The sequence below is a fragment of the Coptis chinensis genome, chromosome 9, assembly GCF_015680905.1.
Source record: "Coptis chinensis isolate HL-2020 chromosome 9, ASM1568090v1, whole genome shotgun sequence".
Taxonomy (NCBI): Eukaryota; Viridiplantae; Streptophyta; class Magnoliopsida; order Ranunculales; family Ranunculaceae; genus Coptis; species Coptis chinensis.
The window spans coordinates 27669283-27813461 of NC_141464.1; the positions used below are offsets into that span (position 1 = coordinate 27669283).

Here is a 144179-nt window from a genome sequence, read left to right on the forward strand (position 1 = left end):
GAACATAAATGGAAATAGAAACAGACATGGTGGAGTCCACGGACACCTCTGATCCTTGGAATACGGCTAATGGCTGGCAAGTGTTTACAGATGGATCATCGACTGACACGGGAAACGGAATTGGAGTAGTACTAGTGACGCCAGAGAATACAAGAATCGAGATGTCTATGAAACTAGGATTCAATGCATCGAATAATGAAACGGAATATGAGGCAGTTCTGGCAGGATTAGAATTAGCAAAAAAGGCAGGAGTAGCGGACTTGACCATTTATACGGACTTTAATTTAGTAGTGTGTCAGTTCAATGGGGGATTCGCAGCTAGATGTCCCCGGATGGTCAAATATCTCCAAGAACTACATGAGTCTGCGGCGAAGTTTAACTCTATCAAGTTTGTGCATTTGAATAGAGGGGATAATAGGCATGCAGACGCACTGGCATATGTGGCAGCAATGTTGGTAGGATCAGAAGGGAGAGTTATAGAAGTACAATACAGGCAGAATCCACGAACATGGAAAGAATCGCATCCAATAATGCAGGCGGAAACAATAGTTAAGGATTGGACAACTGAAATGAAAGAGTACCTTCAAGGGAAAGAGATATGTGATCCTAAGGAAAGAAGGCGATTAGAGCAGACAGCTCGAAGATACACCATGCTAGATGAGGACTTGTACAAGAAGAATTCAGCAGGACCACTACTCCGCTGTCTAAACCCGAGGCAAGCCAATGAAGTGTTAGCAGAAATGCACGAAGGGGAATGCGGAAGTCATCCAGCGGGGAGGACTACAGCACACCGGCTCATAAACCAAGGATACTTCTGGCCACACATGAAAAGAGAGGCAACATCCTACGCGCAAAAATGCAGCAAATGCCAAAGACATGCTAGGCTGATTTTCGCTCCGGCTGAACCCCTGCACAACATCTTCAGCCCATGGCCCTTTGCAATGTGGGGGATGGACATTGTTGGAACAATGCCATTAGCACCAGGGAAGCGACGATTCATGTTAGTCGTGACTGATTACTTCACAAAATGGGTAGAAGCAGTAGCCCTCCAACAGATAAAGGAAGTCCAGGTAATAAAGTTCATATGGGAAAACATAATTTGCAGGTTTGGCTTACCATACAAAATTATTGCGGACAATGGGCCACAGTTTCGTGGTTCAAAGGTCAAGGCATTCTTGCAATCATATGGGGTCAAGCAAGGATTCTCCACACCAGACAACCCAGAAGGTAATTGGCAAGCGGAAACGTCTAACAAATGTATTATGGATAGCCTGAAGCGCAAATTGGAAGACAAAAAGGGGAAATGGGCAGATGAGCTGAGCAGTGTACTTGGCTTACAGAACAACTCCGCGGAGTTCAATAGAGGAATCCCCTTTTGCATTATCATATGGAATGGAAGCAGTGATACCGCCCGAGATGGTGGCTACGACTACTAAGTCTAAAGCAGTAGAATCTGGCCTCAATGAAAAGATAATCAGTGCAGACTTAGTATTAGCCGAAGAAGTAAGAGCCGATGCGTGAATGAAATTGATAAATTATCACAGGAGGATTCAGGCCAGGTACAACAAAGGTACAAAAGAGAGAGCCTTCAAGGTAGGAGACATGGTGTTAAGAAGGGTCAAGATGGGTTCTGCGGAGCCTAACGAAGGAAAACTAGGGGCGAACTGGGAAGGACCGTATCATGTCATCGGCGTAGGGCCAAATGGGACTTATAAGCTCAAAAGAAACAATGGAGAAGAGATAGACAAATTGTGGAACATAAGGATGTTGAAAAAAATTTATATGTAATGGATGGTAGTAACTCCTCTTTAAAAGAAGTCTGTGACCTGGACATGTACATATTATCAAGATACATCGATATATAGGATGTTCAATGATGATTATCGGAAAAGTGATATGGTGTATAGGAAAAATGGTATTATTTTGATTATGTTTTATAAGGGGCGAATAATAGTCGTCCATGGACTTGGTATGGTACGCCAGTCCGAATCAAAGTTGGGGGGCAGATATTAGTTGTCCCCGGATTAGGCATGGTACGCCAATCCGAATCAAAACCTGGGGGCAGATATTAGTTGTCCCCGGATTAGGCATGGTACACCAATCCGAATCAAAACTGGGGGCAGATATTAGTTGTCCCTGGATTAGGCATGGTACGCCAATCCGAATCAAAACTGGGGGCAGATATTAGTTGTCCCCGGATTAGGCATGGTAAGCCAATCCGAATCAAAACTGGGGGCAGATATTAGTTGTCCTCGGACTAGGCATGGTGTGCCGGTCCAAATCAAAACGGAAGGCTAGACATAGTACGCCAATTCATGCAAAATAAACTGAGGAAATATCGCGCTAGACAGGACTCGTAACTTAGAAACACAACCAGGGGGAAACAGGTATATAGCTTGATAGCATTGTATTGGACAAAAGATATGAATAAATGAAGTTATATGAAAATAGTACGCTGCCATTTTGTATCATAGAATTGCCGCGGTACTAGGGGGCAAAGGTGGGTTGTAATATCAATACCATCCACGCGTTACTAGGGAATATCCCTGGATGGTATGATTCAAAGGTGGATTGTAATATCAATACCATCCACCGCGGTACTAGAGAATATCCCCGGATGGTATGATTCAAAGGTGGATTGTAATATCAATACCATCCACCGCGGTACTAGAGAATACCCCGGATGGTGTATCACAAAATGTGCAAAGTATTTTGGTATCTATTGACTCTTTAGATGTTTGGTTGTGTGTTGGTTTTTTCGGTGTGTTTGCAGAAATGAGCATCAGATCCCTTGCCTCACAAATACAACAGTAGGTTAAGAATGACTTACAAGGATTTGGTTGAGTCATCTATGGTAACAAGGTTGGGAGGGTTTCATCTGATAGTAGGATGATTTCATGGCTTTGCCCGATGTTCAACACAAACATGAAGCAAGTAAAATCAAATAGATCTTTGATTTTGGGCATAAATTTTCCAATACTTTACACATTATACTTTTAACCTTTATACCACCAAAAATGGGTGCCAGCATATGGTCGAGAATATTTCTCTGCAGGTGTGACAACTCTTGAAAGAAGTGAAGGTGGAATTATGATAGCTGAACTCTTGGAAAAGTTATTATACAGCCAAGTTAGCAATGATGTTGAATACAACGTTAGGGCGACATCAGTTAGTTTACATAATTTTTTGACACTGATATAAAAGTAGAAGGAATCCTTGTTTCGGTTGAACTAGTTGATTGAAAATTTCCGTAGTTCTTCCCATGAACAACATAATTGTTTTTACTACTTTTGGCTTGTAATGCGGTTGTATTCACTGACATAACACAACCATATGCACTAAAGTTGAACAATATTACTGTTAAGATATGGGTCCAGTGGCAGACTTGTCACGGTTCTCCATTATCATAGTTATCATAGGTTCGCTAAAGACTCAAGATAAAACCGATAGTGCCTGGGATACCAGGAAATCCACTAGGGCCGATGTGCGGAACAAACAAAAATAAACAACAATTCTTAAACCAATATCGTCTACAGCCCCGGGAGGTGGTGAAATTACCACAACTAGAGTATCGTCTACAGCCCCGGGAGGTGATTCTTCCTCAATAGTTTTTTCGGTAACGTTAAGGGAATCCACAGCAACTTCCTCTTGGGTTTCAACCATAGGAGAGTCCGGCTCAGCTAAAGGGGTAAATGGCTGATCTTCGGGGACAATGTGGCGAACAATTGACAAGGAAGTTTCTCCAATAGTAACTTCAGGAGTGGATGAGGTTCTGCCCACACGAGCCACCTTTCGGCCTTTCATCTGCTCCACATATTCCAGGGCTTCAAGCTGATACTGAGTTTGAAGTTTGGAAATTTCGCCGATAAAGTAGTTGTGGAGTTCCTTTTCTTTCTCAGCCACTCATTTCTTCAAGTCCGCGGCTTGGGATTTTCCCAGAGCGTCGAGATTGGACTTTAAAGTATCGATCTCAGCATGGGCATCTTTGAGTTGCCCACACACATCATCATATTTGGACCGTAGACCTGGTCGGTTCGCGGATCCCTGGAGTTCCACCACCATCTTTTCATTTTCGCTTAAAGCTTCGTTGAGCTCCCAAAATATGCGCAAAACATCTAGAGTCATCTGCAAGGAAAAGGCAATAAGAGTTACTCCGGAATGTTTTAATTTGAATGAGGTAAAGTGATTGTCACCAAGCATGCTACAACAGGGAAAGAACGTGTTTCGATGGTGTCATGATACAAGCGAGTCCTAATAAAGACGCAGGTAGTTTACCTAATAAAGAACAAAATATAAGATAAGGGAAAGAGTGTACCCGTTCTAGGCTTTGACAAACGGAAGAGCGGTGTGAAGGTAAAGTATCTTCTCGAGAGTAGTCAAGATCCAAGGGAAGGTGAGCACCTTGGAACATGGAAAGAGCCACAAAAGAGTTTCGTAGCGCCGAATCCGTAGAGGTCAGTGGGCGTCCCCTCAGCGTCACAGAAAAGGGGGGTCGAGAGACATTCTCAGCTCTCACCTTCGCTTTCCCACGTTCATCAGTAGATGCTTTAGGAAGGGCAGTGGAAACAGTGGAACTGGGGGCATGGGGGTCTGCGGACCTACGTTTCTTTTGGGGGCCATTTGAGACACAGGGATCAGGCGCATCATCATCAGAGAAATCACGATCGGGAAACAATTTTGGAGCTGGGGGAAACTTCATTGGAAAGCTGGAGGATCCTTCCCTGTCACTTATTGAAGGAAAGTTGGTGGTTAGAGAGCTGTTGCGAGTAGGAACAGAAGAGTGCGATTGGGAGGAACGAGACGGTTTAACTTTCAAACGGGAAATTGGAGGACCTATTTTCTTTCGGGCCTTCTTTACGGAAATCTTGGAAGACTTTGGGGGGAACGGGGTTCGATATAGGGGATGGATGTGATCGTTTATGTTGTAAAAAGAGGGGTGGGACAGTACAGGATAAATGGTATCGGAATCCAAACCAAGAACATGATATTGATCTTTCCCCAGATCGCGGATGCTTTGCAAGAGTGGAGAAACGGCCCTAGGGTGAGTCTTCGAGTCGGTGAACTAATCTAAACCTGAAAAGGAGTAAGCATTAGATAACAAATGGAAGTGAAAGCAGATAGTAGAGTTTGCATCAAGTTGACGATAATTAGTGAGAATACAATCAGTAGTAACACTTCAATTTAGGATTCATAGGTTTATTTTTATGCCCCACATCAAGTCCAAGATCAATCCAACCTAAAAAATATAAGTATGGTTCTCCCAACTATTAATTTCCTACACTATGGGGGCATATGTGTGAGCAATGTCTACTTGCAGGCCCAAGTCCCCCCGTGTACTTATAGTTTAAATCCAAGTCCTCATTGCAAGAGATCAATTATCTATCACAAGTCAGGGAAGAAAAAGTAAAAGGGACAAACAAAATAAAATAGCAAAGTGAAAAGATGGTCTTAAGTCTAAATACACTAAAGAACACCCACTGTAGAGAAATATATATATGGTCTTGCAATAGGTCATTGAATTTCAGTTCAAAAACATCAAATCCTCGGCTCTCTGATCAAAGCTTCTTTAGAAGAAAGGGAACATACATATGGGTGTTGTAGGGACTTTGGAATATCTTTCTAGTTCGCTAAGCAATAACCATGAAAAGAGCAAGAAAAATAAACTATTGCAAACTGGGGAACTTATGGTCAGTATGGACTGTGATGGGTGTGAGCTTAAAGTTAAGAAAACCCTCTCTTCACTGAAAGGTATCTCTACTACTTAACCCCTTAAAATGTATTTGGTACTCAAGAGCACCCAGTGTGGAAAGCATAGCAATCTCCAGACACGGTAGATACCTATTGTGAAGACACGGTAGATACACTCAAGAAACATGTGTAGTATTTCTTGTGGAGAAGTCTTTACTACCCCTAGTTATGAAGGTTGGCTTTAAGAGGTAAGACTGATGAGGCATCTACTGAAAATCCTAGACATGCAGGAGATGGACATATACTGAAGTTTTCATACCCTAAACATCATTGTTGAATTCTGGGCTTCTCTATTGAGGGTTGTCTTACTTAAACAACTAAGATTCAAGGAGGCATACCAATAATGTAGAATAAAATCTCTGTAAACTAAGGCTTCCAACTGGATCGAGGATACGCGGAATGCTCAAGAAAATTGTGATGAGGGCATTGTGAATGTGTAAAATAGAGGATGGTTAATTAAGTAAAATATTTTATTTGGTATTGGATGTTTCAATGCAGCAAATATAGATAAATAACACCTAGTAGTACAAAGTGGATTGGGACATGCACTAGTGCACCACACATTGTATATATAAAACAGCGCATATGATACATAATATGGTTGTACTCAAAACAACAAACCATATGACAGTGGGTATAGGTTAGAATATAATAGGTAGATTGAACAAATAGTATACTAACACAGGCTATTGTATACGAAACTGACACGTAAGGACTCGGAAGCACAGGGACCGTGAATAGGACATATACTCACCATCAAAGCAGAATTTAGGATATCGCAGCGGCTCAATGGGATGAGATTCGGCATACTCCCAATTCCCAGTCAAGTAAACAGGAAAGAATTCCCAATCTTTGTCTGAATGAGGGAGATTCAATACAAAGGGTCTTGCCATTACGAGTACAAAAGTAGTGGTAACCAACCCCCTAGCCTTGGTAGTCCGTTTAAGGTAGAAGTTGGTGGAAAGATCATGAACGTTAATTTGGTCGCGATGTGTGCTGTTATAGTAATTGGATGCATACAAGACCCTCCAGAAGTTTCTAGTTGTTTGACACGGAGCTATATGGTAATAATTAAAAACTTCACGATCCAAGTTGGTGAGCGGACCTCGAAGACCAGCCGCAATTTGGTCGACAGATGCTACCAGTGCACCCTCTTTGGGTTCAGCCAAATGGGGAAAGAGACCTAAATCGGGAACTAGCTCAACCCCAACATCAGTTGGGATGCCATATGCAAGTCTAACGGCCTCAAGGTCGGGAAGCCGAGAGAGGGCAGCCAAGTTTAGAGCGGTGGCAGCGCGGTCTTCAGAGGATTGGTCAGAAGCAGTGGAGGTTATCTCCATAGAAGTTTTAGAAGACATTGGGGCAGAGAGTAAGAAAATTATGGAGATAGAGAGGAGCAAGTGGCACACCGGAACTTGCGGAGTGCTGGAGACAAAGTGGAGAGATAGTCTAAAATAAAATGAGTAACTAAAGAAAGCAAAAGGAATTGATAAAAGAAAAGAGTAAAGAGAAGAGAAAGTAAAACTCACCTGGAAATGGATCAGAACTGGAATGAGGAGGGGGAAGACATCCTTTGGGAAAGAGTGGAAGAAAATTAAGGGAATGAAGAGAAGAGACAGGGATAGAGAGAGGAAAGTTTAAAAGGGAAATTTGACCAAAGAAAGAAGAGGGTTCGAAACCCTAGAGGGACAAGGGTTTAACCAACGGAAACAAAGACATAATACGTGTCAGGCATTAGCTCGGGTATCTATGGGAGGGTACTTGAGGGTCAAAATATTCGGAAGTTTTCTTTTGGATGTTGTTGATTTCAAATTAAACAGTGGTAAAATAGGTGAATCTATACGCCAAAATGACATAATTTTTATACACTAGTAGCAGTACTACTAGACTGGTGCGCACACTATCACCCCAACACTAGTCTTATACTGCTCCATTGGCTATACCGCGCTGAATACTCTGCATTTCCAATAACTACGGGGGAGTCGTCCATAATTCCATTGACGGCTGATTCCGCTATGGTGCAAGGGCTTACCTAAAAAGATATCAGGGGTACTGTATGTAGGAATTAAAGTCCACTAATTTTCGTTGAAATACTTCGTCATTGCTTTGCTATGTGGTTTTCTTAGAAAGGATGATCATTTAGCAATTCTTCTAGAAAACATAAATGATAAGCTGATCATGTCCTCTAAACAAAAATCATAAAGTCGATCGAGAGGAATAAAATCAAGCGTAGATTCCTCTGCACCACATCTATTCTTCAGGAGGGCCGGGTTCTTGGCATGCTGACTATAAGTCCACGGCCCCAAGAGGGGGCAACTGTTACGGTCTAGTTTGAACCCAATAGGCTTCATAGGTCCGGAGAACCTGATGGGCTTTGTAGGTCCGGAGGAATGAATGGGCTATTAAGATGAAGTCCAAAAAGGAGGAGTACGCAAAAAACCATAGAGCGGAGGATATTGAGTAATTGGCTAGGCGGTGGATCTGTATGTGCCACGGAGTAGAGGACACGTGGGAGTAGGAGAAGGGATGGATGAAAGCAAGATCAAGGGTTAAACGTAGAGTGTGGAGGACCGAGTATAAGAAAGAAGGAAAAACCTAATAGAGAGGAGGAGAAAACGAGGTTTAGAAATTAGGTCATAACAGAGTGTGCTTATTATTACTTTCAGTATTCCAGATGTAGCATAAAATTGGAAACTATAAAAGATATTCAGTAACCATGCCAAATTGGTCGTCAGTCAAAATGGCAAGATACATTGCAATTTGGACTGATCGGCATAAATTGTGGTCTAAACTAGCTAACGATATCCCAGCAATCAAAAACTGAGAAAAAATATATAAAAAAAGGAGGTTTTGGTCTACTATGAGAACTACTATTGTCATTAAGATATGTAAAGTGGGGACTGAAACTATTTTTCTTAAAAGACAAATATGGATCTTGCTTTTAAGTGGCAAAATTTTTTGTTTACACTTATTTGTTTTGTTGAGGCGAAGTGGTCTTCCTCTGTAGTCTAAACTTCTATAAGATGACTATGTTTCCGGCGTATGTGTCATGCTAAGTATCAATAATGACCCTATATCTTGAACAATCTGGTTTTGTAACTTGCTAATCTAAATTAAGAATAGCAGAAAATATCATACAAAATCATGCAGCTTTACACCATGTTAAGATAATTTCTAAATTTTATAATACCTACTCCTTCTGTAGCTCAACAAATTTGCAGGTACGACTACCAATTAATCCAGTTATAGCCTTGGCCCAAGTGAAGGACTGCATGGCCCGCCATTGTTGGCATAGTTTGCCAGAAACACTGATGTGTAGAACTGCAATGCCATGTAACTTCTGATGTTGTAGAACAAGTGAACGACACTGAATTTATGTTAAAAAAGAAATACATTAAACGATTTAGTATATGCTCTTCATTTCAAAACCAAAGTACTCCCGTCATGCCCCTGAGATCTAGAACCAAAGGCAAAAGACAAATCTGCTATAACGAAAAGCACAATACAAATCTGCTACTATGTGATGGTTCAAATTAATCATCTCCTTGCTCGTCCACATTATTAACAATTTCTTCAGTGACGTTTAAGACTTCTTCAACTTCAATTTCTCTGGCCTCATACTGCTCTTTCTCATCGTTTGCTTCCCCGTTCTGCAACATCTACCTAGCCAATTCCTCTTCCTCATGCAAATGCTTCCATTTCTTGACCCATCCTTCCCATTCCTCCTGCAACTTCTTACATTTCTCACGAACCGTTTCACAAAATCTTCATCCTCGTTCTTATACTTCTTACTATACCTCTTGAGATTCTTTGCAATCTCTTCCTCCTCTGCAGTCAAGTAGGAAGGTGGCCTTGGACGCCACAAAAACTGTTATCATCAACAAGAAACCACGTCATTATTAGACCCCATAAAAGCAAGAAAAGGCAAATGTAGACTTGTCCATCTTCCTAATATACGCGAACAGACTCAACTTCATAACGATGAATGTGAAATCAAAGTGTACCTTAAAACTAAGTCATATTAGTTCATCGTGCTTACGGAAGGTGCCAATATATATGTGGAAGCAATCATCAATTTTGCAGAAGCCAGCGTCCTGATTCATCGATTGGAAACTATTTCAATCCGATTCATTTGCAAATTCATACAAAAAACACATTTGTAAGGGAGTAATATTCTCATTGAGGAATATTAAGCACGCGTTAAGCATAAGCAGAGATCGTAGCGAACTCATATCATCGACCTCCAAGATCGATTCATCAGCAACTCGCTTCATGTAGGTGGTACACTTCAGCTCGCACCAGAAGACATCGAGTCGGATGGACGACCTCAAGCAGAACGCTTCGAGTGATGACAACATCCCTTATCCAAAGGCAATCATCACCGTAGCCATACCTGTACTTCCTATCACCGTGATATATGAACTACTGCACCCACTCCCAATCATCACACAATTCCTACCAAAACCAACCTAACACTCATACTCAATCTCCACCCTACATATGTACATGTCAGTACACGTGTCTTGGAGATCTAGACCTTCCAATGCCTATAAATACCACCTATATGAACTACGTGAGACTTGATTCTTCTCTGCCCCCAGAATCAAGAGAAGATACGTAGGCAGTTCGCCCAACACTGAACTCGGTCTAAACCATTTCCCAAATCCAATTCCATTCTCTTTCCTCCCCTGTATGTAAAGGAAACCAAAACGCTCCTTTACATTGGCGTCGTCTGTGCTCTCGATTACTTGAGAAACTACTTTCACACAAATCAAAAACCAAAAACCAAAAACCTCAAGCCCACGAAGCATGGCAAGCCTCGAAGCTCAAGTTCAAAGCCTCGCAAACCAGCTAGGTTTAACGAATGAGAGCATTTCCTTGCTCAGGCAGGAAAATGCTGCTCTACGTGCACAAGTAGACACATAACAACAACTAGCTGGGAACGTCGCTGAGAATGACATCAACGAAGTTAATCAACAGATTAACGAACTGTCGCAAATGATCGACCAGAGTGCAGGAAGAAAAGACGCAACCCAGATCATTTAGAAAATGCTCAAGACGTACTGTGCATCCCCGTTCACTATTGAGGTACTCAGTAAACCCTCTCCTCAAGATTTCATTCAACCTCGTTTTCCAATGTATGATGGTAGCACGAAGGCCTGAAGCACCAAGGCCTACCAGAAGAAGAAGAGGTCGCAACAATATCTGACGACCACCCAGCTTCTAAAAAGCGACCCCGACAGCAAGAACGGAAGTCGGGAATCAGAATGAACAATGACCGTGAGTTCGCTGTTCTCACACGATCTCCCAGTTACATACTGGAGAAGATCAAGAAAGCTACCTATTTCCGACCTACTGTACGACAACCAGAAGATCGATCTGGCAGGCCTTATTATGCCTTTCACCGAGCCAAATGTCACGAGACCGATGCGTGCTGGGGGCTAAAGCATTACCTTCAGGACCTCATCGAAGCAAGACATATCATGCAGTACACCAACATTGCTGATGGCGATCTGTGCTATAAGCTCATGGCTCGCAGAGTGCACAGTCGATCTCCACCTCGCCATGAACGTCACAATGTCCAAGCTCGCTCCCGTAGCAGGGGACGACCAAGAGATCGCTCCCGCCATGAGCGTCATCAGCATTCGTCAGACCGAGACAATGACAGAACCATTCATATGATAACGTTTCCAGACGATTCAATAACATCGTCCAAAGAGAAAAGACGGCTTGTTGGCGCCCTTCAAGAAGTTTACCATTTTTCTTCCCAGGCTGTACCTGCCCCACATAGTTCCGGTCGCAGTTCAGGTGATATCACTTTTACGGAGGCCAACCTCAACAAGGTTTGCCTCCCACACAATGACGCACTTGTAGTCCACGTCAAAATCAGCGACTGGACATTCAAGCGTGTCTTGATAGATCCCGGTAGTTCATGTGACATTCTGTTCTACCGTACTATTCAAGAGATGAATTTTCCCAAGTCGGTCTTCATAGACCCCATCGCTCCTCTCTACGGGTTCAACGACTTCAGAGCCGACCCAATCGGTGACATCATACTCCCAGTTTCAGTGGGATCTAGAGAGGACAAAGTTAGTTTCAATATACGCTTCAGCGTTCTAGACATCAAGTCGTCTTACAATGCTATTCTAGGATGGCGTTGGATTCATCAAATGCAAGTTATACCATCAACGTTGCATCAAGTTCTCCGCTTCCCAGGCCCAAGGGGCATGATGGAGCTTCGAAGCAATCAGCTCGAGGCTTATCATTGTAATCAAATCCTTTCAGCAAACAAGACTGCCGACCTACCTACCCACACAAGGAACGAGCCCACCAGCTACAGAATGACCGAAGACTTGGTCGCTGAAGTCAGAGCCAAAGCACCAACGCAAAACGCTGGGGGCTCCAGTAAGAAGGTCTATTCGTCTGTTCAAACCCCAGAAGTCACTCAAGCCGTTGTTGCTCCACTAGTCAAAACCCCAGAAATTAATCCCGTAGTTGTTGCTCCACCAGCCATAACCCCAGAAGTCACTCCGTCATTTGTTGCTCCGCTCATCAAAACTCCAGAGGTCGCACCATCATGGGTCACACAACCAAAACTAATTCCAGAGATCACTCCAGCCCCTGTTGTCATGACCACAGAGGCCACATCAGCCCCTGTTGTCGTCGCCACAGAGGTCACTCCAGCTCCTACTGCCAATCCCACTCTCCCTCAGGTCGACAAAGCATCTCCAGAGATCAGTCCACTTGAGGATGCATCACCGTCAAAGGCAGCATCTCAACCTGTAGACAGAGAGCGAGTGAACCTAGGGACAGAAGATGACCTTAAGTTTGTATACGTAGGGGCTAACTTAGACCCTACACTCAAGGCTCAACTTGTAAACTTTTTAGCAATGAATAAAGATGCTTTCGCTTGGTTGTACATCAATATATCGGGTATAGATCCTAATGTTGCATGTCATAGACTAAATTTAAATCCTAATGCTAGCTCAGTTCGTCAACGACCTATAAGGTTATCTCTGAGGTTTCAAAAAGCAATCAATGATGAGGTTGACAAACTCAAGCAAGTCGGTTTCATCAGGAAAGTCGATTATCCAGACTAGATCACTAACATAGTAGCCGTTCCAAAAAAGAATGGCACAGTTCGTCTTTGCGTTGACTTCATGATAAACATAAAAAGATAGTCTTACTCACAAATAAAGCTATGAAACTCTAAACGCAAGTAAAACTATAAACTGAACTGTTACTTATCAAAGATATTTGTTTTCTACTCTCGAATCTATTAACGTAGAGTTGGAATAGAAGATTCGTTCCACTCCTAGTCTTTTAGCATTCAAGTTTTATACAATTGTCGAGTCTATCCAAAGTCTAATGAGAGTAATGGTGGAATTTATACTACGATGTGAATTCAAATAATAAGCTACGAATAATGAAATGACAAATTGGTAAGAGTTGAATCTAGATAAAGAATTAGGGGAATTTGATTCCACCTTGAATCCAACTTAATAAACTAGCGTAGAATTATTGTAAACCAATTCTTACGTTCTCACGGTAAGAATTGGTCGTTCTAATCCCTAATTATATATGACATTTCTACCAATTCATAACTAGTATGTGAGGTCGTCCACCCATTCTCATGGCGAATCAACGACCTTCTAGAGTGGAATAGATTCTTACAACGATTCTATATTACATAATCAAGTTTTCATCAAGGCTTCATCAAACCCCTCTAATGGAGGTTTAGCCTTGATTCATCAAACTATCATTTCCCATTAAATTAAAACTAGACATAATATAAAGATTTGAACTTTACTAATTTTGATTAAACGATATTTCAAATCTAATTAATAACTAAGAATTAAATAACAACAAAAATTGAAATTAGATCTACAAATTTAAATGACAAAATCGAAATGAACAAGAATAAACTATTTTATTTATCTAATCAATGAAGAACAATGATTCAAAGAATTAATCTAAAACAAGGAATGAAACTAATTAATTTAACTACTTGAATTCAAAAACTATATCTACAAGCTATTTTTAATGGCTACTTTCTATTCTAAGCTATTTAACTATATCTTTCTTAAGAGCTAAGTCTTGTTTTATGTAAGGGAGGAGACCAGATCCACAATTTCGTGCATGGGCTGAGGTCTCATGTTTTGGGCCGGAAAATTGAGCCCAAAGCCCAATTTCTTCAGTCTATAGAGCAGACTTTTCGTCCACTTCTAGAGCTGGCTTTGACTTCAGCAGACTTTTCGTCCACTTCTGCTCCTTTGATTGGGTCAAGACTTGGACCATTGGAAAGCTCTTTCCAATACGGCCGTTTTTACATAAGGTAGGCCCAAATCCGAGGCTTGAGTCCAATTATATGGTCTTGAAGTTTCACTGACTTGTGCAATTTACGCCGCGTGTTGACTTTTCAGCTTTGGCCAAGGGATTCATAAAGGCTTTGTCTCCTTGAATCTTGGCCTTTATCACAGAACTTCTTAGCAACCAACCCTTTGCTCCTTTATATCGCCAAAGTGGCACATTTCTGCATATAATTGAGTTCCATGCCTGAAATACATAAAAACACGTAATTAGTATTAACTATTATTTATTACTCGTATAATTGGTCTAAAAGTAGTATTATTAAGGGGTTAAAACTATAGTTTTGGGATCTTATCACTTCACCAATGTTAACCAAGAAACACCTAAAGATAGCTTCCCTTTGCCTAGAATTGACCGACTTGTGGACCAGACCTGTGACCATAAGTTTCTGTCCTTTATGGATGCATACAGTGGATATAATCAAATCCCACTCACTGAAGAAGACCAGGAGAAAACATCATTCATCACTGAACGAGGAATTTACTACTACAACATCCTCCTGTTCGGCCTCAAGAACGCTAGAGCGACTTATCAACGGCTGGTCACTGACATGTTCCAGGACATGTTAGGGGATACCATGGAAGTCTATATCGACGACATGGTCGTCAAAAGCAAGAAAGCAGGTGACCACCTCACTCACCTTGAGCAAGCGTTCTCCAGGTTACGCCGAACTCGAATGAAGCTGAATATGGAAAAGTGCCTTTTTGGAGCGTTCTCCGGGAAGTTCCTAGGGTACCAAGTATCACAACGTGGGATCGAGGCTAACCCAGACCAAATCCGAGCATTCTTGGACATGCCCGACCCTCAAACAAAGAAGCAAATACAAAAGCTATCAGGAATGGTGGCACCAGCACTAAACCAATTTATATCCAGGGCGTCAGACAAATGTCGATCGTTCGTGCAACTTCTTAAAAAGGGTGAGCAGTTCTCGTGGAATGATCAGTGCCACCAAGCGTTCTCCACCCTTAAAGAGTACTTGACTGCACCTCCCGTCCTGGCAAAACCAACAGATGGTGAAAAGCAATATCAGACTTTGCCATCAGCTCGGTTCTCTTTAAAGAGGAAAACAACTCAGAGAAGCAGATCTATTTTACAAGTAAGACGCTCACGCCAGCTGAAAAGAATTACTCTTACATTGAAAGAGCAGTACTAGCATTGTTATATTTTATACGAAAGTTTAGACCTTACTTTCAAGCACATCCAATCAAAGTACTCACCGACCACTCGTTGAAGAAAATCCTTCACAAGGAGAACAAGACAACTCGCATGGCAGTATGGGCCGAAAAGCTGGGGGAGCACCACATCGAGTTCATCCCATGTACCTCACAAAAAGGACAAGTCGTTGCAAATTTCCTAGCGATTGGGAATCAGAAATAGTTACTCCATCCACAAGGAAGAATGACAAGACCGTCTGGTCTCTCTTTGTAGATGGATCTAGCAATCCTGGATGAAGTGGAATCGGAGTTGTCCTAGTATCCCCAGATGGAACAGTGATGGAGAAATCATTACGAATCGACTTCGCGACCTCCAACAACGAAACAGAGTACGAGGCGTTAATCATGGGGCTCCGCATGGCACTACAACTCGGTGTACAAGAACTCCAAGTCTTTAGTGACTCGCAACTGGTCGTTCGCCATGTTGCTAAAGAGTACACTACCCACAAAGGTAACCTTTCTAAGTACCTTCAAGTTGTTTATCAGTTACTTCCGACTTTCAAGAAAGCCACCATACATCACTTTTTGTGTGACGAGAACCATCACGCAGATAGTTTAGCTTACTTGGCTACTCAAACACGGAGCTGTGCCCCTCGAAAATTACTCATTGAGGTAGTTGACCGACCTGCTTACCAAGTGGAACACGTCTTAGAAATCAGCGACCTATGCCTACTCTCTGAAGTTCAGATGAGTCAAATATGGATGCAGCCCATCATAGAGTACATCCAACACGGCACGCTCTCAGAAGAGCGTACCAAAGCCAGAAAAATCCCATATTAGGCGGGCCGTTATTGCTTGGTCAATAACAAGTTGTTTAGAAAATCCGCTGGTGGCCCTCACTTGAGGTGCATAAGCCCAGAACAAGGTCAATTGATTTTTGCTGAGATTCATGAGGGAAAATGTGGAAACCATTCAGGAGGTCGCTCTTTGGCTCACAAAGCAAACTCCCAGGGATACTTTTGGCCTCGAATGCAGATCAACGCCAAAACATATGTATTCAAGTGCGTCAAATGTCAGACCTTTGGCCACAACATCATACAACCAGCTCGTGAATTGATTAACATCGCGAGCCCTTGGCCATTTCATATGTGGGGCATGGACATCATGGGACCATTCATTCCACAAAAGAGTACCGGTTTTCGCTTCGTCTTAGTCGCAACTGATTACTTCACTAAGTGGATCGAGGCAATTCCTTTAGCTCATGTCAAGGAATCACATGTCAGAAACTTCATCTGGACTCATATCATTACCAAATTCAGCTTGCCACACACGTTGGTGATGGACAATGGTTCCCAATTCAAGGGAAAAACAGTCAAAGAGTTTCTGGCCAAGTGGAAGATCGTTCATACATTCTCCACTCCTCAGTACGCCCAAAGTAATGGACAAGCAGAGGCCAGCAACAAAGCAATCTTAGAAAATCTGAAGAAAAAGATTGAAAAGAACAAAAGCCAATGGCCAAATCAATTAGAAAACATATTGTGGGCTCATCGCACCACAGCTCACTCTAGCACTGGTGAATCACCATTCTCTTTATACTATGGCACAGAAGCCGTTATCCCCACCGAGCTGACAGTCACTACGACTCGATCAGAACTCATCGAGTCTGGACACAATGACTCCATCCTAGCATGAGAGGTCGATTTACTAGAAAAACGGTGCAACCTAGCCGCCATTAGAGTGGCATCTTATCAACAAACACTGAAGAAGTCCTACAACAAGCGAATACATCCTCGATCTTTTCAGCCGGGCAATCTAGTTCTGAAAAAGACTCAAGATGATTCCAAGCTAGTGCCAACATGGGAAATACCATACAAAGTGGAATGAGTTGTAGGTAATAGAACGTATTGGATCAAAACCCAAGAGGGAAAATCATTGCCACGACCATGGAACACGTATTTGTTAAAGAAGTTTTATCAATAAAAATACATTCTTGTATTTTCCATGTTTTCATTTACTGTAAGTTCAAGTTAGTTTACTTATGTGTTGCAATCTACTCTACCTAATCTCGTCGATAAAGTACCAAACTTGCAAAGAGAGCACCACCAGTATACTGCTATACACGCACTTCCAACGCTCTCTTGAGCTAACAGGCTCCAGAGCCTCTCCAATTCTCACTAGTTGATGACCTATACTTCTAGGATCAACTCAGTGAGAACGCTCTCAGTGAGCAGTATGCTTTCATAAGCTAACACGCTCTCTTGAGCTAACAGGCTCCAGAGCCTCTCCAATTTTCACTAGTTGAGGACCTATACTTCTAAGATCAACTTAGTGAGAACGCTCTCAGTGCAGTACGCTTTCATAAGCTAACACGCTCTCCGTGAGCTAACAGGCTCCAGAGCCTCTCCAATTCTCACTAGTTGAGGACTTATACTTCTAAGATCAACTCAGTGAGAACGCTCTCAGTGAGTAGTACGCTTTCATGAGCTAACACGCTCTCCATGAGCAGCACGCTCTTTTGAGCTAACAGGCTCCAGAGCCTCTCCAATTCTCACTAGTTGAGGACCTATACTTCTAGGATCAACTCCGTGAGAACGCTCTCTGTGAGCGATACGCTTTCATAAGCTAACCCATTCTCCACGAGTAGCACGCTCTCCTGAGCTTACAAGCTCCTAAGCCTCTCCAATTCTTATTACGCTTACACACACACTACGTTCTACGCGAGCCTCTTGCTCCCTTGAGATCATAGGCTTTATAGCCTCTCAAATTCTCCTCAGTTGAATACCTTTAACTGTAGAATCACCTCAATGAGAATGCTCTCAGCGAGCCTTACGCCATAGTAAGCTAGCACATTCACCTAAACTATCAGGGTTCACAGCCTATACGGTTCTTATGCGTGGGCAACTTACATATAAAAACTGTAGCTACAAGCAATCGAAAATCAAGCAAAAACATGCATTCCATACACATTCATCAATGGAACTGCCCGGCCAACACCAGGAAACCAGTTCACGAATCTACCGATCTGCTGGGTCTACCCAGGAAATTCAGATCGGTATTCGTACAAGTTAGCAAAGTATTGAACTGCCACTTTCGTGGAAACCAGTTCACTGTGTCGCGGTACCAAAATGGCGAACTGATCAGGCAAGCCTGAGAACTCAGCTCTATTGTTTAACTCTCATACAGAGAGGAGAACAGACAAAATACTCACAAACTTTCAACATTTCCAAAGACAAGTCCAGAAATCACCATCAAGGAGCAGCAACAACATGTTTATCTTTCGGGGCAACACTGGTCGAGGGAGTGTGCCTTGTAACTCTCAGCACCACGCGCATACCCGTACCTTGATCCCCACCATCACACCCCTTTTTCAACTGGAAATACTTCTCATCCAGTTCGGCATATTGGGTACAGGCCACGTAAATGACGATTTTGATTTGTCGCGAACCCCCGACATTGCTTAACATACTCGTAACCCGGCCCGGCTTCCCTGCCGGATCTTTCATTGCGTTCACCAACACAGAATTCTCATCAACAGCATCCTGGTACCTTTTGGTCATTACTTCCAGTTTCTTCTTGTCAACACCCCATGCAGCTCGCATTATTCCCAACTCGCCTTGAGCGTTGACATCAGTGCCAGAACGTTGCACAGCGTTCTTCAGTCTATCGTAACCCGCAAGAAACTGCAAGTACAATACCAAAATTAGAGTCGCCCAGGAAACAAAAAGAAAAACATAACAGATGAAAACCTTACCAAACAAGTAGCCATGTCCATGGTCCCCAACAGCGTCTCCATATCTTCGTCTTCAACCTCAGCCTTATCACCATCCAACACGATCCCTTTCAGAAGACTGGTCACTATGGGTGCTGAGTGGAAGCTGCAGTCAGAGCGTTTCACCGCACAATTCTTCCTCGTCTTCCCCACATAGAAGAATTCGCTCCCCACATCCCCGAGACGATGGGGTGAACTCTCACTAGCGACGTGGTGGCGTTGACCCTGATCGCTATGCTCCTCAGCAGCCAGATCGGCCTCATCCATTTGCCGAGGAGACCTGAATACAATGCCACCAGTCAAGCGACCTGAACTCCTGGGTCGCTTATTGCCCTTAGCTTCTGAAGCAACAACTTTTCTCTTGCCACGGTCACCATGCTGATGAGGGTGGAACTCCATTTCTTCCATTATAAGGGGGGAGGTTTCCCTCAAGCTCCCTTCACCCTTAGTATATTTTCGGCACCTGGCCATAATGAAGCCTACAAACGAAACCAACATCAAACAAGTTAGCACCTAACACACAGGTTTTTCTATTCAAGAGAATTAACCAAATGCAAAAGCAAACATACCTGAGTGAGCAGCAGAGAAAATGGCGCCCAGAAGTCAGGAGAAGAGTGGATGCAGTAAGAAGAAGAGCAAATGCCTTTGGTCTTCTAGGAACAGTTCTACTTATGCTCAAATAACGTATCTTCCCTAGGCACGCCATAATTACATCGAGACGCCAAACGGCAAGCCACCTGGCAGCCATCATTACATATTTCCAGTCGTTCATATTCTTACACGTGTCACGTCGTGCATAAATACTTCCGCTCTCCACAATGAAGAGCACGCCATACATCCTACTATTTACGCAGGTCGTACACTAATTCTCCACAATGACGAGTCATTAACGCTCGTCAAGCGCGACCTACAACGTTAAGGACAAATAAAGGATAGGGTGCTCAATCAAGACCACAAGTTACTTAGCCAAACTCATTCTTATAAGGACTCGCCTACGCAACCAAACAGATATAGCAATATCGCGACTCATACATTCAACCATGCAAGAAGTACACAAAATGGAGAAGCAAACAACAAACATCGCATATAAGCAAAAAGATGAACTGGTTGGGCAAACCCAGACCACAGTTCGCATCTTAAGCTGAGCTACTGAGTCTACTCAGGAAATCCAGCTCGGCTAACCACCATTCATCATCACATTGGCACCCCAGACCAATATGGGGTACCAGGTTGTTCAGTATGTCAACAAACAGAAACAAGAAAAGGGAACTGCCCAGGTTACCCAGGGAAACCAGCTCTATTGTATCATAGCTTACAAACATCAAAATCAACAAATACTTTAGCAACTCGCCAGCCCCAGGTAGGACAGCCAAATTTGCAGCCGCCAGCGAGTCCTCAACTTCGGCATCCCTCCCCTCAATCGCAACTGACACACCATCCACATCTAAATTCACAAACACATATGATATAATAGCTTCAGTTCGAGGTTCAGCAACCTCTTGTGCAACGACCGCAGGAGTAAGAGCATCACTTGCATCTTCCTGTACATGTACCACCACGGAGGTACGGAGAGCCCGCATTCATGCTCCTCTTTCAAAGCCTTATAATCGGCTTCCAGTTCAACGAAGTCGGCATCTAGAATGTCATAAGCTTTAGTAGCGTCCTGAGCAACTCCCTTGCAGTGTAGGGCGAAGTCATTCAGCCTACCAATTTCTACAGTAGCAGCGTTAACGTTCTCTTCACCGACATGTAGTTTTAGTTTCGGTTCTTACGCTTTACTCTCCCCGGAAACGCCAACTTAAGATCCTGGTATTCCTTCTTCACCACTTCAAGTTCACTGCGATCTATGCCATCTGGCGTCCGAACCCCTTCATTTCGTCTTTCGGCTTCACTTCTGACCTCTCTATCGATTCATTGGTGGGCAATCTCTTTTTTTCCCAAATCCACTCACAAGCTGCAATCACACACATAAAATAGCAATTAGTTCACAGCATCGATGGACGTACGAACAAATTAAATCTAGATAGTTTCACTTACCAGACATTGCGCTATCTCCATTCACTTCAGGTTATCAGCTAGCCCCTTGGCATCCAGCTCCTTACAGTTACCATCCAAAGCTATATGTTCAAGCAAGCATGCCGATACCTTACTCGACTTAAAGCTGACATCAGTTCGCTTCACAGTCCGCTGCACCCCCTGGTCATCCAAGTACACTAGTTGCGACTCCAAGTCCTCAGTAGTTATAGGAGACTTCCCACTAACCTTACTTGGACCCTTCGCCTTTGCCAGTGGGGTAGGCTCTCGAAGCACAGGAGACGAACTTTGTCTAGCCCCAAAAGTTGCCAAATCCATAATTGGTTCCGGCCTTAACCAAGTACTGCGAGTACCTTTACCACGAACTCCACCATCACCAGACCCGCCCCCCGTATTGGAACTCTCCCCCAGTACATGCTTCGCAGCTTTGGCCGCCCTGGAAACGTCCTGCCCAGGTGTGTCCGCTGTCCTCTTCAGCAAATAGCTCCGTGCACGAGGGTTGAAGACCACCCTCTCAATTCCACCGATGCGTCAATCGACCCCCGCCCGGTCGCCCGACCCGACCGCTGACCCGAGGCACCCGGCACCTCCTCGGGAGGGTCGTCTAGAACCACCACGACCTCGGTTCCTATCTTCCCTGGTTACCAGATCGCTTGTTCTTTTCTCCATCACTCCTTCACTAGCTTGAACCCGAGCTCTTTTCTTCTGAACTATTCTTTTCTCCTTGATTGATGGACCTCCTCTTTCTACAAAGAAATGAGCTACTGCAAGCAGTTTCGCTTGCTTCTGGGCTCGAGTCAACTGCGCAAACCTCTCTATCTCCTGCAGATTAGTTTGTGTCTTTGTAGCGAAATCTGCAAGCAGAACAAAAACAGAGGTCAGTTAACACAACAATAGTTCACCCATTAAAACGATATGAACAAGACATTTCCACCCACCAGAGATATTGCAAATCCTAGTTTGCAACCTACATCCGCTAGCACAGTAGTTGCCAACTAGCAACAACGACCTCTTTTTCCAAGCCTCGTTGTTTACACCGTCCATCACACTAGAACCTTTCGCCATAGTTTGCAAGCTAAAGTTGAAGTTACGAGATTGCTTTACAATGAAGTGCTCAATAATGTCAACCCCTATGTGGTATTCACCACTTGCATTCAGTAGATCGAACACATTGAACAGCCGCCAAGTGTTACCAACAAACTGACAAGGGGATTTCCAACAATGAGCTAAAAAATCACAAACCCGGCCGAGCGGTATTTGCATATCGCTCTCGGTGACCCTCCTGAGATGATTACCCCATCGTTCGGCGGGTTGTATTCCTCACTCCGCACATTTTCACTCGGCCCCGGTTCGTATATCTCCAGGTCGGGTATATTTATCCAATAAAGGCGCCCTCGGTTCGGGGGCGCGACTCACCGCAAAGGCGATCCGCGACCTGGCGGCAACCCAGTTGAGGACGACCCTTCATCATGACCTGACGTGCTAGCCACAGCACCCACAAAACCAGATCGTACACTACCTTAATCTTCCCTAACCCCAACCTCACCACACTCAGAACGACTTTCAAGACTCATCGACTCTTCATTATCCTCTTCATATTCACCGTAACTTAAAGAAACTTCCTGAACCTCTTCCGACCGCGTATCGTCAGAGTCAGACATTTTTGTGTTTTCTTCTTATCAAATACCCAAACCTAAGTAATCAAACCTGACACCGACCTACTTATTAGACACACAACACTTTCACAAGCAGAAAGAAAACCGACAATGGAAAATCAGCGGTAGAAAAAGCACTCACCTGAGAAACCCTAGCTTGCGGTTTTGCTGAAGAAGAAAACAGAAAATAGCTTTTCAGCTATCCCGAATTTGATTTTTGTACAACCGCCCGTTCAGTTCCCAAGGAGTTATGATTACAACCTACGCCCTAGCCCGCACACGTGTCTCAAGGACCTGTCTTTTCAAAATTTTGGAAAATGCGGAAACACATTTCCTCAACAACTGCTATGATTTTTTCACGTGCTAACCACGTGCTAACTTTCACCTCACATCAAGTCGTCACACAATACGAATCGACCTCCACAGTACGATATTCAGTTCCGTTCACACCAGCCACTCTTCCACTCATGCTCAATACGTACTACCGTTTTCTCTCAGCAGATTGCTTCAATGTACAACACAATCTACTGAGAGGGGGCTGTGTAAGGGAGTAATATTCTCATTGAGGAATATTAAGCACGCGTTAAGCATAAGCAGAGATCGTAGAGAACTCATATCATCGACCTCCAAGATCGATTCGTCAGCAACTCGCTTCATGTAGGTGGTACACTGCAGCTCGCACCAGAATACATCGAGTCGGATGGACGACCTCAAGCAGAATGCTTCGAGTGATGACAACATCCCTTATCCAAAGACAATCATCACCGTAGCCATATCTGTACTTCCAATCACCGTGATATATAAACTACTGCACCCACTCCCAATCATCACACAATTCCTACCAAAACCAACCTAACAATCATACTCAATCTCCACCCTACATATGTACATGTCAGTACACGTGTCTCGGAGATCTAGACATTCCAATGCCTATAAATACCACTTATATGAACTACGTGAGACCTGATTCTTCTCTCCCCCAGAATTAAGAGAAAATACGTAGATAGTTCGCCCAACACTGAACTCGGTCTAAACCTTTTCCCAAATCCAATTCCATTCTCCTTCCTCCCCTGTATGTAAAGGAAACCAAAACGCTCCTTTACAACATTCTCTAACTAAGCGGATCCATTTTGTTTTTCTTCTTTTTTGTTTTCTTTTGTCATTTTTCTTTTTTGTATATGAAATACATGATCACACTGATATGTTTTGAGGTCAACAAAAGGACTGCATTTGGAGGGAGTTGTTGGATGAGAGAGAGCTGACGTTGGCAGCTTAAGTCCAACTCATCCAAACACCACTTTGCCACTTGGGAAACTAAAATTGATTTACCTTAATAGAAATAAACATGGCCCACATCATTTTTCTGTTAACACAATCCAAACACCAAACGGAAATGGCTGCGACTTGCATGTTCAGGGTTTAAAAACGCTTAAAAAAAGGTTTAAGGGGGCAAGTGAGAAAAATGGTCAAGTTCAAGGGTCAAAAATGTTGTTAATCCACTAGTGCAGGATCTATTCTATTCATTTCACACTAATGTGAATGTAAAAGAAAAATACAGAAGAGAAGATTTGGGGTTAACGCCAATGTTTACGGTCAAATAGGAGAGATCATTACTTCCTTTGAATTGGGAACACTGCAACACTTTGTCTTGTGGGAAGCTTAGAATTTAGAAGCTCAGAAGCTCAATGAGGATGTCTAGCGATAACCTTCATATTTGAACATCTTCTTCAAACCGGGTAATTCGGAAAACCAGGAATACCTGGGAAACCAGATAAACCAGGAAAAGCGGGAAAAGCGGGAACTGTCCCCAGTACTATGCATCTTCTTTGACATCTTTTTCAACTGAATCCACCTGTTCAGCAACGATCAGTTTGGCCTTCAGAAGATAATTTTCTCTCTTGAGCTGTATGAAAACAACATCAGATCAAAACAAAGTCAGGACATAAGAAATAAGCCTGAATCACGTAATCTGGAAACCACCAGAGTTTGAAGAATTCTTTACCTTCTTGTTAATGCCTTTTTGTTCGTCCTCTGCTTGGTACAACGAGGTAAATGCTCGAGTAATAGCATCTGCATGCGCTGTCTCTAAGTCTTCAATTGAACTAGGATCAACGAATATTCCCTCCAGTATGAATAAATAACTCCTCCAGAAGCTTCACTTGTTCATCCTCCATCGTTTCTCGCAACTACCATAGCCAATTCACACGGATATAAGATATGGCTCTTCACAATAACTGAAGTAATCTGATCTAAATTGAACTAATAAGAACCTTGTTCAGAATTCTGTTGCATCTTTCGTCCTTAGGTGCAGAGGGAACCGGTTGCTTCTTGAGTTCTTGTCGACTCCGTCTTCAATACAATTCACTCGTGCTGAAGTCTTTATATGCTTTGCTCTGCCCAAAAGGACCAGATCAGATACTCTAGTCATAGATAAGGAAATATAAGAGCTTGAAGACACAATTTAGCATGCCTTGCACCAAAGCGAAGAGTAGATAGGGTCTCCAAGGCATTTGAAGTGCTAGGCGAGCAACAACAGAGCACTGCAGTACGAGAGTTGCCGCTCTGTAAGAAAACAAAGTGGACCTTCAATACAAGGAGGCAAAGTTCAAGAGAATAAAGCAGGGGAAAGGACTGGTCATGACTTACAAGAGCATCTTGTAGAATTCGAGTAAGCTTCGAATCACGGAACGGGAGATGGTTTGTTTTCACTGTAGATCCACTGGTCAGAGCATTGATTACATTTCCAAGCGCTGAAAGGGATTTGTTGATGGTCTTTGCTTCTTCAAGAACTTTCCCTTCAGCTCTAGTTTTCTCTGCTTTCTCACACCCGGCCAAGTCCACTAGAATCAGTTTTCCAGTTTTTATTCTGTCCAAGGTCTCCAAGAATTATAAAATGAGTCATAGTTATAGCCATTTCTGTACATTCAATGTACTCTACGGATAGAGGAATACATAGAGTTGAACATAGTAAAATAAGAAATTGAAAGATTTCGTTGAAATTGTTCGTTTGGAAATTTCCCGAAAAGCTAATCATTGGTTCTTCTCTCCATCGGAACAATAGGGTTGCCATGCTCATTATTAAACTTGTTGAAGAGATGAAATATAACCAAGGTATATCTTTTTGATCAGAGGTTGAATCGATCATCAGAAGAAGAAATAGGCCAAAAATTAGGATACACTCAGACCACTAGCAAATAAAACATTAGGTATTATAGTGCAGAACAAAAAATATCACCTGTCCTGTCTCAAATCTTGTCGAACCACCGAAAAGATGTAAGAACAATGACTTCGGCTGCTGGCCAGGTTAATTTCTGTATGGGTTAAAGTATGATGGCATGCTTGTAGGCTTACACAAGAACTACTTATAAAGTCGTGATGTATAAATAAATCTGCTTGAAAGAAGTAGACCAAGCAATTGATTTATTAAAGAAGGATACGAGTTTCTCCAACTGCTCTATTTGAAATTCTGTCCTGCGCTTTCAAGGTCTTGAATATTCAGTAAGCTGTTTATATTTCTTAAAACTGACATTCCATATAAGAGCAGTTTACTTACAGATAGATGTCTTAAGGCTTCAGCAGGATCTGAGATAGAAACCTGACAAAAGAATGAAGAGAGAGAGACATAAGCAATTATCATGAACGAAACATTACACAACCACCACCTGAGATAATAGGTTTAAATCCTAAATATAGCTTATCTATCTCCAACTTCTTGTATGCGGAAAAAAATGACTTTCAAGTCATTTACTTATCTACTTGTCCTCCAGGGAAAATCATGAAAATTCAAATCTAGAACTAATAAATATAGTACCGATTATTGTGCTGGTCAGATTGCTCTCCTGTATTCTTTGAGATTAATAGAATAGAAGACATCTATAAGACTAATTTTGGTACATGACTACATTATGACCTCATATTTAGGACAGAACTACATGGAGATTCCTACAGATGCTATTCCTCAACACAAGTGAGAACCGAGAAAATCGATATATATAACTATATAAGTACACAAGAATACTCACTTCAGTTGCTCCAGATAAAAATATTCCTTGACCTTTACTCTCCTTAATTTGCAAGTTGTCTTTTGATAAATCAAAGAGGTCTCTGAGAAAGAAAAAATAAAGAATACCTCCCTGATAAGTTAAATGTTCCACTAGAGAGGAAAGTTGGGATATCTTAAAAAGGTGAAAACCATCTGGCTCCATTGATTGGTTTGCTTGATATGTGAACCTTCTCGAAACAAATCATATACTCATATCTTCCTTTCTCCATATAGATCTCCACCTAGATGAGCCACACATTGGTTTGCTAATAAGGGGACGGACAGATGAATAACACAAAAGTTTCGATTTAGATAGTAATGTTAATAGTTCAGTACCATTGACAACTTGATAGAGTACTTGATCATTTCATCTGCAGATTCAATACTACGGAAAATACCGTCTACAACTCGTGGCAGGAGCCCTTTATTTGGTCCATGACAATCCCAAATACTGGGCCCCTGATGTAGAAAACAGTGCTAGCTATCAGACTAATATGACACAACCACCTCTCTGAAAGGTTCAAGTAAGTTATTTGATTTAATCACTTCATCTCCATGCTATATGTCTTCCCAGCACCTGTCTGCTTCTCATGCATAATTCAATAACAAAGTCATTAGAAACCACTTTAGTTTCATATTCATACTTGAAACTGATGCAAACATGACCTTTTCTACTTCACTAACAGAACAAGCTTGAAAAATAGTAATAACAACACAAAAAAATCTGTTTCCACATCGCACTGCCCTGCACTTCCTACAGAATCTGAATTGAACTTCTTTGAGGTTGTACGGAACTGTAGAGAAAATTTCTGTTTTTCTCGATCGAGGCCCGGCGCTTCAGTGAAGAAGCGACCCGCGCTCATGACTCCAGTGTTTTTAGCGACCAGCGCTCAAAAAGCGACCAGCTTTCGAGTAGAAGCGGCGCCAGCCTTCGGGAGCTTTTCTCCGTGGGCCCATTCTGAAGAATGAAATTTGGTTTTGGTATAAAAACAAAATCGATCTTTTGGAAAACCTAACTTTTCCAAAATCAAAAAAAGAAGTGATTACAAGAGAACAATTCTTTGTGAGTTGAGTGTTCATTCTTTGTGAGTGAATTGAGAGAGACTTGTGTCGCGGTTCTCGGGACATCTAGTAAAGCTTGGAACTTCGGTGTGGGCGTAGGCAAATTGCCCGAACCACGATATATCTCGTCTTGTGGTTTGTTCTTTTTACATTGATTGTTTTATTTCATATGCTTGTTATTTGATATTGAGAAGTGTTGGGATATTGCTTGGAGGGTGTTGAAGTCTTGTCTATTGAGAAAGATCAATCTTTGTGTAGGATTGATCCGTTTGGTGGGTAACGTTGTTTCGCAGATTAATTATTCACAACAATTGGTATCGAGGCGTAAGTATCGACCTAGGATTTTGAGTTTAGTACTAAAAATTTGTGTAGACAAGGTGTTCGATTAAATTCGAGGTGAAACCGTTTCTTTTGGGTTATCAGTGTGTAACTTGAAAGATGGCTCCCAAGATGTCAAACGCAAGTTTGAAGTAGAAGTTTAATGGGAAGAATAACTTTGAGATTTGGCAAGTCCAAGTAAAAGGACATCCTCATCCAACAAAGGTTTGCCTGAGGCTTTGAAGGGATTAAATCTAAAGGCGGAAGTATGAGTAATGATGATTGGGAAGAGTTCGATCTTGAGCTTGTTCATCAATCCGGTTATGTCTTGCTAATGAGGTCATGTATAGTGTGATGGGGAAAATACATTGCCGGTATTTGGCTCAAACTAGAGTCTATGTATATGACCAAGAGCATAGCCGAACAAGATGTACCTTAAGAAAGCGTCTTTATCGGTACATGATGGTCGATGGTTCAACGATGCAAGAGCACGTTAGTGAGTTCCGTCGGCGTCTAGCGGATTATTTGAATGTTGGTATGAAGATGGATGATGAGGATCAGCGGCATGTTTAATATTCTCCTTGCCGAAAGCTATGAGCATCTAATGACTACATTCATGAGCGAGAGAAGTCGTCGATCTTGACGAAGTTTAGAGTGCACTTCTTTCTTATGAGTTGATGAAGAAGACACGTGTAGAGAATAGCATTGATGCAAGTCGGGGGCTAGTGGCAAGAGGAAATTAAATCCGAACGTAATTATTCAAGTAATGATAATTCTAGGTCCAAGTCAAAGAAGCCTTTAAAACATGTACAGTGCTACAATTGCAATGAAAAAGGACATTACGCAAGTAATTGTCCTCACCCGAAGAAAGAGAACAAGAGAGATGGTCAGAAGAAAGGTAAGGCAAAATTTGAGGCAAATTATGCTTGAGCTGAAGAGGATGAGTTCGATCTACGTGTGTCCACACAAGACTATATGACCAGAGAGGTGGATTCTTGATTCGGATGTTCCTATCATATGTGCCCGAATAGAAAGTGGTTTACTTCTTATGAGAGCATTGATGGTGGTTCTGTTTTAATGGGTAATGGCGTTGCTTGTAAGGCGGTAGGAATTGGAACTATAATGGGTCAAGATGTATGATGGTGTAGTGAGGACTCTAACCGATGTGAGACATGTTCCCGAAAGCTAAAGAAAAGTCTTATTTCTCTTGGTACCTTGGATTCCAAAGGCCACAAGTTTGTGGGCGAAGGTGGAGTCCTAAATATTGTTAATGGCTCTTTAGTTGTTATGAAGGGTAAAAATATGGAACTTTGTATACTCTCGATTGGTAGTACCGGTGATAGGCGATGTAGCGGTGGGTGCATGTAGTAATGATTCCGAAAGTGCACTAAGATGTGGCATATCGTTTAGGGCATATGAAAGTGAAAAGCGGTTTGTCCGAGTTGGGCAAAGCGAGGTTCTTGAAGAACTTGAAGAAGCCAAGTATGGGGTTACGCGGAGCATTGCGTCTATGGAAGAAGTCAGAGTCAAGTTCAAGTCAAGCAAGCACACGACAACATGCATCCTTGATTATGTGCATACGGATGTTTGGGGACCCTCCGTGGTGGCTTCCAAGGGAGGTAACCGCTATTATGTCTCATTCATTGATGATCATACTCGCTATGTGTGGGTGTATATGATGAAATCGAAAAGATGAAGTGTTTGAGACATTTAAGAAGTGGAAGGCAAGGGTTGAGAATCGCATGAGATAGGAAGGTAAAGACATTACGGTCCGACAATGGTGCGAGTATACCTATGGACCTTTCCAAGAGTAAATCGTGGCGCAATGAGGGAATTGCCGAATTAATCGGACGATCGGGGCACGCCACGCCAGAATGGAATGGCGAGAGGATGAATAGAACTTTGCTTGAAAGAGCAAGATGTTTATTGTCTAATGCGATCCCAGGCAAAGAGTATTAGGCGGAATCACGATTGTCCATGGCGTGTTACCCGTCTAATAGGTCACGATTACCGGCTATAGATTGCGGGACACCTTATGAGGTGTGGTCAGTAACCGGTGATTATAGTATCTTGCGAGTGTTTGGATCGATGACTTACTACCATGTGAGGGACGACAAGCTAGATCACAGAGCTAAGAAGGCCATATTCTTAGTTTCGCGAAATGGGGTAAAGGGATACGATTGTGGTGTCTAGAAGCCCACAAGTTCCCGGGTCACAGAGATGTTACTTTTGATGAGACTTCCGTGTTATCTTCGATAGCGGAAATAGGTAGTCCGCGAGAATGGCGAAGTCATAGAAGTTCAAGCTAATGAGCTTGAGTTGTCGATCTGCAGCCGGATTTGGTTAGATCATGATGAGGTACCGAATCATGGAACCTACACAAACAACAGGGAAGAAGAGCAAGAGCATCCGCGAACTTGTGGTGGTGACCACAGGCCACGAGACAAGTTAAAGAAGTGCACAAGTATATGGACGGCGAAGCCGGTGAAACACTATGGTCGGTGGATTTAGTGGCATATGACCGAATATCGAAGATGATGAGCGGATAGCTTCAAGGAAGGCTGTTAGAGATGCTCATTACGAGAGATTGGTTAGTAGCTATGCAAGCAGAGATGGAATCTCTTGATAAAAATCACACATGGGACCTAGTTTTATTGCGAAAGCGGCAAAAGGACTATCGGCGATAAATGGGAGTTCGAAGAAAGAGGTCCTTCCCGAGTCCGACAAAGATCGGGTACAAGGCAAAAGTGGTAAAAAGGGTTTTTCACGGAAGGAAGGAGTTGACTACAATGAGGTATTTTCCCGGTGGTCAAACATACATCCATTCGTGTGTTATTAAGTTTAGTTGCTCACTTATTTGGGAGTTAGAGCAACTTGATGTGGAAAACCGCTTTCTTGCATGGGGACTTGGAAGAAGAGATCTATATGAGACAACCGAAGGGTTTGTCGTTCTTCGAAAGAAGATTATGTATGCAAATTGAATCGGTCAATCGCATGCGGGTTAAAGCAATCGCCCGCAATGCAATGGTGGCTTTGACACATTCATGATGCAACATGAGTACACCCGAAGTAAGTATGATTGCTGCGTCTACTTTAGAAGGCTTCGTGGTAATGACTTCATCTATCTCCTGCTTTATGTAGATGACATGCTTATTGCTTCCAAAAGCATGGTGGAGATAGACAAGTTGAAATCTCAACTTAGCTCTGAGTTTGAGATGAAAGACTTAGGTGGAGCCAAGAAGATACTGGGCATGGAGATTGACAGAGATAGGAAGAAGTGACGGATAGTTGTATCTCAGAAGAAATACATTCAGAAAGTAATTTCTCGATTTGGTATGGAGAATGCAAAGTCGGTTTCTACACCTTTAGCTGGGCATTTCAGGTTTTCAGCTAAGTTCTCTCCTAGTTCGGTGGAGGAACAAAAGCATATGGCAAATGTTCCTTATGCAAGTGCCGTGGGGCGGTTTGATGTATGCTATGGTGTGCGCCGCCCGGACATTTACGCAGTGCGTTAGTGTTGTCGGTAGGTATATGGCAAATCACGGGAAGCAAAGATTGGGGAGGCCGTGAAATGGGTACTAAGGTACTTGAAGCGGTACCTTGGATGTGGGATTAGTTTATGGTGGAGGAACTTGTTATGTCGGTGGGTTTGTGGATTCCGATTATGCGGGTGATCTAGATAGGCGACGATCGACTCATCGGTTATGTGTTTACGATGCATGGTGCACGGTTAGTTGGAGGTCTATGCTTCTACAGCTTCACCGCTTCTATCTACTACCGAGGCAGAGTATATGGCAGTGGCAGAGGCAGTGAAAGAGGCATTATGGCTTCGAGGTCTTCTAGATGATTTGGGTATTGAGCAGAACAGTGTTGCTTTGTATTGTGATAGTCAGAGTGCTATTCATTTGGCGAAGAACCAAGTTCATCATGGTCGGACCAAGCATATTGATGTCCGTTATCACTTTATACGGGATGTCGTTGAGGATGGTGATGTAGCACTTGAGAAAGTAGACACCCATGACAATCCTGGCGATATCTTGTGAAAGTTGTCACCGGAGTTAAGTTCCAACCTTTGTTTGGACTTGCTCCAAATCCTACATGTTTGAAAGAGCCCTATGTGGGCATAGCTTCTTGGGCCGATTGATTCGCGAAGTCTTCCTTTTGGGAGGTGTTCCTCTTGGATGTGATCTTTTGGATGTGTTCGGCTTGGTTTTATGTGTTAAAACCTCACCGAGGTGGAGAATGTAGAAAATTTTCTGTTTTTTCGATCGGAAGGCAGCTTCGCCAGAAAGCGCGACCAGCTCATGACTCGAGTGTTTTAAGCGACCAGCGCTTCAAAGCGACGACCAGGCCAGAGTAGAAGCGCCGCCTTTTTCTCCGTGGGCTTATTCTGATAAGAATGAGAAATTTGGTTTTTGGTATAAAACAAAATCGATCTTTTGGAAAACCTAACTTTTCCAAAACCAAGAAAGAGAGTGATTACAAGAGAACAATTCTTTGTGAGTTGAGTGTTCATTCTTTGTGAGTGAATTGAGAGAGACTTGTAATCGTTACTCGGGACATCTAGTAAAGCTTGGAACTCGCAGTGTGGACGTAGGCAAATTGCCGAACCACGATATATCTCGTCTTGTGGTTTGTTCTTCTTTTACATTGATTGTTTTATTTCATATGCTTGTTATTTGATATTGAGAAGTGTTGGGATATTGCTTGGAGGGTGTTGAAGTCTTGTCTATTGAGAAAGATCAATCTTTGTGTAGGATTGATCCGTTTGGTGTGGGTAACGTTGTTTCCGCAGTTAATTATTCACAACAGGAACAGAATTCTAAATGAGAAATTTTGGGTGGATTTATAACTTGGCATGTACAAGGCATCTAGGATTAGTCCTGTTTCTGTATGGAGGCCTGTATAATTAAAAGCAGTTCAAAATCCTGCCTGAAGTCTATCATATGTTTCAACTCTATGCAGTTAACAAAAGCATAGGCACTAGCTAGGCGGTTCAGCTGAGAGCCTAGGCGACAATAGACACTCAAAATGCTTGAGTCTATGTGTTTAATCTTTAAGCCATACATTCATGAGAACAATTATCCAATCGATCTATGTTCTATTCTCATGTAACATTTCCTTCCCCATAGAAGTAACATCCTAATTATTCAAGCTCTTAACCCTATAACTATGATGACATGTATAAAACCAATAAGACAAAAATAGCTTGATGTAAAAGATACAGGCATGCCATACCTATAACTATTTTCTCTTTCAACTCTTAGTTATTCACGTTGAATAGATATCAAAGACCATTAATACTGAGTAGTGGAAAATGCTCCCAGTGACCCACGTCAGCCTCTTTTTTTCTCTGAGACTGACACATGATTTTTCATAAAAAAAGGAATTCTACGCTCTTTTTTGCCGATTTCAATTGTTCGTAACCCAAAATAGATAAAAACCTCTTTCTATATTCTTTTTTCAATTCTACAAAATACTCCCAACTCTCTAAAAAAAAATTCATCTCTTCAAACCCTCTCTCTTATTCTTCTCTTCTTCCAATAGATGGACAATATAGTTAAGGTACTTATTTATCCCTCTCTCCCTCTCCACATCACAATTTTTATTCCCATCCCAAAATTAGTAAAAGGATTTTTTTTTTAAATGATAAAGAAGGGAGCTTTATCTGGATTGGGCATTTTAAATGATATCATATATACTTTGATCATGCGTAGGAGGAGCACTGTATTACCTCCATGCTAGAGGGACTTGAGACAACATGATGGGGTTGTGGACTGCGGCTTCTTCTATCGTCTTATACTCCTGTTTTCAAATGTGGCTGGTGTGGGGCCATTACAAATCAAAACCTTGGAAAAGATGGAAGAGAGAGCTTCAGATGGAGACGTTGGAGAGACCAGTCTTTTGTATCCATACTTCTTTTGTTCATGATGTTTGTGATATGTATGCAACTACAATTTGTTCCTTATTGTTACAAATTTTTTGAGTAATTTCAGTTTCATGCTTTATAACTAAAAATTCTGTCCAACTTGACATAGTAGTGAAAATGACACCCCAAAGGGAAGGGAGATATATCGTATAATTTCATGACACAACTTTTATCAGAGCTTACAAGTAACTCCGTGTAATTGATCAAGAGGATAACTTCTGCACGATATGCATGTATAGGATAACATATAAGGTAGGGGAGTGGTGTAAGAGCCAATGATGATACCCGTTTGACTTGAGCTAACTTAGCTTAGCTGGTAAAATTTGTGCGAGTTATTACCAGACTTGAGCTCAAACCAGCCAGCACGGTGACAGCGTTGTACCTAGATTGCAATCATAATATAAAATAACATATAGATTGCAATTTGGTTCTAATTAGTTTTTAATGTTTCTCTTCTTACTTGACATTGAGGTATTTGGCATTGTATTGATTTATTTTTCCTCCTTAAATTAAATCACAAGTGGTGGGGTGTGGGCAGCTTACCCAGTTGTTTTTTCAGTCAGTTCTTTTCGGGGCGTCCTCCACACCTTTTTGACTATTAGCTCAATCTTCCTTGCCGAGTTAGGAACTGCATTCCCAATGGCTTTATCCAGGTCCTATAAAAGCATTCAAATTCGTAAGTATATATTCAACGCAAGAAGAGGAGAAACTCAATAACCTTTCATGTAAACCCTATTCCTATTCCTATTAATGTCTTTTTACTTGAGGAGTATTACCATCTTCCACGCTTATCTGACCCTTTGAAGAATTGTGAAAGGGAGATTCTGAAGGCCTTGACTTCTCTGCTGGAGATGGTACCGGTGAGCGAGAATCTGCCCTTGCCGATATGTGTTGAAGACATCGTACGACTTAAAACACGGACTTAGGTAGACTTCGATAGGCTGTTAAGCCAAGATGATGGGGGTGGCAATGGGTGGAGAAGGGAAAAAGCAAAGACGTCAAGTAAGTAACAACATCATTATCAACTATTTAAGCTATATATCGAAGATCTACTTTCATGACTATAATATCAACTTTCTACAAGAGATTAAAATCTGACATATGCCCATACCTTGAGTTGGCTCAACTTTCCGTTTTTTGAATGGAGGATCTCTCTTTGGTTTATGGGTTGTCCTTCCTGAATTTATTAGCAAAACATATCAATGTTGTTGATCAGGGTAAAATTAAATAAAAGAGGGTGTTAATGAGGCTGGGAGTGGGAATCACAAGATACACCAGAATCTTTAAGATACCGCACATGAGTAGCTCAGTAACTACTCCTCTTTCAGGGGGGGTTCTGTACTGCAAGCCTCAACTTTGATCAACTCTATAAATTTTGTGGACGACTTTTTAAGCAAAGTACTGATTTTATTGTATTTTGATTTCTGGCATGGTTATTAAAGGTATTGTGGTTAAAACTGCATAGAGAGAGGTGAAGAAGTCTGACACAATCTAAAACGTGAGAACTGAATTTTCAAAACTGGAAGGTATATCTATGGTAAATCTGAAGAGTCTGTCTTTTGCGGGAGATTGGCTTTAGAATGAGCAAAAGGTTGTTGATTATGACATAAAGAATGGCTCAATCATCAGTGTCTTTCTGGATTCAAGATTCCGAACAAAAATACATGTAAAGATGTTGCAGACTGGGAAACCAATAACACTTGATGTGGATATGAGGGACACAATCCTTACTATCAAGCGCAGGATACAGAACAAGGAGGGTATCTCTGTTGGCCAACAAGAGCTTTTCTAATTAGGAGAAGAACTAGATGATGGTCGAACGATTGCAAGTTATAACATTGAGGGAGGGTCAACAATTTATGCAGTCTTACGTTTGGGAGATACAATGCTAATATCGGTTACTACTGAAAAAAATAGAACTTTTAGTCTTAAAGTGAAAAGATGGCTTATGGTTCTGAATGTCAAGTTCCTGATTTAAAGCATGGTGGGGATCCCAATTGGCAAACAGAAACTCTGGCTTGACAAGGTGGAGTTGGAGAATGATATGACTTTAGCGGACTTACATTTTGAAGGACGGACATTGAATTTGAGGAGGACAAAGATGCAAATATTCATTAGGGTGCCTTCAGGTAAATTGATTAATTGCAGAGTGGATGGATCTTATACCGTTCAAAATGTGCAAGAAATGATTGAAGAGCAGGAGGGAATACATATAAGGTCGCAAAGGCTCATCTACGGTGCGATGCAGCTTGAGCCTTCGCGCAGTTTTGACGACTACAATATTAAGGAAGACGCCACAATTCATTTGGTTCTTCGTCTATGTGGGTGTTAGATAAAGATAATTGTTAATCTTCTGGTTGGATTAGTTGATTAGATAGAAGGTATTGTACGTTTTAGCATATTGTTCTTATTTCTTAGAAGCTTTTTAGAATTTTATTTCTATGCAATTTAAAAGTTGGGTGCTGCTTTTGGGGTTTTAATTGTGTGTTTTTTTATAGTTAAACTTTGGTATTTGGACTCAAGTTTTAGTAGATTGTTTAATTTCTTTGACACTCATAGGCCACATTATTAGCATGGCTTTCAAAAAGTAAAAAAAATTACATAATAAGCAATTAGTGTTGTAATATATTATGAGGCTTCAAATGGGGTATATAACGGTGCATTTAGATTGATTGTTTTATTCCGTTTTTTTATAATGGATCGCTACCAAGTGCGACTCTTCTCAACCATGCCTAAATCCTTAGAAAGAGAGCTGGAAACAACTATGGCAGTCGTGTAGCTGGAACCACGATGAGATATACTCAGCTGATGGTTAGTTTAATTGGATTGAGGGAGTATTGAACATTGCTGATAATCAGGTTCTTTGTAATTATAAATTAGAGCGCCATCTACTGGATGTTCCTAATTAGTATTCCCATTACCATATGATTCTCCAGTCTCATAAGGTATGAACATATTGATGTAAGAATGACATTTTTATCCTTTAAGTGAAACTGATTTATTAGCATCTTAAAAGGATAGACTACAACTCCCTATATCAATAGTACAAGGTATTGCCTGAGATCATAAAATATGATAGCTATAAATATATCCGTGGAGAGATTTATCTATATTGATAATATATATTGATAGTCTTGATGAAGATAAATGGAGAATTTGTGTGAATTTGAGGAATTACATTTTTTTTGAATTTTTTTTTTGAATTGTGGATTGGTAGAACAAAAGAGACATAATTCTATGTTACTGTACGGTGATATATATAAGATGAAGCTTATATATAGAAAATGACATATTGAAAAGAGTCCTAGCGCACTTCAGTAGACAATGTCATCTTCCTACCAAGTGGCTAAATGCCTAATAGATGATTTGGAGTGGTCAATGACCAAAATTATGATGCCCATTTTTTTAAAATAATTTCAGGATATAAAGGGGTTCAAGGTTCCTCCTTAGATTGCGCTTTTCATCTCATTTAGAAATGTATGGAACCCTGTCCAACATTATTTAATTTTCTATTTTCAAGTGAATTTGAAGTAAAATTTTCAGACGACTTCTCATTTCCAAGGCAAATATAGCTATTGTAACATAAATTGATGTTTCAGGTCATGTGGATGGCACCCCGACTAAGTTTGAACTTGGATATTTTCATGTCAGGCAGGATTCAAGGTTCCTCCTTAGATTGTGTTTTTCATTTCATTTAGTGATGTATGCAACTCCTATTCGACAAAATGTAATCTTCTATTTCCAAATGAATTTCCATGAAAATTTTCGAGCAGCTTATAATTTCTGGAAAATACAACTATTCCAACAGTATGATTATTGTTTTATGTCACGTGGACGTGCCACCTGTTTAATTTGAACTTAGCCTTACCCACTCTTTCAATGCCTATTCGATCAGTGTCATTCGATCTTCAACCTTACCACCCACCAAATAAAGTTCTTCCCCATGGTAAGTTATTCCTCAAGGTAGGATAATCACTTTGCTTCAGAGATATATTATTATACGTTTTTACAACTCTAAGATCTGTGCTTTAAAGATAATCACTTTGTTGGGTGGTTATATAACGTTTTCCAAGTATATCAGAATTGTTAAAGATTTGTTGCCCAAGGTTTACGTCTCTGTCATGACTCACGAGGTCAATTTCCAATTAGTAGAGCTCCTGTTATTTGGTTTAATTTGTTCTTATTATGGAATCAAATTCCTAGGTTTTCTTCATCTATTCAATTCCCTATAAAGTATATGTCAAAATGTGGCCCTTATCTTCTTCATTTCATTGTGTTATTTAGGACAATAATACTTCAAACAAAATTAGAAAAACATAAACCCATCAAACAAAGTATATATATATATATATATATATATATATATATATATATATATATATATATATATATATATATATATATATATATATATATTTATAAGCAAATGAATCATTAGCTATCAATATACATATATTGTTCATTCAAGTGGATTTTAGGTTTTTGAGTCATTAGCTATCTATGTAGCAAGTCCGGCCATAGGCCGGGCCAAATGGCTAGTTGGATTGATTGATCGGTTGATTGATTGTAGGATGAGGTGATAATATAATTCGCTTATAACCATAGTACAAACTGCCGCAAAATATCGCAATTTATCATGATTTATGCTAGTTTTTGGAGCAACTGATATGGGGACCTCATCTTATCACAAACATTTCGTAATATATCACGATACTTACGTAAATTTATCGTAAAGCCGGAAGAAATGAGTATTTATCAGTCATTTTTAACCATATACACAACATTTTCTCTGGTTACCCTATCTACTTATATTTCATTTTTCAATTGCTCCAAACCCAAAAGTGAGGGATCAAAATAGATGAATATAGAATCAAACTAGTGATGGGAGAGATGTGAGGGTTGGTGACTTGGTGATAATTGTAGAGGTACATTTTAGTCATGATCTTACAATCTCAGAGAATAGGGTTTGTATAAGATGTTTGACTGAACTCAGGTCGGTGTTCTAAGCTGCCTACGTATTCAGTTCTCTGATGAACTGAAATCAAGTCAAACGTAGTTCATCTTGAGTGATTGAGTTGGAGATGGAGAGAATGTGAGCCTCTCTTGAGAATGGAGAAGACGCCTCCTTTTATAGGTGTAGATCCCTCTTTTGTGCTGTCTTGATGATTGTTTTTACTCCTTCCATTACAAAGTAATAATCTATCATTAATGATGTTGTTGACGAGCTTGCAGCGGTTACATTTTCTAGGTCGTTTGGACGACCAGACTTAGGTCGTATGCACGACCACCTTGTAGTCTAGACACGTGGTCTGCCACAAGTGGTTGAGAGTGGAGGGTAATGACATAGCCCCCTTTCTTTATATATCTATTTGTAAAATAGTGGTGTAAAGAAAGATAATAAAGGAGACCATGTGTCTTACTTGGTTGAAAATGGAGATTGTTGCGAATTGAATTTTTAGTGTTTGTAGGCTGGATGTCGTTTGTTGCTTAGGGCTTTGTTGGGAGTTGATGTGGTAGGTCCTACGTCGTAGTGCGCAGATCGTAGCTCGTAGTGTGTAGATCATAGTTCGTAGATTGGATTTGACTGATAATTAGCATTTGAGTGGTAATTACAGTTGAATCAAGCTTAACCCTATCAGAGGCCTTAAGTTGATTTGCGGTCCTTTTGGGGATACCATAGATTGGATTTGACTGATAATTAGCCTTTGAGTGGTAATTACAATTGAATCAAGTTTAACCCTGGCGTTGGTGTTAAGTTGATTTGTACGCCTTTTGGGGGTATTTCTGTTGATAGTTAGCCTTTTGGGGGCGTCATTATGGTTGATAGGTAGCCTTTTGGGGACGTCACTATGGTTGATTCCCATTGAGCGTCCTTGATTGCAATCTAACATCGTAGTGCATGGTTCGAACTTGATCCTTAGCAGGGCGTCAAGCTGATTGATTGATAGCTAGCCTTTTGGGGGTGCTATTATTGTCGTAGATGCCATTTGAGTTAGCTGATTAGTAAGCCTTTTGGGGGCGTTACTATGATCGTAGATGCCAATTTGGTTGGCTGATAGTAAGTCTTTTGGAGGCATTACCATGATTGATAGTTAGCCTTGAGCTGGCGTGCTTGTAGCTAGCCCCCAGTTCGTAGTAGAAGCAGCCTTTTATGGGTGTTAATATTGTTTAGCCCCAATGTTGGAGCTTGGTTGACATGTTTAGATGGCAATACCTTGTCCCAGTTCGGAAATGGCTATGGCTAGCCCCCAGCTTGATTGGCTTGCAATAAACTGCAAGGGAGTGAGCCTTCATTTTGCAATTCGAGTGACTCACTGGTTTGTAGTATATACAAACTGTCGAGGAGGGAACTGCGTGCTTTGAATTGTTATATCTGATTCGAAAACACTTGGATTCTTCTCGGTTTGGAATTGTTGATTCCTTGATTCGACAAAGTATTGCTTCCCTTTGATTTGTTTCAATTGATGATGGATATGCTGGCAACTTTTTATGTGTGGTATAACTCCATGACGAGTGAGCTTTTTAAGATTGATTGACATCATCGACGCGAGCTTTGCAGTGTGGTCAGTCTAGAATATTGATGTTCGTTCAAGCTCCAGTGAACTGATGACAACCTGTGTAAAAGTTGAACTGACAGTGATTGTGTTTGAGTTGAACTGATAGTTGGAATATTGGTTGCTTCTTCCAAGTTGTAGACCGGCTTTGACTTGACTTGAGGATGACTTGATCTGAGGACGACCTGACCTAAGGAAGACCTGACCTGAGGACGACCTGATCAGAGGATGACCTAATTTGAGGATGACCTAACTTGAGGACGACCTGACTTGAGGACGACCTGAGCTGAGGATGAGCTGACTTGAGGACGACCTGAGCTGAGGATGAGTTGATCTGAGGATGAGCTGACTTGAGGATGACCTAAGCTGAGGATGAGCTGACTTGAGGATGAGCTAATTTGAGGATGAGCTGACTTGAGGATGACCTACCTTGAGGATGACCTGATCTGATCTTTAGCTAAGTGGAGTAAGTTTGGATGTGTTTTGGTATTTTGGCCATAACTTTGGCTACAGTTGTCAGAATCACACGTGTGAGCCTAATTCGGAAAGATCTCGGCGGCGCGCACGCTGTCACCACCTAGTTTTGCTTCATGGTGGCCATTTTCGAGGTCAAAATCCTCTATTTTCCCCCTCCAAATTCACCTTTTTCTGTTTTTATCTTACCTGAGCTGATGATGCGCTGATCTGATAGACGACCTGGAAGAGGACGACTTGGAGGAGGACGACCTGGAGGAGGACGACCTGAGCTGAGGATGACCTGATTTGATGATGCGCTGATATGATGGATGACTTGGTTGAGGACGACCTGGTGGAGGACGACCTGGCTGAGGATGACATGACTGATGACAACCTGGCTAATGGAAGACTGATGGATGACCTGGCAGAGGTCTTTGCATGAGATCTAGTTGAGGTTTTGATATAGCTCTGTGATGAGTTATGCTGCTGTGCGCTTATCCTCATTGATATTAGCATGCTCTGAATTTTTTGTTTGAGATTGGTTGAACCAACACCTTAATTGACCTGGTAAGGAACGACCTATAAGTTGGATTCCTGGATCTGTATTGTCACTGATTCGCCATAAAGAAACGTGTGACATGGTGGTAGTTGCAGCCCTCGGGTTGGTACTGGATAGACTGCAAGTGGTTTGTAAATATGAAGTATATCTTGCAACATAGAAGTGTCCACAGATTATCCGAATTGATCTAAAGATTAAAAATTAGTATAAATGAAGGATAGTTGAATATAGACTTATCTCTTAGAACGCTAACTTTTCGTTTGCTGCAATTAATAGTTGAATGGAAGAATGCTGACTGTTCTTCCATGGTGGTTTTACCAAGTTTCGTAGGCTTGAGAAAATGGTGTGAATGCTTTTTCTCAAGAAAACGAACCGGCAGACGGTGCCAATGTAGAGGTATATTTTAGTCATGACCTTACAATCTCGGAGAATAGGGTTTGTATAAGATGTTTGACTGAACTCAGGTCGGTGTTCTGAGCTGTCTACGTATCTAGTTCTCTGATGAACTGGAATCAAGTTAGACGTAGTTCATCTTGAGTGATTAAGTTGGAGATGGAGAGAATGTGAGCCTCTCTTGAGAATGGAGAAGATGCCTCCTTTTATAGGCGTATATCCCCCTTTTGTGCTGTCTTGATGATTGCTTTTACTCCTTCCATTACGAAGTAATGATCTGTCATTAATGATGTTGTTGACTAGCTTGCAGCGGTTATGTTTATACTGCACCCCCCTATAAAATGAGTTAATGGCTAATAATTTGTGGATATGATATACTAATCATAGATATCATCTACACAAAAATTCATCTTATTTGGAAATCTCTAACCTAGTTAAAAATCATTGTCAACTTTGAATTTTTTGAACGGTTCAAATTATTCGATTTTGCAATCATCTTTTGACATAATATATATATATATATATATACAGTCATTATCTTAAAACTGAATTAGTTCTTCCTTTAGTTCAGGTCTTCAACGATTCAAGTTGTATAGATTAGCAAGCAGCAGGAAGGTTAAGTTTCAATGGTTCAAATGCACCAAGGACTACATCTGACCCATTGTAAGAGCAAGTGATAAACTAGGTATATAACCTTTACAAAAGAAAATTACCAAATAACAAAAGCAACGCGAAGAACTTATCTGCACTACTACAGAAAAGTGCATAGATAGCATAGGAAAAACGTATGAATTTTACTTTATAGCATTTACAAAACGCTATCTATGACCATGCTATGCTTTTTAAGATAGCGTTGGTGTCCAAAGCGCTATCAAATTAATAGGGTTTTTTATAGCGTTTGTTAAGAATGCAATAGATTCCATAGCGTTTCTACCTCAAAACGATAGCATTTCTTTCATGCTATTAAACTTCTATAATATTTGGAAAATGCTATTGTTTTTGTTAATATAAAATCAGAAAATTTAAATGCATATTAAAATTATTAAATTAGTGAATGAAAAAGGAATTGGATCCAGATGGATTCAAACCATCAACCTCTCAATTATTTGAGCGCTCTTCCATTTTGAGCTTATGGATCCATTGTATTTCAACCTCCTAATTTTCCATTTTAAGATCGAAACACTGTGTTTCTATGATTTATTCCCAATATAGACAAATTTAACACATAATGTTAAAGCATTTGAGCTTGAACCAAGAAAAATGAAAAAAAAAAACAAGATAATTCAAATGTATTACTAACAACAGACTCATACCCCATTTTGAGCTCTTTCTTATCCATACGACTGGCTGCAAGTACATACAACTATGGTCAGCACCTTAAAGAAAAATTATACACCTAAACCAGTGGCTAATGTGGAATATAAGGAGAAAAGAAATTTACCAGAACTTTTCTTCTGTTGTTCTTTCTTCTTTTAATAGTTGTTCATACTTATATTTGCTACAAGTATTGGGAAAACTAGCATCAATACCTAACAGAGATTCAGAATACAAGGTCCATAAACAAACAGAACATTGAGTTCTTCTTAATTTATCTCCAAAGAATATGCTTGCCCTGTAGCTGCAGCAAGTTGCATAAATGCTGGTGTATATTCTATATGTTACTTTTGTTGTTTCCAAAACACCTCGTTAGAATAGTAAATCATGAATGTTCCCCCCTCTTAACAATAATAGTAAGTTATAAGATGATCCTCCCCTTAAAAGAATAAATCATTAATGCTCCTCATAGTAAATATCCATCTACTGAATTTCCAAATCATCAACTACTAGCAACCTAAGAACCTCATCGTAAGAAAACAGTGATTTTCGTAAGTATCCATTTTAATTAGGAAAAATGACATTTTCTTTAAGAAAAGAGTACACTTATTTAATAAAAAACGCAAATGAAGGAACATATGCAGCAGTCATGATTCTCTTAAGAAGATGACTTATGCAAGGTTACATGCTTATCTCTATTCTCTACTTCAAATACTAAACTACTTCAGATCACAGACTCTCGAGGCCCTAATTGATGGATTATATATGGAAGTGATTAAAGAGGAAGATGAGCTTATTTACCCTTAACACAAATTCAAAAGCATATCTTGTTCAGGAAAGACATATACATACGCCCTGACACACGCATGCTCATATTTTCTATTTCTTTCATTAAGTGGAGATCACACCATCAACAGATAAAAGTATAAAATAAATCATACTTGTAATCCATTATCTTGGCAACTGGAGGATCAACATCTGGAGATACTATCAAGGCCCAAAATATCGATATCGATCAATATATCGGTGTACCCAAAAACCGATATATATCGGATATATCGGATATATCCATTATTTTGGTGACTATTCCAAACTATTTAAAATATCGGATATATCAGACATATAATATCGGAAATATATCATAAATATATTGGAAATATCGGATTTATATTAAAAAATAGTAAAAAAGTCAACCGATATATATCATAAATATCGGATATATCGATTATATCGGCGATATAAAGTTTTATATCGGAAATTCCGATATATATCGGAAAAAAAAGGATTCTATATTCGGTGGATATATGTCAGAAATATCGATGTCGGTGTACCAATATACCGATATATATCGGCGATATATCGGATATATCGGCGATATTTTGGTCCATGGATAATATCACCTAGAAAATAACACATGGTAAGAAATAGCTAAATGCACGCCTTAAAGAATGATATTACAGAGAGAATCGAAGATTTGAACAGTTTGAAGATAGAATACGTACTAGATCAAGTTCCGCTTCTTCTGCCATTCGAATGGCTTCACCTTTTGAGACCACCCCAACCTAATAATAAAAAAACCAACATTTATGGCCTAAAAGAAAAGAAAACATAAGAAGGAAAGAGGAAACTAACCATATTTTGCTATGCATCAATAAGCCTCACGGAAGCTGACCTATTTTGAGTCAACACAAGAAGAAAGACTTAGAATTGCAAATAGACTTAATGAAAGTAGAAACACTGAGGCGTACCTGATAGTGGAAACATCGACAGCCTCAGCGGCCTCATTCTTTCCCCATTTCAGCTCCCCTTTAACACTTGCCTGGCAAGAGAAGGGAAAAGGACAAAATAAAAAAAAATATAATAATTGAAGGTTGTGTTCAACTATTCCCGTAGATTTGTACTCATTTTTCTTATTAAGTCCCTCCATAATTTGAGGATAGTTTTAAGATGCTACGTGGAGGAGGGGACTGTAAAGGCAGACCACAAAGCATAACAAAAGATGTGTCTCGTACGTACGAATGACTGAAATCAGTAAGCCTGAAAGTTTTTATACGTACACCTAATCATTATGTGCTTAGTTTGGGCATAAGTGAACTATGTTCCTCAGAATAAACTGACAACTTGTTTTTTACACTTGTAATCGTGCTCTCAAGAAGCACAATAAACCTCAAGTGTGTTAGAATTAAGTAGTTCATACTATTGATTAAATGGCTTGCCACATTCCCAAACACCTAAAACTATCTATTATCAAATAAAGTATACCATTGCAGACACTTCCATGAACTTATACAAGATGCTTAGTGGCAGATACTTGCAAAGGTGGAAAAACAAACAAGTTGTTCATATACCCTTATCTTTGGAGGCTCAAGCGGAGGCTCGTTTAGTTATATTTTCTCATATGGATCTCGTCTCCAGCTATTGGAGATCCCATTTCCGTACCAACTCAAGATGTGCTTATGGGATTCTATGTATTAACAGTCGGTAATCGTCGAGGTATTTTTGCAAATAGGTATAAATGTATAATCCATGGAATCACAAAAAATATCAAAATGAAAAAAAAAATTGACGATAATAAGGCTTAAATCATAAACTGGGCAGTATCAATAATTCACATCACTGAGCATCAAATGACAAAACTAATGCATGAACCTCAGTACAAAGCAACCTATGAATAACTAAACTAAAATCAACTATATGTTAATTAAATGCTCAAAAATTAACCAAATATATAAATTAGGAGCTACCCATTTCATAAAACAATGCTAAACTCAAAACATAAAATAATTTACCCAACCTATAGAGAAAAGAGAGAGCCCCAAGCTAACACAAGACTCTGCACTCACTACTTCAGCTCCCCTTTTCTTCTACAACAAAACTAGCAACTAAAAATAAGGGCAGCAAAACAATGTAAGCTTTGGGATTGATTCATGAATGTTTGGACAAGAATAATGAATGGAGTGGATAGGTGACACTAACGTGCGTACTGCCCAACCTTCACTAAGGATTGGTTAGATGTTAGTTGAAGCAGTTTTTTGTAGGTCTTGAGAGAGATGAATACCGTAGAAATTCTAATAAGTATAAGTAGACTAAGGACTAAAATTATAGAAATTCTAACACACTCAGCCAAACAGTGTACAAACACTACCGCACCACATTGTGAGATCCTAACCTTTTCTACTTAATTATTGAGATTATCCTAAGTCTTCAAAAATGCACATTCTCTGTAATGAATGGTACTTTCTTATAAGTAGAGTTAAACTATTAATCACATTAGACTTCATTTCTTATTGTCACCCATAAGTTGTCCGTGTACAACGAAAGCAGTCACAACTGAGCCATTACCGCACACTACATGAGTTACGTTCTAACTTATAAAGCACTCAATGTCTAAATTACTAGAAGATCTCGCTCAAACAACAAACTCTCATTCATTTAACCGACACAATACATTATGAACAATATTCATACAATAAACAACATATCAAATAAGCTCAGAACCCAATCAACAAATACAAGTTCAAAAATCACAAGTAAATTTGTGATTCGAAGAGAAAAATCAATATATTTGATTCGAAATAACAACAATCCATTTGGAAAATAGATGGACAAATTTCAATGAAAATGAAAACATGTATATTGAATTGAACCTGTAAAATCAATTGAATCCTGAAGCTTGACTGATGAATCGAACCTGTAAATTGATAGAAGAGTAATCAAAAGTAATAATCTACAAAGAAAACTGAAAAAATCATAATTAAAGCTTTTGGAGTCTAACCTTAGAGATTGTAGAGCTCACTACTTCTAGCAAACGAAAAGAGAACGTCGGATTTGAAGAAACTAAAGGGAATATATTGATACCTGACCATAGATTGTGATTTGATTAGAATAGATCAGACCTTCAATCGCACAAACACAATCAATAAAACTATCTTTTTTGTTGTTGATATAAAAACCCATAAAAGGAAGAAAATCGAGACAAAGGGGTTACTTGAATAATTTCTGGAAAAACTGTCTAGGGTATTCTTGATTGCTCATGAGTAATTACTTCCCACACTCTAAACCAAGTACCTTGACACCATAGGGCATACATTTAGCATAATATTTAGGGACAACTCACACTAACAAAGACATACCTTATTTAAGGTTAGAAGCAGTCAGAGACCTTACCACTAAGGACTGGATTCAAAATTGGTACCAACCAGGCTACCACTAGATAACTAGCCAGCAGATTCAAAACTTATGCAGATTTCTTTCACTAACAATGACAATATATTTGAAGCCAAGAAAGCAATGATAGCTAATAAATAGATTACCAAAAAAAAGCTTATACTCAAGTAGCTAATTAAAACCAACAATGCATATAAGAAAGAGGTAACGTTTATGACACATTATACAAGGTAATGGTGTTACGAAGTATTATTTTTCCACAGGAGCTTATGTGCACATCATAGAAACACAAGTAACATTGAGTCTCCCACACACAAATATCATTCTTTTCTATAACAACCCCCCCACCCCCAAAAGTCATGAAACACACAAGGTTACCCTAACTTACTGCCGAGACGTTTAAGTCCTTGGGATAAATTTTTTAATAACACCAGTAAATCAACACAACAAAACCAACAAGAAGAAAGTTTGTAACACTTTAAACCTAGATCTAAAACACTAAATAATTGCAAACCTAACGAAAACAAAACATTGTAAAGGGAATACATACAGTAGAATCCGGGAAAACTATTCGCCATGAATTTTATTTTACGAAAAGGGGTAAAAGTTACCTGTTAAATTATTGACTGAGTGAGAGAGAGACGTGAATAAATCTCCAAAATGCTTCATTGATTTAGAAACAACCAATTTTTTTCTCCTTGTAGAATTTCCTTTTATGGTGGGAAAAATATTATTATTATCGCATATCACTAGGCAACGACTCAAACATATCAATCAACTTTCCCTTTTGTTATCGCATATTAGTAAATACCACATTTTCGAAAATTGCATTCATTCTTAATTTCACCCCTGTTTACTCTTACTACTCAACCAGGTCAACGTCATTGTCTCTTCTACAATGAGTTACTGTATAAATTAAACTTGACCTGACTGTGTTTGTAAGCTAAAGCTACCAAAGCACCAAGCCCTAATTCTATGTTCAACATTTCAACTATTATATATATAGCAATGATAAACAATACATACCGCTCCGATATGATGCTTAGCTGGAGATGAGCCACCAGTTTCCTCAAGCCCAAGCCAAGCTATCGGATCAATCAATCTCCAAATACCTGAAAACCAATAAATCCTAAAACTCAGACATTTCGATATCAATGAAATTTGTGTGAGAGAGAGGACCTCGAAATGGGGCGAAGCAAGCCAAAAGATTCATGAACCCAAAGCTGAGGATCTTCTGAAACTGAGAGAAGAAACAAAATTGATACCAAACATATCAAAAATTCCACTTTGGCAAATAAAAAATTCGTTTTTTACTTAAAAGGATCAAACTTTTTTTGTTTTCGTTAATGTAAAGATCAAACTCTCACCTTTAAAGAGATTGAAGAAAGAGAGAGTAAAGCTAATTAATTCGCGGTAGCAGATCGAAAACGACCTTGGCGGCTAGGTCTACAAAGCTCCTTCTTTGTTTCTGTTTCTACGAGAGATTTACTTTATTTCTTTTTTGAGTTATTATTATATATACCTGTTTGGTTGTGTCATACGTGTTCCAACTTAACGTCTCGGTCTTCCCACGTGTAAAAAAATGATTGCGTTTGTAGGATTTATCGATAGAGCCACAAAAGAAATGCAATTTGAGCTGGGAACCATTCCAATAAAAATGATAGCCAAACACTTACAAATGCGATCTTATTTTTTTTTATAGCGCTTTTTTACATAAGCTATTAAACAAAAGTTATCTATGTGACTTTTTCTAGTAGCGCTGATGATAGGAATTCAGCACGTAGTTTCGTGTCAGTACTTTTCCGTGTTGCTAAGTACCGAGTAATATGATTTGGAGAGTGTAACTGTAGGAATATTGAATACCAGGTTGGCTCTATATTGGAATGCTCAACTGTTATGATCTTTGATTTAATTGATTAGAACATTTACTTTTATTTCTTTTCATCGTTTCATTTATTGCTGGTGTTTGTTTGGACATCTTGGACATACGTCTTCTAGGTCCCTTGACTATAGGTCCTTAGTGTGGAGGAGAGTAGGTCGCCTGAGTACAAGTCGTTGGTGTGTAGGTTGCATAAGCGTGTTAGGGGAGATTTGTGGATGATGACACATGTTGTTTGGGATTGGTAATTGGTGTTATCTCCTTACAATTATGAAATCAATATTATCAAGCAATTTAAATTTGTATTAGAATTTCATTTCATTACTAATATGGCCTATCGATAGTATGGATATTGGAATCAATGATTCGAATATGTCCTAAAATCAGTCGCATAGTAACAAAATAACATTGTAGTTGGGGTACACTTACGCCCCTCGCGGGCAATGCCGGACTTGACCTTGCTTTGAAATGAACAGTCGGCTCAAGCGTTTAACCTCTTGAAGAGTTGTTATACAGCTACGTTTTAGTTTTACTTAAAGAAAAAGTAAAGGACATTTATTAGCTAACTGTGTCGTGCTTTAAACACTAAACATATCATTCCTTTTCTGTTGCTAAAATATGGTGATGTCTGAGTTTATTTGGCTAATCATTGTGACAAATTTTGAGAGTTTTGGTACTAATGTGGTTCCCTATATAAGGTTATATACCACTTGTTGACCAAGAAAATGTGTGTCATTCTACAGGCCTTCTAAAAGAAAGAGAGTTACTCGAGTAGAGCTAACAGGAGAATTAGACGCAAAGAAAAGTTGAAGACAAAAACAAAAGCAAAGAAGATAGAAAAACTATCTAAAGAGATCGACAGGTATACCATTGTTCAAATCTCGAAAGGTAACACTTTGTTTGAAAATTGTACTTATGTTTCTCTTGATGTTATTCTTATAGCTTACCAGATATATTAGAAGAAATAGCCAAGGATGACGAGGAGAAGCAAAAAAGACATGTCAGGCATGCTATAACTAAGCAAGAAAGGCTTAAATCTGGTCAACCTCGCTTGGGGAGACAAAAGTAATTACCGTTTAACTTTTCTAAATTCCCCATATTTTGGTTGTTTTCTTTTTTTTTGCTTGTGTTGACTGTACATAGTTTATCTATGTGAATATCTAGATGAGAAGAACTATTGGGATATGGAGAGGAAAAGCCATTTTCAAGTCTTACAAAAAATGTTCAATTAATCATTCAACTCTTGCATGTTTGTGTTATTTGCCGTGCTGATAACTGTTCTTAGTTGCCATTTTTTTTTTTTGGACTTATGGAGCCAATACAATGGAAATAATAATAGGGCCCTAGAGCACAGATGATAAGAATAAAATGAATAGTTTTACCTACGAATAAGATTACAATGAAACTCAAACGCAAGTAAAACTAAAACTATTTTCTTGTCTAGCTTTTGTTTATCAAAGATTTCTACTCTCGATTCTATCGCAATAGAGTTGGAGTAAAAGATTCGCTCCACTCCTAGTTCTTTAGAATTCGCGTTTTCTACGATTATCGTCGGTCTATCCAAAGTTAATGAGAGTTTTACGAATTTATACTACGTTGCAAATTATACTAACAGGATATGAATTTATACGACTACGGAATACTAAATTGATACTAAATAAAGAATTAGGGGGGATTGATTTCACCTTAACTAGACTTAATTAACTAGCGAAGATTCGTCGTAATCCGAATTGCAATGCTTTCGCATAGCAATTGGTTCTTCCTAATCCCTAGTTGTTCATGGTAATATCTACCAACTAACATCTAGCATGTTAAACAATCAAATCCATTCTCATGGTGAACTAATTGTTTCTAGAATGGAATTGAAATTACGACTATTCTACGCTAATCGAAATCAAGTTTTCATCAAGGATTCTTCAACCCTCTCTAATGGAGGTTTAGCCTAGAGTCATTAAACTATCATTTCCAATTGAATTTATACAAGACATCATATAAAGATTATAACTTTGCTTATTTCAACTCGAATGGATGTCTAAAATTGCTAGATTTAATTGAAACTAACAATGATAAATATTAAATCTATGAATTGAAACTACAATGATGTAATGGAAATAAAACTAGATTATCAAGAACTAAATTACTTTATTAATCTAATGAATAAATAACAATGATTCAATAACTGAATTTAAAAACAAGATAACAAAAACTAATTAATTAATGTAAAAACTAGATCTAAAACTATTATCTAATGGCTACTTTCTACCCTAGCTAATTCCTGCTTAAGAGCTCAGTCTTGTGTCTTGAAATGGAGGAGACCAGATCCACATTTTCATGCATGGGCTGAGGAGCCATGTTTTGGGCTAGAAAATTGAGCCCAAAACCCAATATTTTAAGTCCATAGATGCATTATCAACTGGATTTTGCTTCAATAGACTTTTTGTCTACTTCTGCTCCTTTGATTGTATCAAGGTCTAGACAATTGGAAATCTTTTTCCGATCCGGTCGTTTTGACATAAGGTAGGCCCAATTCCGAGGTCTGAGTCCAAAGATACGATCTTCGGAAGTTCTGCTGACTTTGTGCGATGTTTCTGCCCGCGTTGACTTTGACTTTTCAGCTTTGACCGGGCTTTAAAAAGGCTTTTTCTCCTTGAATCTTGGCCTTTAATCACAAAACTTCTTAGCAACCGACCCTTGCTCCTTTATCTCACCAAAGTGACACATTTCTGCACATAATTGACTCCAATGCCTGAAATACATAAAAGAACGTAATCAGCATTAACTCTTATTTATTACTCGCATAATTGGTCTAAAAGTATTATTGTTAAGGGGTTAAAACTACAGTTTTGGGCTCTTATCAAACCACCCCCAAACAGCATTTTGCTTGTCCTCAAGCAAATATGAGAAATTAGAATAAGTGACCAAAAATGGAGTTCTAACTACTCGCCGAGTGCGATTGCATTGACCATATGCAACAAGGCATTAAACCACTAGGAATTCCCTAGTGGACGATTTATAGCCTCGTGAGAGTTTTCTAGTGAAGGTACTCATAAACTTCATCTATACTACAACGACTAAGAAATAAAACTATTATTTCCTTATTTATACCTCAACTATCTATACATCTCACTAGCAATGAATACAGAATAATCAAGTCGAAACCTAAGCTAATATATGCATAATAATCAATCATCTACGAATAAGCATATATACAATGAGTATTACTATGAAATGCACTAGCAGGTCCATTTCTGAAAACTCAGAATAACGTCCTTAAGTAGGTCCTCACATAAATGTCAAGACAAAAACCACTCTGATTTTTCTGCTTAAGTTTCGCTACTCCAGTGTGTAGTGGGCACACTTTACCTTACAATCTCAATGATACACAAGGAAGTCGGAGTTGATCAAACACATCTGCCACTAACTATCACACTAACCTATTCCTAATTGAGCTAGAGGTCTTTATTAGGTGTTGCGGGGATTAGGAGATGGTTTAAGAAGGAAGGAAATGGATATTCAAGAAGGACAAGTCTGAGATAATAGAGTCTTCATGTTATGTAACTAGAGAAAACCTTGTTCTTTACTTTTGCTTCTACACTTTGTTTCCATCCTTAGCCATATTTTTTTCTTTTTTTATTTGGCTTTTGACTCCTTTGATTCTATTTTTAGAGTTCTAACTCTTTATTTTTCTTTTATTTATTTATTTGGATGGAAACTTTCTTTTCTTATCTGAAGCGACTAACAAATTCTTGATTTCAAAAGTCTTTCTCTTTTCTATTCTTCATCTATATTCTCAGACTTATTTAAAGAATGGGTAGGCTGATTTTTATTTTTATTTTGTTTTGTAACAAGTTAAAGGATTTGCGGTTTATGGAAGGCTAAAGAAAGGCTCAGAGGGGAGACTAGCGGAAAATAATTTCATAGGTTTGAATTTTTGGCTATATCGATCCAAAGAGGGCCTAAATTCTCGCTTAGGATATGGTATAGTAATCAAGCAAGTGGACGTGTGATTTCTCTATCTGGATTTTACTTCTCCCTTGTGTCATTTCTCAAATGTTTCACTCATATAAGGCTTTAGGCTATATTCTCACAGGATTTGTAGAATAAGTACTCTAGCCTAGATTTCAGAAACTTACTGCCAACAATCATAAATACCCATGTAATATATTTATAGTTAGATGCAAGGATTATTACCTACATATTAACCTAAGTTTCTAAAAACTATTCTAATGCAAAAGCTATGTAAGACTTCTAGATTATTGAGAGCATAGAGAAAGAAAACAATACAAATATTCCTAAGTGTATAACATAAACTTTTTATTTATATTTAAAAAAATTTTGATTTTTTTTTCACTAGAAAACAAGTGCATATTATACATATCTATATCCTAACAGATGCCTTAATTACACATGTTTATATGCCCCCCAAACAAGAATCATGCTTTGTCCTCAATGTATTTAAATAAAAAGGGTAGAGAAATACCATGAAAACGCGTAAATTTTTGGAACATCTGCAAAACAAGGTTAAAACATACTAATATAGAAAAAGAAAAACAGACGCAACTCTATATGAGTTCCACCCGTTATGGGGTTAACAAAAATCAAATTGCTTAGGACATAAGTAGACACTAACTGAAACTAAAAACTTACTTTAACTCTCGTTTAAGCATCATCCTCATCCTCTTCAGTAAATAAATTAGGTTCCTTCACGTCCTGCCATGCCATGATAACTTGCCAAGCCCGTCGCCGTGTGTCATCAACTTGTGCTAACCTGTCGAGTGTTACTATGTCTGATGGGGCGTAAGGGGCAAACCAAATGAGGCTGCACCTGCCATCCCGGCCAAGTTATAACTCGTAATGAACGAACCACCCAATTGGTGGGTCTCATGACTTCAACTCTTTTCCAATCTATGAACTGGGTGCAGAATACAGGTAAACAAGCACGCATGATGCTGCAAACCAAAACAGGCATAAAAAGATACTTATGCCTCATACTATGGGCTCTCTTAAGACTAGATACTAATACTCGGGGAATGTCATAGCGGCGACGTCCCTCAACTAAAGCAAGGAAAACTTCACCAGCGGTACTATTTGCAGAAGTAAACTGCCACTCCCCTAAAATATTCATCATAACGAATAACATGATGGTGCCTACATTCAGGGATAGGCTACCAAGGGCTATGTTATAACGCCCTTGGTCCATTATACGAAACACCCCTCCCCCATAATACTCATGGAAATATGTATAGTCATAGAGGTAAGCATTATCGGTCATATATCCCCATGTGTGCATAGGGTCAGGCAAGGGCAATCCCGAAACTAACGCTAACAAATACTTATTGAATTCTAGTGGCGTGTCATCAACCACGACGGAGAATTCTTGTTCTCCATCCTGGTTACAATAGAACCTAGCATTACTGTGAAAATAAGTAGATGCCGCCATCCTAACTGCAAGATCCTATCGCGGAACCAATGTCCATAAGATTCGCTTCCCAACAAGTCTTTGCAAGATTTTACTGGTATGACTTTAGGAGATGTCATCACAAAATTACTCTCTAGAACAACTACAACCGATCCTGGAATAACCCACGAAAAATTGAAATTTTTCTTGTCACGAGGGTGGGTAAAGGGCGCTTCCATCGATCGAAAAGCGCGCCTCTGGAGAAATTCGACTTACAGTGTTTTTTGCGCGGGTCGTGCTCAAGTTTGGTCTTGGGAGGGCGTAGTCACGCTCAAGGGAAAATTGGACTTACAGTGATTTGGGCGCGAGTGGCGCTCATCGAGGTGCAAAGGCTCTCGAAAGCAAAAGACTTAGTCTTTGAAGTGAGAAAGAAAAAGAAGGAAAATTGGGAGTGAAAGGTGAGAGATGGAAGTGAGAGATGTGAGTTTTGTGTGGAGAATAAATGAAGTTTATATAGGTTTTGAGTTTCCAAAATGAATTGGGAAGTTGCCAAAAAGTTTTAAGGCAATTGCCGGAAACAAAAAATTTCCAAAACCAAAAACGGAAACAACCCATATTCTTGATTCTAAAACAAACCCAATATTTTTAGATTGAATTTAGAATTGTAACTTCTAAACTCTTTTAGATTTCATCCTACCACAATATCTAATCATAGGTATGCCAATATCAGTAATATTCTCGACAATCACTCCAAAACAGTTTCTAAAATTGAGGGTCATATAAAAATCATGCTTGAATAAATAATATCACCCCCAAACAATTCAGGAAGGTGGGATTAACAATAAAATCAACGAACAATTTGAAAAGAACCACATTATATTAAAATTAAAATTCAAATACAATTTAACTCGAATTCAAATTTAATTACGGAATTCAAAAATTAACATCTGACTAATGAAAACAAATACAAAACAACATCAACTCATTTGATCCCTAAACAACGCGCTGCTTGTAGTGGATGGCACATGAGAAGGAGATGACTCCTGGGCTCCCCATAGGCCATAACCATCCGTCATGCGGCGACGACGCTCGTGCCTCACAGATGCCTCCTCCTCAGAAGAACACCCCTGGGGTGGGTAGTGTTCAAGCATATCTGCTTTCGAAACTTTTGCTGAGCTTCCATCTCGGCCTTCATCTCCTCCCATCCATCCCATCCGGGCGAAGTCTCATAGTTACGATGGATGGCAGCTTGCCGAGTCCAGAGATCTCCACAAATAGTGTTGAGAGAATGCAAGCCACGATGAAGCACCGACAGCGTTCTACATCAGACTTACACCTCTCCAAGGCATCAGCATCAAAACATGTCGTGTCCTCCCCATCTTCCGAATCATCCTCTTCAACTACCCTTTCTTCAGGCAACCTCCACATCTTCTGGATACACTCCGTATAGATAGTAAGATTTTGGTGCCTCTTCAGGCAAATCTGATCAAACTTCGGAGTCACTTTCAACCTCATCATGATCTTTGTTATCGGAACAGGGAGAGGTGCAATACTCTTCCCAACTCCTCTAATCATCGTAATCAGAAACTCGAGGATACAGAAGTCATACTCCCTCGTATGGAGTATCCATAGAACGTGAAGACAATTCAGGCTGATGTCACTGACTTTCTCCTTGCCAATGACATTCCTCCTAATCCACTGAGCTACAGTCAGCTGATTGGTTCGCAGGGACGACTGGCGAACACAATGCGAGCTTGCATTGTATTTACCCTCCAAAACCGTCTCATTCATCAAGGCCTTGATCCCAGTAAATTGGGATTCCTGCATTGTGGCTACTAGAGTGTGTCCCTCCTCCATGCCGAAGATACGCGCCAACAAATTTCTATCCACTTCTCACCTGACTTTATTCACCTTTACAAAAATCTTATTCCCAACCAACTCTCTCGTTCTATAAAACTGTTGGACCAAATCCTCATGATAAAAATCATCAGTCGCATACCACAAGTTATTCTAATCCCTCCTAATCATCTCGTCACTGTAAAACGGCGCAAAGTGGTCGGCATGAAAAGCTTGTTCCGGCAAAATTCGTCGTCTTTGCGCCATTGAGGTTTTGGAACGATTTGAGGGTTTAAAAGCAATGTGGGGATGGAGTTTGAAATCAAACTCACTAAAACTAATGGGAGGAAGCATGGTGGTGGCGGTGGCAGTTCGATTTTTTGGATATTTTTATGTTTTTGGTGGTTGAATTTGATGGGGATGGTGGTGGGGATATTTTGGAGAAGATTTGGGTTGGGATTGAACTTTGAGCGTGGATGTAGTTAGGTTTTTTTTTTTTTTTTTTTTTTGGTTAGGGTTTGAAGCTTTGTTAATGCCGGTGGTGAAGGTGAAAACGCACAATCCGTTTTGGTATGAAGGAAAGGGACGCACGTGCGTGGCACGTGCATACGAGATATTGGGCCCAAGCCCAATTCAAATTTTTTTTTAAATTTGTCCATTTTTCGCGCAACTTCAAAATAAAATTGCCGCTTCGTTACCGATCCGATTTTTGCGAATGAGCTATGGAAATGATCAGGAGAGAATTTCCAATCCAATGATCCATAAAACACTCTATTCCAACTGTGGTTGACATATAAGAAGATGGAAAATGCCTCAAAGTGCGTGCATGACGTAAGTTATGCGAACGAATGAAATCTAAATTCATAGATAATGTCAACCCCAATCGAAATACGATTAAACGGCCTAAGCAACACAGATGGAAAGTTGAACAATCAAAGACGGAAAAACAAACACCCCACCCCCAAACAAATTTTAGACAACAGAGTTTAGAAAATTTGTTTTAAAAGTGGGTCTTTAAAGTCAGATTGCCGAGACTTCGTAAATTACTATGTTTATGATTTTAAATTTTTTTTAGTTTTTTATGAGAAATATTTAATTAGAGAAAAACAATAAAGCAATAAATGCATAATTCACACCATAGAGGAACATGAGTCAAAAACCGAGAAAATATGCAAGAGTGGAAAACGTGAATTATGTTAAACGTGGACTTAGGATCCGGTACTTACAGCCACACACTCCATAAGGAGGGCCGGTTACATTAATGGTGCACTTACCAATATATGGAAATGAAAGGAAGTACAACAACCAACAAAGGTCAGTGAAAGAGTCTCCATAGATAGAAAAGTCATCCATGAATACTTCCATGAAACGCTCTACCATGTCACTAAATATATGAAGCATACACCGCTGGAAGGTACCAGGAGCATTACAAAAGCCAAAGGGCATTTGTTTATAGGCGTATGTTCCAAAAAGACATGTGAATGTAGTCTTTTCTTGGTCATCAATATCAATAATAATTTGGAAATAGCCAGAGTAGCCATCCAAAAAATAGTAAAAAGCATGACCAACTAAACGTTTTAGCATCTGATCTATAAAGGGTAAAGGAAAATGATCCTTTCGTGTCTTGGCATCTAACCGTCTGTAATCAATACATATCCTCCATTTCATAGGACCATGCATGGCAACATATTCACCCTTGGCATTACGTACCATGGTAATCCTTGATTTCTTAGGAACCACATGAATGGGACTTACCCATTCGCTATCAGAGATTGGGTATATGATGTCAGCATCATGTAATTGTAAGACTTCTTCCCTGGCCACCTCTTTCATGGCAGGGTTCAAGCGACGCTGAGGTTCGCGAGAAGTCTTTGCGTTATCCTCCAAATGGATACGATGAGTGCAAACATTAGGGTCAATTCTCTTAATGTCGGCTAGGGACCAACCAATCGCAGAACGAGGTTCCCTAATCACCCTAATCAAACGTGCCTTTTCATCTTTAGATAACATAGAAGATATTATTACCGGGTGACTACCATCCAGATCAACTTGAATGTACTTTAACTCAAAAGGAAGAGGTTTAAGCACCGGGGTGGTTGGAATGTCGATAAATGCTTCTAGAGGGTCCTCATCCTAAGTAATGAAGACATGCTTAGGCAGCAGGTCTTCAAACTCAGTAGATGGAGCAACAGAAGGGTCTACGATAGGTGTAGACTCAAAGATGGTGTTGACTTCCTCTAAGTAGGAGTCGTCGGGAAATCTGAACTTCCAAAAGAAAGGAATTTATGCATATGGTTTTCTAGAAACGTGTTGTTAAAATAATTTTGAGCTAAGCTCTCGATCATGCTAACCTCCCTATTTACGGACGAATCTGGTAACTGTTTCATCATTTTAAAAACATTTACCTCAATAGAAAGATGGCCAAAAAATAAGGACATCGAACCATCGCAACAATTTATAAGCACGTTGGCAGTGGCCAAGAAGGGACGCCCTAAGATGATCGGAACAAAGTCGTTAATGACTTTTGTATCGAGAATCACAAAATTAGCAGGATAGTAGAAATCCTGAACCTTAGCAAGCACGTTTTCGACCACACCCTTAGGATACTTAATAGATCGATCCGCTAATTGCAACGTCATTTGAGTAGGTTGCATCTCTTGTAGACCTATTTGTTTGTATAGCTAATACGGGAGTAAGTTAACACTTGCCCCCAGGTCTAGTAAAGTAGTGGCCGTGTGGGAATCTCCTAAGGTGCATTGTACAGTAGGACGACCAGGGTCCTTGTACTTAACGATTCTATTATGTTCTGATAAAGTTGGAAACTATTCAGTTAGAAAGGCGTCTTTAGGAATATTTGTCTTACGCCTAGTCGTGCACAACTCTTTAAGAAACTTAGCGTGGTGAGGTAATTTTTTAATTGCTTCAAGAAAGGGTAGGTTTATCATTAGATTTTTGAAAACTTCCCTAATCTCGTCATAGTTTGTATCCTTGTTTAACATAGCTAATCTCTAGGGAAATGGTGGTTTCTCTCTATATTTAGCGTATGGATCAACTGGATGTCTAACCTTGGCTTTGTGTTTCTTAGGTTATGGTTTAACTGGTACCTCTACAGGGGTAGGCTCTTCAGTTTCTATTTCGGTATCTAGTTCAATCTCCGTTGTAGGGACTCTTTGTGGGATAACTATAGGCATAGTTACGTTGTTATCAACCACTCTCCCAGAATGGAGAGTGGTGATGGCATTTAGCTCACCTACGTTTGCATTTTCTGTACTAGTATTACCGTTCAACTCAAAGGCTGTGTTTGTTGTTTTAGGATTAGGTATTGCTTGACCTGGAAACACACCTTTTGGTTGTACTTTTTCTTGTGCTAACTGCTGTAAGGAAAGTTGGATGGCTTGTAAAATCTGTTGCTGAGATTGCATAAAGGCATTGAAACGATCCGGTTGTGGAGTAGTAGTTGTTACAGGTTGTGTGACAGGAACTATGTCACGTTGATTATTCATAGGTGGGTTGTGGTAGTTATTATTATTAACCGGAACGATACCTTTATTAGCATTATAATTATTATTGTTATAATTATTATAATTACCCTGACCTTGTCCTTGACCTTGTCCTTGTCGTGGTGGAGCTTGGTTATAATTGTATGCTTGCCTAATATTTTGATTATTAAACCCTAGAGGTGTTACTTGTTGATTATTTCTCTAACTGAATTTGGGATGTCTCCAAGGGGCGTTAGGAATAGGATAACTATTAATTGAGCAAACGTTATCTTGTTTTGATGTTTGTTGTTCATAAGCTAGAGGACAATAGGAGTTAAGATGCTCAGGACTCAAACAGAAATTACATGGATTTGAGTTGACATTCATGATGGGGATAGACTTTTGTTGAATAGAAATAGCTTCTACCTTTTTAGTGAGAGATTCGATTAAAGTTTTTAGCTCAGGATCGGGTTTCATCTCAAACATACCAGTGGCCTTAACTGTTGTAGAAGAACTAGCAAAACGGAAGATATCGTCACTACCCACCAGTTATTATTACGCTTTGTTTGATATTCTAAAAATTTATAAGCCTCTGAGGCTCCTTTACTTAGGAATCTACTCCCATTCATTATGTCAAGCACCTTTTTGTGGTGGTGTAACAATCCCTTGAAAAAGGCACAAACTAACGTGTCTTTCACAAGATTATGGTGTGGACACTCTATAAGAAGATCGGTGAAACGATTCCAAGCCTTTGAAAATGATTCATGAGGATTCTGTCGAAAGAAATGAATCTTGGAAAGCATTTCATCGGTCTTCAGTGGTGGGTAAAAATGTTCCATAAATAGTTGAACAAGTTTGGCCCACGAGTCCACAGAATTAGGCGTTTGGGCAGTTAACCAAGACACCGTCTTATCGGCTAAAGTGAAGGGGAATACCCTCAGTTTAATTTGTTCAGCACCAACTGTAGGATGGTGGAATGTAGTAAAGACTTGGTCAATCCTACGCATGTGCTGAGAAGATTTTTCATGGTCTAACCCATGAAAAACGGGTAACAAATTAAATATATTTGGGGGGATTCGGAAATCCCCCACTGGGTTTGATAGAACGATGCAAGATTTTGGGCTATCGTTCAAGGCTTTGTAAAAGTCAGAGAGAGGTGACTCTCTTTCTTCAGCCATTATTTCAGGTGTTGTGTGTGGTATATTAGCTAGAGGTGTAGTGAGTGGTATACTAGAAAGGCGTATTTGTTAATGTTGCTGCTTGATTACGTTAGGTGTTTTTCTTCTGCCTGACCTTAATCTCATGCAAGGCTAAGACCAATCTTAACTAAACACGACAACACTCAAACAATCCTGATATGCTAATATAAACCTCTAACAGGAGATGCGAGGTGTGGAAGAAAGAAGTACCTGAATGCCTTCTTGCTTCGCTTATGAATATCGTCTTATTTACGCAAGCTCAGTGTATATAACAAGTTAGAAACACTGAATAACTTGAAGAAATGGAAGTTTGAACTAACCTACGGAAATCGGGCGGTTCAGAGTAAGGCGAGGGTCGCGCTTTGGTTTAGCCTTCGGAGGGCGCGGGTCGCGCTCCGTATCAAACTGATGTCCAGTGATTTAGGCGCGGGTGGCGTTCCACTGAGGCGCAGGCATGCTCCGTACTTCACTGATGTCCAGTGATTTAGGCGCGGGTGGCGCTCCATTGAGGAGCAGGCGCGCTCCATGTAATCCTGTGAGGAAAATTTCAGTTCAGAAATGGACAACCATAGTTAGAATCAAACAAGGGTGGGTGGGTTTAATGGGACTTGGGAAAGACTAATTATACTAACGAAAACAATTCTAAAGGGAACTAAGATGGTAGCGGCGCCATTTGATAAGAATAAAATGAATAGTTTTACCTACGAATAAGATTACAATGAAACTCAAATGCAAGTAAAACTAAAACTATTTTCTTGTCCCGGTTTTGTTTATCAAAGATTTCTACTCTCGATTCTATCAAAATAGAGTTGGAGTAAAAAATTCGTTCCACTCCTAATTCTTTAGAATTTGCGTTTTCTAAGATTATCGGTCTATCCAAAGTTAATGAGAGTTTTACAAATTTATACTACGATCCAAATTATACTAATAAGATATGAATTTATACGACTACGTAATACTAAATTAATACTAGATAAAGAATTAGGGGGGATTGATTCCACCTTAACTCGACTTAATTAACTAGCGAAGATTCGTCGTAATCCGAATTGCAATGCTTTCGCATAGCAATTGGTTCTTCCTAATCCCTAGTTGTTCATGGTAATCTGTACCAACTAACATCTAGCATGTGAAACAATCACCCATTCTCATGGTGAACTAATTGTTTCTAGAATGTAATTGAAATTACGACTATTCTACGCTAATCGAAATCAAGTTTTCATCAAGCCTTCTTCAACCCCCTCTAATGGAGGTTTAGCCTAGAGTCATTAAACTATCATTTCCAATTGAATTTAAACAAGACATCATATAAAGATTATAACTTTGCTTATTTCAACTCGAATGGAAGTCTAAAATTGCTAGATTTAATTGAAACTAATAATGATAAATACTAAATATATGAATTGAAACTATAATGATTTAATGGAAATGAAACTAGATTATCAAGAACTAAATTACTTTATTAATCTAATGAATAAATAACAATGATTCAATAACTGAATTTAAAAACAAGATAACAAAAACTAATTAATTAATGTAAAAACTAGATCTAAAACTATTCTCTAATGACTACTTTCTACCCTAGCTAATTCCTTCTTAAGAGCTCAGTCTTGTGTCTTGAAATGGAGGAGACCAGATCCACATTTTCATGCATGGGCTGAGGAGCCATGTTTTGGGCCGGAAAATCGAGCCCAAAACCCAATTTCTTTAGTCCATAGAGGCCTTTCCAGCTGGATTTTGCTTCAATAGACTTTTCGTCCTTTTTTGCTCCTCTGATTGGGTCAAGGTTTGAACAATTGGAAAGCTCTTTCCGATCCGGTCGTTTTGACATAAGGTAGGCCTAATTCTGAGGTCTGAGTCCAAAGATACGGTCTTCGAAAGTTCTGCTGACTTTTGTGCGCTGTTTCTGCCTATATTGACTTTGACTTTTCAGCTTTGACCGGGCATTAAAAATGCTTTTTTTTCTTGAATCTTGGCCTTTAATCACAAAACTTCTTAGTAACAAAACAAACCTTTGCTCCTTTATCTCGCCAAAGTGACACATTTCTGCACATAATTGACTCCAATGCCTGAAATACATAATAGCACATAATCAGCATTAACTCTTATTTATTACTCGCATAATTGGTCTAAAAATATTATTGTTAAGGAGTTAAAACTACAGTTTTGGGCTCTTATCAACAGACGTAATAAACTTTTTCCTAAGGCAAAATTAGATATATACAAATTCAGTTATGCATTTTCTTTTCATTGTACAATAATGATAGTCTTCTATGTATTTTCAAATTCCAAAAAAAATGTATTTGTTCTAGAACTAAATGCATCAGAAGAAAGCATGTCGGCTACCTCAGAACCCCTTGCTTCTGCATGGTTAAGCAGCAGTTTCATTATATCAATGCCATTTTCAAAGGTGGGAGGGGTTGTGCAAGATATTTTGGTGAAGAAGAATGACCATCAACACCAGTACTATTGGGCCATGTACCTGTCTTGAATGACGACTCACTTACTCAAACCCAGACTTAGTTTGTGTTATGTTTTAAAACATATTTTGCAACCTAAACATTTGGTCTCAGTACACTTGGTTTCATCTTTTTGGATACATTCAAATTTTCTTGCTCTCGCGAATATCCTACTCAGGTACAGGAATTCAACTTTTTATGGTATATCTTATACAAAAAAAAACTGTTCTTTGTTGTTTATTTAGTAACTTAGTCAATCTTCTACATTTTTACTCTTATTGTTTTTATTCAAAAAGCACCAATTGAATTGTATTCATGTATCTATCTTCATAAACTTTGACTCATTATAAATCGCAATTTTAAGTTGGCAATACTATATTGGTTAATGGAAATTAAATTTTCAACTAGTTTCATGTCATTAACTTTTAAATGCCATTGGTTGTCATTGTTTCAATTTGCTATTGCTGCTAGTTACTTCGTGTTCTGGTTATTTGGAAATCTACTAAAGCACAGAAAGGATGCTCTTCTAACGAACGTTGGAAATATATTTGAAAGGAATTTATGAATTTTCTAGATCTAGATATATCAATTCCGTTTCAAAGTTTTATGATTATGCTATTCAGAGCTTTGAGCGTGGCATTGCTGCTCAAAATGGTGGTTCTTTTGCATAGGAGGTAGCCCCATTGAGACTTCAATTATTATTTTGGATGGTCATGATTAGTATACTTTTATTAATATTCTTGAAAAAGATCTGTAAATGTTTTTTGAAACTTATCAATGATAAGTTGTTGATTAACCATTATTACATTGTGAATATTTCGATCCAAGAATTTGTAGTGGATTTGGAAACAAGATTTTTGCTTTATGGACCTCCTGGTTGTGGTAAAACACTTATTACCAAGCAGATGGCAAACGATGCTGGGGACAATTTCATACATATTAAGGTCTATCTCTTTGGTTTACACAGTTTAGGATATAATTTGAGGATAAAACTCAGCCATTCAACTAATGATTTAGGATCTAATGGATTGGCTATGAGTTTATGGTGTTAGTCCAAAAAGTCACATTATATGGAAGACCTTGGTAACTTCTACACCACTAAGTTTTCAGTTCTTCTTTTCTATTTGATTCAATAATGTATCATTGATGTGAATTGAACGACTGCTGCCACTTTGGTTTCTTACATTGTTATATTTTAAGTTGAGCACTACTGTTGTTTGGTTTTTTACTATACTTACTTGGTTCCATGTTAAGGAACTTCTTATCCCAATTCATCTATTCTCATGCATGCATCTCGATCTGTCTGGGGTCAAGTGTTTTGTGCGTTACTTGCTCAACTTTTTTGCTTGGTTGCAAGCATTTTGTTCTTACTTCGCTTGCTTATGTTTTTCGCCATAAGGGCTGTCACAATAGTTCATAATTGTTTTTTTCTTTCTTTTTTGTTAGCTGTTTTTCTATGGTTTGGTTTTCCGAATCTTGACAAAGGGTCCTTCGAGGTACTTTGTCTTGCTTTTTTGCCCCTACTTAGCAACTAAATTTTAGATAGTTCGTAGTATCTATTGCAATTCCATAGTGCAATTCAATGGATAAACTCATATATCTCAGTTTATTGTGTATGGATTTTGTTTAGTTGTTTAGTTGTACGCCATAAAAATATATTCCGATTGATTTGTAATGCAAAGTCCATAGCTCCGTTTTGTTTCTATATCTTTCGATTCAAACATTCTCTTTGTGATAATTTCTTTCCATAGCACCATTCCGGTTCTATATCTTTTGAAAAAAAAATGCCCTCAAGCGTTATATGGTTGCTTTACTTTGTATTAGCAACTTGAGTGTTTTACACAAACTATACATTGTACTAGCAATCAGTACATGGTTTCTATGGTAATGTCTTACACGGGGTTATTTAAAGATTAAATGTTCCCATGGCCATCACTACACCATAACATCCTATATGTAACGGATATACATCCGTTACAAAAAATATTAGTAACAGTTATCTTGCGTTGACACAAAAGTGTGACTAATATTAGTAAAAGATATTTGTAACACTTATTATCCGTTACAAAATTTACCAACGGTTATAAAGTGTTAATGAAATTAATTTCAGTAACGGATACGTAACCGTTAGAATTTATTAATAACAGTTACCAAATTTGTTTATTAACGAATATAAGCGTCACTTTGATTTTCTGTTGCTAACGGTTACGTATCAGTTACTAACGAATTATGGGCTTTTCTTAATGGGGTCTGATTTTAGGGTGACTTGTAGTGAAATAACGTAAGTTGCCCGAGTGATCCAGTGCCTCTTTTCTTACTCAATATAGGAAAAAATATTAGGTAGCGACTTCTTATCCGTTCCCCTCTTCAAGTTTCTTGCCCTTTCTGGTAAAATCCTCCATTGTTGATAGTGTGAGTTCAGAAGGGAGAGAAAGCAAGGATGAATCTTTACGAGATGGAAAACCCTTCAGGAGGTAGAAACACAACAGAGAAGGGAGTTACCTCAAGCCTCTCCTATGTGGATATAGCAAAGAAAGCAGTTCACCAAGCGAGTGGAACTCAAGGAGCTCCCTGAGCCAGATATAATGGGGGAGTATCCAGCAATTACAGTTCCAGAACAAGCGTATGAACGAGGATTAAACTATTGCAAACACTGCTTGATTGGGCGTATTGATTTGTTCAAAGTGCCCATTGACAAAGTTCGCGAAATAGCAAAGGAGAAATGGACCCTCTCGGGGGAGTGGAGGATCACACCGATAGGAAAAGGTTACCTTTTTATTCGCTTCTCCAATGCCGAAGATCTCAACAGAGTTTGGTCTCATGGGTCCTGGAATTTCGGGAAAGCTTTGCTTAGATTAAGCCCTTGGAGCCCAAACTTCTGCCCAGACAACCAACGACTTTCTCATGCTCTTGTCTGGATACGATTACCTGGGTTGGGACAAGAATATTGGGAGCAAGAATCCCTAATGTCAATAGCAAGAGGTGTGGGATATCCGATGCACATAGATGAGAAAACTTTGAGTAGAGAATATGGCTACTACGCCAATATCCTGGTTGATGTGGACATGTCCAAACCGATCCCAGATCAAATCTATGTTAGAACTAAGAAAGTTCAATTCTGGCAAACGGTGGAAGTGGGGAAATTGCCCAAAATGTGTAATCACTGTAAGGCCGTCGGGCATTTGGTCACAGAATGCAGGAAACTTAAAGGGGTTATCACTATGCAAAACAAGAACAAAGAGGTGGTGGTGGACACTACTCCCGTACCTCAGATGGAAGAAGGGGTTAACAAGAGAAAAAAGAAAAGAAATAGAAACAACAAGGAGAAAGCAAAGAAGGTATGGCAGGAAAAACGGGGACTAGACACGAAATGGAGGAAAGAAACAGATTTGGAGTGCTTGCGCGAAGAGGATGCCACCAATGAGCATGAACCCGACAAGGACATGGATAAGGTAGTGGAAGCACGTTTGTGGAGAACCATAGACAAGAGAATGATACATCCGGTGATAGCAATAGAGAGGAAACGACACCCTTGATGAGGAAGGGGTTTTGTAGATTTGAAGCGGGATGGGGAGATTCAAGCGTAAGGTTTGACAAGAGTGGAAGGGTCGAGGGTGGTCTCGAGGATCAACACGACATGAGTAATGGCGGGCTCGGAGGATAACAATGCACAACACCAAATGGTTGTGCACGAAATATTACAGGAGTCAGACATGTGTGGTGAACCAGAAATGGTTCTACAAATGTTGAATCATAGGGACAAGAAAGAGGAAGCTCTTGGCATAGGTTGGATCGGTGAGTCACCTAGGAATGCTAGCTGGGCAGATATGACAGATGATGAAATAGAGGATAGGCCAAAAGAAGCACCTCCTTACAAGCCTCAGTGGAAACTACAGATTGCCACACCACCTACCACCAAAGCCAAAGCTGGTGTTGGGACTTCAAAGAAGTGATTCGTCACTCAACAGAAAGAAAGTTACGAATTTTTTCTCAATGAGGTGCCTGTATTGGAACATCAAAGGAATTGGTAACTATAAGTCGCAGCAGAGGTTAGCTAAGCTAGTACAGAAGGAGAACCCAGACTTCATAGGCATAGCTGAACCAAAGATAAAACCTACAGACATTCCCCTTAGTTACCTACAATCAATGGGAATGAGTACGACTTTTCTTTTCAATCAGAATAACAATAAAGTTCCTAACCTATGGTGCATATGGAAAAAGGAACTGCCATCCCCACTCGATTCACATCACAAGCCGACAAATACTTGGTGGAACTACTGTGGCAACATAATTACAATAGTGCATGCTCATTCATTGTACACTTACGCATTCGAGCTCTATGGGAGGATCTAGCTATTTTGAATGCACTAAGCATGCCTTGGCTTGTAGCATGACTTTCAATGCTTACCTAAGCATAACAGAGAAGAAAGGGGCTTGAGACCTAATTAACCGCTGCCATGGAAGACTTTAGAAATGTGTCCACACTAATCTTCTTATGGAAGCACCTCAAACAGGTTGAAGTTTACTTGGTGGAATATGCACATTTCGGAAGGATGAAAATATTAGGCAAGTTGGATAGAGCTTTCTTCAATGAGAGAATAGGCTAATACACATATAGGCTGGAATTACAAAGTGGGAGTAAGGCGTGCTTTCGGACCACTCACCACTCACCGGTGGTATCAAAATGTCCCAAGGCCAAAAATGTCCCCTTTTTTTTTTCAACATGTGGGCATCACACCCGTGATTTCTTGAAGGTAGTGGAGGAAAGTTGGAATGTACAAATGGAAGGAAACTCAATCTTTGTTCTCAGGCAGAAACTTAAGATACTCAAAGGTAAACTCAAGTAGTGGAACAAAACGGTGTTTGGCAATATAAAGTACAAGCTAGAGGAAGAAACCCGGAAGCTTGAGCAATTACAAAGTCGTTTTGAACAAGATGGGGACAATGAGAGTATTACTCTAGAACTGGTGGAGCAAGAGTCGATGGTGGATGAACTGCTGCAGCAGGAACAAAGCTTCTGGAAACAAAAATCGAAAAACAATTGGGATAACGACATGGATAGAAGCACTAAGTTCTTTCATGCACTTGTCAATTTGAAAAAGAGCAAAAACATGATCACTGAGCTGAAGAACAATGATGGAATCATTATGCGAAATCAGAACGACATAAGGGATTACATGGTGAATCACTACAAAGAAAAATTCACCAAAGTGCTGCACGAGCCAGATGATGACTTGATAGACTTGATGCCAGTAGTAATTGAGGAAGAGGATAATAACACACTTTGCAAGATGCCTGATAAAGAAGAAATAAGGAATGCAGTGTTTAGCTTGAACAAGGACAGCTCTCCTGGGCCGGATAGGTTCAATGGTTTTTTCTTCCAGCATTGTTGGGCTATAGTGGGGTATGATATGACTCAAGCAGTGCTGTATTTCTTCAAGTACTCTAGACTACCCAAGGGCTTCAACTCCAGTTTCTTGGTTTTGATACATAAAGAGAAGAATGCAAAACACCTTAGCAAATATAGGCCCATATGCTTATCGAATTTTGCATACAAAGTCATCACCAAGGTCATGGCTACAAGGTTGGGTCCTATAGCCGGAGAGAGGTGATTACACGGGGAGCAATATGGCTTCATAGCCCACCGAAACTCACAGCAAGCTATTGCCTTAGCTTCTGAACTAGTCAACGACCTACGGGTTACTCGACATGGGGGAAGCATCGGAATAAAGCTTGACATTGCACAAGCCTTTGACACTATTGATTGGCAGTTTCTATGGGCAGTTATGACTAGACTTGGATTTGGGAATAGATGGATACAGTGGATACAAGCAGCCATATCAAGCAATTCAATGTCTATTATGCTTAACGGAGATTAATCGGCTTCTTCGGAAACAAAAGAGGGTTGAGGCGGGGAGACCCACTCTCCTCTTCTCTTTGCACTTGCGTAAGATTGCTTTTGAGAGGAATCCATCACCGATGCAGAGGGAAAAAGCCGCAACATATGATTCTAAACTCGAAATACTCTAGTCCATCCCATCTTATGTTTGCCGGCGACTTATTTCTTTTTCGCAATGCCAACTGGAGAGGCCTCAAGAATCTAGTCAAGCTCCTGAATAGGTACCAGGACTCCTTGGGACAAATGTTTAACAAAGACAAGTGCAAAATCTTCTTGAGCCCTATGACAAAAAGAAGAAAGGCAAAGATTAAAGAAGTGATGGGAATGAACGGGCGAAGTTACCGAGAGATACCTTGGAGTACCTCTATTCACGGGAAAGCCTACCAAAGCAATGTTGGCTTCACTAGTGGATAAAATCAGGAAAAAGGCTGCTGGATGGGCAGGACACATGTTATCGTTTCAAGGAAGGGTGGTGTTGGCCAAACACGTTATAAATAGTATACCAGTGCACAATATGTCAGTTTATAAATGGCCACAATCTATCATTAAAGAAGGCGAGGCAATCATTTGCAATTTCATATGGACTGGTGATCCATCGACAAGGAAAGCTACTACAGTTGCATGGGATAAGACTTGCAGGCCGCATGAAGAAGGAGGGCAGGGTATAAAGAAGCTAAAGGACATTAACTTGGCCATGCTCATTAAACTAGCTTGGGCTCTCCTGACAAAAGACTCACATTGGGCACAGTTCATGAAAGCCAAGTACACCAACAGAGCTGGAAGTTGGTCGGAATCCAAAACTTCCACAGTATGGCTTGGCATCAAATGGGCTCTAAAAGAGATGGGATCGCATATTGGATGGGTGATAGGAAATGGGAAATCAATAAACATTTGGAGAGAGAACTGGTCCTTGTCAAAGCCAATCTGCGATTATTTCAAGGAAGAAAGAAAAGACATTGTCAAGCTCAAAGCCCACACTTCAAAGCCGCATACAAGGTAACCAATGGATTTTCAAAGAACTCCATGTTGCGATCCTAGCACGAGTGGGTATCGATCCCGAAACCTTGCAAACAGCCAAAGCCATTCATCGAAGATAGAAGAATTTGGATCTCATCTCCCACCGGTCAATTCACAAATGGCGTGGAGCCTATGAGGATATCGAGGTAAAGCACAAAAACGGGATGGTCTAAATTTCTTTGGCACTCATTTGTCTCACCAAAAATAAAAGGAACCGGATGGAAAATATTTCATGGAGCAATGCACACTGATGATAGAGTTAGAGAGAAAATGAAGAACAAGCTCGCGATCAAGATGTGGAGTCCGTAAGTGCAATGAAGCGGAAGCACACTTGTTTTTCAATGCCCCATGGTGGTCGTGAGAGCTTGGACCATGATAACAAATCTGTTTAGCTTAGCGTGGGTACCTCAGGCAACAAATGATATTCTTTAGCAATGCAAGCATTTTAGTTCTCTGGTGCTGGATATGTGGAGAGCTGCATGCATTACTTGCTGGTGAGTATTTGGAAGAACAGAAATAGAGTAATATTTGAGGAGAAAGTCAGAACTTCAAGTACATAAGCCAACAGATAATCGAAGAGAGATGGCCGGAGCACATGGGAAATCAAAAGGGCACATGGCAAACAAAGATACAAGACTTGAGGTTACTTCACGACCTTCATCTAAAAGCATAAGGTACGAAGCGGTACCGAGGATTTTTGAATGCTTTTGGTCATTGCCAACAAAGAAACACCCTCAAGATAAACACCGATGGTCGCTTCACCGGGGAATCCAGTCGATCGGGGGTGGGGCAATGTATTTCGAGATGATAAAGGCAAAGTGTTGGGTGTAGGCTGGCGGAGGACCGGGTATAACGACAAATAATTTGGCGAGGAAGCTAAAGAATCATGGAAGGGATCAAGAAAGCACTTTCGAGATGGGTCGGACATCTTTATGGGTGGAAACAGACTCTAAGGTTGTAAGCTAAGACTTTTCATAAGAATACGGTTCATCGGGTCCATGAGGGATGCGTGGGAACAACTAAAGCGAAGCTAGATGGATCAACATCACGCATACATGGAGAGAAACTAATTTTGCTGCAGACAGCATGTCTAAGTATGGTGCGACACTAGATGCAGGAGCCAAAATATGGTGGAATGGACGTCCAGACTTTCTAAGGGTGGAAGATCCATATACTACCTACTTTCGCTTTGTAACTTAATGTTATCTTCTTATTTTCCTCTTGTAACCAAAGTGTAGAGCTGTAACCTTATTTTATTCATTAATCAATCACCTTTAAGCAAAAAAAATTTCATTGTATAAAAAAAAATTATGTTGCTAACGGTTGATTACGTATCCGTTACTAACAAATTTTCATTGTATAAAAAAAATGATTTCTCTGACCCTTTTATATGTGGGCCACCTGTACTGGTGCACGTACCCATACCTGCACCTTTTTTTACTCCACAATGTATCACTTATCACTTGGAACAATTGATAGTCAAACAACACTTCATTAAATAATTACAACTCAAGTCTAGAACTTCAAAGTATCATATAAACAACTTAAGAAAATAAAACTTAAGTATAAATAAATCCGCACCACCTAAGTACAAGCTAAATAACTATTTTAAGTACAATTTTTACAACACCCTGCCTATCCAAGAATGTTGTAATCATTGAAACTTTCTCGACCAGAGGTAGAGGCTTCCTCCATATCTTCTTCATCCATATCACTTCTGAAATACGACAGAAGTATAATTGAATTTGGCATCCATGGCAAGACTTTAGAGTAAAACGTATACGAATAAATTATCAGAATCTACCCTTCAAAACCCACTTATAAAAAATCATAGAGCTTTGCTCTAAAAATCCAACAGTCTTTAAATAGAACCAAAACAATAAATAGATCATAAAAATTTGTGGCACCAAGGATTTAAATGGAACAACTTTCCAATCCTTATGAACTAAAACAAGAAAAGATCGTGAAGTTTTGCCAAAGCAAGGATTGAAAAACGAAACTCTTCAATCCTTATCGTTTACTGTTACATTATTACCTGACATGGGTGTTGTTGTCGCCATGCTTGGAGTTCTCCTCCGTATCATTGTCCCCGTGATCTAACTCGGCTTGAGGCTTTGAGACGTTATCAGCAATAGTGGATAAGGATAAGGAAGTTGCACAGCTTACTGCACAATTATCTGCAAGTAAACAAGATGGCATCAGAAAAAAAAAATGTAACATGTGCTCCTACCTACAGGAGTTTGTAGAACCTTAATTGTTGTTCATGCTTACCTAATTGCGTCATAGGACTACTCTGACCAGGTGAAGATGTCAGAATCGTGAAATTCTGATTGACATAGGTGTGGGAGTGAATTGGGGAGGGAACAGAGCCAGTTCCAGTAGAAAGATTGCGACGATGGTGCTTATTACCATAAAAAAGGTGCAGGCCCATCAGTTTCCTACTATGAAGCTCCATTGCTTGCTGCAATTCAGCCTGCTCCAACTTTCTTCTCATAAGCAGTTCATTGGTATTGTAAAACATCCTCGGACTGCTTTCCATTTGCATACTGAGCTAAAGGTCAAAGGGGTCCCGGTGATCATGGCCAGTAATACCAGATGGTGAGAAATCTCCCAACTCCATCATTGGTTGTTGTTATTTCCTGTTTATTGGGAAGAGGTGGTAAATGTATTTGACGCATAAAACAAAGATCGAAATTATGAAATTGGAATGTGGAGTGCATGTAGCTATCCGGGACTTTCCCTTTCTCTTTGTAGGGCTTAACAAGCACACGAGCATCGCAGAAAAAGTGTGGGTTGCCTTTAGCGAGTATGAGCTTCACAGTCTCATAATAAATACTTGGAAAAGAAACAAGAAGTACACTTCAATCCCCAAGTCTTTAAATTGCAGAAACAATAGCAAAAAATAGGAAAAAAATCTTCACTCAGGTAGAGATGAGGAGTAAGGAGAAACCTGAAGTAATTGGAGACGTCTTCTTCTCTGAAAGTGCTGTCAGCTGGGAAAGTCAAGTATATCTGCCTGGATGCAGAGTTAGCCATTCCTCCGGGGATGCTTAAAAAGTCACTTCTCTCAATTCGAGACTGACCATAATGGTGCAAATCGTCCCCATCCAACATTAACCCAGCTGCTGCCCTGAAAAAACCAATACCTAATCAAAACAAATCAATGAAACAAAATGAACCAATCCTCAAAATAGAGCTCTATGCTAGTGAAAACAAGAATAGTAATAATAAACAGCACACTGCACCTCAATTCTGCTGCTGTTGCAACAAGAAATTTGAGCATTTGCTGCTAGTGTAAGGGAAAGAACCAGAAGCAAGTATCTGGGAGACATTGGTCAATCTGCTGTTGATGTTGACAATGTTTCAGACTTCTGGATCTAAGAAGCTCGCGACACTGTTCCATGACATCAAATTCACCACCAAATGTGGTTGAATCAGTAGAATCATGGAGGAAACGACAGCTTGTCCCATTCTTACAGTAGCCTCTAGCATAGTAAAGGCATGGCTTCCACCCGAAAGGATCCGAGCCGATATCTGTGACGGAGTGGCTGCGTCGGTGTTGCTCATTGTTGACACCCCAATTAGGAGGAGGGGAATTGAAGAACATAGCATCAGTGTCGGTGGCAAAGTCGGATGAGGGGAAAAACAAGTCGGGGTCTTTTGGGCCTTCATCGAGGAAAGGCAAGTGGTCTTGGAGATGAAATTCATCAATGTGGTTGTTTTTGACATTGTGGTGGAAGCCATTGGGGCTCAAAACATTAAAATCGGTGGAAGCAGAAGAGTGAGAGTGGAGTGGAGTAATCTGGAAGAATTCAGCCTGGAAAGTGGGAAGAATGGAGAGGCCGTGGGAGAGAGACCTAGTTCATTACAGGCTTTGAGGATGAGAGAGGGACAAGGGATTCAGGTCCAAAAGCAAGGTGGATCATTTCTTTGTCGCCATGATCTTGGATCAAGAGAAACCCCATGATCTTAGCCGCATTCTCTGGGTCTATGCTTTGAATCCTTGAAAAAACTATTCTTGTTGCTTAATAAGCATCCATGATTTGGATTTTCTTTCGGTGTTGGGCAAAAGATGATGGTTTTGGACTTGAAAAACAAAAAAGTACACTCCAACCTCTAAAATAAATAAATGACGTACTCACTCACTCACTCACTCAGAGTAATCCTTTATCTTCAATTCTCCTACGACTTTTCCTTTTCTTGCCTCACTGCTGCTGTTCTGCAAAAAGATATAAATGAACCAAAAAGAAGAAAGTTAGATTTTTTTTGAGAGGCTCAAAGTAAGTCTCTTAATTTTTCTCTGACTACTACTCTAAATACTAAATCCCTCTCATGTTTATGTTTAAAAAAAAAAAAAAAAAAAAAAAAGGTTAGATTTGGGTATCTAAAAAAAGCTAGGAAAAATATGATATCCTACTACTACAGTACTACTAAAAAAAAAAAAAAAAAAAAAAAAAAAAAAAGAGGTTAGATTTGGGTATCTAAAAAAAGCTAGGAAAAATATGGTATCCTACTACTACTACAGTACTACTGCTACCAAAAAAAAAAAAAAAAAAAAAAAAAAAAAAAAAAAAAAAAAAGGTTAGATTTGGGTATCTAAAAAAAGCTAGGAAAAATATGATATCCTACTACTACTACTACAGTACTACTGCTACAAACAAAAAAAAGGTTAGATTTGGGTATCTAAAAAAAGCTAGGAAAAATATGATATCTTACTACTACTACAGTACTACTGCTACAAACAAAAAAAAGGTTAGATTTGGGTATCTAAAAAAAGCTAGGAAAAATATGGTATCCTACTACTGCTACAAAAAAAAAAAAGGTTAGATTTGGGTATCTAAAAAAAGCTAGGAAAAATATGATATCCTACTACTACTACAGTACTACTGCTACAAAAAAAAAATAAAAAAAAAAAAAATAAAAATAAAAATCTGGGTATCTAAAAAAAGCTAGGAAAAATATGATATCCTACTACTACTACAGTACTACTGCTACTTAGTAGTTACCTACCATGTAAGTCTGGACTCTCTGAATCCAACATCTTTAAGAGTTTATAACTAAACACTCCACTATAGACTTAAAATTTAAAAATTCGAGAATCTGTTGTTCAAGTGCCCGGATATCAGTATTAGGATGCAGTCCAAGAACTACCATGCTCTCAAACAGCCTCGAAGGCTCTTTTACAGATCTGTGACCATGCAGAACATAGATAATCGAGTCGTCAAATACACCGAGACTACATAAGAAACACAAAAGTAAATGAATTTTACGTTTTGCAACAAATGAACTCTCTGGAAGGCACCTTTGCATATTCATTTTTCTGACTAAAGTGCTACTCTTTTTAAGAGATTGATAAATAGTATTTCCATCAAATATGTCGGGAGTTTCCATAAAGAAGATTCACACTTTGATATTTAAGTTCTAATTTCATTAACAGAAACGATTATCAATGATTGATTCTGCTGTACTACAGAGTGTAATAAGTGAAAATTTAAGCAGAATTCACGTCAACTACTTGATCAGAAGAAGAACAAAGAAAGAGATTAGCATACCATGGCATGCAATCAAACCTTGCCTTGGCGACGCCGGGCTAGTCAAAACTTCAGATTATATATTTGCTTTCTTGACTTCGAAAGCAGAAGGTGAGGAGCCTTTTAATACCCTTGTGAACTGGCATTGAAATTTCTGAAATTGGCTATTGTCATCTTAATTGAAAATACAGCAGAAGGACGTGGGGAACGAGGCGCTACTGCCACAACAGCTTTCGCAACATCCTCAATAGTCCGCATAAAATATGCAACACTCCATCCAAGACTACCAGAATCTTCAATCTTAGTCATCTCTCTTAACAATTACACCAGATAAAAATTCTGATCCTTCTGAAAAAAGTATGTCATAGCCATAAGTTAGTTACTCCCTCACAACTGAAGTATGTAATGCACAAAAAAACTTGTGTGCCATAAATCATAAGAAATGAAAAAAAAAACACAAATCATACATCAAAGAGATGAAAAATTCACACACATGAAGTTTAATGAACATGGGCATGGCATGATGCAAGTTATATGAAAAAAGAATACAAATTTAACAATACTCAACAGATAATTTTACAGAAAAAGTGACAACGGTTATTTAATTTACTCTCTTTTTTCACATTATAAACATTTTGAGTAACAACGGTTCCAACACGCAAACACTTGTCTTTCTCCTGCATAAGATAAAATGGTACAACTGCTCCCCAAACACTTGTCTTTCTCCTGCATAACAAAATTAAAAGCACTAAACAAATATGGGAAGGATTTGACCAACCATCACGAACTTCAATTAGTTTCTAATAAGAATGCATGAAAAGAAATTGAATCAGGCTACAATAATTGGAATTACAATCCCACTCCAGCAAAACTTTTGATACCAAGATTAAGATTTAATGACAATTATAACATGGTACAAGACTACAAAAAAGCACTTGTGTAACCTGAAACAAATGAATGACAACACAAGATGGATAATAACTGATATTAAATCTCTTAAGGAAATTCTATATTAGTTGAATATGCAAAAGAATTACCTGAATGACAAACATGAAAAGCTCAAATAAGCTAATTAAGTAGCACTACATAAGTATACATAACTGAACAAGCTGTGAGATTTCTACAAAAACATCTTGCTGTGAAGACTCGTATGTAAAGACTTTATCAAAAGTAAAATGGTGTTTTTGCCCTGCAGACAATAAAATATGACATGTTCATACAAAGTTTCAATCACGATAAGACCCCATTCAATAAACATACAGTGTAGTTGAACTTCCCATCTAACAAAAAATGAGTGTAATTTTGAATTACCTAACTCGTCGATGAGGTCTGTGAACACAAAGTGTAACATACAGAGTCCATTTTTATTGAAGGTTGGGAGGTTTTAGAAGTTCAGCAGAGTGTGAAATAGAGAGTCCATTTTTATTCACCCAAGATTTTCATTTTAGTCATATTTAACTTGACAAACGAAAATACTACACTAGTTAAACATTTAGCAGATTGAACACTTAGTAAGAAGAGACAACATTAACAACAGCAGGCACCTCAAAATCTCAAAATATTGAACCCCATATCATAAATTCGACAAAGAACGATTAAAAGTAAACCATTGGTTCAAACCAAACTATTAAAAAATCATAAAATAACAGTAAAAAAAAGGTAATCAATACTTTATGAGCAGAGAAATCATAAAGCTCTCAGCTTGATTGATATCTGAATTAGATCCATTAGAAATAGAGATAAACTTGTTAATTAGAAAACTCAGAAATCATTCTTTAGCAAATTTACCATCAAAATCCACTCTTTTACATATTAAAAACAATCTTGTACTGATCCATTGAAAATCAGCATAATAAACAACAATCGACTAATAAAATTAAATATGTTCAGCAGATAATGAAAACCCTAAACATCAACTACTCACCTCGGTTAAAGAGAATCTTTTCTTCAGTAGATCGAAAAAATGAAAATCTCGAAACCCTAGACATACAAAACCAAAACCAAAATCAAAACCTTAAATAATTTGTAGGAGGAAGAAGAGAAGGCGAAAAAGAAGGAAGACGAGGATAGAGCAACTCACCGAGTGAAGAAGAAGTCCACGACAGCAGTGGCAGCACCACTCGTCGAAGCTTTAGTTTATCTGTTTCCCCTTTTTTTTTCTATTGTTTTTTTTAGATGAGCGCCAGAAGTGAAATACTCCCGCTTCAGTTTATCTATTTTTTCCCATGTAATATTCTTTTTCTTGTTTTTTTTTTCTTAGTTTCTAACGTATGAGTAAACTTTGCTAAATATCTAAAGAAATGTTACGTAATAATTCAACTATTTAAGCAATGGTTGATTGCATTGCCAACGGATAGTATATGTGACTAATTTTCTAACGGCTGTATAAGTGTTACAAATGAAAAATCCCAATTGTTGCAAATTCACCAAAATGGTGTAGTGCATGTCCTATATTGGGTTATTAAGAGGCTACTAGACCCACCGTTTCCATGTACACATTAGATATTGCAACCATATCAATAATTTGCAATAGCAATCACTTTTAAAGCATCAGATAGTTTTGTTCAAGGGGTTCCTATTTGGTGCTTTTAATCGTAAGAATATCAAATATACATTTTACAGGGAACTGTGAGTGAGTTATCGGTGGCATTACTTAAAGGACATGTTTATCGATTGGGTTGATGTTTGCAGGTCCTCTACGTGAGTAATGGTCATCACCTTAAGAATGTGAGCATCAGTAGGTAATGCCCATTTTAACTCCTTTTCTCTTTAGAATATATGGCATGCAAGATTTTTGTTTATGGAGGCTAGCTTACTGTATTGGTTTAGCACTTTAGATCAACACGTTGAAATTCTAATGAGTAAAGCATATGAACTTCTAGGTTCCTTGAAAAATGGTGATTGAGTTTTCTGTCATTATTCTATTATTCTAATGTGCTCTATTTCATTCTTGGTAGTTGTTGTATTGGGTTTATTAGTGCTTGATTGTTTGATTATTTGTGAATTTATTGTTTGTTTTTGGGTGTTTAGGGATTCATGTCATTTGAGGAAACTGATAGGATGTTTCTAGGTGGTATGACTCAAGAAAGGCAAGATCATCTCCATCAAATGTTGAACATTCAAATAGGTGCTTTACCTGAAAAGTACTTGGGTGTGCCTTTGATAGTAGGTAGAATCACTAGGGCAGCAGTGACTCCTTTACTAGACAAAATCAGGAAAAGGATTACTGCGTGGAAAGACAAGCTTCTCTCCTTTCAAGGGAGATGCGTGCTTATACAGTCGGTTTTTTCTAGCATCCCAATATACAATATGGGGGTTTACAAGTGGCCATCTAGCGTCATTAAAGAAGTAGAGTCAATACGCAGAAACTTTCTATGGTCGGGTAATCCTGCGATCAAGAAATGTGTAACAGTCTCTTGGGATAAAGTTTGCAAACCGAAGGAGGAAGGGGGGTTGGGCATGAGAAGGTTATGGGAGCTCAATCTGGCATTGTTGATGAAGTTGGCTTGGCATGTCAAATACAAGGAAGATGATTTTGCTGTGTTTATGCTAAGTGAATACTTTACTAGAGACAATGAACCCATCGAATACTACACAAAGTCATCTCTATGGCCAGGTATCGGATGGGCTCTACACGAAGTTACTTCAAGATCTCAACGGCTTATAGGTGATGGGAACAAAGTGGACCTATGGAGAGATGTCTGGGTTGGTGAGCAATCGATCTAACAGGCTTTATAGCTTTCTACAACCCAGCTGAAGAATTGCAGGGCAAAACTCAGTTCGATAATTCATAATGGTGTATGGAACATACCTCCTCCACTTTTGGTGTTGTTGCAACATATGGGAGTGGACACAGAGAACCTTCCGGTCATAAGGCAAGATGAAAGGGATTGTAGTGTCTGGAAGGAGGACCTTAAGGGAAATTTTTCAGTCTCTGCAGCATTTCAAGTCATTCGAAGAAAAAACACGAAAGTGGATTGGCAGCAACAAGTGTGGAATGAGTATGTGCATCCTCGAACTACAGGTATTGCTTGGAAACTTTGCCGAAAGTGTGCGGCAACAGACGCTGCCATGCAACGCAGAGGCCTTCAGATGGCGTCCAAATGTTACTTGGGTTGTCAGGTAGAAGAAAATCTCTAGCACATCATATGGGACTGCAGTTTCGCAAAGGAAATATGGGAGTGGGTGGCATGGCAGTTTGGATTCCGATGCTTTACAAATTTAAAGGAGGAAATATCGAGATGTAATCACAGAAGTACAATCATTGTACATTTGTGGACTACAGCCGTAATGGAAGGAATGGTTCTCCTTTGGAAGCACAGGAACCTAGTAGTCTTTGACAACAAACGACCACACTTAATGCAGTGCAAGATAAAGCTCCAAACCCTTATACACAATGCCTACTTCCTCTCTAAAGGAAGTATGCATGGTGTGTCAGATATGAGGATTCTAGAAAAATGGGGTTTACAAGCAAGACATCCGAGAGCCCAAAAAATTAGAAACTGTAAGTGGTACCCACCTGATCTCGGCATCATTAAGATCAACACAGATGGTGCATCCAAAGGAAATCCCGGTGAAGCAAGTTATGGTGCAATCTTTAGGAATTTGAATTGTAAAATCATACAAGTTCTGTGCAAAAATATTGGTTTTAACACTTACTACATAGCTGAAATCCGGGGTATTCTTGAGGGTATTGAGGAGGTAGTAAGCAAGGGGTGGAATAAAGTATGGGCCGGGTGAAATCAGACTCTACAGCAGCAGTACCATGGCCTTTGGAGAGGACCAACTTCCATGGTTCTTAAAACAAAGGTGGAAGAGAGTTCAAAGAAGTTTGTCTCATTGCCAGATTACAAGCATTTGGCGGGAAGCAAACTTTGCAGCTGATTTAGCCGCAAATCATGCACTTTCACTCAATTGCACAGATTAAGTTTTGTATGAGGGAAGACCCGACTGGCTTACTAGATGGGAATCTCCCTCGGTGACCTACTATAGGTTTGTTTAATGGTGGTTAGGGATTGTACAAACCCAAACCAACTACTACAATGTAACTTGTACCTCCTTTTACCATACTAATACAATTTTGCTAACTTAGGGAAAAAAAAAGGGAAACTGATAGGATTGGATGAACATATGCTGTTAATTAAAATTGAACATTACATGTGCATGTCCTGTTAAAGAAAACTTTGGAATTAGACTTTTTGTGCAGGGGAATCCTTTATTGCATTTGTTATGAAAGGTATATCTAGATCTCAGGGAAAGTGAGTATATATCAGTTGGGAAAGAAGGGTACATACTAAACTAACAAAAAGATTTTGTACTTCTTGCTAGCATTGCGCAATCCGTAATAATTTATTTATACATACGTTTTTGGTGATTATTGTGAATATTGTTGAGCACCTTATACAAAAATAACTATTAAACCATCTTCTTAAAGTTCTAGCCTTCTTAATATTGAGTTAAGAAAGAAAGCTTGCCCCTAACGAGGCTAATACTTTTATAGTAGTTGTAATTATGCTATAACTCTAACTTAATTACTTTGCTTTACCAATGTAATTTAATTTATTGTGCAGTGTTATTCTTTTTTTTCTGTGTAGAGGTGTGTTGGTGCTAGCCTCTAGGCATTAGCCCAGTTCCGGCACTCGAAGTTCATTCATCCACATAGCATTCCAACTTGCAATCTAAAAATCATGTTGCGTGATATAAGTAAAAAGATAGTTTTACCTGCGCATAAGCTACGAAACTCAAACGCGAGTAAAACTAGAACTATTTTCTTGCTTAATGTTATCAAAGTTTTCTACTCTCGATGCTATTGCAATAGAGTTGGAATAGAAAATTCGTTCCACTCTTAGTTCTTTAGAAATCTAAGTTAACTACGATTATCAATCTATCAAATCAATGAGAGTAATGATGGAAATTTTACTACTATGACAATTAAAATACTAAGGTTCGAATCTAGATAAAGAATTAGGGGAATTTGATTCCACCTTGAATTCAACTTAATAAACTAGCATAGATTGTTGTAATCCAATTCTTCTGTTCTTACGATAAGAATTGGTCGTTCTAATCCCTAATCATTCATAGCAATCTCTACCAAATAATGACTAGCATGTGAGGAAGTTCAACCCATTCTCATGGCGAATCAACTACTTTCTAGAATGGAATAGAATCTTACAACTATTTCTACACTACACAATCAAGTTTTCATCAAGGCTTCCTCAAACCCCTCTAATGGAGGTTTAGCCTTGATTCATAAAACTATCATTTATATAGGAATTAAAACAAGACATGATATAAAGACTATAAATTTGCTATATTGATCTACTCAAGAATTCAAAACTGAATTAACAATTAAGAAATGATTAATAACTAAAGAATTGAATTTAGATCTAAGTGATTTAATAAACTAAAACTAAATTTATGAATAACTAACTACTTTTATTGATCTAATGAATAATAACAATACTGATTCAAAACTGAATTTAAAACAAAGTAATTAAAACTAATTAATGGAGTCTATGCTAATTTATTTTCTAATCTAGGTCTAGCTAATGAGTCTCCTCTTTCCTCCCTTCAAGAAGAGAAAGAGATCCCCAATTTCGTGCATGGGCCTGGAGCCATGTTTTGGGCCGGAAAATCGAGCCCAAAACCCAATTTCTTCAGTCCACAGAGCCCTTTTCAGCTAGATTTGACTTCAATAGACTTTTCGTCCACTTCTGCTCTTCTGATTAGGTTAAGATTTGGACCATTGGAACGCTCTTTCCAAGATGGTCGTTTTGACATAAGGTAGGCCCAATTCCGAGGTCTGAGTCCAAAGATACAGTCATCGGAAGTTCTGCTAATATTTGTGCGCTGTTTCTGCCCGTGTGGACTTGACTTTTCAGCTTTGACCGGGCTTTAAAAAGGCTTTTTCTCCTTGAATCTTGGCCTTTAATCATAGAACTTCTTAGCAACCAACCCTTGCTAATTTATCTTGCAAAAGTGACACATTTCTGTACATAATCGACTCCAATGCCTGAAATATATAAAAGCACGTAATCAGCATTAACTCTTATTTATTACTCGCATAATTGGTCTAAAAGTATTATTGTTAAGGGGTTAAAACTACAGTTTTGGGCTCTTATCATTGCGTCTACGCCCTATCCGGCCTACTTCTCCAACTGATTCATGTGACTTCTAATTCTGGATGACGAGGTTGGTTTTGCGTATATAACCAGCATGAAGCACGTAAATTGTCGGATCATCAACCTTTTTTTTTTTTTTTTTTTTTTTTTTTTTTTTTTTTTTTCTACTTTTCTTTCATTTTGTTTCGCATCTTGGTTTTGTGAAACTTATGATAAACTTTGGCTCTTTAACCACATGATAGATTTTGTAAGATTATTTCAGTCGTTAGCCTGTAAACAAGTTGATTATATCTAAAAGTTTCTATACGCAATTTTTTTTTGTTATCATGATGGTGTCCTTTCAATTCATAAAGTTTTAGCATGTAAATTTCAAAGGCTGTATGTATGCTTACATAATTTTAGGAAATAATTTTATAAACTGAACCTCTGTTCATAAGCTCATTAATGAGCTTTCTTTGTTAGCCACGTGGTACACACGTATAAATGGAATTTTATATTGGACAATTACAGTAGGATGCCTGAATATCCAATGTGTCAAAATGGAAATTCAATCAACATCACCAACTAAATGAAGCGAGATGATATACTCTGCGTATGGAGGCCAAATTTGTAACTTTTCTTTCAATTATCTATAGCCCTATCTTATGTACTGTGATAAAGTCCTAAACATGTATTAGGCAAACTACAAGCTGGAGTATGTGAGTGCATGGTTTCGAGTTTCGTTTAGTTCGCTGCAGTATGTGAGTTCATGGTTTTGAGTTTTGTTTAGTTTCGCACTTTAACAAGCTTTTATGGGACAAAATTTTAGAAGAACCGTGCCTTCTGTAGCACTGATCAATTTGACGCCCAAAGGGCGTGCACATTTGCTAGTTAATATAAAGCAAATATGTTATTATATCGTACATGTTAAAACAATGTTATATTAGAAAGTTGGGGTTTTTTTACTTAACCCCCACGGATGTACTCCCTTTTGCGATAATCCCCCATTTTGAAAATCATTACTGATTGCCTCCACTCCGTCTGTTTTGTGAGTACTGTTAGTTGATATTTTCCATTGTTTCCTTCAAGTGTTCTACATATATCAGCAAAAGTTGGCGAGACATATATTTTCTGGAGCTATCTCTATCCTTCCCTGCAAATTAGATAATCAAGAGACAAGAGTCAGATAAAAAAAAATTATATAAGATACATGACATGATTCAAAACAAATGTTACCGGATGATTAGAAATGATTTGGTGCTTTATCCTCCCAGAGGCCATATCTGAACAACAATTTTGAGTATTAATTAACTTTTTCATATCTAACTGTTACGGACAACATCCGGACCTCCAGATGATGGATAAGACTAGCAATTGGATTTGATATTGCTGAATACCTAACCTGAAAATAAGATACAACTGTAATCAGCTAATGGAAGATGAGGAAAAAGCAATTAGTCAGGATTCACCAGGGTATGGACCTGTATCAGACAAGGACGAGTTCGGACCACAAACAACAACTATTGGCATCTCGATCAATCACCTAGACAAACACATAACCAATGAATTTGAGGTTTTACATGTGAAGAAGTGAGAAAATGCATCAATGATATAAGAAATGTACTAATTATTATTTGATATCCATTTTAACTAGTTAGAAAGAAAGATTGAGATAATGATCGAGTAGATCTAACACTAAAATGAAGATTAGATTCAAAAACGAAAAAAAATTATTAAATGAGTTTTTTCATAGCATGCGCTCGAATGGAGAATGATGGAGTTGTTCAATACTTTAATGTTCAACAAAAAATCTTACTTATATATACTATTTTTTTTTTTTTTGATGTAACAGTAAAACTTTTATTAAACAAAACGAGATTTGCATATGCCCAAGACATCATAAAGGACTTGCATATTTACAACTATTGGCGCCTGATGCCACCATACAGACGAAAATGGCGGAAGGAAAGACAAGTCTCGAACAGGCCCAGTTGAAAAGTGTACATTTGATTGCCGTAACAATCTAGAATTCTTTACTTGAGCCACCGCATGTGAGGCTAGCGCGTCTGCAACCCCATTTGCTTCACGATAAACCCAGCTGAAGTGCACTTCTTGGAAGTTACTCAGCACTATCTTAATCTGAGTAACAATTCTATCTAATAACCAATGATAGTTCAAGTTATCCTTCGTTAAAACCTTAAACAACAATTGAGAATCTGTTTCTACCTCAACCTTCATATATCCAGTTGCTTCCATAATTTGAAGTCCGTATAATAGAGCAACAAATTCCGCTTCATTGTTGGTTGCGAAAAAAATTGGAATCGATGCTCCCATTATGAAATGACCTGCTGAATCCCTGAGAATACATCCTCCCCCTGCATATCCTGGATTCCCAATAGAAGCCCCATCTGTATTCAGTTTAACCAGGCCTTCTTTGGGTGGGAACCATTTAATATAAACTAGCATTTTTCCCCCTATCGTGCGGCGGGACATGACTTCCATAACCATCAGTATGTGTTTCAAGACTCGCTAATGTATCGAGATGGATGTGGACGCTTACCTTGAAACCTTGTTTCATTTTCATGTCCAAATAATCCACAAGACCCCAACAAAGTAGCAGCACTACACTTCACCATTTTGCATTGTCCTTATATATTTTAACAAGCACAATAACTGCTCCTTAAAACTGCCAATATTCATATTCCTCCGATCAACAAGGCCGCTCAAATTTGTTCCACACCAAATAGCTCTAGAAAAGGAACACTCAAAGAAAACATGAGTTTGTGTTTTGAAAGCTCTCACACATGGTGCATTCTGGATAAACCTGAAAATGATGAGATGCCAAAATATCCGCTGTTGGGACGACACCTTGCAAGCATTGCCATACGAAAAATCTTTGTTTGAATGAGACTTTCATCTTCCAAACATGTTTGTAAACATTGTTATCCCGAACCAAAGTATTCATTCTTGTAATCAACTGAATGCAACCATTATAAGCGGACTTCTCGAGTATTCTCCATTGTCCTCCCATTTCGGATCAAAGTATCCTCCTCATTTGGTGTAATAGGTATCGAAACAATTCTCTCCACATATTCTACCGGCCAAAATTTCATTTGACCTATCCCAATCCTGTGTATTGGTATCCATGTCAATGAAGTCAGAAACAAGGTGAAAAGGATGATCTATTGGTTTCCCAAGAAGTTGACCAAATCCTCGAATGTGGAATCCATTTTTCATCCCATGCATTAATAGAAGTACCATTCCCAAGCTTCGGACCGATCCAAAGATTGATAATTTTTCGGTGTTTCACAAATCCTTTTCCACATAACTGATGAAGTAGATTTTACTTCCGCCTTCAAGAAACTGGAGTTGTGAAAGTACCTCTGTTTCATTTGATGAGCCCATAATGATGTTAGATTTAGTAGATCCCAACCTTTCTTTGCCAACAAAACATAATTTTGTAACTGCAGTTCCTTTATGCCCAGCCCTCCATTATTCTTTGACATACATGCTAACTTCCACGGGAAATAATGAAGTTTCCTTGTTGATGGTGTATGGCCCCATAAAAAAGATCTTCTGATAGTCTCCATTCGATCTAGTATCTGTGCAGGTAAAATTGTAAAGGACATAGCATGAGTAGGCAGCGAAGATAAAACTGAATTAACCAGAGTGAGTCGGCCTGCCTTAGATAAACAATTAGCTTTCCATCCTGCCAGTTTCCTTTGAAATCTTTCCAAAAGAGGACTAAACTTCTGAACTCTTCCCTTCCCTGTTAAATTTGGCACTCCCAAGTACATTGGCAGGACAGAAGTAGACGGCATCATGAAACTTCTTCTCAAAAAGTACACAAACCTTCTATGCAATTTGGGGTGATGAATAATTTGCGACTTGGTTCTGTTGATAGTCTGACCTGACACTCTACAATACTCCTTTAGCAGATTGTTCAAATGATCTTCGTTCCTCGAATCCACACTTACCCAAAGACTAAAAGATCATCAAAGATACATTAAATGAGACACCGGTTGACAAAATCTCCCCAATTTGCAACCATGTATAAGCCATTCTCTGTTCAGTTTCAAGAAATTCAAAGACAGAAGCTCTGAACATAAAATAAAAAGGTAGGGCGAAAGGGGATCACCCTGTCTTAGTCCTCGAGATGGCTTAAAAAAACCATGTGCAGCACCATTTAGTAACACAGAGTAAGAAACATTCTGAACACAAAACATTATCTTGTTAATCCAGTCCACCGGAAACTCAAACTTGGTCAGCATCGCTCTCAGAAACCCCCATTCGATTTTATCATAAGCTTTCTGCATATCAATCTTTAGAGCAAAATATTTAGCTTTTCTATTCCCATGCCCTCTTATCTTATGATAAAATTCATTTGCAAGCAAAACATTGTCATGAATACTTCTCTTGGGTAAGAAGGAAGTCTGAAACGGACCAATAATCCTCTGCAGGATAGGTCTCAATCGATTGACACTAATCTTGGAGATAATTTTGTAAACCACATTTGTCAGACTGATTGGTCGAAAATGTTTCGGGAGTGAAGGATTCATGATTTTTGGAATTAAAGCAATGAAGGAATGATTTAGCTGCAGGGAGAAAGAGCCAGAAAGGAAAAAAGACTTTACTGTCGCACTTACTTGATCCCCCACCAAATTCGAGAAATGCTGGAAAAAAAATGCCTGATATCCATCCGGTCCTGGAGATTTAAAGGGCTTCATATGCTTCAGAGCAATGATAATCTCATCAGTATAAACTCCTCTTAACAAGTTGAATTTTTCACCTTCATCAAGATATGGGGCTTGAACATTGAAAATCTGTGACATAAGATCAGGTTCCGAAGTAGTCATTGTCTCCTCAAAAAATTCACTGAGCCTATCACCTATCTTTCTCCTTTCAGTTAAAATTCCACCATTTCTATCTCTGATTGAGTGTATATAATTCCTTTGTCTTCGGCAGTTTACCATGTTATGATAGAACCTTGTATTCTGCTCCCCAAATTGGAACCAATCTAGACAAGCTTTCTGCCCCCAATGATTTGCTTGCTGTACTAGGATATCATTATGTTCCAGTATCAATTCATTCTCCACCTTGAATAACTTTTCTGTCTCATTGTCATTCTCTATTAAACTTTGAATCTCACTAAGCCTCTGTAAAACACATTCCAACTTATGTTCCACCTCGCCAAACACATGCTTATTCCACCATTTTAAATTTTTTTGATAGGTTTGCAGCTTCTTACATAAGACAAAAGAAGGAGAACCCCGCAACTCATTTTGAAAAGCATATCTTATCTGTTCCTGACAGCCATCATGTTGCGCCCACATTATTTCAAACCTGAAAGGCCGTCTAACCGTTACCCTGTCTTGTAACAACTTTAAAATCAGAAACTTATGATTAGAACTGGTGGCCAACTCATGATGAACTCTACAGCCAGAGAATCTTGACCGCCAACCTTCATTTGCCATCATTCTATCAATTCGTTCCCATAATCTGTGCCTCCCATTCTGTCTATTTGTCCAGGTGTAAATACTACCCACAAAACCCAAATCAAACAACTCACACTCATCAATCATATCCAAGAAAATTCTAACTTTGGAATAATTAAACAGTTTTCCCCCACATTTTTCTTCTGGACATGTTATTTCATTAAAATCTCCCATGAGCAACCATGATTCATCATTTGTGGGTTTAAACATAGTAAGAACAGGCCACTGTAATCTCCTAATGCAAGACTTAGAGTTTCCATAGACACATGACAAATAGAAGCATTCATGTACTCCATTCACTTTTGCTGAGATTTTACAGTGAATGAACCAAGAGTCGGACATCATTACTTCAACACCCACACTTCTTTCCCAAAAGATCCACAAGCCACCAGACAACCCGTGGCTTGGAACTACAAAAAACTCGAAATCCCCTAATCTTTTAATTAAACTGACTCCTTTATTTACAGAACACTTAGTTTCCATAACAAACATAAATATAGGCCTGACTTCCTTGATTTTTTGTTTCAGCTCCTCCATCATCGAAGGTCAGCCACTCCCTCGACTGGTCCAAGCTAGTAGACTCATGGAATCTTTGGGGTCTGCTTACGGCCAGAACCCTTAACCGACTGATGTTTTTTTCCTTTCCCCACTGAATTCTTCTGCAGTATGTTAGGATGCACAGCAGCCACCTCACAGTCATTATGAATAGGAGTTTTCCTTCTAGCTTCTCGATCCTCCTCAAAGAAACTTTCAACCAGTTCATTGACATTCTCACTGTCTTGTTTCATAGCATCTTTAGCTGGTACCCCTTGCGATATTTCTTGCCTTTTATAAGAGTAATCCTCCTGATGAACAGCCTGATCATGTAGCTGAGCCAAATCAATGAAATGGAGCTTCTTAGGATCAGTTGATATCTGAGCAAATCCAGGCGGGCATTCCAGTTCATGTAAGGGATGAAAATTATGGAAATCCATTTGAGTTGAAAACCCAGCTGTCCAGGGTTGTGCGCTCCCACTGTTATAGGTAGGTGATCATGTGGATTTTGCCATCCAAGGGCATTGCTAGGACCATCAGCCGCATGCAGTTGAGGTGACAAAATGTCAATGATCATGGGTCCTTTTAAAGGTTCAGCAGTTGTGTTCATGCGCTTTGAATTAACCGAGGAGTCAGCTACATTTGTAATCATCGGAAGAAAAGGTTGGTTAAGATCAGTGCTAAACAACAAGGAGAACCCAGATACAATTCGGTCTCCAAAGGGTTTTGGAACAATGCGAGTTTTGGAACAGTAAAACTGAAACCTTTGTCCTCCTGGTGAAACTCGAACTTCATTCCCATGACTTTCTTCAGTTACATTACAAGCTGCAAAGTGATGTCCGATGAAGCCACACTTAAAATAGAAAACTGGCAGATATTCAAAGACAAAAGATATCCAATCGACTCCATCAATGGATTCCGGTATGAGAAAGCCAGGTGGAATTGGTTCGTGAACATCAAGTAACACTTTAACTCGAACACAACTAGGCTATGTTTCAGTCTTAGGATACAACTCCAGAAATTTGAGATCAGACATATCAAAATAACCAGATTCAACCAAGTTCCCCTCAATAATCTCCTTGTCCAAATAAACCTCAGGATAGTTATGTAAATGTATCCACACATAAAACTTTGAGAAATTTAACTCCTTGGTTTCATAGAAGTCCACCCATGGTATAATCTTAAAAATGTGTTGAGCTACAATCCAAGGCTGCCCGGTGAAGTCGCGACCACTGCTCGATTTCTGAGACTCCATCCTGATTTGATATATTTCACCTTTGTACAAAACCATGTCTTCAATCTTAAAAGGGACCATGCTTTTTCAAGAGCTGATTTGATAGTGCTCATATTCAGCCTTCCATCCAGAACACGACCAAACAGAGTCATCTTATTATAGCCTACATATATACTCTTCATTTTCTCAGAGCTGGTTATCATTGGAGGATCTGTATAAGGCATCTTCATCTTGGCAGCAAAATCCATAATTAGAAGTTCAACAGAATTTGGGTGCTTAGAGGGAGACAGAAACTTGTTTGTGTTAGGGCTCATGTAAAGAAGGAATTGATAAAACTCGATTTTAAGAAATGTGAAGAACCACGAAGCTACCAATAACCTTTTATACAGCCCAAATTCACCAGCATTCCCTCCATATTCAAGAAGTCTCAACTCCACCTCATTTCTTACCCATTCATACAAGTCCATCTGTTTGCAGAAAACCCCATAATCTATCCATAATCTCCTTTGTATAGAACTAATCTGCCAAATGGCTTCCTCTTTACTCATACCATCATTACCCATTGATCTCTTAACCCACACTAAGACAGAAAAGAGTCTAGGTTAATGCACTCATCATAACATGTAAACTCTGCAAAATCCTGTTTAGACCTTATAAAGATTTGAAACCCAACTCTGCAGAAAGCACGATACCCAGGAAAAAAAAATCTCCACACAAAACAGCGTGTATTATACGTCAAGTATCACCGAGAGAAGAACAGAAGCAAGGTTTCTAAAATGAAATAAACCCCTAATGAAAGTTCTGACAGTTCTGAACCCACATGCAGAAAATGATATGTTTGAGATAGAGAGCACGAGACTTAATCCATATCCACAGCAAGCCAATCTAGAGCAGATGTTATAACAGCCAATAAGATGCGTTATTTCCTGAACTAACAATACTACTACTTTGTTTCCTAAAATACCCCCATTTATATTCAAAACTTACCATATCAGATACAGGATCCCCATTTGCCTTCTGATAACTATAAAATGAATAGTTTACCTACGAAATGAACGATGAATTCAATCCGTAAGTAAACTAAAACTAGCCTTTTACTATCTCAATTATCAAAGCTTCTACTCTCGATGCGAATTGCACTAAGTGGAGTAGGAAGTTCGTTCCACTCCTAGTTCCCTAGCATGGATTGTCTTCTAAGTCTAAGAAATCAGTCTTTAAGTCAATGAGAGCTTTTTTAAAATGTTATGCTAACAAGGCGTTAATAATTTAAATAACAAGATATAATATAAACTAAAGTTAATCTATGAAAGCTACGGGAATACGATTGTTTGACTCTAGATAAAGAAATAGAGGGGAATTAAATCCACCTCGAATCCAACTTAATAACCTAGTATAGATTGTCGTATCTCGATTCTTACGTTTTCACGGCAAGAATTTCTAGTCTAATCCCTAGTGTTCATGGCATTCCTACCAGATACTAACTAGCATGTGAGGTCGTCCACCCATTCTCATGGCGAAACACGACCTTCTAGAGTGGAATAGATTCTACAACCAATTCTATACTAACCACTAAGTTTTCATCAAGGCTTCATCAACCCCTCTAATGGAGGTTTAGCCTTGAGTCATCAAACTAACATTTTCCATTGAATCTAAACTAAACATAATGTAAGAAATTGAGATTTACTTAATTAAACAATAATGAATCTAATTTAATGGCTGGAATGGAATAAGAACAAGAATTTAAATTAGATCTAGAATGGAAATGACAAGAACGAAATTGAATAATAACTATTTTATTTATCTAATCAATCAAGAACAATCATTCAAGAATTTAATCTAAAACAAGAATTGTAATGGAACTAAAACTTAATTAATTAATTAAAACGGATCTAGAATTCTATATATTAATTTAGGTCTAACTAGCTACCATTAACAAAGAGTGAAGCTTTTGTTTTATACATCCAGATCCAAAATCGTGCATGGGCTTGGAGCCATGTTTTGGGCCAGAGAATCAGGCCCAAAACCCAATTCTTTCGGTCCAAAAAGGCCTCTTCAGCTGCAGTTCGCTTCAACAGACTTTTCGTCCACTTCTGCTCCTCTGATTGGGTCAAGGCTTGGACCATTGGAAAGCTCTTTCCGAGCCGGTCGTTTCGACATAAGGTAGGCCCAATTCTGAGGTCTGAGTCTAAAGATATGGTCTTCGGAAGTTCTATTGACTTTGTAATCTTTGTTTACCGCGTGGACTTTGACTTTTCATCTTTTGACCAGGCTTTACAAAGGCTTCGTCTTCTTGAATCTTGGCCTTTAATCACCGAACTCCTTAGTAACCAATCATTGCTCCTTTATCTCATCAAAGTGGCACATTCCTGCACATAATTGACCTTGAAGCCTGAAATACATAAAACACGAATCAAGATTAACTCTTACTTATTACTCACATAATTGGTCTAAAAGTATGATTATTAAGGGGTTAAAACTACAGTTTTGGGCTCTTATCAAACCACCCCAAACAGCATTTTGCTTGTCCTCAAGCAAAGATGAGAAATTAGAATAAGTGACCAAAAATGGAGTTCTAACTACTCTCGTTTATTTGAGTCGCGATTGCATTGACCATATGCAACAAGGCCTTTAAACCACTAGGAATTCCCTAGTGGACGAAGTTATAGCCTCGTGAGAGTTTTCAGTGAAGGTACTCACAAACTTCATCTATACTACTGGCGACTAAGAAATAAAACTATTGTTTTCTCCTTCATGTCTCAACTATCTATACATCTCACTAGCAAATACATAAGAATAACCCGTCGTCGGAACCCTAAGCTAATATATGCATAATAATCAATCATCTAAAATAAACATATAACAATGAGTAATACTATGAAATGTAATAGCAGGTCCGTTTTCAAAACTTCGAATAAGCGTCCTTAAGTAGGTCCTCACATAAATGTCAAGACAAAACCACTCGATTTTTCCACTCAAGTTTATTTTGCTCCGATTAATGCGATGCACACTTTACCTTACAATCTCAATGACAACAAGGAAGCTGGAGTCGATCAAACACATCTGCCACTTACGATCACACTAACCTATTCCTAATTGAGCTAGAGGTCTTTATTAGGTGTTGCGGGGATTAGGAGATGGTTTAAGAAGGAAGGAAATGGATATACAAAAGGACAAGTCTGAGATAATAGAGTCTTCATATTATGTAACTAGAGAAAGCTTGTTATTTACTTTTGCTTCTACACTTTGTTTCCATCCTTAGCCATATTTTTCTTTTTCTTTTCTTTGGCTTTTGACTCCCTTTATTCTATTTTTGGAGTTTTGATTTATTTCTATTTTTTTTCTTTTTCTTTGGATGGAAACTTCTTTTCTTTATTTCCTGAAGCAACTAACTAATTTTTGTTTACACAGGTTTTTCTCTTTTTCTTTCTTCCTCATTCTATTCTCGGACTTATTCTAAAATGGGTAGGTTGATTTATTTTTTTTTTTTTTTTATTTTGTTTTGTTTTTTTTAACAGGGGTAAAGGAATTGTGGTTTATGGAAGGCTAAAAAGGAAGGCTCGGAGGGGCGACTAGCGGAAAATAATTCATAGGTTTGAATTTCGGCTATATCGATCCAAAGAGGGGCCTAAATTCTCGCTTAGGATCGGCATAGTGATCAAGCAAGTGGGCGTGTGATTTCTCTATCCGGATTTTACTTCTCCCTTGTGTCATTTCTCAAATGTTTTGGCTCATATAAAGGTTTTAGGCTATATTCTCACAGGATTTATAGAATAAGTACTCTAGCCTAGATTTTGAAACTTACTGCTAACAATCATAGATACTCATGTAATATATTTATAGATAGATGCAAAGATTATTACCTACATATTAACCTAAGTTTCTACCAATTATTACGATGCAAAAGCTACATTGAGACTTCTAGATTGTTAAGAGCATAGAGAAAGAAAACAATACCAATATTCCTAAGTGTATAGCATAAACTTATTTATTTATATTTTTGAAATTTTTAACTTGAAAACAATATGCATATTATATATATCTATATCCTAACGGATGCCTTAATTACACGTGTTTCTATGCCCCCCCAAACAAGAAGCATGCTTTGTCCTCAAAGCATTTAAATAAAAGAGGGTAGGAAAAATACCATTGAAGCGTGAAATTCGGGGAACATCGCAAAACAAAGGTTAAAACATACAAATATAGTAATATAAAAACTGACGTAACTCTATAAGAGTTCCACCCATTATGGGGTTAGCAGAATTAAATTGCTTGGGACATAGCGGACACTAACTTAACTAAAAACTTACCCGCACCCCGGCATTTACTCGTCATCCTCCTCTTCTATATGAGGTTCTTTCGCATCTGCCATGCCATAACAACTTGCCGCCTTCCGCCGTGTATCATCAACTAGTGCTAACCTCTCTAGTGTTATTTGGTCCGATGGGGTGTAAGGGGCAACCAAATGTGGTTGCACTTGCCATCCCGCCAAGTCATGGCTCGGAATGATCTTACCACGCGATTGGTGGGTCTCATGGTTTCGACCCTTTCCCAATCGGTAATGCGTATTATGAGAATATGGGTAGGCTAAGCCAAGATAATCGGCAAAACCAAGGCAGGCATAAGAAGGTACTTATGCCTCAAGGGTATGGCCTCGCTTCAGAGTAGCAACTAAAACTTCGGGGAATGTCATACCGACGGCGTCCTTCCTAAAGCAAAGAAAAAGCGTCACCCAGCGATATTATTGGCAGAAGTAAACTGCCGTTCCCCTAGAATGTTCATCATGATGAACAACATGGTTGTGCCTACATTCAGCGATAGGCTACTCAGGGCGATGTTATATTGGTCTTGGTCCATGATACGAAACACCCCTCCCCCATAATACTCATGGAAATAGGCATATTCATATAGGTATGAGTTATCTGTCATATATCCCCACGTGTGCATAGGGTCAGGTAATGGCAAACCCGAAACCAAAGCTATCAATTGCTTATTGAATTTCATAGTCGTGCCATCAATAGCAAGGGAAAATTTTTGTTCTCCTTCTTGGGTACAATAAAAAGTAATATTATTATAGAAGAATTCAGTTAGCTTAGGTGAAAAAGAATCGTCATCACTCACGGAAGGTGCCGCCATCCTAATCGCGACGATCCGGCTCGCGAACGATGCTCCATAGGTATCGGTTCCCATCAAGTCTTCAAATGACTGTCGGGAATCACTATAGGAGGTGTCATCTCAAAACTACTCGTAGAACAGCTGCGAAAAACGGAAGAAACCTCGAGAAAATCGGAATTTCGCGGTGCTAGCGGGGAGGAGGGCGCTGGCGCATTATATAAGGCGGTGGTCGCTCGTAGGTTTTGGAATTCTGGTGTTTGGCTGGTCGGCTTCTGCTTCCGCTGGCGTGGCGCTCTTGAGTTTTTTTCGATTCACGGTGTTTTAGGGCGAAGTCGCTCTGCTTGGCTTGGTGGGCGCTCGACAAAAAAAAATTTATGGCGGTGTATAGGCGCAGCGCTCTCTACCGAGAATCTGCGCTTCGTAAGTTGAAACGAGTTTACAAGAAAAACAAGCTGAAAAAGCTTGGAGTGAAAGGTGAGAGATGATTGTGGGGTGTAGTGTGGCTTGTGAGTGTAGAATGATGGAAGTTTAAATAGGTTTTGGGTTTCCAAAACGAATCGGCAAGTTGCCAAATTGTTTTAAGACAATTTCGAGGAAATAGAAATGCCAAACCAAAAAGCGGAAACTAACCATAGTTTTGATTTCCTAACAACCCTGGTATCTTTTACTTGGTTTAGAATAGTAACTTCTAAACTCTCCTACATATCATGCTACCACTACAAAAAATCATAGATATGCCGATATCGGCCTAATTTTCAATTTTGACTCCAAGACAACCTTACGAAAGATGATCAAAATAAATTATATTAAAATAATATGAAATCCAAGCAATCTAAAACAAACAACTTAATATTTAAATCTAACTACTGAAATAAAATTCCACTAACAAAACAATAAAAAAATAAAAACAATGAAATAACAGGGACCACAACCGATGGTGAACACCTAGGCGTGTGAAGAAGATGGTCCCACGATGGATGGAGGGTTACGTGGTGAAGGATGGCTTGAGCCATCCGGCTGCGGCGGCGACGGACGCTCATGCCTCTCGGACTTCGGTGAGACGGACTCATCCACGAAGTGCGATACGTCGTAGCATCTCTATCTGAACAAAGCTGCGGCTTCCATCTCGGTCTTGAGTATCGCATCTTGGGCTTGGTGATTCGGTGGATAATCTCCAAGTTAGACAAGATATCTTCGACCCCCTTTCGAGCATTTCAACTCTCGTCGAAAGTTCGTTTTGCTTATTTGAATTACAATTTGTCTATGTCGGATATCTTCACAGATACGATACCGCGCGATCGAAACCGGTTCGCGGCATTATCATTCGTTCTAAATTAGAAGTTTGACTATCGAAATTATCCTCAACCAACCATGTCATGTCTTCCCCTTTATTATCGAATCAACTTCATCCTCTACGGACATAACGGCCAAGTCTTTTTGATGCATTCCTTATAAATACTTGCATTAGAATGCAATTTGATCTTAATAGGAGCAGATTTAGCGACGACTCTAAATGAGAGCATAATCTTAGTGATCAATACGGGGAAGAGAGGCCATGCTCTTTCCCACTCCTCTAATCACATTCAAAATTACATCGAGGATGCAGAAATTACACTCATTCGTTTGCAAAATCCAGAGACGTCGGAACACTGAAGTCCGATGTCGCTGACTTTGTCTTTGCGAGGGGCGTTCCTACCAATCCACCGAAGCTCTGACCCGGTTGATTGGTTCTCGTCGTCTGGCGAACGCAATGAGATATCGTATTGTATTCACCCTCTATGACCGTATCTTTCATCAAAGCAGAACTGCAGATATCTTTGGGATTCCCTGAATGGTCATTATCTAGGTTGGTTCTGGCGTGATTCCTAATAGCTCGACCAACAACCGCTGTCGTTACTTCCTCCTCGTTCTGCTATCCTAATGAAAATCCTATTTCCCTCCAATTCTCGTTTCTTATAAAACTGTTCTACCAAATCATAGTGATAGAACTCCTCCGTCGAATACCACAGTCTGTTCCAATCCCTCTTAATCATATTGGCGTCGTAAAATGGTGCGAAATGGTTGGCCTCAAACGCGTGCTCCGGCAACATTCTTCGTCGTAGTGCCATTGAAGTTTCTTAGATAACTAATGGTTTTGTAGCCACAATGGGGAGGCGAGTTTGATAAAACAACGAGAAACAATGGTGGTGGCGGTGGTGGTTACGGTGGCAGGTTTGAAAACTTGAATTGGTGGGTGTTTTCTTGGTGGAAAGCGGTTGGAGATTGTGTTGGTGTTTTACAAAGGCGTGGGTGGTCTTTCTATTTTGATGTATTCTATTTTTTTTTTTTATTTTTTTTTATTTTGGTTGCTAGGGTTTGAATTTAAATTTGTGACAAGCGGTTGGAGAAGATGAACTTCGCGATTGGGTTTTGGAAAGGGATGGCTGGTATTTGTAGGTGGTGAGTTGGGCCCAAGCCCAATTCGATTTTTCGACTTTCGTCGATTTTTTTAGTATAACTTCAAACTAAATTTCCCACCGTTATCGGTCCGATTTTCTCGAATGAGATATGGAAATGATCAGGAGAGAATTTCCAATCCATTGATCCATAAACTACTCTATTCCGACCGTGGGTGACATATAAGATAGTGGAAAACGCCTCGAAGTGCGTGCATGGCGTAAGTTATCGCGAACGAATGAACACTAAATTAGATGGCGTCAACCCCAATGAACTATACTAATGGACCTAAGCAACACAAATAGAAAGTTCGAGCAATCCGGATGGAAAGACTGATTTCCCACCCCCAAACAAATTTTTAAACACAAAATTTGTTTTAACATGGGTCGTTTAAAGTCAGATTCCCAAGACTTGTTGGATTGCTAGTTCTATGGGTTTAGATATATATCTATATCTAAAAATGAAAACAATTATTATTATTATTATTATTATTATTATTATTATTATTATTTATTTATTTATTTATTTATTTATTTATTTTTTTTAAGCAAAAACATTAAGCAAATAAAGACATAATTCACACCATAGAGAAACATGACTCAAAAATCCGAGAAAACATGCAAGAGTGGAAAACGTGAAATATGTGAACCGTGGACTTAGGATCCGGTACTTACAGCCACACACTCCATAGGGAGGGCCCGGTTACCTTAATGGTGTACTTACCATTAAATGGAAGTGAAAGGAAGTACACCAATGACAAGGGTCCTCATATATAGGGTCTGTAAAAGGACTTCCTCTATATCGAGGGGACGAAGTTAAGTGAAAATGTTTTAATCGTTGACCGTTAACTTGAAAGATACTTGTTGTCCTTGGGATTTACCAAGGTAATTGCCCCGTAAGGGGTGACTTGATAACGAGAAAAGGACCGGACCAACGGGTTTTAGTTTCCACGGGAAAATATGTAGGCGGGAGTTGTAAAAAGCAAAACCTTTTGTCCGACCACAAACTCTTTGCGCCAAGATATGCTTATCATGAACACGTTTCATGTTAGCTTTATAATCCTTCAGCGAGATCGTAAGAATCATTCGGATTTCTTCAAGCTCATTTAATTGTAACTTGCGTTTTGACACCGCCTCATCAATATTGTAGTTAAGGCTTTTTATAGCCCACGAGCCGCGATGCTCTAATTCAGCGGGCAAATGACATGGTTTCCCAAATACAAGTCTAAAGGGAGACATACCTATAGGAGTTTTGAAAGCAGTTCTATCGCCCATAAGGCATCCGATAGGCGCCGACCGGTCTTTCCTATCGGGGTTTCTTGTTGTTTCTAAAATCTTTTTGATTTCCCTATTAGAAACTTCTACTTGGCGCTTAGTTTGTGGATGATAAGGAGTTGCTACTTTGTGTGTAACTCCATACTTTTTCACTAGGGATGCAACAACTCATTTGCAAAATGTGTTCCACCATCACTAATGATGGCTTTAGGAATGCCAAACCGACAGAAAATATATTCTTTAATAAAAATACCACGGTCTTATGGTCATTGCTACGGCAAGCTAGGGCCTCTATCCATTTAGACCGTAGTCCACGGCAACTAGAATATAAATATAACCGTGGGAAGCAGGGAAAGGGCCCATGAAATCAATACCCCAAACATCAAAAATTTCTACTATCAAGATTGGATTTAATGGCATCATATTACGCCGTGATTCGGCGCAAGTTGTTGGCTAAACGAATACCGTCTTGCAATGCACTTGGGCATCCTTAAAAGGGTAGGCCAATAAAATCCACATTGAAGAACTTTAGCGGCTGTTTTCATTCCACTAAAGTGGACACCACACTCTTTGTCATGGCGTAAGCGATAGAACTTCATTATATTCCCAATGGGGAATGCAACGGCGAATAATCGATCCATGACTACACCATAACGGGCTATTTGCAGCGGTAAAAACCGTTGCGAATAATTTTCATAGCGCTTTTAAGCGTTGCAAATAGAAGCGTCGGTAAAGTGTTGGAAATATTTGCAACGGTTTTTGCCGTTGCAAACCAAATTTTCCAACGGTTATTTACCGTTGCAGAGTGACAATTACTAACGGTTAAAAAGCGTTGCAAATCAAGCGTTGCAAAGCAAGCGTTGCAAACCAAATTTTCCAACGGTTATTTACCGTTGCAGAGTGACAATTACTAACGGTTAAAAAGCGTTGCAAAGCAAGCGTTGCAAAGCAAGCATTGCAAACCAAATTTTCCAACGGTTATTAACCGTTGCAGAGTGACAATTACTAACGGTTAAAAAGCGTTGCAAAGCAAGCGTTGCAAACCAAATTTTCCAACGGTTATTAACCGTTGCAGAGTGACAATTAGATGCTTTAATTTTTTTGCTTTGCAACGGTTTAAAACCGTTACTAATGTGTTGATATTGTAAAAAAAATTATTTTTATTTTTTTCTTGCCCTAAATTTGAACCTCCTGGTTTCATATAGAAACAAAGAAAATTACCAATGCTTTTGCAAATAGGACGAAAGGAATTAATCAAAACAGGAGCATTTGTATTATGGTTTGATCCTGATCAAAGATCTACGCATGTTATATATTCATGTGTTTCTCCTTCCAATTGCACTTTCCTTCCCTCTCTAAAAGCACTACTACAAAATATTTAGGATTACAATATTTAATATTTAGGATGACATTTTGAGATAATGGTTTCCTTGACAAATCAATAAAAAAAAGGTGGTCCTTACATGCAAGCTTAGAAGAAAGTCTTTAGAATAATAAAATCAAGATATATTAGAAATTAAAAAGAAAACATGTGCTTACTTTTAAGTCGCCGAGGCATTTGCTAGGTTCGCTTTTAGAGCGTTTAGTAACCTTTGTTTGCATGTTTTCTCTCAATGGCTCAGTACTGCCTTCTTGTCGAGGCTTTTTCTCGCTAAGTTCCAACGGGGATTAGTAGTCGCATAACAAAAACAAAAATCACTACATATGGTCAATGATTGATGGGATTCCACCATTTCCGGATAGAAATTGCACAATCGATTTGGAATATCAAAGGGAGCCAAACAACTAAAGGTTCCAAGGGTCCAAAACATTTGCACTCCTATGAGTTTGTGGCATATCCCTCTTCTCAAAGTCGAGTTGTGCTACAGAAAAAGGGCTATGTTAGGTTGTGGAGATAATCTAGACTTGTACATCGAAATAACCCCTCACGTAGTATTGCGAGGAAACTAAGTTCGATTGTCAAAAAGTCAAGGTGTTTATAATCGGCATACTAATCGCGATAGTGCTCTTGCTAAGCATGGCAATGGCTATCTTAGACACCATTTGTTTGCCACTAAAAGATATTCTATTTAATATCTTGTACCTTCTTGGGCAATTAGAATCGGTTGATGACCAAGAGAAACTATTTACCAAGTAAAATGGTTTTACAATTTTATCAATACTTTTGCAAATCCAGTGCTTTTAAAACTTAACTACATTGGTGAAATACATTTGCTTTTAATAACCACCTCGGTTTGCAAGATGGTCCTTAATTATCAATCCGCTAACAACCTCAACTACAAATCCGAGGCGAGTGCTTTGCTGCTTCCAGTCCTGAGACCAAAATGACTCTCTACTATAACAAAAAAACTGTACAAAGAAAGAATGTAAAAAGAACATGCCGAAAGGGGTTCTTTCGATAATAACTCTCTTCTAGCTGCTCCAACAACTTGATTTTCTCGTCCAATCCTGATCTGGAAGAAGATTTTGACCTAGCCAAATTCCTGACGACCTCCACCTCATCTGCCAATACAGTAAACACAACTTATAGGCAACGAATTTTTTTTATAACATTAACTTCATTAGTGAAATAAGCTGCTTTTCATTACTTGGCATTCCTATTCCTGGACAAAAATAATATTGCTATACTAAAGGAGAAATGTTAGTATAAATTAATTAGATCCGCAGACAAGCAAAAAAGTTGGAAATGTGAAGATTTCACAAAGAGTAATACTACTTCAATAAACAAGATGCTTAAATGTGATACAACAACCCTCGCCAAAGCATTAAGCACCTTATAGCTTTCCCTAAAACTATGAAGGATAAACATTGATCACTTAATTACGTTAATTACCATATAACACCATTTCATCGGTCTATAAGAGCGGTAGCCAAACAATTAATCAACATATCAAAGCCCGGAAAAGAAATGAATAAGCGGTATCATGTACAAATTTGGGATTTAATAGATATACATCTAAGGCATTCCAATTGCAAATTTTTGTTTCTTATTCTACCGGATAATTACGATATATTACAGTTTTTATATATATTTTTTCCTTATTTTCTTAGCCAAGTATTTAGCTTTATGCGTAGCGTAGAGATGTTCCTACTAGCAAATGATGAAAGTTGATCTGAGGCATATATTGGACGGGTTTTTGAAAGTTAAGCAGCTAACTTGAAATGATAAGAGAAGCTTTATGGCCTAATAATGCTACTAACATAGAAATCTAAAGCAGAACTAAATAAACATAATATGTATTCCACGGTGAACATTTATATAAAATCTCTAGCAGGATCTGATGAAGTACCATCAGAAGCAGATATATCTTCCTCAGAAAGACTTGCTTCATCTTCACGATTCCAAAACTCAGTAAATTGATCTTGGTATTGCACGAGCTGCTGAAACATAATTCCACAAATCACAATATAGATGTCAAACAGAACTACACAAAACTGCATATAGATCAATAATTGCTCAAAATTCCAATTAATAAATTACTCGGAAATGTCAATCATTACACAATAATATATGAATGTCAACATAATTCCCCTGGTAAAACGAATGTTGTTTTTCTGTCTTCAGATCATAGGACTCAATGACTCATCTTCCAACATATCGGGACCGAAACTATAGATTACCTGGCGACAAAGATCACGAGATCTTGAGTTTGCCTTGTGTAAATTAGATGCACAAGTAAGTTCCTCGGATACTTAGCAACTAACTTTGGATGCCGGCAGACATCGCAGGATTTTTGACATAATGATGTAGGAACCTACTTGAAAACGCATATAAACCAACTTGTTTCAATATGGTGAAAGATTTAAGCAATGTATATACAAGCAAAATTACAAATAAATTTATTTTTTCAATACCTGTTCACCAAAACTTTCAAGAATCTTTCTCCGACGGCAAAAAGAACCTTCACAGTATTCCACCATCTGCAGTAGAATGTAACCAGGCTCCAATAGTGTGACAATCATTTATGAAATCCTTTTATAGCATATATATTAACATTTAAGAAGTGAACCTGATTGAAATCTTCCAAAGACTTCTTTGACGAGCCACCTTTAGAGTCTGAAGGGTGTAATCTTTTGTTCGCAGGGTTACTGAGAATAAATTCCTGCCACAAGTCCCTAAATAATTAAAACCTCCAATAGAGCCATAAAATTTGTAGGAAGATCGCAGTATATAAAGATATGCTAAGAACAATTCCTCCCAGCGTGCATAAATGATCAAATCTGATTGATGAGAACATCAATCTTTGTTGGATGAGGATTTAAAGATAAGAAATGTACCATTCTTCTGCGATCATCAATGCCATAATATAACAAGCTTCTTGATGGCAACTGATCACGTCCAGTTCTTCCGGACTCTTGATAGAACGCTTCCATTGACTTTGGTATATTGAAATGGCAAACAGTTCGGACATCCTTTCTATCTATGCCCTACAATTTGTTTAAGAAACCATCAGCTCGAATACATTGGGGAAATCAGAACCTATGGTCTTAGTGCAAATTTCTGACAACTAGTGTACTTGGTAGCATACCATCCTGAAGAAAAAACAATTATTCCCCAACATCCATGTATGCAGCGGAAGAGCTCCAAATAGAATCCAGCGTGCAAAGAAATGCGTATACCACAAACTTAAGTCAATTATTGGTTAAAAATGATCATACAAACTCAAGGATGTATTAGCATTTAGCACATGAAAGTGCAATCAAAAGCATATTAGCCACAACTACTTTTATCCAAAGCTTGTCCCCATGAGTTCAGAAGAATGAGAATCAAAAAACGAGAGAGAGAGAGAGAGCATTTAAAATCAGCAAATCTAATTAACAGAATGCCTTCTAGATTTACTTTAAAATCCCAAATTTTGCTTCAATTGTTCGACATAAAAGATCTATGTATGGAAGAAGTGTTTTTGCACCATATAATGCTCGAGTGGTATCATTTCCATCATGGCCTAGACCCATATGTGCTTGATAAGGCTATTATAATGCATGCATATGGAATTACAAAATAAGTATTTATTTTCCCAACAGTTTCTGATCATGTACTTTCCTCACAGATATGTATAGATAGGTATGATCTTATGGACAATAATAGCCCATTCGCGTCGACGAATGGTATTAACCACCAAGGAATTCTATTCATAGTTCACTTAATTTAAATATCTTTGTAAGCCTATTGTAGGCATAAAAGGCCAAGTTAAAATATTGTAGATGAGCCAAGAGTGTAAAGTTAAAAAATACCCAAAGGCCACTTTGTTGCTACAACAACTTGTGATACGGAAGAGAGCCAATCATCCTTCGAATTCGGAAGAGAGCCAAGCATAATGACTCCATCACATCCTTACGAACCCATGCGGGAACAACAATCGGGGCATTCATACATTTCAACAAAGAATGCTAAATAATATATCGATTCGGGGAAACCCAAAATAAAATGCAATAAAATAGAACGGATACCAACTTCCTAAAATCATAACATCCAAATGTATATCTAGAAATCTATCTGATTGGGACCACGGATACCATTGAGACATCATAGTTCTCGAGTAAGTAAATACGCTTCTTGGCGGGGGGAAAGAGCCTTTTTCATAGGATGGTACAAAAGGATTTTCATCAACATAAAAAAATCATCGATAATTCGGAACAAATTCAAATCCGAGTTTGTCTTGTTTCACAATAGTACTCTTTTGGCGGATTGCAATCCTTTCAACCTTATACTCACCCACAACACCACCGGAATATGCATGATCCCAAAACTTCGCATTACATAGAAGCGGTATGCACTATGCAGTAGTTCACAAATTTGTCTCCAAATTAGGTAAAGAAAAAAAAAGCCGAAAGTGCAATTTCCCAAAGTATAGACAAGCGCAACACATAAAATTTCATATTACGTTGACCCGGTGTAAGCATTTCTCAGGTAAACGCATGATAGCAAGTGGTGTCCTTCAATTTGACTTACTTCATAAGGAAAGATTTGGATTTGAAAATACAATAATAAGGACAATAACAGCCGTACTATACGACACATTCCAGGAAAAGGACACATCGGAAACTTCACTTGGGAGCGGTAGGTGGTTTCATTAAAGCCAATATTGGCACATCCGGAAGGCGGTTCCTTAGGGAGGATAGATTCCGATAACTGGGCCTGCATGACATTGATAAAATAGATAGCAATGGTTAGGCAGAAATTTTAAAAAATTGAAGTAAAAGCCTCATTGCAGATCTCAGTGTTTTTAAAGACTGAGACGCGGAGCTATTATTTTCTAATGACCTTGAGGAGTTTGCTCTCTGGTTAAGGCATTAAGCAACACAAACACGCTTACAATGAGACATGGCTTACAATTTTTCAAAAGATAGAATCATGATTACAAACCTAAAAGTCGTGGCCCCAACTTGAAATGCAATGTGCCTGAAAAATACAACCAAAAGGCGAGCTTAATATTTAAACATATATAAGGAAACTAATGTAAAAGACACTTGCATAATATTCATGTTCATACCTCATCTATCGCGAATCAGATTCAACAAGCCTCGGTATAAAGCTTTGTTAATTTTGACATAAACCAGGTGTCGCGATCAACTCACGGTGTAACATAGAGTAGCCTTAAAGATGGTTTACGGAGGAAATATCTTCATGAATCTAATAATAAAAACAAATGCCAACTGTTAGGGATAAAGTTCAATAGTTGACAACATTGGTGAGTTAATCACAAAGCAATCCAAATGCAGTAACTAGAAATGCTATTCAATAGTAAATCATTCAATTGCAACAAAGTGACTTACCGTGTCTAATGACATGAATTCCAATTGATTGCTCAAAGCGTTCGAGCTTTGGAACCATTAGCATCATATTGGCTTAATCCTAGCATAAAAAAAAATCAAACATAAACATTAGTCCACAAGTATGAAACAAGATATTTATACAGACTAGGCAATGCCAACTTACGCCAGAGTTGCTAAAAACAACAACATTATCACCAAAAACAGATTTACAAGAATCCAAGGGCGATTCCAAAGTTCCACCATTCTCCCTCCTCCTTTATCGGGCTTGGGACAAAGAACACTCATTCCAAAGTTCCACCATTCTCCCTCCTCCTTTTATCCGGGCTTGGGACGGCCGGCAAAAAAGACTTTCATTACTTTGCCTTTATCGGGCGGAGTTAAAACGGGGTTATCTCTTCAACCTGCATAAAACATAAAACTTTCATAATATAACATTCGGACAATAAACATTCTTATAAACCATCATACCATCATAACAAGCTATAGTGCACAAATTAGTTATGTCATTCTTACATCTTGCAAAAGGCTCTTACCATTACTTACAAAAACATACTCAAAAAAACCAAAATAGATGAAGTTTGCATATCCCACACAATAGATTACTCATCTGCAACCTTGATTCAAGCCAAATCAAAGCCCCCCTTCAACAAAAATCACTAAGGTCCGAAAGCAGCCAAATTGAGGTCCATCATAAATAGGAGCATTGGGAACCAAGACTTCCTCGATGTAGATCTTTTTCTCCCCTCTAAGGGCCGGTTACGCCATGGCAAATATTAGGGGTGGTTGTCATAACATATCCCCTAGCAACCGAACACCATCTCTACCTAATAGGGTAACCTTAAGAGGTGGACTCAACATTTCAGCAGGAGGGTTCTGGGCGGGGTTCACGGGAGGGTTCAGGGAGGGAGGGTTCGCAGGAGGGTTCACGGGGGGTTCACGGGGAGGGTTCATAGATTCAAACATATTCATTAAATTCTGTTGAGACGGACGGGCGAACCGAGTTGGAGCCAACATCGGTTCGGGTGTTGTATCCCCATGTGGCGGTTGACTATTCGACATTCCATTGTTGGTTACAAGCTTAAGCATATCGACAAAATGAATGACAAAACTAAGAATTATATATATGATGAAAACAATAAGTTTTTATTTAAGGCAAACTCACCATCAACACACCCTCAACTCTAGCTATGGAGGACTTCATCTCACTCATTTCACCCTTAAATTCAGAATTTGATGAAGACCTTGTTTGTGCTAACATCACCTTCGCATAATACTTATGCGCTTTAATTGCTTCTTAGAGAGGTTAGAGCTGATTCCACGAGTCCCTACTCTTTTGTCCGCTCCTAAGACTTGGTCAATTCGTCATTATCAAAATCAAGATGAGTTGCCTTTGCCCTCTCCACTTGAAGTTGCACTTTTTCTTTTCTTTTGAGCAGCCTCCACCAATTCCTATAGTGTTTTCCATGGAAATTAGTTCAAAACTAACAAGTTAGTACAAACTTAAGGTAAATCGGTCCAAGAAAAAAATTGTCTATAATAACAAAGTAACGAACTAATAGCCCGCACACTAGTTAGTTCGTGCATCATTTACAAAGAGAAATACTATGTCAAAGACTTAACAAAATTATAGTTGGAACTCAAGTGAAATGCAAACTCACATAACGGGCTCGGCTCTCCAAAACAGTTCCATTACGACGTTCATGTCCCCGCTTTCCAAATTGTCTACCCGTCGTGTATCTTGTCGATTTTGTTTATTCTACATGTACATTGGTAAACAATTGTTAGCATATCGTGATAAAAATTTAAAAATTTATGGAAAGACACCTACCATTTTATGCAACGTGTTGGCATACGTATCCCGCCCAAGTGTATGTCGAGAATCATTCAATTTTATATTCTCACCATTCTTCGCATTTCTTGCCATCACCTCAGAAGTGTTCTCATATATTACAAACTGTTCCCAATGATTTGGATCAATGCCATTTGGGCATCGCGCGATTTGTTCTTCCAAGGTCTCAAACTTATTCAATATATCTTTTCTCAAGACCCATTTTCCATATCTAAACTTAGTAGAAAAGTTTTTTTCTGCATGTGAACGAGCTAGTGCTTGGTCGACATTTGTAACTTCAAATTCACACTGTAAAACACAAGTTATATAGTAATGTGAATGAAGCTAGAACTCAAAATGTCTAGAATGCATTAAAAAAAAAATCAGAGGTAAACCTTACCATTAAGGCATTCCAAACCTTATCCTTGAATTCAGAATGTACAAGCCTCCAATCGGTGTAACTAAATCGGGATCTGAGCTCGAATGAGACTACCAAAGACGAGTATTCCATCCGGAGGCATTATCACCAACGACAACACCATCAATATCAATCAATATAGGTAACTTCCTAACATTTTCTGATTCTGCACGTCGCTGAAATTTGAGATGGATGTGAAACTGAAGTAGAAGGTGTGATGCATGTGAGGCGAACCGGAAGGTTGAGATGCACTAGGCTGTGGTTGACTGATACCATTTCAAATGAAATCCTAACATATATTGCAAAATAGTCTATTAGTAGTGCAGTCTGAAAAATATAATCATGAAAGGTGAGAAAGAAGAATAAATAAAAGCATATACACGATTCAATCCAAACAAAAGTATTTCATTACATTATCATAGTTTGGAAACTACAACAATTACAATCAGGTTAAGCACTTCATCAAAGGCTTCAAATTAGGTTGGTCCTCAAGGGTAGATTGGAAAACAGTTGGCACATCTAGTGAGTCAACTCCACACGTCAATCGCCTCGGTGAATGGATGACTACCGACCAATTAGGATTTTTCAAGTCCTTCGAATAAAACACTTGACTAGCTTCGGAAGCGAGAATGACCGGCTCATCAAAATACTGATCAACACTTTTCATCTTATTAAGATTAACCAACACCAAATTAGAGTCTGGACAGAGCTTGCAGCCATTGGTCTTGTCTTCCACCTTCACCCAATTGCAATAAAAGACTACTTGTTGAAAGTCTGTATAGTCCAGCTCTAATATTTGTTCAATAACCCCATACCACTTTGTCGATGCATCTACTGGATTTTTGTCTTTCCTACTTGACGTAAACGAAGTGATTGCCTCCATGCAAACACCACTATCTTGTGTGACAACTGTTTCGTCATGCGACCTAGTAGAAAAGACAAAACCATTGATGCGATACTTTCTATACGTTTTAGCTTGGTGTAATGGTCCTTCAACTAATCGCCATAAGTCATTCTTGGTGTCGTTTGCAGCCAATAACTGTAAAAAGACGATAGTTAGAAAGCTAATATTACTAACTTCAGATTTCCTATTTAACTAATGGATGAATTAAACAATACCTTGTTATATAACCAGACAATGAAATCTGTTTGTATCAAGACCGACTTTGCAACCCCCTTTTCCTCTACCGAGATTGTAAGGGCGGTATTCACTACAAATCGTTCATGCAACGCATGAGTATTTTCATGTAGAGTACTAGAGTAGGTTTAGAAACCAAATGTGTCAAAAAAAAACACACTGTAGTAATCATCAAGCTTTTCGACGTCTAGTCGAAAGCGGACCCATCTACGTATTTGAATCCATTGTTTAACACTTAGAGTCCGCGATCTTTACCATCGAGCAAAGGCCCTTCATCACTATACTCGCCATCTTCATCCAGAAAGGCTACACGCTTCGATTTATGATTTCCGTCCCGCGAATTGGGCATATACTCCATAGCATACCTAACTGACTCAGAAATAATATACGACTCTGCAATGGACCCTTCAACATATCGTTTATTGCTGGGAATATTTTTACACTCTTTCATCGCCCTATTAGAACAAGAAATTTAAGTATACACTTTCAATTTTTAAAATCCAATTATAGAAAAAGCTAGAGAAGATATTAAGGTAAAAGTAATTTACATACCGTTCAAATGGAAACATCCACCTTTGATGCACAGTTCCACAAAGTAGCGCTTCATCAGCCAAATGCACCATGAGGTGGATGCTGATATCAAAAAACGATGGTGGAAAATATTTTTCAAGCATGCACAATGCTTCTGCAACCATGTACTTGGCCTCTTGGATATGTTGCGAACTAAGACTTTTAGAGCACAACAAGTTGAAGAATAAGCTTATCGATGAATAGCTCTTCGCAGATCGCGATGTTTAGGAAAAGCATGTTGAAGCAATACAGGTAGCAAATAACACATAATGACATGATAGTCATGTGATTTCATTACGAGCAAACCAGGTGGATTTAAAGCGACAATGTTGCTCAGATTTGATGAGAAACCAGAAGGAAGCTTCAAGTCCTTCAAAATTTTGCAGAAGTTTAACTTCTCGTCTTTAGTTAAGACAAATGGAGCCTTCGGTTTTATTGGTTTTCCGTGGTCGGTCCGATTGCATCCACTGACCACTATGAATTCGCATCTTCCTCATATCTTCTCGCGCACCTACTGTATCCTTTGACTTGTCTTTCTTGTCTAGGATGTAATTTAGTAGATGTTCCGCAACATTTTTCTCAGTATGCATCACATCAACAACATGTCGGGATTTATGAGTGGGCCAATAGGGCATATCCCAAAAAAATAGACCTTTTATACCAAGCCTCGTAACTTGAACATCTTCATCATCTACACTATCATCCAAATTCACATCGGATGTGCTTCTTTTGCTACTGTTGGGATTTTACCGGCTTATACTTGATATGACTCACCTTCTTTGCATAACTTTTTCTCCACTTAACCTTTGTGGAGCAATGTTCAACTCTTGATCTTAAGTCCCAAGTATTTGCGACCCAAAACGGGTGACCTAACGGAAGAAAGGGCGATAGTTTGTGTAAACAATCTTCTTTGCATGCTCAAGATATATCGATTGAGTGTTATCCGAACAAATCGGACATGCTTTGTAACCATGTGTTATGCAACCCGCTAAGTTTCCAAGAGCGGGAAAATCATGAATACCCCACACTAGCATAGCTCTCAAGGTAAAATACTTTTTATGCATGTCATAAGCAGCACCCCTTCCTTCCACAACTGTTCCAACTCCTCATACAATGGTCAAGAAAACGCCGATATCTTGACCCGGTGCCTTCCGCCCAGGTATCAGCAAACACATCATTTGGAACTCTGGCTTCATACATAAAGAAGGGGGGAGATTATAAGGTACCAAGTAAACAGGCCAACAACTGTAGCTAGTGGATTGTATTCCACGGGGATTGAAACCATCAGTTGCAATTCCAAGCCAAACATTACCCTTCCTGAGCAAAATCAGGCCAACTCTTTTTACATGTTTTCCACTGGATTGAGTCGATGGGATGTCGCATATGATCCCAAGAAGGTGTAGCTCGGTCGTGCCATGTCATTTCGTTCGCTATCCATGGGATAGTGTACAACCTCTTGAGCCTTGGAATCAAGGGAAAATGTCTCAAAACTTTATTCGGCTCTTTTGTTTCTTTCTTACCCATCTTTCCTTCTTTCACTTTGTATCTGGGTGCTTTACACTGACGACATTCCGTTAACTTAGCATCATCTTTCCAGTATAACATACAATTGTTCTCACATGCATGGATACTTGTGGCTTTCATTCCTAGATCTTTCAGCATTGCTTTCATTACAGGGTACTTTGATGGCAAAGTGATTCCTTCTGGGAACCATATCCTCAAAAGGGACAAAAGTGCAGACACACTAGTTCCCGACCAACCATATTTCTTCTTCAAGTTATGAAGGTCAACAATTGCCGAAAGTGTTGTAGCGGGGAGCCTCACATGAAGGGTATAGCTTTTGTTACGCCATTTTCTTGTATTCGTTGTACCTCTTCCCCAAATCAGGTTCAAGAACAGGTGGTGGTTCAAAATCCCCCATATGATTTTCTTCATCCTCATTCAAATCACATGCAACTACTTCATGCACTCCATAAGAAGCATCAACAAAATTCCCCATCCCAAGCCCTTCAGCCTCAGTGTTTTCTTCTTCAATCACTGGCTCCACCACCGGATCCGTACATGGGTTCTCACCATGTAAAACCCATACACGATAATTCTTATCCATCCCGTACCTAATCAAATGTCTAGAGATTGTATCAAACACAAAGCTTTTTCCATTTCGACATTCTCTACAAGGACAAGGACACGTGGTCGAGCCGCGGTTGTTCACAAATCGCGAAATTGAATGAAATCAGCCACCCCTTGTTTGTACACATCTCCAAGTCCGTCAATTCATTCATCCACTCTTTCCGAATTGGCGAGACATTCTGCAAAATTAGACATGTGGGGGTTGAACAAGCACATTATTGTGTAATCTATCGATTTGATACAACATAATACACAATCAAACCTTGAATATAGACCACAGAGTACTAAGGCTTTTGTGTAAGTCGTTGAATCCTAAACTCGACTTCAACTACATCAAAAAAGTAAGCTCTAAAAAGTCGGTTCAACAAAGCGGTTTGGCCTAGGTAGCAAGCAAAACACTAGTATTCTCAATTCTAGCTAAGTCTATGATATTAAAGGAATAGCTATAAATAGAATTAACAAAGAATATTAACAAAGAAAAATTGATTTAATCTGCCGTAACATTGGGCTATACTACCACCTTAGGCAAGGGCACCGCCCGTCCGAACCCTCGATCGACATATACTTCATCATTGTTTCACCATGAACATAAGAAAACTTCAAACAACAAGCATCTATCAATACTCAGTCCAACGTCAAATTGTGATACTTGCTCGGTTCTTATATAGAGTTGTTATTCGTGGACTGCTTTGTTACTACACAATTCGCGTGAGGTCTTTGCATACGTTATTACGTGGACTCGATAAACCAACACCTCAACCTTTTCTAATTTTGTCTAAAATCGTTTCTATCTTAGCTAGTCCACAAAAAAAAATTTGCATTGAGATTGATTGAGACAAACAATTGACACCTCTGATCATACACAATATTTACGTATCCCAGCAACCGTTACAAGTCACTGTTGATTTAGATCCGAGATTCGTGTGTGCACCAAGATCTGTGTGTGCCGAGATCCGTAACCTTATCACTGTGGTTCAAGTGTGATACTTGCTCGAGTCTTATATAGAGTGAAATATCAGTATAATATTCATTTAAGTGAGCAGACCACATTGTAATTCAAATAAAGCAATATAATGCCAACACTGACCTGATCAAATCCTTTCTTCTTGGCGGATTCTAGAAAAGTGAGCGTAAACTGTTAAGAGAGCGATCATCGGGAGAGAAGCCTAGCAAGTCAAAGGCATATACAGATTTCTGCTAGTATTCTAAATAACATACTAGAATAAATGCCAACAAATCAAACCTAATCTACATATTCGAGCACCACGAGAGAAATTATCATATCAAAACCACAACTACATACTAAAAACTAAGCTTGCATATATGTATGAATCAAGTAGTTCTTGCTAATAGAGAGACTTCAATAAGAAACAGTAGAAGCTAGAAAGGATAAAGGAAAGAGAGAAATTTCAGAAGCTTTAAACTCACGCTTCTTCTAAATCAATAACTTTAATAGCAACATCTCTGTTAAGCTCCTTATCAAATCTGAAACCACGAATGTAACAATGCATATTAAGTCAACGTGTAGGAAACCAACAACTCAGGATTTATGTGAAAATCTTACTTCTCAAATGAATTGAATAAGATATATCCTAGACAGATGTAGCGCTTTTGATATAGACTAAACAAAAACTGCTTAAGTGCAAAAGAGCGTCTAGGAGTATAGCAAATCGGTCTCGCGTGAACCAAGCGGTAAGTATGAGAACCTCACATTATAATAGTTTTTTTCAATCCATACAAATCTTATTAATACTTTTTCTCCAAGATGTAACAAACTAGAAAGAAACTGAAAAATTATTACCTCAAACTGCAAGAAATGGATTGTGTCAAAGCGTTGCAAAAGAATTCACAAATTCACAAATTTACTTGCAAAAGAATTCCAGAACTTTTCGGGGAAAGAGTTCGATTTCAAACGTTAGGGGGATTAACTTTCATGATCACAAATTCACAACATGCTTTTCGACACGGTCATAAGATAGATAATTGTAAATTGTGATTCTGACTAATGAAGAGAAAAGTTTGAGGAGAAAAGAGTGTATGGCTTAATTAGTTTTGGCCTTCTCTCACACTTGTTTATATAGGAAAAATAGTTGGTTTCTGATAGAAGTGCGCCTATTTAATGTCTCGTCTTAAACACTAACATATAATTAAGGTAGATATATAGCCAAATATAACATTTGCTACTTACTAAATATCATTGACGATTGTGGTATGGATCACCGGTTAGCATTTACTCAACACTAATATCGATATTATCATGTAAGCGTAGTTTGGTTTCTTTAGTCAATTAATAAGTTAATGACCTAATAAATAAGATTTATACATTATATGATTGTAGTCTGTAGTAGTGCGAATATGTATTTTCCCCATATTTCCAGGTACCAAAAAGTTTATTAAGAGTTGAAGAGTGTACAAGACTTAGAAACCTTACGTAATAATACAAGAAAAACTCTAATACTATGCTCAACCAACTATATGTGAAGTTATCAAACCTGAAGCGCTACACACTTCTAGAATCTAGCAAAAGCACCCCAAAGGTTTTTCATGCTTGCGATAATTTGGTCAAGATATGAGAAGTGCTTTTACTTTCTAGTTGTTGTTTCTTTCCAACCAAATTGGGCCAGGACACTGTATGAGGGAGCAATTCCACAAAACATACGGCCGAGTTTTGTCAATTTGTTACACATTCTTATTGTACTAGTTACATATTACGCTATTACCTGACTATCTGAGCATATTTATAAATATTTTCAGCTCTCTATTATACATGAATGAATGAGTAATACGCTTGAGCAGGTGATGCCAAGCCCAGATAAAGCAAATAGCATCATGTTAAGTGAATGGTTGCTCATAGTTAGTGACAAATCCCAAACCAACTTTATGATCTTACAGTTAATATGTTCATCAGATAGGTGATTGAATTATAATGACCATTATTTATATATTTAAGTTTAAGGAGTCACTAGTCATGCTAATAACGGTGTGGCGAACACATGCTAATAACACTAGTAAAATGGTTAAACACATACCCGCAGATGTCCCGAGCATTTTGTGCACGTGGCTCTGCCATAGATGCTTCAAAATCAATGTAGAAAAGGTAATCAAAGTACCTGTCATCATAAAGGATTCACTTAACCAACTTATAGGCTTTAAACTGAACATAAAAGGCTTTAAACTTATAGGCTTTATAACTGTTATGCACTACTGAGAAAACCTTGGTCTAATCTAATTGTAATGATGTAATATGACATGAAAAAAAAGCTATATATTTCTCTGCTTTACAAAGTCGCTGACTTTTTTCGTGACACCAAAATCAAGATAATAAAGATAGGAAAATGTGTGAGAGAGAAAAGGGACTTGAGCGAGAAACCCCAAAGGCTAAAACCACAGTTCTTGAAAGTGGACAAGTTTTGAAATAATTCATTTGCCGGACTCTAGATCGTGCATCCCGGTTTGAAGAGAAGTTTGAGAGAATATGAAGACAGGTGAGAGACTGGGATCCGCTAATACCAACGATAAGGGAGTGGAATTAAAATCTATCTGAACCATTACGTATAAAACGGAAGATTCAAATGGCAATCTTGAAGGACAAAGTTTGGGTCCCAAAGAGCAGCGGTGATTCCACAACTAGGAATTCTAATCATACACTCGTCTTGTGCTTAGCGGACATATTTAGCTGGGAGGATTTCTTACAATCTCACAAGTGACCTCTATAAATGGTTGAACTGATATGACACAATATTCAGCAAACTGAAAGTGCAACTGTGGATAATACCTTAACTGACTTGCAAACCAAAAATCAAGAACAAAGCTCATATAAGCTCATATACAACCCTCTGTGCACACATAAATTAAATCTCAGAGATCCACTAGGAACAATTAATTATCAAAGAAGAGGAATCACCGGATCAAAGAAGAGGAATTAGATACCAAGTAAAGCTGCAACTTGAGACAAAATATGGGCTGTGGACACTAACTAAAACAACCACTAGCTAAACATCCATTTCTAAGACACTAACTAAACTAACTAAAACAACCACTAGCACACCATTTATGCCCCCCCTGCCCCTTATAGATGATCACGTCTTACTTAGGGGTTTGCTATTATCTGCATTGTTTCTTTGCTTTTACCAACAAGAGTCGCTCAATATCTAAGCGGCTTTTGCACAATCGATGACCTTACGTCGAAAATATTATGGTGAGAGGACACTATGCAAACCACATTCCACATTCTCAATGTACTAGACAAATTTCAAAAGCGAACAAACGAGAACATTCCCAAATGATTATTGATAAAGCAAGGGCCAGATATATATATGAATGATGGTAATGGGTAACAACTCAAGTTCATACAAAGCAGAGCTACGAGACAGCCATCAATTTACAGTAAAGGTCACAAAATCAAACATATAACAGCCATGTTACAAGTGAAAGTATATGACAAATCTAATTTCTCACAGACTTGTAACCTTTTGAGTCAGTATTTGAAAGAGAAGGGTAGTTTTGGTGATCTCAGTTTTGGAAGCAGTTCCCCTTGTGATTTAGGTGCGATACAAGTTCTGTTTTCTTGATTTTTTTTGAGTATATGAATTCAAGAAAGTTTTATCTGATGGATTTTTTTTTATTCTTTAGGCAAATCTCCTGCAATGGATTTGTTTCCTCAACATATCTTGGATTTGGCGGAAGAGGCAATGAAGACCCGAGTTTAGGTGATGGGTCGTTTTTCGTAATTTTATTAATCCGTTGAGCGGAAGCATGCCTTGAATGTGTTTTTTAAAAAAAAAAAAATTGAAATGGGAAGAAGACGTAAACAGTAACATATTATTAAAACATACATTTCAATATCTGAATTATTGAAATGGAAGCGATAAATCAAGTTTTGCAAGTGGGTGAAAGCGATCGTTCATTTGAGCTACCATCTTTTACATTTGAAAACATGGAAAAGTAACAAACAAGCAAATCAAAGAGAACCCAACCCAAAACAAGCAAAACGGTACATTTTTCTTTTTACTAAAAGTAGAAAGAAAAACCCAACAAAAACAACTCATCATCACAAACTAGTCTTTGGAACTTCGAAGAGATGATTTCATGAGAGTTTCTATTAATAGTAAAAAAAAAACGTAATGGCGGTGAGAGAAAATGAAAGCGGTGGTTAAATCAAGAAAGGAATGAAAAAACTAGAAAGAAAATGAAAGATTATTACCTTGTTTTCTTCTTCTTCTTCTTCTTCTTTCTTTGATTGAATCTGAATCTGAAAATTAGGTTTTGAGGAGTCTAAAAATAATGGGGTGAGAGAGAGAGAGAGAGAGAGGAGAAAAAAAAAGTTATGTTTTATATTTCGATTTTTTTTGAAATTTTTAAGTTTGTAACACTTCTCCAACGCTTTTAAAAGCGTTAGCAATTAATTCGGAAATTCACTCAAATAAAAGCGCTTTACAACATTGCCAACGCTTATTTAGCGTTGGCAATTTACTAACGGTAAATAAAGCGTTGCAAATCAAAAAGGTGCGTGTTGCAAATATCCTATTATGGTGTAGTGCGCACAATACTTAAAAGGTAGGGCTCATCCCGGTGAGTATAACTTGACTCGGCCAAGAACTTCTTACGTTCATTTCTTGTCCAATTATAAGGCATAACATCAGCCGCTAAATAATTTCACGATGTCCGCATACCATGGTGATGAAAAAATAGCATACTGGATGCTCATCGGGGAAAAGAGTTGGTATGGACTCGAATCACTACTATCGTCATTTGTAAGTCTAGATAAGTGGTCGGCAACTTCGTTTTCGACCCTCTTTTTGTCCTTTATTTCTAATGTGAACTCTTGCGGGGAGAAGAATCCATCGGATTAATCTCTCGCTTAGCATCCTTCTTTGCAAGAAGGTACCTAAAGGCTGCATGGTCCGTGTAAACTAAAGTTTTAGAACCAACCAAATAAGGGCGAAATTTATCTAAAGCATAAATGACAGCTAAGAATTCTTTTTCAAGTAGTTGTATAGTTGTATAATTCCGTTGGCGTCGTTTAATGTTTTACTAGCATAATAAATAAAGTGGACTTATTATCTAGTATCGTCCCAAGACAAAGCGGCACCAACTACATAGTCACTAGCATCACACATGAGTTGAAAGGTTTAGACCAATCGGGAGGTCTGTATAATAGGTGCGATGGTTAGGGTGGCTTTTAAGGTTTCAAAAGCCTGTTTACAGTTAAAATTAAAATCAAAGATTGCATCCTTCAAAAGCAAGGTTAGTTAAAGGCCTAGCTATTTTGAAAAATCTTTAATGAAACGCCTATAAAACCCTGCATGGCCTAGAAAGGCTCTAATCTCACGGACGATCCGTGGTTTAGGTAGAATTAAGCTATCTTATCTAGTTTGGCTTTATCTACTTCGATGCCATCACTAGATACAATATGACCTAGTACTATGCCCTTTTGACCATGAAATGACACTTTTCCCAATTTAAAGCGAGGCTCTTTTCTTCACACCGTGTCAAGACCTTAGGCAGGTTAGACAAACATACGTAAAGGAGTCTCCATAGATAGAAAAATCATCCATGAACACTTCCATAAAGCTCTACCATGTCACTAAATATATGAAGCATACATCATTTGGAAGGTACGGGGGCATTACAAAGGCCAAAAGGCATTCGCGTTTATAGGCATATGTTAGAAGGGACATGTGAAGGTTATCTTTTCTTGGTCATCAATATCAATAATAATCTGAAAATAGCGAGTAGCCATCCGTAGAAAACAATAAAAGGCATGACCAGCTAGGCGTTCTAGCATCCGATCTATAAATGGTAAAGGGAAAGTGATCCTTTCGTGTCATAGCATTTAAACGTCACGTAATCAATACTGATTCTCCATTTCATAGGACCTTGAGTGACAACATAGTCACCCTTCCGTTCACGTACCATGGTAACTCCCTATTTCTTAGGAACTACATGGGGACTTACCCATTCGCTATCGGAGATTGGGTATATAATACCGCATCGAGTAATCGCAAGACTTCTTCCCTAACCACCTCTTTCATGGCGAGGGTTCAAGCGACGGCTGAGGTTCGCGAGAAGTCCGGCGTTATCCTCCAAATGGATACGATGAGTGCAAACATTAGGGTCAATTCCCTTAATGTCGGCTGGGGACCAACCAATCGCAGACCGATGTTCCCTAATCACCCCTTATTAAACATGTCTCTTCATCCTTAGTTACGAGAGAAGATATAATTATCGGTGACTACCATCGGATCAAGTTGAATATATTTTAACTCCGGGGAAGAGGTTTAAGGGTGGTGTGGACGGAATGTCCGTTGATGTTTCATAAGTGTCCTTATCTTGCGTAATGAAGACTTGCTTAGGTAGCAAGTCTTAAGTAATCGATATATGGAGCAACCGGCGGTCTACAATTGGTGTGGACTCGGGATGGTGTTGACTTCCTCTAAGTAGGAGTCATTTACAAAATCTGAAGTTCCAAAAGAAAGGAATTTGTACATATTGTTTTGAGGAACGTGTTGTTAGAATAATCTTGAGCTAAACTCTCGATCATGCTAACCTCCCCATCTACAGACGAATCGGTAACTATTTCATCATTTTAAAACATTTACCTCGGCGGAAAGATGGCCAAAAGATGAGGACATCTTTCCATCGCGACAATTTATAAAGCGCGTTGCGCAGTTGCCAAGAAGCGGGCGCCCTAAGATGATCGGTCTGAGTCATTAGCGACTTACGTATCGAGGATAACAAAATCAGCGGGATAGTAGAAATCCCTGAACCTTAACAAGCACGTTTTCCACTACACCTTTAGGATACTTAATTGACATGTCCGCTAATTGCAACGTTATTTTTGTAGGTTGCATTTCTGTAGAACCTATTTGTTTATACAAAGTATCACGGAGTAAGTTAACACTTCGCCCCTGGGTCTAATAAAGGCGATCGTCGTGTGGGAATCTCCTAAGGTGCATTTTACGATGGGGCGACCGGGGTCCTTGTACTTAACAATTCCATTATTTTCGGATAAAGTTGGGGGCTGTTCAGGTTAAAAGGCGTCTTTAGGTATGTTGGTCTTCGCTAGTAGTGCACAACTCTTTAAGAAACTTAAGCGTGGTTGGATAGCTTTTTAATGGCCGAGAAAAGGAAGGTTTATCGTTAGATTCTTGAAAACGTTCCTAATTTCCTCAAAGTTTGTATCCCTGGTTAGCATTGCTAATTTTTTGAGGAACGGTGGTTTAAGCTCTATATTTTAGCATTTGGCTCTACTAACTGTGTAACCTTGGCTTTCGGTTTCTTTGGTTGTGATTTAAGCGGTACCTCTACCGTGGTAGGCTCCTCGATTTCTATTGCGGTATCTAGTTCGATATCTGGTGTAGGGATTACGGATGGGGTAACTATAAAGTAGTTACTTTGTTATCAACCACTCTTCGAAGCGGAGAGTGGTGATGGCATTATCACCTACGATTGTAGTTTCCATTACTAGAATTACCGTTTACCTCAAAGGCTGTGTTTCTTTGTTTTAGGGTTTGGTATTGCTTGTCACGAAAACACGCCTTTTGGTTGGGCTTTTCGATAACTGTAAAATGAATAGTTTACCTCTGAAATGAACTCTGAATCAAAACGTAAGTAAACTAAACTTAGTACTTTTCACGAGTCTATTATCAAAGCTTCTACTCTCAATGCAGTGCACTAAATGGAGTCTGAAGTTAGTTCAGCTCCTAGTTCCCTAGCATGGATTGTTTTCTAAGTCTAACTAGTCACTCTTAAGTCAATGAGCTTTTACGAAATATTATACTACGATACTTACTTAAGATGATTACTAGAAATTAACTACAAATGCTATGGAAATACTATTGTTTGACTCTAGATAAAGGAATTAGGGGAATCGAATCCACCTCGAATCAACTTAATGACCCTAGTACAGATTGTGGTATCTCGATTCTTACGTTTTCCGCGGCAAGAATTCGAGTCTAATCCCTAGTGTTCATGGCATTTCTACCAAGTACTAACTAGCATGTGAATTTAGCCCACCCATTCTCATGGCGAAAGCGCGACCTTCTAGAGTGGAATAGATGCTACAAGCGTTTCTATACTAAACAACTAAGGTTTCATCAAGGCTTCATCAACCCCTCTAATGGAGGTTTAGCCTTGAGTCATCAATCTAACATTTACCATTGAATCTAAACTAAACATAATGTGAGAAATTGAGACTTACTTAATTTAGCAATAATGAATCTAATTTAATGGTGGAATAAAACAATGACAAGAATTGAATTTAGATCTAAAATGGAAATGACAAATTCGAACTTGATAAAAATACTACTTTATTTATCTAATCTATCAAGAACAATGATTCAAGGATTTAATCTAAAACAAAATTTAAATGGAACTAAAACTTAATTTAATTAATAAAACTAGATCTATAATTCTATATCTTAATTTAGGTCTAACTAGCTACCATTAACAAAGAGCTAAGCTTTTTGTTTTATACATCAGATCAAAATTCGTGCATGGGCTTGGAGCCATGGGTTGGGCAGGAGAATCGGGGCCCAAAACCAATTCTTCGATCGAAAAAAGGCCTCTTCAGCTGCAGTTAGCTTCCACAGACTTTTCGTCCACTTCTGCTCCTCTGATTGGGTCAAGGCTTGGACCATTGCAAAGCTCTTTCCGAGCGGTCGTTTTGACATAAGGTAGGCCTCAATGGCTGAGTCCAAAAGATATGGCATTAGGAAGTTCTGCTGACTTTTGCTCCTTTATCTCTCGCTAAAGTGGCACATTTTAGCATAATGGACTTTGAAGCTGAAATGCATAAAAACGTGTCGGTATTAACTCTTACTTATTATTCACATAATTGGTCTAACGATTATGATTATTAAGGGGTTAAAACTACAGTTTTGGGCTCTTATCAAACCACCCCTAAGCTTGACATTTTGCTTGTCCTCAAGCAAATATGAAAATTAGAATAAGTGACCAAAAATGGAGTTCTACCTAATCTCGTTTATTTGAGTGCGATTGCATTGACCATATGCAACAAGGCCTTAAACCACTAGGAATTCCCTAGTGGGCCGAGTTATAACCTCGTGAGAGTTTTCGATGAAGGTACTCATGAAACTTCATCTATACTTCTGGCGACTAAGAAATAAAACTATTGTTTTCTCCTTCATGTCTCAACTATCTATACATCTCATAGCAATTACATAAGAATACAGTAAAAACCTAAGTTAATATATGCATAATAATCAATCATCTACAATAAACATATAACAATGAGTAATACTATGAAATGTTTAGCGGGTTTGTTTACGAAACTTCGGAATAAGCGTCCTTAAGTAGGTCCTCACATAAATGTCAAGACAAAACCACTCTGATTTTTCCACTCAAGTTTAAGCTACTCCGATTGTGCGGTGGGCACACTTTACCTTAATCTCAATGACAAAAAGGAAGCGGGGTCGATCAAACACATCGCCACTTACTATCACACTAACCTATTCCTAATTGAGCTAGAGGTCTTTATTAGGTGTTGCGGGGATTAGGAGATGGTTTAAGAAGGAAGGAAATGGATATTCTAGAGAACAAGTCTGAGATAATAGAGTCTTCATATTATGTAACTAGAGAAAACCTTGTTATTTACTTTTGCTTCTACACTTTGTTTCCATCCTTAGCCATATTTTTCTTTTCTTTGGCCTTTGACTCCCTTTTATTCTTTTTTTTTGGAGTTTTTATTTATTTTTTTTTTTTTTTTTTTTTCTTTTCTTTGGATGGAAACTTCTTTTCTTTATTTTTGAAGCAACTAACTAATTTTTGTTTTACAGGTTTTTTCTCTTCTTCTTTCTTCCTCATTCTATTCTCGGACTTATTCTAAATTGGGTAGGTTTTTTTTTTTATTTTGTTTTGTTTTGTAACGGGGGTAAAAGGAATTGTGGTTTATGGAAGGCTAAAGAAGGGGCTCGAGTGGCGACTAAGCGGAAAATAATTCATAGGTTTGAATTTCGGCTATATCGATCAAAAAGCGGCCTAAATTCTCACTTAGGATATGGTTTAGTGATCAAGCAAGTGGGCGTGTGATTTCTCTATCGGATTTTACTTCTCCCTTGTGTCATTTCTCACATGTTTAGCTCATATAAGGCTTTAGGCTATATTCTCCGCGGGATTTGTAGAATAAGTACTCTAGCCTAGATTTGAAACTTCTTGCTAACAATCATAGATACTCATGTAATAAATTTATAGATAGATGCAAAGATTATTACCTACATATTAACCTAAGTTTCTAACAATTATTACGATGATGCTTGACTCACATTGAGACTTCTAGATTGTTAAAAGCATGGAGAAAGAAAACAATACCAATATTCCTAAGTGTTTAGCATACTTATTTATTTATATTTTTGAATTTTTGAAATTTTAACTAGAAAACAAGTGCATATTATACATATCTATATCTAACGGATGTCTTAATTACCATGTTTCTATGCCCCCCAAACAAAAAGCATGCTTTGTCCTCAAAGCGTTTAAATAAAAGGGTAGGAAAAATACCATTGAAGCGCGTGAAATTCGAGAAACATCGCAAAACAATGTTAGAGCGTACTAATATAGGAAATAAAAGCGGCCTTGACACTATAAGAGTTCCACCCATTATGGGGTTAACAGAATTAAATTGCTTGGGACATAAGCGGACACTAACTTAACTAAAACTTACCACTTTTGGCATTTACTTTCGTCATCCTCCTCTTCTATATGAGGTTCTTTTTCATCTGCCATGCCATAACAACTTGCCGCCTTCGTCGTGTATCATCAACTAATGCTAACCTCTCTAGTGTTATTTGGTGCGATGGGGTGTAAGGAGCAACCAAATGTGGTTGCACCTGCCATCCGACCAAGTCGTGGCTCGGAATGATCTTACCCACGATTGGTAGGTCTCATGATTTCGACCCTTTTCAATCGTATGCGTAATGCGAGAATCGGGTAGGCAAAAGTGGCGTAAAGGCGACAAACCAAGACAGGCATAAGAAGGTACTTATGCCTCAAGGTATGGGCTCGGCTTCAGGTAGCAACTAAAACTTCGGGGGAATGTCATACCTCACGGCGTCCCTCGGCTAAAAGCAAAGGAAAGCGTCACGGCGGTATTATTGGCGAAGTAAAGCTGCGTTCCCTAGAATGTTCATCATGATGAACAACATGGTTAATGCCTACATTCGGTGATAGGCTACTTTCGAGGCGATGTTATATTGGTCTTGGTCCATGATCTGAAATACCCTCCCCATAATACTCATGGAAATAGGCATATTCATATAGGTATGAGTTATCGTCATATATCCCCGTGTGTGCATAGGGTCGGGGTAATGGCAATCCGAAACCAAAGCTATCAAGTGTTTATTGAATTCCATAGGCGTACCATCGATAGTAAGGGAAAATTTTTGTTCTCCTTCTTGGGTACAAAAGAAAGTAATATTATTATAGAAGAATTCCGTTAGCTTAGGTGAAAAAGAATCGTCATCACTCACGGAAGATGTAAGCCATCCTAATTGCAAGATCGGCTCGCGTGAGCGATGCTCCATAGGTATAAGTTCCCATCAAGTCTTCAAAAGACTGTTCGGGGAATGACTATAGGTGGTGTCATCTCAACACTACTTTGTAGAATAGCTGCGAAAACTGGAAGAACCTCAGAAAATCTAAAATTTCTGTGATTTTTTAAAGAGGCGCGGTTTCTATCTTCTATCTTGGAGTCGGCTCTTTGGAATTTTGGAATTCTGATGTTTTAGCGCGAATTGGCTCTCTTCTTGTTGGTAGCTGATTAAATTTTCGATTTCAGTGTTTGGCGGTGGGCTCTACTTGAAGCGTGGTAGCTCTCTAGTGATTTTCAGTTCTGATAAAAGTAGAGGCGGCTCTCGGCTTCGGCTTGAAGGCTTCGTGAGAGTCTTGAGAAATTGAGTTTCTAAGAAAAAACAAAAAAAAAAAGAAAAATTTTGGAGTGAAAAGTGAAAGATGATTGTGGGGTGTAGTGTGGGTTGTGAGTGTAGTATGATGGAAGTTTAAATAGGTTACGGGTTTCCAAAGCGAATCGGCAAGTTGCCAAATTGTTTTAAGGCCATTTTAGGAAATAGGAAAGCGCCAAACCCAAAAGCGGAACTAACCATGTCTTTGATTTCCTAACAACCACGGTATCTTTTAAACTTGGTTTAGAATAGTAACTTCTAAACTCTCCACACATATCATGCTACCGCTACAAAAATCATAGATATGCGGTATCGGCCTAATTTTCAACTTTTACTCCAAGACAACTATCGAAGATAATCAAAATAAATTATATTAAAATAATATGAAATCAAGCAATCTAAAACAAACAACTTAATACTCAAATCTAACTACTTGAAAATAAATTCCACTAACAAAACAATAAAAACAATGTAATTAAAGGACCACAATTGATGGTGCACACCTAAGTGTGAAGAAGATGGTCCACGAGATGGAGGCGGCTCGTGGTGTCGAATGGCTTGAGCCATCGGCTGCGGCGGCGGCGCTCATGCCTCTCGGATTTCGGTGAGACGGACTCATCCACGAGTGGCATCGTCGTTAGCATCTCTATCTGAACAAACGCTTTGTGCTTCCATCTCGGTCTTGAGTGCGGCATCTTGGGCTTGGTGGTTATTGTGGATAACCTCCATGTTAGACAAGATATCATCACCGACCCTTCACGAGCATTTCAAGCGTCGATGCGAAGGTCCGTTTGCTTATTTGAAGTACAATCTGTCTATGTCTAATATCTTCCGGATCACGATAACCGCATCGCAAACCCGGTTCTGCGGCATTATCATTGGTTCTAAATTAGAAGTATGACTATCAAAATTATCCTCAACCAACCATGTCATATCTTCCTTTTCATCATCCGACTCAACTTCGTCTCTGCGGACAGCGGCCAAGTCTTTTGAATGCATTCCTTATAAATACTTCGCATTAGAGGGCAATTTGATCTTAATAGGACGGATCTAGCGGCGGCTCTAAATGAGAGCATAATCTTAGTGATCAATCACGGGAAGAGGCGCCGGGCTCTTTCCCTCCTCTAATCACATTCAAAATTAAATCAAGGATGCAGAAATTATACTCCCGTTTGCAAATTCGAGGAGAGCGTCACGGACACTTGAAGTCGATGTCGGTGACTTTGTCTTTCAGGGGCGTTCTTACCAATCCAGCGGCGGCGGCCCGGTTGATTAGTTTCGAAATCGTCTGGCGCGCCAATGAGATATCGTATTGTATTCACCCTCTATGGCCGTATCTTTCATCAAAGCGAGGCTGCGGTATTCTTGGATTCTGAATGGTGCGTATCTAGGTTGGTTCGAGGGGTGATTCTAATAGCTCGACCAACAAGCTGTCACCGTAACTTCCCTCAGCGTTCTGCTATCCTAATGAAAATCCTATTTCCCTCCACTTCGTTTCTTATAAAACTGTTCCACCAAATCATAGTGGTAGAAATCCTCGTCGAATACCACGGTCCGTTCAATTTCTCTTAAACATCTCAGCGTCATAAAATGGCTGGCTATCGGAAGCAAATGGCGTTTTTCGTGAGAATTCTCGTCGTTAGCCATTGAAGTTATTTACTGATTTGGGGTTTGTAGATGGTGGTGGATGCGAGTTTGATGAAAACTAACCAAACCAAGCGGTGGTGGTTATGGTAGGTTATGGGCGGGTTGAAACTTCGAATTGGTTGGTGGTTTCGATGGTGGGATCGGTTGGAGATTTGGAAGATTGGTGTTGAGTTTCTATTATGGGCGTGGGTGGTGTTTCTATTTGGATATATTCTATTTTTATTATTATTATTTTTTTTTTTTTTTAAATTTGGGTTGGTAGGGTTTGGATTTATATTTTGTTTCAAGCGGTGGAGAAGATGAAGATCGCGATTGGTTTTGGAAAAAATCTTCATTATAAATGGCGAGTCGGCTCTTTGGATTTTGGACTTACAGAGTTTTGGGTCGGCTCTGATTATTTTGGCTTCGGTGATGTTTGAAGGCCCAAGCCCGATTATAGTCGTATTTTTCGACTTTTTGTCGATTTTTAAGCGCAATTTCAAACTAGATTTCCAGCCGTTATCGGTCCGATTCTTGCGAATGAGATATGGAAATGATCAGGAGAGAATTTCCAATCAATGATCCATAAAACACTCGATTCAACCGGGGTGACGAATAAGATAGTGGAAAACGCCTCGTAGTGCGTGCATGGCGTAAGTTATCGCGAGCGAATGAACACTAAATTTGATAGCGTCAACCCAAATGAACTATACTAATGGACCTAAACAACCACAACTAGAAAGTTCGAGCAATCGGATGGAAAGACTGATTTCCACCCCAAACAAATTTTTAACCACAAAATTTGTTTACAAGCGTCGTCGTTTAAAGTCGATTCCCAAGACTTGTTGGATTGCTATGTCTATGATTTTTATGAATTTTAATTTATTTTTATTTGTTTACTATAAGAAACCACGAAAAACAATAAATACATAATTCACTCCATAGAGGAACATGACTCAAAATCGAGAAAAACATCGCGAAAGTGGAAAAGCGTGAATTATGTGAGCTGTGGACTTAGGATCCGGTACTTACAGACCACACACTCCATAAGGAGGGGGGCCGGTTACCTGAATGGTGTACTTATCGGTATATGGAAATGAAAGTAAGTACACCAAATGACAAGATCGATCCTCATAGGCGAGGGTCTGTAAAAGGACTTCCTCCACATCGAGGGGGACAAAAGTTAAGTGAAAATGTTTTAACCGTTGACCATTAACTTGAAAGATGCTTGTTGTCATTGGGATTTACCAAGGTAATTGCCCCGTAAGGGGTGACTTGATAACGAGAAAAGGACCGGACCAGCGGGTTTTAGTTTCCACTGGGAAAATATGTAGGCGGGAGTTGTAAAGCAAAACCTTTTGTCCGACCACAAACTCTTTCGCAGGATATGCTTATCATGAACCGTTTCATATTGGCTTTATAATCTTGGCGAGATCGTAAGAATCGCTGCGGATTTCTTCAAGCTCATTTAATTGTAACTGCGTTTGACACCCGCCTCATCAATATTGAAGTTAAGGCTTTTTATAGCCCGCGAGCCGCGGTGCTCTAATTGGCGGGCAAATGACATGGTTTCCCAAATACAAGTCTAAAGGGAGACATACCTATAGGAGTTTTGAAAGCAGTTCTATATGCCCATAAGGCATCCGATAGGCAGCCGACCGGTCTTTCCTATCGGGGTTTCTTGTTGTTTCTAAAATCTTTTTGATTTCCCTATTAGAAACTTCTACTTGTCCGCTAGTTTGTGGATGATAAGGAGTTGCTATTTTGTGTGTAACTCCATACTTTTTAACTAGGGATGCAACAACTCTGTTGCAAAATGTGTTCCCCATCACTAATGATGGCTTTAGGAATGCCAAACCGACTGAAAATGTATTCTTTAATAAAAATACTACGGTCTTATGGTCATTGCTCACGACAAGCTAGGGCCTCTATCCATTTAGACCGTAGTCCACGCGGCAACTAGGATATAAATATAACCGTGGGAAATAGGGAAAGGGCCCATGAAATCAATACCCCAAACATCGAAAATTTCTACTATCAAGATTGGATTTAAAGGCATCATATTGCGGCCGTGATTAAGCCCAAGTTGTTGGCAGCGAATACCGTCTTGCAATGCACTTGGGCATCCTTAAAAGGGTAGGCCAATAAAATCCACATTGAAGAACTTTAGCGGCTGTTTTCATTCGCTAAAGTGGCCACCACACTCTTTGTCATGGCGAGCGATAGGACTTCATTATATTCCCCTTTGGGGAATGCAGCGACGAATAATCGATCCGCCACAATACTTAAAAGGTAGGGCTCATCCCGATAGTATAACTTGACTCGGCCAAGAACTTCTTACGTTCATTTCTTGACCAATTATGAGGCATAACATCAGCCGCTAAATAATTTCACGATGTCGCATACCATGGTGATGAAAAAAATAGCATCTGGATGTTCATCGGGGAAAAGAGTCGGTATGGACTCGGAATCACTACTATCGTCATTTGTAAGTCTAGATAAGTGGTGCGGCAACTTCGTTTTCGACCCCTTTTTGTCCTTTATTTCTAATGTGAACTCTTGCGGGGGAGGAGAAGAATCCATCGGATTAATCTACGCTTAGCATCCTTCTTTGCAAGAAGGTACCTAAAGAGCTGCATGGTCGTGTAAACTAAAGTTTTAGAACCAACCAAATAAGGGCGAAATTTATCTAAAGCATAAATGGCGACTAAAATTCTTTTCAGTAGTTGTATAATTCCGTTGAGCATCGTTTAAAGTTTTACTAGCATAATAAATAGCGATGGACTTATTATCTAGTTTACGTCCTAAAACGACACCAAGCTGCATAGTCACTAGCATCACACATGAGTTGAATGGTTTAGACCAATCGGGGAGGTGTATAATAGGTGCGATGGTTAGAGGGACTTTTAAGGTTTCAAAAGCCTGTTTCTGATTAAAATTAAAATCAAAGATGGCATCTTTCAAAAGGAGGTTAGTTAAAGGCCTAGCTATTTTGAAAAATCCTTGATGAAGCGCCTATAAAACCACTGCATGGCCTAGAAAGGCTCTAATCTCGCGGGCCGGTCCGTGGTTTAGGTAGAATTAAGCTATCTTATCTAGTTTGGCTTTATCTGCTTGATGCCATCACTAGATACAATATGACCTAATACTATGCCCTTTTTGACCATGAAATGACACTTTTCCCAATTTAAAAGCGAGGCTCTTTTCTTCACACCGTGTCAAAACCTTAGGCGGGTTAGACAAGCGATCGTGAAGGAGTCTCCATAGATAGAAAAATCATCCATGAAAACTTCCATAAAAGCTCTACCATGTCACTAAATATATGAAGCATACCATTTGGAAGGTTCGGGGAGCATTACAAAGGCCAAAAGGCATTCGTTTATAGGCATATGTTAGAAGGGACATGTGAAAGTTAATCTTTTCTTGGTCATCAATATCAATAATAATCTGAAAATAGCGAGTAGCCATCGAGGGAAACAATAAAAGGCATGACCCGGCTAGGCGTTCTAGCATCGATCTATAAATGGTAAAGGAAAGTGATCTTTTCGTGTCATAGCATTTAAGCGTCGTAATCAATCTGATTCTCCATTTCATAGGACCTTGGTGACAACATAGTCACCGCTTCCGTTCGATACCATGGTAATTCCGACTTCTTAGGAACTACATGAATGGGACTTACCCATTAAGCTATCGGAGATTGGGTATATAATACCCGCATCCGATGTCATAAGACTTCTTCCCTAACCACCTCTTTCATGGCGGGGTTCAAGCGCGGCCGAGGTTAGCGAAGTCTTGGCGTTATCCTCAAATGTATCACGATGAGTGCGGACATTAGAATTCGATGCCCTTAATGTCGACTAAGGACCAACCAATCGCGGACCGATGTTCCCTAATCACCCTTATTAAAGATGTCTCTTCATCTTTAGATAACAAAGAAGATATAATTACGGATGACTACCATCGGATCAAGTTAATATATATTTTAATTCGGGGAAGAGGTTTAAGCACTTGGGGGTGGGTGGAAAATCAATAGATATTTCGTCCGGGTCCTCATTTTGCATAATGAATACACCTTTCGGTAGCAAGTCTTCATAATCGGTGTATGGAGCAACCGGCGGGTCTACAATTGGTGTGGACTCTAGGATGGTGTTGACTTCCTCTAAGTAGGAGTCATTTACAAAATCGAAGTTCAAAGAAAGGAATTTGTACATATTGTTTTCGGGGAAGCGTGTTGTTAAAATAATCTTGAGCTAAACTCTCGATCATGCTAACCTCCCCATCTATAGGCGAATCGGTAGCTGTTTCATCATTTTAAAACATTTACCTCGGCGGAAAAGATGGCCAAAAGATAAGGACATCTTTCCATAGCGACAATTTATAAAGTGCATTGGCGGTTGCCAAGAAGGCGTCTAAGATGATGATGATGCAGTCATTAGCGACTTACGTATCGAGGATAACAAAATCGGCGGGATAGTAGAAATCGAACCTTAACAAACGCGTTTTCCACTACACCTTTAGGATACTTAATTGACTTTGTCGCTAATTGCAGCGTTATTTTTGTAGGTTGCATTTCCTGTAGACCTATTTGTTTATACAAGTATCACGGGGAGTAAGTTAACACTTCGCCCCAGGTCTAATAAAGCGGTCGTCGTGTGGGAATCTCTAAGGTGCATTTTCTGATGGGGCGACCCGGGGTCCTTGTACTTAACAATTCCATTATTTTTCGGATAAAGTTGGGAGCTGTTTGGTTAAAAGCGTCTTTGGGTATGTTAGTCTTTACGCCTAGTAGTGCACAACTCTTTAAGAAACTTAAGCGTGGTTAGGAAGCTTTTTAATAGCCGAGAAAAGGGAGGTTTATCGTTAGATTCTTGAAAGCGTTCCTAATTTCCTCAAAGTTTGTATCCCTAGTTAGCATGGCTAATTTTTTTGAGGAGCGGTGGTTTAAGCTCTATATTTAAGCATATGGCTCTACTGGCTGTGTAACCTTGGCTTTTCGGTTTCTTTGGTTGTGGTTTAAGCTGGTACCTCTACCGTGGTAGGCTCCTCGGTTTCTATTCGGTATCTAGTTAGATATCGGTGTAGAATCTTGATGGGGTAACTATAGGGCGATTACTTTGTTATCAACCACTCTTCGGAGCGGAGTGGTGATGGCATTTAGGTCACCCTACGATTGTAGTTTCCGTACTAAATTACCGTTTACCTCAAAGGCTGTGTTTTCTTTGTTTTAGGGTTTGGTATAGCTTGACACGGAAACCGCCTTTTGGTTGGAGCTTTCTCTTGGGCTAAGCTGTTGTATGCCCTGATTTATTGATTGTAAGATCGTTTCGTTTGATTTAGTCATTGATTGGAAAAGTTGTTGGGTAACTTTTGTATAAAGGCGTCGATCTGATCCGGTTGTGTAGGTGTAGTAGTCGCGGTGGATGTGCATTTGGAACTATCTCGTTGATTATTTATGGGTGGGTTGTGATAGTTATTATTATTAGCGGAGCGATACCTCTATTGGTATTATAATTATTATAATTATTTTGACCTTGTGCTTGACCTTGCCTAGGTTAAGCTTGGTTGTTATAATTATTATAATTCCCTTGACTTTTGTCCTTGTCCTTGCCTAAGTGGAGCTTGGTTATAATTGTTTGCTTGCCTAGCGTTTTGATTATTGTACCACGGAGGTGTTACTTGTTGATTATTTCTCATTTGAAGTTGGGATGTTGTCTCGAGGCGTTAGGAATAGGATAGTTATTAATAGAGTAAACATTATCTTGCTTTCGGTGGTTGTTGTTCATAAGCTAGAGGACAATAATTGTCGGAGTGCTCGGACTCAAACAGAAATTACATGGGTTGGAGTTTACATTCATGAGCCGGGGATAGGCTTTTGTTGAGCGAAATAGCCTCACTTTTTAGTTAGAGATTGAGTAAATTTTTAAGTTACGGATGGGTTTTATTCTCAAATATGCGTGACCTTTCTTGTTGAAGAAGAACTAGGCGGGCCGGGGGATATCATCACTCCCCAATTATTATTCCGTTTAGTTTGGTCTTCTAAAATTTGTAAGCCTCAGTGGCTCCTTTACTTAGGAAACTACCCCGGTCATTATGTCAAGGACTTCTTTATGGTGATGTTGAAGTCCTTTGAAAAGGTACGAACTAGCGTGTCTTTTGCTAGGTTATGGTGTGGACACTCTATAAGGAGATCGGTGAAAGCGATTCCATGCCTCGAGAAAATGATTCATGAGGGTTACGCCGGAAGAAATGAATCTTGGAAAGCATTTCATCCGTCTTTAGGGGTGGGTAAAAATGTTCCATAAACGGTGAACAAGTTTAGCCCACGAGTCCTGCAGAATTAAGCGCAGGCAGTTAACCAAGGGCCGCCTTATAAACTAATGTGAAAGGAAATACCCTTAGTTTAATCTTAAAGGTACCAACCGTAGGATGGTGGAATGTTATGAGACTTGTTCAATCCCTCGCGTGTGTTGGTAGGGTTTTCATGGTCTAGACCATGGAAAAGCGGGTGCAATTAAATATGTTTGGGGGATTCGAAAATCCCCGTTGGGTCTGCTAGAGCGATGCAAGACTTAGGGCTATCGCTCAAAGCTTTGTAGAAGTCGGAGAGAGGAGTCTCTCTTTCTTGACCATTATGTCGGGTATGGTGTGTGTGATAGTAGTTAGGTGTGTCGTGGGTGGTGTACTAGATAGACTTGTTTGTTGTGGTGTAATTCGTTTGTTGTTTTGTTCGACCGGACCTTAATCTCATGCAAGACTAAGTTAAGCTTAACTAAACATGCAACACTCAAACAATTACGATATACTAGTATAAAACCTCTAGCTGGAAAATCACGAGGTATGGAAGAAAGGAATACGATAAGCGTCCTTTGCCCGGCTTATGAATAGCGTCTTGTTATGGCGTGTTGGTGTAATAAGAGATTAGAACAACTGAAAAACTTGACAATTCGAAGTTTAAATCAAAGCTGTGGAAATCACGGAATTTTGAGAGAGGAGAGGCGGCCTTCTATCTCGAAGCGTGGCTCTCAAGGCAAAGGCAAAGTCGAGCTCGATAAGATAAGCGAATTCAGCGCTCTCTTTGAAGCGAGTGGCTTCGGTGTATAAGCGAAGTCGATAAGATAAGCGGGTTGCGCTCTCTTTAAGCCTTGGCCTTCAGTCGTTTTTCGCGGAATTTTTCCAAAACTGAAGCGGCAACCCGGTATGAATCAAACAAGGGTGGGTGGGTGAAATGGGACTTAAAATAACTAATTATATTATGAAAACAATGCTAAAGTGCAACTAAGATGGATGGGGCCATTTGATAAATGTAAAATGAATAGTTTACCTACTGAAATGAACGATGAATCAAAGCGTAAGTAAACTAAACTTATACTTTTACGTGTCTATTATCAAAGCTTCTACTCTCAATGCGGTGCACTAAATGGAGTCTGAAGTTAGTTCCCTCCTAGTTCCCTAGCATGGATTGTTTTCTAAGTCTAACTAAGTAACTCTTAAGTCAATGAGAGCTTTCTGAAATATTATACTCGATACTTAATTAAGATGATTACTAGAAATTAACTACAAATGCTATGGAAATACTATTGTTTGACTCTAGATAAAGGAATTAGAGGGGAATTGAATCCACCTCGAATCAACTTAATGACCTAGTACAGATTGTGGTATCTCGATTCTTACGTTTTCGCGGCAAGAATTCGAGTCTAATCCCTAGTGTTCATGGCATTTCTACCAAGTACTAACTAGCATGTGAGATTAAGCCCACCCATTCTCATGGTAGCGACCTTCTAGAGTGGAATAGATGCTTCTGGCGTTTCTATACTAAACAACTAAGGTTTCATCAAGGCTTCATCAACCCCTCTAATGGAGGTTTAGCCTTGAGTCATCAATCTAACATTTACCATTGAATCTAAACTAAACATAATGTGAGAAATTGAGAATTACTTAATTTAGCAATAATGAATCTAATTTAATGGTTTGGAATAAAACAATGACAAAATTGAATTTAGATCTAAAATGGAAATGACAAATTCGAACTTGATAAAAATACTACTTTATTTATCTAATCAATCAAGAACAATGATTCAAGGATTTAATCTAAAACAAAATTTAAATGGAACTAAAACTTAATTTAATTAATAAAACTAGATCTATAATTCTATATCTTAATTTAGGTCTAACTAGCTACCATTAACAAAGAGCTAAGCTTTTGTTTTATACATCAGATCAAAATTCGTGCATGGGCTTGGAGCCATGGGTTGGGCGGAGAATCGGGCCCGAAACCCAGTCTTCGATCCAAAAGGCCTCTTCAGCTGCAGTTGGCTTCCACAGACTTTTCGTCCACTTCTGCTCCTCTGATTGGGTCAAGGCTTGGACCATTGCAAAGCTCTTTCGAGCGGTCGTTTTGACATAAGGTAGGCCTCAATCAGAGTGTCTGAGTCAAAAGATATGGCATGGAGGAAGTTCTGGCGACTTTTTGCTCCTTTATCTCGCTAAAAGTGGCACATTTAGCATAATGGACTTTGAAGCTGAAATGCATAAAAACACGTAATACTTAATTTAGCAATAATGAATCTAATTTAATGGGAATAAAACAATGACAAAATTGAATTTAGATCTAAAATGGAAATGACAAATTCGAACTTGATAAAAATACTACTTTATTTATCACAATCTATCAAAAGCAATGATTGAGGACTTAATCTAAAACAAAATTTAAATGGAACTAAAACTTAATTTAATTAATAAAACTAGATCTATAATTCTATATCTTAATTTAGGTCTAACTAACTACCATTAACAAAGAGCTAAGCTTTTGTTTTTATACATCGGATCAAAATTCGTGCATGGGCTTGGAACCCATGGGTTGGAGCGAGATCGGGCCGAAAACCCGATTCTTCAGATCAAAAGGCCCTCTTCGGTGTAGTTAGCTTCCAGGACTTTTTATTCCCTGCTCTCCTCGTTTGGATTGAGGCTTGGACCATTGCAAAGCTCTTTCCAAAGATATGGCATTCCGGAAGTTCTCAAAGATTTTGACTTTATCCTTTATCCAGCTAAAGTGGCACATTTATAATGGACTTTGAAGCACGAAATGCATAAAAAGCGTAATCGATATTAACTCTTACTTATTATTCACATAATTGGTCTAACAGTTATGATTATTAAGGGGTTAAAACTCACGGTTTGGGCTCTTATCAAAACCACCCCAAAAGCGACATTTTCTTGTCACCAAAAATATGAAATTAGAATAAGTGACCAAAATGGAGTTCTACCTAATCTCGTTTTTTGAGTGCGATTGCATTGACCATATGCAACAAGGCCTTAAAACCACTAGGAATTCCCTAGTGGAATGAGTTATAACCCTCGTGAGAGTTTTTCGATGAAAGGTACTCACAAACTTCATCATCTTCAGCGACTAAGAAATAAAACTATTGTTTTCTCCTTCGTAATCTCGACTATCTATACATCTCTATAGCAATTACATAAGAATAGCGGTAAAAACCTAAAGTTAATATATGCATAATAATCAATCATCTACAATAAACATATAACAATGAGTAATACTATATGAAATGTTTTAGCGAGGTTTTGTTTAGGAAACTTCGGAATAGCGTCTTTTAAGTAGGTCCTCACATAAATGTCAAAGACAAAAACCACTCTGATTTTTCCCTCAAGTTTCGCTACTCCGGTGTCGCGGTGGGCACACTTTACCTTAATCTCAATGACAACAAAGGAAGCGAGGTCGATCAAACACATCTGCTTACTATCCTTTGCTAACTTTATTCCTAATTGGGCTAGAAGGTCTTTATTAGGTGTTGCGAGGGATTAGGAGATGGTTTAAGAAGGAAGGGGAAATGGATATTCTAGAGAACAAGTCTGAGATAATAGAGTCTTCATATTATGTAACTAGAAAACCTTGTTATTTACTTTTTGCTTCTACACTTTGTTTCCATCTTAGCCCGTATTTTTTTTTCTTTGGCCTTTGACTCTATTTTATTCTATTTTTTTTTAGTTTTTTTTTATTTTTTTTTTTTTTTTTTTCTTTTTGGATGGAAACTTCTTTTTTCTTTATTTTTGAAACAACTAACTAATTTTTGTTTACGAGGTTTTCTCTTCTTCTTTCTTCCTCATTCTATTCTCAGACTTATTCTAAATTGGGTAGGTTGATTTTTTATTTTGTTTTGTTTTGTAACGGGGTAAAGGAATTGTGGTTTTATGGAAGGCTAAAGAAAGGGCTCGAGTGGCGACTAAGCGGAAAATAATTCATAGGTTTGAATTTACGGCTATATCGATCAAAGGCCTAAATTCTCAGCTTAGGATATGGTTTAGTGATCAAGCAAAGTGGGCGTGTGATTTCTCTATCCAGTTTTTTACTTCTCCCTTTTGTGTCATTTTCTCAAATGTTTAAGCTCATATAAGGCTTTAGGCTATATTCTCCACGAGGATTTGTAGAATAAGTACTCTAGCCTAGAAGAATTACGCTAGCAACAATCATAGATACTCATGTAATAAATTTATAGATAGATGCAAGATTATTACCTACATATTAACCTAAGTTTCTAACAATTATTACGATGCGCTTGACTCATTGAGACTTCTAGATTGTTAAAAGCATGGAGAAAAGAAAACAATACCAATATTCTAAGTGTATAGCATACTTTTTTATTTATATTTTTGAATTTTTGAAATTTTTAACTAGAAAACAAGTGCATATTATACATATCTATATCTAACAGGATGTCTTAATTACGATGTTTCTATGCCCCAAACAAAAAGCATGCTTTGTCTCAAAGCGTTTAAATAAAGAGGGTGGGAAAAATACCATTGAAGCAGCGGAAATTCGGAAACATCTGCAAAACAATGTTAGAGCGTACTAATATAGGAAATAAAAGCGGCATGACAACTATAAAGAGTTCCACCCATTATGGGGTTATGAATTAAATTGCTTGGGACATAGCGGATACTAACTTAACTAAAACTTACTTGCACCCCGGCATTTTTTCGTCATCCTCCTCTTCTATAAGAGGTTCTTTGCATCATCTGCCATGCCATAACAACTTGCCGCGCCTTCGTCGTGTATCATCAACTAATGCTAACCCTCTCTAGTGTTATTTGGTGCGATGGGGTGTAAAGCAACCAAATGTGGTTGCACCTGCCATCCGACCAAGTCATGGCTCGAATGATCTTACCACCGCGATTGGTAGGTCTCGTGATTTCGACCCTTTTCAATCGGTAATGCGTTAGAATGCGAGGAATCTGGGTAGGCAAAGCGTAAAGGCGACAAACCAAGGCAGGCATAAGAAGGTACTTATGCCTCGAGGTATGGGCTCCGGCTTCCAGTAGCAACTAAAGCTTCGGGAATGTCATACCGGCGGCGTCCATCGGCTAAAGCAAAGGAAAGCGTCACCCGGCGGTATTATTGGCGAAGCTGCCGTTCCTAGAATGTTCATCATGATGAACAACATGGTTAATGCCTACATTCGGTGATAGGCTACTCGGCGATGTTATATTGGTCTTGGTCCATGATCGAAATACCCTCCCCCCGTAATACTCATGGAAATAGGCATATTCATATAGGTATGAGGTTATCTGTCATATATCCCCGTGTGCATAGGAATTAGAGGGTAATGGCAATCCGAAACCAAAGCTATCAAGTGTTTATTGAATTCCATAGGTTATTTTACCATCAATAGTAAGGGGAAAATTTTGTTCTCCTTCTTGGGTACAAAAAAAGTAATATTATTATAGAAGAATTCCGTTAGCTTAGGTGAAAAAGAATCGTCATCACTCGCGGAAGATGCAGCCATCCTAATTGCAAGATCCATTTCGCGTGAGCGATGCTCCATAGGTATAAGTTCCCATCAAGTCTTCAAAAGACTGTTCGGGGAATGACTATAGGTGGTGTCATCTCAACACTACTTTGTAGAATAGGCGAAAACACTGGAAGAACCTCGGAAAATCTAAAATTTACGTGTTTTCTTTGGAGAGAGGAAGGCTTGGTATCTATCTTGGGTTTTGGAATTCACGGTATTTGGCGAGATTTGCGCTCTACTTGGGTTGGCGCTTCACTCATTAAATTTTCGATTTCGGTGTTTGGCGAATTGGCGCTCTACTTGAAAAGCGTAATCTCTAGTGATTTTCAGTTTCTGATAAAGTAGAGGCGAGTCGCTCGGCTTCGGAAGCGTAAGGCGTGAATGAAATGAGAAATTGAGTTTCTAAGAAAAAACAAGAAAAACAAAGAAAAGGTTTGGGTGAAAAGTGAAAGATGATTGTGGGGTGTAGTGTGGGTTGTGAGTGTAGTATGATGGAAGTTTAAATAGGTTACGGGTTTCCAAAGCAGATCGGCAAGTTGCCAAATTGTTTTAAGGCCATTTCGGAAATAGGAAGCTGCCAAACCCCGGAACTAACCATGTCTTTGATTTCCTAACAACCACGGTATCTTTTTAAACTTGGTTTAGAATAGTAACTTCTAAACTCTCCTACATATCATGCTACGCTACAAAAAAATCATAGATATGCGGTATCGGCCTAATTTTCAACTTTTACTCCAAGACAACTATCTGAAAGATAATCAAAATAAATTATATTAAAATAATATGAAATCCAAGCAATCTAAAACAAACAACTTAATACTCAAATCTAACTCTGAAAATAAATTCCACTAACAAAACAATAAAACAATGTAATTAAAGGACCTGGTGATGGTGCACACCTAAGTGTGAAGAAGATGGTCCCACGGATGGAGGCGGCTACGTGGTGTCGAATGGCTTGGAGCCATCGGCTCGGCGGCGGCGGCGGCTCATGCCTCTCGGACTTCGGTGAGACGGACTCATCCACGAGTGGCATGCGTCGTAGCATCTCTATCTGAACAAGTTGTGCTTCCATCTCGATCTTGAGTCGCGGCATCTTGGGCTTGGTGGTTATTGTGGATAACCTCCATGTTAGACAAGATATCATCGACCGCTTTCTGAGCATTTCAAGCCCATGATGCGAAGGTCCGTTTTGCTTATTCGGAAATACAATCTGTCTATGTCTAATATCTTCCACGGATCACGATAACGCATGAAACCGGTCTGCGACATTATCATTCGATTCTAAATTAGAAGTATGACTATCAAAATTATCGTCAACCAACCATGTCATATCTTCCTTTTCATCATCCACTCAACCTTCTCTGCGGACAACGGCCAAGTCTTTTGAATGCATTCCTTATAAATACTTGCATTAGAGGGCAATTTGATCTTAATAGGAACGGATCTAGCGGCGGCTCTAAATGAGAGCATAATCTTAGTGATCAATCACGGGAAGAGGCGCTAGGCTCTTTCCCTCCTCTAATCACATTCAAAATTAAATCAAGGATGCAGAAATTATACTCCGCCGTTTGCAAATTCGAGAGAGCGTCGCGGACCGAAGTCGATGTGTACGACTTTGTCTTTCAGGGGCGTTCTTACCCAATCTGGCGGCGGCCGGTTGATTAGTTCGAGAATCGTCGGCGAGCCTTGATGAGATATCGTATTGTATTCACCCTCTATGACCGTATCTTTCATCAAAGCGAGGCTGCGGTATTCTTGGATTCTGAATGGTGCGTATCTAGGTTGGTTCACGGGGGTGATTCTAATAGCTCGACCAACAATTGTCTCGTAACTTCCTCCGCGTTCTGCTATCCTAATGAAAATCCTATTTCCCTCCACTTCGTTTCTTATAAAACTGTTCCACCAAATCATAGTGGTAGGAATCCAGCGTCGAATACCCACGGTCCGTTCAATTTCTCTTAAACATCTCCGCGTCATAAAATAAGCTATCGGAAACAAAAGCAAAGCGTTTTCGTGAGAGAATTCGTCGTTAGCGCCATTGAAGTTATTTACTGATTTGGGGTTTGTAGATGGTGGTGGATCGCGAGTTTGATGAAAACTAACCAAACCGGCGATGGTGGTTATGGTAGGTTGGTGGCGGAGGTTCGAAACTTCGAATTGGTTGGTGGTTTTCGATGGTGGGATCGGTTGGAGATTGTGGAAGATTGGTGTTGAGTTTCTATTATGGGCGTGGGTGGTGTTTCTATTTGGATATATTCTATTATTTATTATTATTATTTTTTTATTTTTTTTTTTTTTTTAGGTTGGTAGGGTTTGGATTTATACTTTGTGTCAAAGCGGTGGAGAAGAAGAAGATCGCGACCGGTTTTGGAAGGGCGGAAGGCTTCATTATAAAATGGCGAGTCGCTCTTTGGATTTTGGACTTACAGAGTTTGGCTGAATCGGCTCTGATTCGGCTTGTAGTGGCTTCGGTGGGCGAGTCGGCCCAAGCCAAGTCGTATTTTTCGACTTTTATCGATTTTTAAGCGCAATTTCAAACTAGATTTCCGCCGTTATCGGTCCGATTCTTGCGAATGAGATATGGAAATGATCAGGAGAGAATTTCCAATCAATGATCCATAAAACACTCGATTCAACCGGGGTGACGAATAAGATAGTGGAAAACGCCCTCGTAGTGCGTGCATGGCGTAAGTTATCGCGACGAATGAACACTAAATTTGATAACGTCAACCCAAATGAACTATACTAATGGACCTAAACAACACAACTAGAAAGTTCGAGCAATCCGGATGGAAAGGTGATTTCCCACCCCAAACAAATTTTTAACCCAAAATTTGTTTACAATATCAGGTCGTTTAAAGTCGATTCCCAAGACTTGTTGGATTGCTATGTCTATGATTTTTATGAATTTTACTTTATTTTTATTTGTTTACTATAAGAAACCACGAAAAACAATAAATACATAATTCACTCCATAGAGGAACATGACTCAAAATCGAGAAAACATGCGAAAGTGGAAAGCGTGAATTATGTGGTGTGGACTTAGGATCCGGTACTTCTGAGCCACACACTCCATAAGGAGGGCCGGTTACTGAATGGTGTACTTATCGGTATATGGAAATGAAAGTAAGTACACCAAATGACAAGGTCGATCCTCATAGGCGAGGGTCTGTAAAAGGACTTCCTCCACATCGAGGGGGACAAAAGTTAAGTGAAAATGTTTTAACCGTTGACCATTAACTTGAAATGCTTATTTGTCATTGGGATTTACCAAGGTAATTGCCCGTGAAGGGGGTGACTTGATAACGAGAAAAGGACCGGACCAACGGGTTTTAGTTTCACACGGGAAAATATGTAGGCGGGAGTTGTAAAGCAAAACCTTTTGTCCGACCACAAACTCTTTTCGCGCAAGATATGCTTATCATGAACCGTTTCATATTGGCTTTATAATCCTTGGCGAGATCGTAAGAATCGCTGCGGATTTCTTCAAGCTCATTTAATTGTAACTTGCGTTTGACACCGCCTCATCAATATTGAAGTTAAAGGCTTTTTATAGCCCACGAGCACGGTGCTCTAATTGACGGGCAAATGACATGGTTTCCCAAATATAAGTCTAAAGGGAGACATACCTATAGGAGTTTTGAAAGCAGTTCTATATGCCCATAAGGCATCCGATAGGCAGCTTGACCGGTCTTTCCTATCGGGGTTTCTTGTTGTTTCTAAAATCTTTTTGATTTCCCTATTAGAAACTTCTACTTGTCCGCTAGTTTGTGGATGATAAGGAGTTGCTATTTTGTGTGTAACTCCATACTTTTTCACTAGGGATGCAACAACTCATTTGCAAAATGTGTTCCCCCATCACTAATGATGGCTTTAGGAATGCCAAACCTACGTGAAAATGTATTCTTTAATAAAAATACTACGGTCTTATGGTCATTGCTCTGACAAGCTAGGGCCTCTATCCATTTAGACCGTAGTCCACGGCAACTAGGATATAAATATAACCGTGGGAAATAGGGAAGGGCCCATGAAATCAATACCCCAAACATCGAAAATTTCTACTATCAAGATTGGATTTAAAGGCATCATATTACGGCCGTGATTAAGCCCAAGTTGTTGGCAAGCGAATACCGTCTTGCAATGCACTTGGGCATCCTTAAAAAGGGTAGGCCAATAAAATCCACATTGAAGAAATTTAGCGGCTGTTTTCATTCGCTAAAAGTGGCCACCACACTCTTTGTCATGGCGAGCGATAGGACTTCATTATATTCCCAGGGGAATGCGGCGACGAATAATCGATCCGCACAATACTTAAAAGGTAGGGCTCATCCCAATAGTATAACTTGACTCGGCCAAGAATTTCTTACGTTCATTTCTTGACCAATTATGAGGCATAACATCAGCCGCTAAATAATTTCACGATGTCGCATACCATGGTGATGAAAAAATAGCATCTGAGATGTTCATCGGGGAAAAGAGTCGGTATGGACTCGAGAATCACTACTATCGTCATTTGTAAGTCTAGATAAGTGGTGCGGCAACTACGTTTTCGACCCCTCTTTTTGTCCTTTATTTCTAATGTGAACTCTTGCGGGAGAAGAATCCATCGGATTAATCTGCGCTTAGCATCCTTCTTTGCAAGAAGGTACCTAAGAATTTTGCATGGTCGTGTAAACTAAAGTTTTAGAACCAACCAAATAAGGGCCGAAATTTATCTAAAGCATAAATGGCGGCTAAAATTCTTTTTCAGTAGTTGTATAATTCCGTTGAGCATCGTTTAAAGTTTTACTAGCATAATAAATAACAGTGGACTTATTATCTAGTTTACGTCCTAAAAACGACACCAAGCTGCATAGTCACTAGCATCACACATGAGTTGAATGGTTTAGACCAATCGGGATTTTGTATAATAGGTGCGATGGTTAGGGCGACTTTTAAGGTTTCAAAAGCCTGTTTCTGATTAAAATTAAAATCAAAGATGGCATCTTTCAAAGGAGGTTAGTTAAAGGCCTAGCTATTTTGAAAAATCCTTGATGAAAGCAGCCTATAAAACCTGCATGGCCTAGAAAGGCTCTAATCTCACGGACGGTCCGTGGTTTTAGGTAGAATTAAGCTATCTTATCTAGTTTGGCTTTATCTACTTGATGCCATCACTAGATACAATATGACCTAGTACTATGCCCTTTTTGACCATGAAATGACACTTTTCCCAATTTAAAAGCGAGGCTCTTTTCTTCACACCGTGTCAAAACCTTAGGCGAGGTTAGACAAAGCGATCGTGAAGGAGTCTCCATAGATAGAAAAATCATCCATGAAAACTTCCATAAAGCTCTACCATGTCACTAAATATATGAAGCATACATTTGGAAGGTGGAAGGGGAGCATTACAAAGGCCAAAAGGCATTAGTTTATAGGCATATGTTCGAAGGGACATGTGAAAGTAATCTTTTCTTGGTCATCAATATCAATAATAATCTGAAAATAGCGAGAGTTGCCATCCAGGGAAACAATAAAAGGCATGACCCGACTAGGCGTTCTAGCATCGATCTATAAATGGTAAGGAAA

General features: G+C 39.0%; 7 protein-coding genes, 1 long non-coding RNA gene and 1 pseudogene across 10 annotated transcripts; 4 read left to right on the plus strand and 5 right to left on the minus strand.

The window, feature by feature from the left end:
• The first annotated feature begins 8 nt into the window (after nt 1-8).
• LOC147475398 (uncharacterized) lies at nt 9-1436 on the plus strand. Its single transcript, XM_086585401.1, has one exon. The coding sequence runs from the start codon at nt 9-11 to the stop codon at nt 1434-1436; it is 1428 nt and encodes a 475-aa protein (XP_086441527.1).
• A 22765-nt stretch (nt 1437-24201) lies between these two features.
• Nucleotides 24202-26935, minus strand: LOC147475399 (kinesin-like protein KIN-1). Its single transcript, XM_086583764.1, is given in 11 exon segments — nt 24202-24633; nt 24733-24867; nt 24869-24916; nt 25001-25042; nt 25045-25123; nt 25201-25292; nt 25377-25596; nt 25966-26041; nt 26168-26201; nt 26284-26325; nt 26753-26935. Coding segments are annotated over 11 exon segments (1041 nt in total). The 3' UTR covers nt 24202-24543.
• Nucleotides 26936-27160: 225 nt separating this feature from the next.
• LOC147475400 (uncharacterized) lies at nt 27161-34247 on the plus strand. Its single transcript, XR_015208567.1, has 2 exons — nt 27161-27296; nt 33870-34247. It is a non-coding gene; the product is annotated as an uncharacterized LOC147475400 (long non-coding RNA).
• Nucleotides 34248-36062: 1815 nt separating this feature from the next.
• LOC147475401 (polyubiquitin-like) lies at nt 36063-36413 on the plus strand. The gene has a single exon (XM_086585402.1). It carries the CDS (start codon nt 36063-36065, stop codon nt 36411-36413), a length of 351 nt encoding a protein of 116 aa, XP_086441528.1.
• Nucleotides 36414-66356: 29943 nt separating this feature from the next.
• Nucleotides 66357-67307, plus strand: LOC147475402 (uncharacterized). Its single transcript, XM_086585403.1, has one exon. The coding sequence runs from the start codon at nt 66357-66359 to the stop codon at nt 67305-67307; it is 951 nt and encodes a 316-aa protein (XP_086441529.1).
• Nucleotides 67308-72163: 4856 nt separating this feature from the next.
• Nucleotides 72164-74993, minus strand: LOC147475403 (uncharacterized). 3 transcript variants are annotated; one of them, XM_086584801.1, is made up of 5 exons: nt 73933-74993; nt 73638-73817; nt 72959-73522; nt 72723-72864; nt 72164-72404 (listed from the first exon to the last, which is right to left on the minus strand). In XM_086584801.1, exons 3-5 carry the CDS (start codon nt 73230-73232, stop codon nt 72323-72325), a joined length of 498 nt encoding a protein of 165 aa, XP_086440927.1. In that variant the 5' UTR covers nt 73233-73522; nt 73638-73817; nt 73933-74993; the 3' UTR covers nt 72164-72322. The 3 variants fall into 3 exon arrangements, with proteins under 3 accessions (XP_086440927.1, XP_086440926.1, XP_086440925.1); XM_086584800.1 differs by having other exon boundaries at nt 72959-73326; nt 73933-74991; XM_086584799.1 differs by having other exon boundaries at nt 73638-73833; nt 73933-74991.
• On the minus strand, nt 73264-74294 carry LOC147475404 (zinc finger CCCH domain-containing protein 53-like). Its single transcript, XM_086585405.1, has 3 exons — nt 73996-74294; nt 73638-73817; nt 73264-73546 (listed from the first exon to the last, which is right to left on the minus strand). Exons 1-3 carry the CDS (start codon nt 74292-74294, stop codon nt 73264-73266), a joined length of 762 nt encoding a protein of 253 aa, XP_086441531.1.
• Nucleotides 74994-102828: 27835 nt separating the features above from the next.
• Nucleotides 102829-104309, minus strand: LOC147475405 (ATP-dependent DNA helicase Q-like 3). Its single transcript, XM_086585406.1, has 6 exons — nt 103933-104309; nt 103682-103831; nt 103414-103506; nt 103259-103324; nt 103025-103158; nt 102829-102838 (listed from the first exon to the last, which is right to left on the minus strand). Exons 1-6 carry the CDS (start codon nt 103963-103965, stop codon nt 102829-102831), a joined length of 486 nt encoding a protein of 161 aa, XP_086441532.1. The 5' UTR covers nt 103966-104309.
• Nucleotides 104310-109799: 5490 nt separating this feature from the next.
• On the minus strand, nt 109800-110769 carry LOC147475406 (uncharacterized; annotated as a pseudogene).
• Between the last annotated feature and the right edge of the window lie 33410 nt (nt 110770-144179).

Excerpts from the sequence above, each read along its gene's own strand:
- LOC147475398 (XM_086585401.1), top strand. The coding sequence starts at position 9 with ATGGAAATAGAAACAGACATGGTGGAGTCCACGGACACCTCTGATCCT.
- LOC147475401 (XM_086585402.1), top strand. The coding sequence starts at position 36,063 with ATGGTGGGGATCCCAATTGGCAAACAGAAACTCTGGCTTGACAAGGTG.
- LOC147475402 (XM_086585403.1), top strand. The coding sequence starts at position 66,357 with ATGGGGGAGTATCCAGCAATTACAGTTCCAGAACAAGCGTATGAACGA.
- LOC147475403 (XM_086584801.1), bottom strand. The coding sequence starts at position 73,232 with ATGCAAATGGAAAGCAGTCCGAGGATGTTTTACAATACCAATGAACTG. Across the intron at positions 72,865-72,958 it reads TAGTCCTATGACGCAATTAG|ATAATTGTGCAGTAAGCTGT; the intron begins GTAAGCATGAAC and ends GTTTACTTGCAG. Across the intron at positions 72,405-72,722 it reads GACAACAACACCCATGTCAG|AAGTGATATGGATGAAGAAG; the intron begins GTAATAATGTAA and ends GTCGTATTTCAG.
- LOC147475404 (XM_086585405.1), bottom strand. The coding sequence starts at position 74,294 with ATGTTCTTCAATTCCCCTCCTCCTAATTGGGGTGTCAACAATGAGCAA. Across the intron at positions 73,818-73,995 it reads CTCCCAGATACTTGCTTCTG|GGCAGCAGCTGGGTTAATGT; the intron begins GTTCTTTCCCTT and ends TGGTTTTTTCAG. Across the intron at positions 73,547-73,637 it reads GACGTCTCCAATTACTTCAG|TGTACTTCTTGTTTCTTTTC; the intron begins GTTTCTCCTTAC and ends TGGGGATTGAAG.
- LOC147475405 (XM_086585406.1), bottom strand. The coding sequence starts at position 103,965 with ATGTTGGGGAATAATTGTTTTTTCTTCAGGATG. Across the intron at positions 103,832-103,932 it reads ATTGTTTTTTCTTCAGGATG|GGCATAGATAGAAAGGATGT; the intron begins GTATGCTACCAA and ends AACAAATTGTAG. Across the intron at positions 103,507-103,681 it reads TTGATGATCGCAGAAGAATG|GAATTTATTCTCAGTAACCC; the intron begins GTACATTTCTTA and ends GACTTGTGGCAG.